This window comes from Odontesthes bonariensis, chromosome 16 (genome assembly GCF_027942865.1).
Source record: "Odontesthes bonariensis isolate fOdoBon6 chromosome 16, fOdoBon6.hap1, whole genome shotgun sequence".
NCBI lineage: Eukaryota > Metazoa > Chordata > Actinopteri > Atheriniformes > Atherinopsidae > Odontesthes > Odontesthes bonariensis.
In genome coordinates, this window is record NC_134521.1 from 14161234 (window position 1) to 14277460 (window position 116227).

At 39.0% G+C, this 116227-nt stretch overlaps 5 protein-coding genes across 5 annotated transcripts; 1 reads left to right on the forward strand and 4 right to left on the reverse strand.

Moving 5' to 3' along the window:
- Positions 1–605: 605 nt before the first annotated feature.
- vamp2 (vesicle-associated membrane protein 2) lies at positions 606–11205 on the reverse strand. Its single transcript, XM_075486318.1, has 5 exons — positions 10795–11205; positions 6537–6642; positions 6029–6187; positions 5620–5671; positions 606–5447 (listed from the first exon to the last, which is right to left on the reverse strand). Coding segments are annotated over exons 1-5 (336 nt in total). The 5' UTR covers positions 10797–11205; the 3' UTR covers positions 606–5430.
- Positions 11206–13429: 2224 nt separating this feature from the next.
- Positions 13430–23403, reverse strand: mpp1 (MAGUK p55 scaffold protein 1). The gene is made up of 12 exons (XM_075486319.1): positions 23031–23403; positions 20079–20207; positions 19909–19987; positions 19720–19805; positions 19561–19629; positions 16856–17052; positions 16639–16742; positions 16467–16547; positions 16154–16234; positions 15865–16067; positions 14796–14870; positions 13430–14711 (listed from the first exon to the last, which is right to left on the reverse strand). The coding sequence occupies exons 1-12, from the start codon at positions 23151–23153 to the stop codon at positions 14535–14537; spliced, it is 1404 nt and encodes a 467-aa protein (XP_075342434.1). The 5' UTR covers positions 23154–23403; the 3' UTR covers positions 13430–14534.
- A 2816-nt stretch (positions 23404–26219) lies between these two features.
- On the forward strand, positions 26220–36554 carry tmlhe (trimethyllysine hydroxylase, epsilon). Its single transcript, XM_075487189.1, has 7 exons — positions 26220–26638; positions 26729–26905; positions 33041–33320; positions 33432–33551; positions 33685–33921; positions 34187–34325; positions 34515–36554. Exons 1-7 carry the CDS (start codon positions 26482–26484, stop codon positions 34644–34646), a joined length of 1242 nt encoding a protein of 413 aa, XP_075343304.1. The 5' UTR covers positions 26220–26481; the 3' UTR covers positions 34647–36554.
- Positions 35735–42893, reverse strand: LOC142401935 (V-set and immunoglobulin domain-containing protein 1-like). The gene is given in 7 exon segments (XM_075487386.1): positions 35735–35888; positions 35977–36121; positions 36203–36262; positions 41924–41974; positions 41977–42125; positions 42794–42836; positions 42839–42893. Coding segments are annotated over 7 exon segments (657 nt in total).
- A 14508-nt stretch (positions 42894–57401) lies between these two features.
- Positions 57402–114737, reverse strand: gabrb4 (gamma-aminobutyric acid type A receptor subunit beta4). The gene is made up of 10 exons (XM_075486320.1): positions 113711–114737; positions 111745–111839; positions 83475–83542; positions 81785–82005; positions 73823–73905; positions 70775–70912; positions 68458–68610; positions 64738–64994; positions 64018–64107; positions 57402–63706 (listed from the first exon to the last, which is right to left on the reverse strand). Exons 1-10 carry the CDS (start codon positions 113788–113790, stop codon positions 63353–63355), a joined length of 1539 nt encoding a protein of 512 aa, XP_075342435.1. The 5' UTR covers positions 113791–114737; the 3' UTR covers positions 57402–63352.
- Positions 114738–116227: the final 1490 nt, after the last annotated feature.

Consider the following 116227-nt stretch of genomic DNA (forward strand, 5'->3'; position numbering starts at 1 on the left):
TAATGTTAATGACACTTAAAGTATCACTCGATACAAGCGCCACCTATCGTACCGGGGTATGAAATGCTTTGTGCCTATGATTCGATTCATTCATCATCATATATCCAAGGACAATTACCCTTGCTCAAATAAGGAGCATAACCCAACTATATCTATATTCGAATTACTCTCATCATGTAGACCCACTGACTGTAACTGTGACTTGTAGCACAGTAGGCCTATGGTTCCACATAGCCTTCTCTTTTCTAAAGGATAATAGTTCTCATGGTTCCACATGGTTGCTTTTGAGAGTTTTTTGTAGCCTGAAGTGTTGTGTGAGAGTGGCAATGTGACTTTGATGTGCGAGGATGTGACACACTAAAGAAGACTCTGGACGAGTGCAGAACATGCAATTTATGGCTCCAGGTCTCCATGTATTTTTGGCACACTTACATGTAATAAGGATCAGATGAAGAAAAAGTTTATCTCTGTATTGGTAATAAACTGATGCTTATTCACACAGGTCAGGTAAGGTCCCAGAAATGCAGTCAAAATTACATCTTCTCTTTGTTGCACATCCACAAAGCACATGAAGCACACACAAAAGTACAAGTTGTCACAGATACTGTTTTTCCAATATACATATATTTCATGATGTTCATCATTATAATAAGACATTGATAGATTTACACTACAATTATTTCATGTACTTTTTCATTCAGTCTCCTCTCCTTTACGTTGAATCAACCTTGTTTAGTTTCTAATCCCATACCAAAGAACAGCACAATAAATCTATCAATAAATAAAAGCAAAGAGAAAAGAAAAGTGAAAAGAACATAAAACCAAGCACGTTGCCCATGATCCTCCAGTCCTGTCCCTCCTGTAAGGCCAGATAAACAGGGGCAATGTGGGCCTTCATCCCAGAAACCCCGCTCCCAAAAAAAGAAGAAATCTTTCCTTAGAAATAAACGGACTTAAACAAAAAATATATCTCGTAGATAGAAACAGTAATCTGATGTAAACTGTAGATTCATCCTAAGCATTTTGGACAATTGACAGTAAAAATACTTATTTTCCCATTAGCTTCCCATTTTCTTTACCTTTACCCATCAGTGCTGACACAAACAATTCTGTGACATCTGGAGTTGTTTTACTAAACAGATGCGAAATAAAAACACAATATTTGGTTAAAAAATGAAACATGTGAACACATGTTAAGTCGAATATTGTATATCTGAAACCATCCAGAGAACACCCAGAGACTCAAAAGGTTCCCTCCTGTTGCTGCGTTCATCTCTTTTGAGGGTAATTGTAAAAGAAGGAGAACAGTCTGTACATTTCATGACAATTTGTTAAAAAATTTCAGATCCTCCTTCATCTCTTTCTTTCAGCTAGTTTCCTTACCAGTTTGAATTTTCAGTTGATTAGCATTAACTCAAACCTGGAAGAGGGTCTGAACACCAAGTCTTGTTGTTGACTTGCCTCTCAGATCGCCCCCAAAATGATCTGAACGCAGCATTGAGATCACTGAGCAGCTCTTTTAGGCTGACAAAAGATAATATTCTCCAGTCAATCATCCCACCAAAATGAAGGAATCACAACAGAAAAAGTGCCACGGTGTTAAAACATATGCACACTTCTTTTCATACAGACAACAAAGCAACAGAAAAAAAGGAGAGCACTCACTTCATTTTCACTATTGTAACCAAACTGGTTGAGCACTCACAGGACAACAGCTGGATTTATGGATTACACAGAAGTCCTACCCCAATCAGTAGTGTTTATTCACTTCAGTCCTCTGTGTGTTTAAGTCCTGTAAAATGACTAAAAGGACTACATTTGTAACCTTATGGTAATCTTCTATTGCCAAAAGAATCCAATTTTACAGCTTGCTAATAAAGTTTTCATCCTCTTATATATATATATTGGTGAATTGTAAATACCTTAAACCTGAGGATATAGGACCCCCTACCCCCAAAAACACCCCCATATTACAACACCAAACAATGCAGATTTCTTTTTTTATGTAATGTTTTTCTTGGTTTTGTCTGATAGCTATAGTTAGTTCACATCTTTTCAGCACAATGAAGAAACAAAGAAAAGACTTGTGCTATAATTAGTTACAGGATCATGTGTCTACAAACTTGGTACGGATTAAAGAAGCTCCTCAGACCTGGATACACACCATGGGGGAGACTGTTTGAGATTTGAAGCATGCGGCCCTCATGTTTTGGTTTAACTTGCATATTTTAGGATGGCACACTCACAAGCCAAACTGACACACCATATATACATGTTGTGTGATAGCTAATAGGTCCTAAAGATAGAGTAAGGGTATAAGCTATTCAAAACGGGCTTGGATAGGGCAGATAGCCTGTTTCTCTCTTGTTTTTGATGGCAATTGGCAGCGTAAGCACGAATATCTGATCTTTGGTAATCGTTTGCAGTTTGCTTTTACTCTAGAGAAAAACAGATGGGGGAGAAAGGAAGAGTGGACTTGTTAAGGTTGGGGGCTTTTATAATGGGACTGGCTGACAGATCTGCAACCTCTCTGCTTGTGTACTTCAGTGGTCAAGGAAACAACATGCCCTCACTCTGAGATTTAAGCGGCCTAATCTGTCAGGATAAACTGGGGATATTCCCAAGACAGAGCTCTTCTAACACACACACACACACACACTCGCACATGTACATCGAAGCAACTTCTTGCACACACACTCACACACAGAGAAGGAATTTGAATTAGAAAGCTGAGTAATAGAGGAAAGGTTGATCTTCTCAGCTGGTGGGGAAGATAAAAGAGGCAGGGTAACAAAGGGTTTACATACATTATGAATTATTCTAGCTCCTGCTGCAAGATTATAAAACTCAATTCATGCACTTTAGAATTGTTATCAATGGCAGTAAAGCATGAGCTGAGCAGCATCCTGTTCTTAATTCAAGCCTGCACTCTTAAAAATACCCAATTTAACAGATTTAACTGAACAGTCAACTCCAACTATTTCAACACTTTGATTTACCACAACCAAACCTCTAAAAACAAAGTCCCTCTGTGGTTGCACACAAAATGTTTTTAACTCCCAGAAATGCCTTTGGCAGCTTTAAGGAATTTTAGATGTATGCCTTCTCAAGCTTATACGTTCAAGGTTTGACAGCGTGTTTGAAAATTCAAAATGTAGTTGCTTTGTATTGCCCTGCTCTTCTATTTATAAAGTCGCCAAAATGGTAGTTTACACGCAAGTAGATGCCAAAAGAAGTTTGAGAATAGATCAAGACCTAACCAGTGAGGGCACCAGTAAAATAAATAAGAAAAAAAGCTTCTCCCTTGATGCTTGGCAGTGTATAACGCACAGAGCTGAATTACAAAAAACACACCAAAGAGAGGTGAAGAGGAGCTCACTGATGTTGGCAGCAAGTGGTCGTGATTGCACACCTCCTCTTTACCTGTCAGATTCACACAAAAATATACTATAATAAAAATAGAATCTATTATATTTAAAAAAGAAAAAGGCCTTAACTATGGGGAGAAACACTGAGACAGAACCACTGCGCTAGCAAAACACTCTTCCTAGGAATGCTACGATTTCTTTTTTTCCGTCGCTAACATAGACCGTAAATTTCTCAATCTGCCCCAAAGCAAATGAACTGCTGAGAAATATTCTCCTCATTAGCCTCCGTCCCTGTTCCTGGATCTCCAAGGCAGAATTGTCTTTTGTTTGATTTTAAAAAAAAAATCTTTTATGTGCTCTTCATGTGGAGAAGTTTTGCTGCACCAGCATATTCTTTTTGCCAGGCTATGGAGCCAGACAGCGCCATCAAAAACAAGGTTGTTTGTGCATTTTAAACTTATCCCCTTTCTGCAGTCAGTCACACCTCCAACACAAACCTAAAGTGTGAGGGTGAGTTTGACTGGAAACTAACATAAGCGAGTGAGGACTAAGGCTTTGCAGTGTCCACTCAGGGAATGGACCAGTATATCCTTTGCTTTATGGAAATGAATACATCATCAACTTTTAGAATGGAACCATCCAATCCCTTGGCATTACAGCTGACTTCCAAGCCCATAACACCACTTTATATGAATCTCCACAGTATACTGTGTGCAAGTGTGACACACACATTTACAAAGGAAAATAAATTGGATTGAAGGTCTAATCCTGTCTATCCCAAAATGTACCCTTACAGCTATTTACTAGAACTATTTTCTCCTATGGTTTGCGTTACTTTTGCGTCACAAGTTTCATTGCATGTATTTTACATGGTACTTACACTTACATGTGCTACAGTAAGAGCATTTGCACTAAACTGCAATGAAGGAATGTTTTCGAAATAAGACACTACGTAATATTAAAATAAAAAAGAAACATCTACAGACATTGGTCCAACTTTACTATGGCAGTTTAAATTATCAGAGGAAACGTGTCCAAGCTTGCCGAGCGACAGAGGACAAATTGGGCATTAAAGACACTTGAGATGGTAGTTATTAAAGAGAGAATCAAAAGAGAATTCACACTTAGATAAAGGGAAGATAAGATGGACAGGGATGGATGTGATGATCACTAGAGATTAGTTTCACAAGTCATGCATTATTTGTATGTTTGCTCCATGTCAGTGAGCAGTAACTCTCTCAAAAAGCCACACAAGAAGCTAAAACTTTTGATGGCGTCAACATATAGTAATCCGGAGCTAAACTAGGAGAAACCTGGTGAATTTGTGTGTGTTTTCCCCTTTGTGGAATAGCTCCAATTTCCATAACCCCGAAGCGTACCTTTTCATACATGTTTTACTTCTCTAGGCTTGTCTTGAACTGTCCTGGTGGACATGAGTAACGCAGAGACATTGAAAAGAATCTGTATGCCAATAGTTACATGGAGACGAACTCCACTGTGCAAAACCACACCAAAAAGATGCAGAACAAGCAGGGGACTGACAGATGATGTGAACATGCAAGATACACAATTTGATTAATAGGCAGTAGTTAACGCTGACGCATACGTAAAATTAATACAAAAAAATAAAAAATACAAAATGCACACACACACGCACACACACCTACAAAACAGTATATATATATATCAGAATAAAACTCTACAAAGAACTATATATAAGTTATGTAACAATTATCGCCAATTGTTGTTTCCTTTTCTGTTGTTGCATCGTCACAAGTGTTTGGTTCTCAGTATGGCAGGTTAGAAAAGCCAAGAGTACCCAGAAAGGAAAAAGGGCCACACACTCACAGGACAAATATTGACAGGGGTCCAGAGGCGAGGTGGTGGAAGTGGGGGAGCCATGGGGCCCTGAAGGGTTTAGGGGTGTTATATCGAGGCTAAATGGGGAGATATACGTACATATAATAAATTAATTATCTGTGGTTAATTTAGTCATCAATTAGAGGGTTTCTTTTTCTGTAGCAAGGAAGCTGGGATCAGACTGGGGTAGGAGCGACTCTTCTTAGGTACTGAAGTACACTGCAGAGAAAAAAGAAAAGAAAAAAACAGATGATGGAGCGGTATTCATGATACTGAACATTGCTGCATGTATCAGAAGAAACACAGCGTCAAAAGCACTGGAAAGTTACTGAAAAAACATACATGGGAAGACTATTTTCAATGTGCACAAAAAAGTTGAAAGGTTTCTTACCAATAACGACAATGAGGACAATCACACATATCACACCCAGGATAATCATCATCTGTAGTCAGCAGAAAATAAGTAAATTTGGTTATGATAAACTTTTTAAAATTTTAATAAATTCTTGATAGGGCAGTGAATATCAAAAGCAATATAAGACAGTCACTCAGGTGGCTCTTATTATTCATGCTCATAATGGAAGAATATAAATAATTATCTGAGCTGCTCCGTCGCATAGCTGCATGGCTTGAAGTGGCATTATGATGATTCCTAAGACAATGTGCCACTATATAATATACATAACATATATAGTATTTCTATCCTCCAAAATATCAACTGAAACATTGATACTGCAGTCTAAGACAGCCTTCGACCGCATATATTTGCAAACTGAATAAACAAGTTCACATGTTCTCACCTTGGCATTCTTCCACCAGTATTTATTCTTCAGTTTTGCAGCACTGGTCTCAAACTGAGAGGCTCCAGCCTGCAAGGCGTCAGCCCTATCGTCCAGTTCTGACAGCTTCTGATCACGCTCCAGAACCTTATCCACATTTACACGCATGATATCCACCACCTGGGGAAAGAAACCCAAAGCAGTTTTGCATAATCAGCTTTCCAGACAGGATGAGTAAATATGAAGTGTTTGATATGGTGGAGGAAGTCTGCAAGATGTGAAATATGACCAAAACTTGTGAATTATTATCTCAATGCCATAAGATAGAATTAATTTTGACCGAACCAATTTGAGCTAAATATATATATATATATATATATATATATATATATATATTTGACCAAACCAACTTCAGCTATATATATATATATATATATATATATATCTATAACATATTTCTTTTCTCCCCCTTCAGTCAACCTTTATACATTTTCAGGAGTGTTGTGCTGGTAAAATCAGATGCACTCACCTCATCCACTTGTGCCTGTGTCTGCTGCAGACGGCGGTTGCTGGTGAGGTTGGGAGGGCCCTGACTCCCTCCCTCTGCTGCGGGGGCTCCAGCGGCTGGGGCAGACCTGACAAGGAAACCACAAATACACATATAAAATATACACCAATATGATAAGCTCATGTTATATCTCATCAGTTTAGGTTATATTCATGTCACCACATTGCATGTGATTGAGGAAAAGGTTAAGGAAATCTTCAAATAAAACTAAGGGTAGTCCAAAAACACAGTATTTGGACCATTTTTTGTTTTCAGAGTGTGGGATTTTGCTGTGAAACAAACAGTACAGGGAGCTTTACTGTAACTGAAATATTAATGCCAAACAGGTGTATCGAAAGGATGGAAAAATTCACAAATTTTTAACCAGACATTGCGATATAAGACTAATTCACATCAAATTTGGATTGGATTAGAAGGGTTTGAAAGGTTAGAAGGAGACATAGTTGCCCTCCTTTTCCTAATTGCCCCTCGGGGATAAATACAGTATTTTCTGATTCTGATTCTCCATCATAAAAAGTATCACCTTGGCTTTGCAAAAGTCAAGAGGATTTATCATGTCTTGTTGTATCGTGACATAGAGTGACTGTTTCTTTTGGATGCACTGTGCACAGACGATGACCACAGTAAGTGAGACAGAGATTATGTGAGAGTGTCATTGTATCACTACAAAGAAAAAGCTTCATTAAAAATGCTGCCATGTTAACTTGTACTGTACTGGCAGCGAGAGAAACAAAAACACCAGAAATATCAAGGATAAATTTTATCATCAGAATTTTTGATTTCCTCTCGATGTTAAATGATATACCTTTCCACCAATCATCTTTTAAACTGCAATGCATAAATCATTCATGAATGATGAAGAATAGAAGATCGAAACAATGATCCAAACATAAAGCACGTCATCATATAACAGTTTACAGGCCAAATAACATTATACAACTAATTCCTATCTCTTTTGTTTAGTCTTTGAAGTGCAGAAACCAGGTTTAAAATACACATAAAAAAGTTGTGAAGAGGTTTTGAAGCTCATCACAGGAGGGTATCAATGAAATTCTCTTTCATGGGATTTTTACACCAGCTGGGACATACAACAAATAATATCTCACTTTCAGATGTTATTGGAGGACAATAACATGGGTATGCTTTGTTGCCAAACATACCCATCACTAATCTGTATTCAGACTTGAAATTGCCTTTTCTGCACTGGCATAGTTTTTGGTTGTTTTTCAGGTCAATCAGTGGACACAAAGTAATTTGAGGAAATAGGCTCATCTAAGTAAAAAATTTGAGCCAAAGATACAGAATAAATAGCATGTATGAGCACAACCACACAGAGCTGGCCCAATATTTGACTACCTCAGCCAACACATAGACGTTTTGCTTCAAACACTATATATGGCTATATCAAATAAAACTGAAATATCACAACTTTATGTCGCAGAAGTAAAAAGTGAAAATCATTAAAAGGCTCAAAATTCTTAGATTATTCATGTGGTGCTGAGTTGCTCAGCATGCTCAACCTAACATGCTATAATGTACACTGATCCAAATTAAATCAAACTTGGAGTTTTGGATCATTTCAGGACTGTGGCATACAATGACAAACATACATTGGTTGTAGCTAGACAACTCTTTCAGTAGGAAACGAGCTCTGTATAAAGGTCATCCTTACATGCTCACAGATACCTAATCCTCTAACAACAACAAATCCTTTACAGTAGCTGACCTGTTGCTGCTGGTCACTATCAGATGCCAATCAGCCAGAGCAGAAAGGAGCAATATCATAGCACCCGAAGGCTACCTGAGGAATTCATATTACTATCTGTATTAAAATCTGTATATGTTTAGTAAATATATACAATAATATTTCCTCTCCTTAGATTACACTTATAATAGATCTGGGGTGTGTTTAGACATTAGAAATTAGTTGCAACAGAAATTGTTTATTCATTGCATGACAGTAAACTGCATTTCATCAGTGTCATTGCTGTGGGATTCTTTTTACTTGCAATTGATGAGTACGACGACAAATGTGCAACTTGTGCAGAGTTTCACGCCGTCATCACCTCTCAACTAACACCAGGAAGAATTGCTAATGCCGTGGCAAGGTTTCTCATCAACTTCCTCTAAAAACCGTCCAGAGAGGTGAATCAAATAATTCTGATCTTTGCTACTTCCATGACATAACATTTGCTCTTTTCAAAAATGATAAATTACACTATAAATTATTATATTATATAGAGTTTTTGCAGGTTTTCCTTGTTGTGTCACAAGGGGTAGTAATCTTGCCTTCTGATGTAGTCAACATCAACAAAAGAAGGGCACAGTCGGTCAAAATATCTCTGTCTGTTCACAAATTTGTACTAATTTGTACTATCTGACACAGGCAGTGAAAATAAACTACTGGGAATGTGAGGTCTGACATCAATCTCTCAACAGTCCACTGCTAATATGAGATTTGCTATTAAAGCTAAATATATTCAACCTTCTTACAAGAAAGTCCTTATTAAAATAGTGTTTCCCTGTGGTTTCCAAAGGGGGCTGCTGCAACATTGACAGCTCTATTTAAGATTTTCAAGGGGCCTCAAATTAAATGAGGAAGATTCTCAACGCTTACCTTGAGTTTCCTCAAAGAAGGCAGATAGATAGATAGATAGATAGATAGATAGATAGATAGATAGATAGATAGATAGATAGATAGATAGATAGATAGATAGATAGATAGAGAAAACCATTGGCTCTTAAGTATTACTTTGGTCTATATTATGAATTAGATTTTCAGCACTGGAGAGCGACATTTCAGCACTGGACAGCGCTTACGCAGCCCAGACCAAATCCAAGCCTCTCTGTCCCATTCGGTTTGATTTTTCACGCATTTGACTATCCACTAAGGCTCACTAGGTCAAATTGATGTCCTTTTCAAACCTTCCGGCGAACAACGAGCACAAAAGGCCTGTAAATACACCTAGAGCCTACCAAACTGAGGGCGTGGAGATTCCTTTTTGAGGGGTTTGGATTCTGGGCACTTGAATGGACTCAACACCAAATTTGGTAACAAATGTACCTTACAGCCTACAGAGGAAACGTTAACAGGCGTGATGCCACGCTTGAGTGACATGTATGTCGGCACCAGACTATTTAAACGTCATAGCTGCTTGCTACATGGGAGGACTGACAGACGGGACTGTCACGGCTACCTTCTCGTAGCCAGCCCTTTATATATTTGCATCACGTGCAGTCGAAATAATGGAGAAGAAAAGAAAATACATGATAATATATATTTCATAGGAATCCTTTGACCAAGAGGACACATCCAGCCTGAAATGTGGAGAGATATACAGTTTTCCGCCCTCGCATGACAATCGACGACATATCCTACTGTAGGAGGCTAGGCTATCCCCACCCCCCACTGTAGGTTGCAAATATCACGTAAACGAGGCCTAAGCCTAATTTATGGCTAATAAAATGATCGTAAATAGGTCTGTTGAACATTTGTCAACTACTGTTGTAGCTCCACTTGTTCGGCAGCTTATTTAAACGAACCGACGCTGGTGAAACAGCTTGTGTGATTTGTTTAACATTATGTCCTTGCTGTCTCTAGAATTAGCCTAATCGTCACCCACGGTTCAGTGACACTAAAATTAACCCCAGAACATGTTGAGAGGCTGAAAAAAAGGCTTTATCTAGGACGATGTTTTCTTATTGTAGTTTTAATTAGCCTGTGGGTAATCACACAGACGGTGTTCTTTTCAGTTCAAACCAGTTTAAACTGGAAACTTAAAAAAAAAAAAAAAAAAAAATGCGTGCGTGCGGGCGTGCTGCCTCAAAGTGAGACCCACCTGATGACAAAATGAAAGGGCTGGGCGATAAATACCAAGCTCGTTTACAAAAAAACCCAGAAATAAGGCTAATGATGTTTTTAATGACAGGTAAAGCCGATGCCTCCGTCTGCTCCAAGGTTAGGCCGACGCGTTAGCCTTTGTACATTCACGTTTGGGTCACGTTATCAGACAAAGCTGTGAAATTGCATTCAACAGCGTCATTTAATGATTATTAACATCACACCTGAAAAAAAAAAAAAAATCCCGCAGTACTTCATAGCTGAGACAATTCCGAAGCTGTAAATCCCAAACAGCCTGCCAAAATCAGTCTTGATGTCTAAATTGTCATAAATCGGGATTTAAAAAAAAAAAGAGCATTAAAACGACGTTGTACTTACATTTTCCTGGTGGTATTAGCTAGACAGCTGCGCTGAAATCCGGACTGGAAATGTTAGCGCGCACTAAGTGGCTGGCAGATGGATGTGGATTGCCTTCTGCGCTCCTCTCTACTCTCTGGCAGCCTTTGGGTGGTTATTGTGGCGTTTCCTTGCCTATATATCCTAGGAGGAGCGCTGGTTTGTGTCTGCCACTGAGCTGTGTCCCCTCGCTACAAAAGCTTTTTTTTCTTCTTTTTTCTTTACTCTCCTCTTTTTGTCTGAAGATGCAGCACCCGCAGGCTTTTACTAGAGCCTGGCACTGTCCGAGTCAGTGTGGTAATGAAGGTGTAATAAACAGCCGTCTGGATTAGGTGGACAAAGATGGCTCGGTGACGTCAACAGCGACGAGTTTCATGTTGAAATGGGTGGTCAGAGACTTCAAACTCAGCTTTTCACAGCTCGGGACACCACTGTTTTTATCCGTGGATGCCAACAACTGGGGGTTTACGCACGTGTCCTTCACTTGCATTATATGTTATAGAAACGATTGGGTTTACAGCTCCTCTAAAAGGAGCTTATGTTGATTGCAAGACTGTATGTCAACAAAATGGCGTTCCTCGAAAGGGGGTGTGGCGAGCCTCGCAGTAGGTGTCTGTTGTCATTCATAGTAATTATGGGTGTTTATTTGGTGGAGAGTAAACCCATATTACTCTCAAAAGAGCGATTCACAAACCATTGACCATTGTTGATGGTCAAGGTGTTGTTTTTACTTCAGGCTGGTTTTAATCTGCATGGCACTGCTTTATTAAGTTGTAATGAATGAGAAGAGTCTCTTTTGAGTTTAGCCCTTGAAGCCCAGGGGACGTTTTTTGCTTCCTCAAGGCGGCTTTCATGAATTCCCCCAGCAAAATAACACAAATCATGCTTATGTCAATCACAGAAACAATAAAAAAAAAAAAAAAAACGTATTAGTTCACATTTATTGCCTAACTTATTACACAATTTGTTTGAAAAGGGGGAGTTAAAGAATAAAGATATAAAGATATCATGTTTGATGACTTTTTAAATGTAGGCTATTCTCAATGAGAATTGGACAAAATGGCATATAAGGCTTTTATCAAGAAGAATAAGAAAGACTTAATTGTCCCAGACAAAATACAAACTACATAGTCCAACCTCTACCAAAAAAAAAAAAAAAAAAAGCCAACAAATAAATACAACTGAATTATGCATGTTTGAGTGTTTTTCCTTGCATGAGCTTTTGGTAGCTGCTCCAAATGTATTATTTTCAGGAAAAACAAGTCAAAGTACATGATAATTAGTTTTTTGACAACATCTACAGCTGATGATTGTGTTGTTCATACTCAGCTTATTTAATGCTCAAATATGTTGACATGGTACATCTTACTTATATTGTATCTATTGTCGCTTCACTTGCAGTTACACAGGTGTGCATACATTTGAACAGACTAGCTGTCGTCTTACAGTTGAGAGACAACCATTACAGGATAATAGTAAGGTGTGGTGTTTTCAGAAGAGCTTCAGTGTACCTTGGCATCCTGGGAGATATCACTCCCACCATAACAGAAATCTTCCATGGTAGGATAAAGGTGATCACATGGAACGACTTTGTGATGATTTGTAGTCACCCAAACCATACAGGCAAAATGTCTCCCACAGCATAAGAAAACTACTGGATCTCTGTGTTGGTTTAGTCTCAACCACATGGTGGCACTAAAGGACAGCTATGTTAACTTTCCAGGTCCCTAGAATAAAAGGCATGCCACAAGTGTCTCCTACAACTGTGCCATGATGTTTGGATCAATTTGTCGTTCTTACTTTTGGTTTAGCCAGAATACTGAAACCCGAAGAGCAGATGTAACAGGCTACGTTAGTGGTGATGACAAGAGAAATGACATCATCTTTCTAACTTTGTGACTTGGGTTGCACTTGTTGCTTACTGAGCTGGTTTTGCTCCATCTCAAAAAGTAATTGTAAAGAATGTGTACATTAATGCAAAGTGAGCTTTGTTTTTATAGTTTTATAGCACCAATAAGCCAAGCCTCCGAGTCTTCCTCAGCATCTCGCTTTTCTCAGTCTCGGGAATATCAGGGAATATCACCTGAACTGTATGGTTGCTCTAAAATCTCTGTTTCCAGTGCAACATGTGCCAGTTCTGTTGTTGATTTTTCTCTCATTTTGATGTCTTCTTTTCAAATATACATTCTCTGTATCAAATCAATTTAAGTTCAACAATATTATTTGTTTGTATGACATTTTACACATTTTTACATGGAGACAATGTAATTGGGAAACTGCAAAGCTGTCTTGGATGCTAGCAATTTACAAACTTATTGTCATGAATAACCTGTAACTGTTTCTCCTGCACTGATGAGGGAAGAATTACAAGGTAGTAGATCAAGGTAAATGACTTTTATCATGCAAGCCAAATGAAATTAATTGATCAAATAAATTTGTAATAAATTTGAAACATTCAGATGGTGGGCACCGTTAACAGAGGACACACTCACTGCACACACACTGGCCTCTTGATAAGATTTCTACCCAATCTTAATATTTCAGAGAAGCAAAATGGATTTTTCATTTGTTTTCCTGCTGTAACAGTTTCGAGAGAAAACACCGTCAAAGACATAGGTGCAACAGAACTATACATTTATTTTATTTTTTGTGTTTAAAAGTGCTTGTACAGTACCCTCATGAGGTATACAATTTTGATTAAATCCAGTGTCGAGTCCTGTGAGGTTGTCATTGGTCAACTGAAATGTTCTGTGTGGAGGACTTTGTATGGAGTTTTACACAGCATGAGCAAAGAGCCTCAGAATCTTCATTTCATAGGGCAGTGTGATGGGAACAGATAAATGATGAAGTCAGAATCAATGCTTCACGTGATGAATTTCTGTTGCTTTAAAGTGATGATTTCATTCACAGTTGTGGTCCATGTTTTGCATTTGCTAACGTTCCAACAATCTTTACTAAAGCTTAACTGCAATCCCTGCAAAAAAAAAGCCCAATCTCACCAGAAAAAGGTGCAATGGGTATGTTTGTCCACATCAACAAAACAAAGTACTGTCACAATTCGGAGTTTTAAATTGTCCACATGACATGACTGGTATAGCAACCCATGAATAGAAAGCGGAAAATCCAAACCATGCAATATGTAACATCAAAACCTAAGCATGTGTTTCTCACCAGTTAACTAATGAAAGGGAAGTAGAAAAGTGAAAGGACTGTAAAAGTTTGTGTAGTACGAGTCCCAAACTTTTGCCGTCCGTCCCTCCGTTCTCTTCATGAGACTTTGTGGCCAAATGAACACTGCAAATGTGTTTCAATAGGAAGCATAAACATAGTGTTGCACGACCATTTTTTTTTTACGCTGAACACTGACGCAAAGACAATATAAAACTAGTTTTTTTTTTATTGTGAAACTGCAACGTTTTGCACTGTGGACCAATGTAGCTATTACATGTTCTGTTGTGAGATTGGGTTGACAAAAGCCTGAAGCAGATTAGCTTGAACAACTAAGTAAAACATCCCTGGTGAGGTTCTCAACCTTCTGAGATAAACCTTTCCACATATTGCTTTTTTCTTTTTTTTTACTGCATTTGTGCAAAAAAACCTCTGTGACATTTAACAAGAAGTAAACACCTGGGACATCACAAACTATGAGGTTTGGAGGAAGGAGTGATATTGCACTGCTTTTTGACAAACACAAAGCGATCAAAACTGGTGTCAGGCTTTTTTCAGTACACCCACGAAATGGGAACCCACTGTGGGGTGGATGTGGCACGCTCCATGGCCTCTTCAACCCCTTTAACACTTTCATCCACGTCGTTGTTGATGAGGACCACATCAAAGAAGTGTCCAAATGTGGTCAAAATTACGTCCGACTCTTTTTGGATCATCTGCAAATTTTCCGTCTATGAGAGAAGACACAGAGGATTAGCAGTTTGTAGCTCATGGAGTTTGGTGTTTTAAAAAAAAGTATCACTTCGATGTAGCACCTGTGGAGCTGTGTTGGTAGGAGCGATGAACACCACCAAAGGAGCAAAATCAGCAGTCCGCACAAGTTTCAAGATCTGCAAGAAGAATCAAGTGTTCAATTAACTGCTCTTAGATCTGAGAGATCAAACAAGATACAACCCCAACAAGATAATTGATTTTCAGATTGGTTCAAGAAAGGGTTTTGGAATAGGGATAATAGGGATTCTTATCAGCAGTCACCTACTGTGGAAGGAACCAGCACAAAGGCAGTTTTGAATATTTATGCAAGTATTTATGTGGCTGTCAGTCTGTCAATAGACTAAGTCAACATAACAGCAACATAAACACCCCAGGTACAGTCAGGATACTTTACAGGTGTGTAGCTGAGGTCAAAATTAGGTCGAAGTTGGATTTGGTCCAATTCATAAACAAGTGTAATCATGTTATCGTGTAAAAAACGAGCATTTGTGAGTTAGAACGGGTGTAATCTAGATGCAAAATGGACACATTTTGGAAATAAAGACATTGCAGTGCATCCAATATGAGCACATGACCAGTCATATTTGATTATTTGAAACTTGGAAGCTGTCTCGTCTTAAACGCTGCTGTGATATTGGCTTAAAATAACACATCTGAAGCATGGCTTCAAATATACTTACTTACGCTCTACTTATCAAGCACTTGTTTATCCAAGAGCCATGGTTTAGTTTGTATATGGGAACAATAGTGGCTAAATGTAGGGAAATAGTAAATGGAGTGAACTTATGTAGGGTTTTTCTGACATTGCTGGCCACCCAAACCCTTCTACGATACAAACAACAGTCACCAAAACAGCAATTTTCCTAAACACTGAGCACATTAGTGCACCAGTTAATGCAGGTGACATTTTTGAGATTCAGTATCTTGGCCAATAACACTGACAAACTGAGAAGGTTGGTTATTTAATAATAACCAACTTTCTGAAAAGTGGATGACCACTTTGTGACTCTGCATTTGAATAGCAATACTGGTCAAATAACAGCCATGATTTTCTATTATTATGTCTATGACTTTTCTGTTACAGGTCCATAAAAAAGTGTCAGTACTGACCTGTGGTTCTACATCCAGCACAGCGATTTTGCCCTCATCGTGAATCTTGTGGATGGTCTCAAATTTGGTACCGAACATGCATCCCTGGAAGCTGCCATACTCAAGTAGCTCATTTCCAGAGATGCACTTGGTCATGACTTCATTTGAGATGAAAAAATATTCATGTCCATTCTCTTCGTCCTTTCTTTGGGGTCTGGTTGTGTCTGTGCAAAATGATAATTAAAGAATTACCCCACAAACAGTCTTAAATGCTCTATAAGGAAAAAAAAAAAAAGCTGTGTTTACTTACGTGGTGCGGGGTAGGAAAATTTCTCAGGGTATTTTGTAAGCAGTGCACTTTTGATGTGGCTCCTTCCTACACCAGGTGCACCTAAAAAGAGCAACATTTCATAAATAAAGTACTGTTGATGACATTTTCATCAAAGATTAACTTTAATGAACTAGAAGATAAGTCCTCAAACTAAACAAGGTGCCCTGCAAAAAGTCTATTCTAGAGTATGTCATGCATATATTGAGGTTGTATGGACTTGTCCAAAAATGTGAATCACCTTTGATGATTGTAAATGTCTTCTAATGTACCTAATGTAAGTGAGGAAGCTTACCAATAAGCACCAGAGTTTTCCTTTTGAACGCAGGCAGCTGCACAACTTCCTCATAAGAAATTACATCCAGCTGATCAAAAACTGCAAAAGAAAATATTTTGGTTCAGATAACATTATCCTTGAGTTCAACTGAGTGAAAGTGCAGGAATAACTAATCTAGTAATATACTCACTAGAGCTGTGTTTGGCTAGGTATTTGTCTTTGCACTTCTTTTTCTTTCCAAATGGGCTGCAGGACTGAGTGCCCTCCCTGGCCTTGCTTTTACTGGCCACTCTCCTGCAAAGAAAAACATATTTGTGTAAACTGACTTCTGTGATGTGTGATGGTATGTGCAGGCGCATTCTGCAGGATCAATGATCAGTTAAGACGCATGTGAATGAATTGTTTACCATTCTTGGAGCTCTGGGGAGGGAATCAGTCCAGCAAAGTCTACAGCACTGCTCTCCACTCTGCCCTGCCACCAGTTTGGATCCTGCTTATTGATGATCTGGATGATGTCACCAGTCTGAAACTTTAGGCCGGCCTCTTTGCAAGGGATGAGGTCATCCTTGGTGGGATCATAGTCAAACTGGGCCCTCATGTACATCTGCAGATTGAGATCAATCAAAGTCAATCCCACCAGTGCAGAAAATAAAAAAAACTGTAACTGGACATTATCGACAACCTGTGTTATCAGAATTGTGTTCAGTAATCAGCAGAAAGTACAGTTTCCAATATCTACATAACTTTTCTTGAGCATGAACTTGACTTAACTTCTGACTTTAAAAGATTCCCTTTTAAACCTTGAGCTAAAACAGCCAGCATTTTAATTTTCTCTAATACAGAAGAGGGAAAAAAGGGAGTCAAATATAAAATCTTCTGTTTGCTTGCATAACACATTGCTGTAATGAGAACAGAATGCTGGTGCTAATGCTAATGTCCTATGTATCAGCAAAGACTGGAACTGAAGACCTACAGGTCCTGATCCTGTGGCATCTTTGTGGGGGAAAAAAACCCATGACTTCTAACACAAATTGTATATTTGTATTCTACTAATGTTAAATGATATTTACCCTTGAGCAGAATTCAGAGTTGTGATATTGATCTTGACAGCTTGTAAAAAAAGAGTATAATTTCTACTCCAGCCACGGGAACCACTAATCAGCATGTCACACGTTTACATTTAACCGTTTAAGTTCAAACATGTGTAAATTCTGATCAGGGTAAGTTATAACAACTTAATTTCAAAAACACTGGGACAAATCACCCCCACAAAAAAATCAGTCGTAAATCATTTAAACCACATATTCAACTGAAAGTGAGTACAAACACAGCATATTGAATTTTAAAACTGAGAACCCTGACTGCCTTTTGAAAAACTATAAACTTAATTTGAAATTGGTGACAGCAATGCAGGCAGGACAGTTCAGTTTGGAACCTGGACCATTAGTATGGTGCCATGCTGTCGTAATATATGCACAGCACGGTTTAATATCATGTTCCTGAAATATTCAAGCGCTTCTGTGAACAAAATGTAGATGTATATGTTATTCATTATTAGTAGTACCTGCACAGATGTGTAGGTTACCTAAGCAACATGAACCAATACTATGCCAATACTATCATGGCTGCTGGCCTTTGAACTGTGCCCCGATAGATAGCCCAGAAAATACTGTGTGATGATTTCCAAAAATAATTTTTTAACTTTTATTTGTCAGACCATGACCCATTTCCCTATTTCACCTCAGTCCGGCTTAAATGAATTCTGCCTCAGCAAATGTGGCAGTAACTCTGGGTGGTAGTTTTAACTTGCATGTGTGGATGCGGCAACACACTGTGTTCTCTCACAGTGGCTTTCAGAAGTCTTCCTGAGCCCATTCAGGAATTTCTGCTGCAGAATTTTGCAGCGCTTCCTCAGGATCCAAACAGAACTGCCATTCAGTGTAGGTCTTCAATCTTGAGCCTTTCATACAGGTATGTCCTGGCATAAGATGCACTGCAGATGATACACTGATTCTTTCTCATGTTATGTTAATTAATGTTTCCCAGTGTGGGGATCGTCCCCATTTTCAGGCAACTGTGGTCATGACTTATTAACTTGAATAGTTGTGGGAAATCCCAGGTTTCCTTTTTAGCGTCACACAACTTTTCCACTGCCCCTGTCCCAGTTTTGAAAAAATAAAATAAAAAAATGTATTGCTGGCAACTATTTAAAAAAAAAAGGGGAATACATTTCTAAAAACAACAGCAACATTGCTCTGTTTCAACATTTAATATGCTGTCTTTGTAGTATTTTGTGGTATCTTCAATTAAACATAGGGTTTAAATAACTGCAAATAGTTGCATTGTGTTTTTCTTCTCATTTCATACAGTGTCCCAACTTATTTGAAAATGGACTTGGGCTGTTAAGTAACATTCATGAACATTTGTAGCTTTCCCAAGACACTCCAGTAGTAGTTACTGCAGTACAGAGACAGGACTGGATACCCCAAATGTGTACAAAATGTGTGATAGTGATGGAGTAGCCTGGGTCACCACAGTGATGTTCTTTGAGCATTTAAGTATTTAAAGCATTTTACATTAAAACCTACATACAGTATGAATGGACTACAAGCTATAAAGTACGTTGCCATCACTGACCACAGCAAAGACAGAAGTTAATGCAGAGGGGTAACGTCTCTGAATAAATATACTTTTCTTTTTGGTCATCGAAAAGCTCTTTTTAGTTCATTGCTCCATTGCTATTAAGAGCAGCCCTTTTCATGCCACATGAAGCATGAGAACGGCTGGATATGCATTTTGTGGCCAGTGGATGGCAGCATGAAACACACGAGCAATGTGTTTCAAGCCAAACGATCAAAACTAATGTGAGTGATGGTTTTTAAATTTGAACTAATTTCATATTCACCTGCGTTGTTCACTGACTAACAGATGATTCACCTAAACAAAATCATTTCAAACAGGTAAGTTGGAGAAAAAAAAGGAGGCTGGTAGAAAAGTAATCAACCTCATCTCTGAATTAACCCTGAATCAAAATGGAAAGATTACTCAGAGCAGAAGTTATAAGCAGGCCAAGGCCAAAGCTGTGTAAAAAATGTTCTGGTCACATCGTTACCTCACAGACTCGGGATCGATTCTGCATCTTGGGAATGATCTTCATCGTGACTACTCCATTGGTTTCTCTCTGCATGTGAAGATGACACCGTTTTTTAATATTTATTAAGCCATATTAAGTGATTAATTAACTATAATAGGTTATAAGGTTACAGTTTACCAGAATTTTTTGTAGCTGATCTACAGTGTGGTTCACCACACTTTGTCCATTGATTTCTGCTATTTCATCTCCTTCATTCAAGGACCCTGCAAAGATATGACACACTCTTCAGAGTTCTCAGTATCTGTTATTAATCATATTACCCTTTGGTAAGTCATCACTAACACTCATAATAATGTGATCAGTTACCTTGCCTGTGGATCATTCCCCCGTGCAATATTCTGGCCACCGTGCACCGTTGTTTGTTGTTCAGCTTCAGAGTGACGCCCTGCAGACAAACACCACAGATAATGAGAAGGAATCCGCAACTCATATGTGAAACTATACAAACTGTGCACCTGCAGAGGTGGATAGCATACCATTGGCTCTGAGGGATTTTTCTCAAATTCTACTTCTTTCATCCTGGTCAGCTCTGCACCATTCATGTGTCCTGCACAACCGTTGGTGTAAAACTCAGCTCCTTTATTCTCATAGGTTTGCATAGCCACCTGTTAGAATACAGATAAGAAAATAAACAAATTACATGTATATTATTTTCTCTCACATAAAAGGAAACATCAGGTTTAAGCCTTCCGTTATGCGAGCGATGTCATAATTTGGTCAAACTGGACAGATCAGATCATTATGTCACTTGTATTTCTAATAAACTATAATGACTTTTTGCTCATGTGTCGCAACAGCTGGGTTTCATTTCCAGCATCAATGTATGTTCAAGGTTGAAAATTAACCCAGCTATTTAACACCTCATTAACCATGTCCAGTCACCTGGTCCACTGGGCTCATGTGGTCATGGATACCACAATCAGGCGGACAAAAGCACTGATGTACAAAAACTTATTAAAAGTTGTGCATGAAAATTTCAACTGTGCTCTTACATTTAAAGGAACCTAAGAGAGTCTTAGAGGAGGAAAACCTCAACAAACACAGTCCACATCACTGTCTGAGAACAGAGCGCCTTCTTTTAAAAGCCCTAAAAGGAAGACTGAGAAATTACATCAGATGTCTTCGCTACAAGATAAGATACATGTTCATGACTCATACTGAGTAAAGGTCAGTTCCGTGGAGAACACTGCACGGTATCTAAAAAGTTTATAAAATAATCACTGAACCATCATCTGAGACACCTGCATCAGCACAAAGTTTCTGTATGAAAATGACACATCAGCACTGCCTCAGCAAAAGTATTATCTGTCTTCTATCTTCAGCACAACAATAAACCAATAAATATCATTATTGCCGCCCTCCTGCTCGGCTATAACCTCAGCTGTACAGTATTCATGAAATGCAAAGTGGAATTTCTACTTTTCTTTTTCTTTTCTTTTTTTTTTACCAGCCTTGTGCAGCCGTAAGTCAGGAAGGTGCAGGACCACGGGAGGCATGAGCTAAGGTCCAATATTGACCTTGTAGACCCAGTGAACATCCTGAAGCATCACACAACGTTTTATTAACTTTTCACTTTCTTTTCAAAGCGAATCACTTCAATCTGCAGCCACTCCAAACTCGGAATGCATCTAATGAATCGACAACCGCAAACAATCTAGAAAAAAAAGTTGCATTAAAGAGGCAGAAATGGGACCTTTAGTGTGCTGACTGTTACATTTGATTTTTTCTAATTTACAAAGACAAAAGGAAAGACGGTGACCTCTATCAGCACCTTCACTATCAGTGAGTGAGGAGGACATAGACTTGATTAAAAGGATTTCTTTAGTTTTTCAAAAACACACACACACACACACACACACACAAAAACTGTGTTTGGGTTACTGATAACAAATGTTACAGTAAGTGGCGTCAGGAAATCCTTTTTAGGAACTTGAATGGTGGGTTTGGGTGTGGAGAAGAAACAGATAAACAAAACAATTGAGTTAAAAGAGTCTCAGGAAAGCAGCACATCTCTTCTTGAGGTAGTCTGAATTTTAGAGCACCATCTCTGGATTAAATCAAACCCTTCAAAAGTGTCGCACTTACTTTTCTATTAGCTTTTCGACATACTTTCCTGATCTAATCAATAAGAAAATGTCTCATATAGTTACAGTTTCTTAGAACGCAGGCCAGAGGAATTTGAGCACCTATCAATGAAATAGCCTGAAGGGCTGTTTAGTCAAGTAACGAGTTGTATTCTGATTAGTTCAAATGTGTGTCTGTTTTTGCACAGCAAAGCACAGCTCAGGCCTGAAGTATTTGCAGTGGCATTCAGAGCAGCACTCAGCTCAAGGCTGTACACAAAACTCTCCTGGAACATGCACAGAGCAGAACAAGCTGCCTTACTTTGCCCATCTCCAGTATCAAAACCCAAGATAAAGGGTTTGCCACTTATTAACAGGCTCTAATCAAACCTAGTTTACACAGTGAGACAGTGGGACCTCACTTCGAGACAATTGAACGAATCAGCTCAGAGCAAAAAAGCACACTGATGTGACTATTACTCAAGGCTACTGAACTACAAACTGCTGATATCAGGAAAGAAGTTTCCTCCCTTCCTCATTTCCCTCACTATCTCAGTGCTGACTTTTCAAATTCAGGAAAGATACTCAGCACAAAGAGCCAAAATCTGGCTTTGCTCTACCCGTTTCTTTCCAATTCCTCCTTTTTAAAAAGACCCTCTGGTCCTTTATGTAATGTGTGTCGTACCACATGTTCCAGTCTTGTTTTAAAACTCAGGTTGGTCCTGAGTGATGCAGTAAACAACCGGCCTGTCTTCACATGACTGTTAAAGCCTATTCATGAGCCAAAGGGCTGTGTGTCAAAGTTACACAACACCGTTTATAACTGAACATAACACTGTTATAATGTTGCTTTTCTATCCTTCATCTATGAAAAAGAAAAACTCTCAAAGAAAATAAGCACGCCTACTTTTTATGATTTAAACCCATTCATTATTTCTGTAACATTGACTGAGAGGATGCTTGTCTTGTGATTAAAACTATAAACGTACATATTCCTGCATGTGAAGGAGCTTTGTTTCCCCAAGTTGTCAAATGACTTCCAGATGCAGTTTTGGAACAAATGCAGAAGTAAAAGTGTCAACGCAATGTCTGACTGGTTCATACTGAGCAATGCAGGGGTTGCTCACACAGACCTGGTGATTTGACACAGCAGATTTAACTGCTATCTTTCTTTTTTTTTTTTTTTAGGAGATCAACACACAGCTGCTGCAAGCCGTGCACTGGAAACTTATCCGGGTTTATTTTTAGAGATCTTGTCGAGTTACAAACAAGGATGAGTCCCCCGAAACAGCTTCCCGGAAGCAAACATGCCCACTGAAATATAAAGGAACCAAACAAAAATATTGTTAAAATGACACCCCTTACCTTGTCAGACTTTGGTTTGTTTTGAAGGAGCTGCTCCAGGTAGAGATCGGAAAGGGCTGTTCGGACGCTGCTGACCGGCTCTAGTATGACCGCGGGTTCGTTTTTATTGGATTTTAACGTCATCTTCCCCTGATGGTTTGAAAAAAAAAAAAAAAAAAACGTGAACCCGATTTGCCCCCGGCCAAGGTCCGCAAGACGCTTGATGAAACTGCTGATAAGGAGTCGTGACGACGAGATAAGTCACTCCGTGAGACAAAAGTCCAAGGTTTTGCTCAGCGGTGGGTGCGGAGCATGAGATAACTGCTGTGGGGACACCGCTGACAGAGCAAGTAAACACGCAGCTGAGCTGAATGCTGCTGTTCTGACGGGCTGCCTCACGCTGCGTTCCAGTGCTCTCTGTAAGCTCCCAAATACAAGCACTCAACCCCTTTACAACAATTTAAATAAAAGATACGTAGAGATTTGTTTCTGTGTTTTAACTGCTGTTTCTGTACAGTCGTGTTCATTGTGCATATGATTAAAACTACTATTATTTCGGGAAGGGAATCAGTTTCTACTAACTACCCTGTGGTTTCGATTAAAATACAACATCTAACAAGGAATGAGAGTGTAATACCATGAGACTGCTCAAACGGTCCAAAACTGATTCAATATCACTGACATTAATTAAAGAGAGCGACCAGTTTGAACGACAATGTGACTTCACATCGAAGCCTTTCATGGATGATTCACACAAGCTTCTAAATACCCAACAGTACGTAAACGCAGCATTACCGCAGCGTTTTCTTAAGAGCTGCCCTGTCAGTGCAGAAGGAGGCAAAACAACACTGTCCCAGAACACAGTGATCCCAGCTGCTCACGAGCTGAGACGTGCGTTATAACGCACCCAGATGCGAGGTGATCATGTGTATGCTCCCCAAAAACACGATTACAAGAAGCAGAGGGCGAGCAGTCTGACTACAAATGCGCGATGCGACAGGCAGAACAGGGTCGTGTCGTAACAGCGTTGCAAAATGCACGGTTTAGTTGGTTTTACATTGTTAATGAAGCGCAACACAGAGAGTTCACAGAGAGTTTGTCCAGGGGACAACGCCCCTTCAAAACAGATACAAGGTCTTACTCCTTTTGAAATGAGCCATGGAGCCCATAGTTTACTCCCACTATGGGCACGCATTTTAACTGAAACATCTGGGTGTGGCTTTAAAATAGCATTCAGTATTGTTATGTAATCTACTACAGCACACTTTTATCTGCAGATCTGGTTGTTTCCTCATATTGTTTCAGTACCCCTACTGAAATATGCATAACCCAAAAGCACAACACCCAGGACACAGAATACCTTTCATACATTTAATTTCAATTTTCACACACATGAATGCTTTGATTGATTCATTCGAGCATTCAAATTGATGTGTCCAACAAAACAGAATGGTAATCAGGAAGGTGAGGAAATGGTGCTCAGCCAGCTGGCGAGTGCAAGTTCCTTTAAGCTGTTGGTTTCTACAGGGAACTCAAGATGGAGACATTGAGCAAGCATGGCTCAGTAATCCACCATTTATGTGACAGCTGCACCTCATGAGGAGGATCTGCAAGCTAATATTTGGACTTAATCTCTTCCTTACACGCAGATGACTGTGAAATGTTCACCAGTACACCCCCCCCCCCCCCCCCCATTCAGTTTTCACCATTGGAACCATTGATATTTTCTATCTGCAAGGAAAATAAATATATAATCTAAACAACATGCACAAATATATTGGACTATATTCAGCTTTTTGACTCCAATCGGCCCATTGTCAAAAAGGATAATACCAAACAATGCCAGTGGCTGATATAATCTGGCATCAAAAAGAAAAAATACATTATTATTCTTAACATCCATGTCATAAGAGCCCAGAGTTTTACCATGTGTACATCTGTAATAAACATCTAACAATGCATACAGCTGCCTTTGTTTCAAGATCCTGGCATCATTCATGCTGACCCACTATCACTCATTCCTGACTTATTTGAAAACTTAACACCAGTTTTTCTTCTCCGACTACGTAAAGAAAAATCTGATGTTGAGACGGTTACCAGTGTTGTGCACATTCATGCTCCTCGTGAACTCGTTCAAAGTTCAGTTCCCACAGGTTAGAAATGAATAAGCTCATGTTCATAGTTCCTCCTTTCAATTTTGAACAAGTTCATTAACATTTTTTTTTTTAGGTTAGGAGAATGAAAGACTGAACTCGAGAAAGAGAAGAAAGTAGTGTGTGTTAATGACATCAATTATACTAGACCTTAAATTCTCTCACACAAAATGGATATGCACAGCGACCAGATGTGAGGACAAAGGACAGAAATTGTTTGTATTTTTTTGTTTTATTTGTCTGAATCATTTCTTCTGAAATCATTGGTGTCCTTTATAAATTAATTCATAATCATTAAGTCTACCTGTTGCTGGGAAATCACACCCCTGAAGACTGCAGGCAGTGTGATCTGGATCGTTTGGGGTTGTTGACAGGGGGTCTTGCCCTTGTCCTAATGACCTTTTTGACTGTCAAGGACTTGAAGATATTTTCTCACACTGGACGGATGTTTCACCTCCACATGTCTTTTCAAATTAGAAGTTGACGAGGCTGACACTGACTCGTTTTTAAGCGCAGACGGACACAATTTGACACTGCATCTTCAGCTTACCTCCTTTCACCTTCACTTGCCACTTACGAAGCGCTGCTGGCTTATTATGCTAGCGTGCGCAATGCATCGTGGGTAATGTAGTGTGAAGAAGGTCTTTACAGCGTGTCTGAAAATGTAACAATGTTATCGAAAGTTAACTGGAAAAATGCATGCAGAAATTCAATCTCATGGTGTTTACCGCGCTTTAGGTTGATGCAGCAAGAGGCAATGGCATGATGATATCATGTTAGTGACAATTAATCAATCTGTTTATTTTTCATTCATTCAAAAGGCTTACGGAACTGACAAGCTCCAAAAAGATCACAAAAGAAAAAATAATGGCAAAAATATCCAATCTGCAGAACCTGGTTTGTACCAATCGAAGAACCCATCTTTATAAAAGTATTTAGTTGAGCATATTATTTAACTGATAAAGTTCACCATGTGAGTTCATAACGGTTATCCACAAAAATCATTCCTCACATCCGGGTACTGGCCTCGGGGGAAGCGCGCATGCGTGAACTCATCGATGGCGCTTTACAATAGTAAATACCAGAGCCATAAAGTAAATACATCTTCCAGGTGTAATTATGGGGTGTTTAATGATTAATCTCAGACTTTCTCGTCAAACTAAGACATTTTATGAGATTAAAGACTCACTTATAAGCGCCAGAGAGAAGTCGCACACCTCTGTGACATAACTGTGACTCGTCTGAAAACTGACACGAAGGTGTTCCGTGCTGGATTTACTGTTTTATCGGTCTAAATTTGAGTTGTGTTTGCACCAGGGATGTTGGGTTTGTTAAACACTACACTGCGGCCCGTGCTGAGATGGACTCAGCTGCGGTCTGCTCTCTCAGACACGCAGAAATCATGGGCACGCACGGTGCCGGTCCGCGCGTGTTCCGCAACTTCTGCAACTTTTCGCTTATTACACGACTGCCTTGGTGAGTGGAATGGTACCCTGTGCTTTAATACATACCCGTTTTACCTATGTACTAAACTCACCGTTAACCCCCTGCATGTGAAATCATCAGAGCTCAACTGCGGTGGGACCCTGTTGCATTTGAACTACGTGTGGCTGCGGGATCATTGCCGCTCTGCCTCTTCATACAACTCCTCCACAAACCAGAGGAACCATGACACGGGCAGTATAGATCTGGACATTCGTCCTGACCGCACGACAGTGGAAAATGGCGAACTCGTTCTCACTTGTGAGTCTGTAAATGCAGCACAAATTACCTGAATGTGTGGGAACACGCTGATAGAGTGTGTTTGTTGGGGTAGACTGTGAGGATATGAAGGACTGAAACTGGCGAAATTAAAAATAAATACAGAAAAAGCACAAATGTATCATTATGCCAATAAATGCTGCTAAAATAAATGGGGAAAGTCTATCTATGTAATTTATTTATTTTCACTCATACAACATTCATGTGTCTTCTCATTTTGATTAAATAACAAATGATTAAATCAGTAAATATAATTGGAAAAATTAATGACAAAGACAATACATAAGGGTATTAACAAAACGTTTAATATTTACAGCTGAAAATTAAAACTGAAATGTAATTTCTTTTCACATTTCTTGTGTCAATCATTAAATGCATTTTGATACATCTATCTATCTATTATATTTTATTGTAGCCTATTGCATGGTGGTAAGAAGGTCTCTGGTTTGAAACTCGGCTGGTGCCTTTCCTTGTGGAGTTTGCATGTCCTTCCTGTGTATGCATGGGTTCTCTACTCTGGTTAAAAGCTTTGTGGTTTTTTAGGTTTATTGCTGATTCTAAATTGATTCTGAGTGTGAGCATGCATGGTTATTTGTCTTGTTTGTGTGCACTGACAACCTGTTCAGGGTTTACCCTGCGTCTCACCCAATGCTCCCCCTGCGACCTTGCAGTGGATAAAGTGGGTATAGAAAATGGATGGATGAATAATTTTCTTTATTGAGCCCTTTATGTATTTTTGTGCTTGTTTTATTTCGTCCGTTTCAGTCCTTCATTTAAGGAGACCACCAAGTCATATTTACTTTATCTCAATGGTGATCATTCCTTATATACATGAGTCAGGAATGTTATTTCAAAGCTCTACTAGTAAAAGATTAACTCCAGTTGTTCAGGATCGAGCACAATGTCAGCCAACTTGGATTATACAATAATCCATTGTCTTAAATCAATGTCAAAATCTTACTGATATAATTCAAATAAAACAAATTACACATCCCTCTGGTTTGCACACAAATCCGATGAGAGTCATTCTAGTCAGTATGTAAACCTGATAACAGAATCTGTCAGAGCAATCTCTTGTGTATCTGTATCAACTGTAGTAGTGTTTTTTTTTTTTTTTTTTTAAGAATGACCATAAACTGGAGTTGGTTTTGTCAGGGATGGTGAGGATGGAGGACACGGATGCAGACTTTTCAAAAATAAAGGCTGATTTATTAACAAAAAACAAAGTTTCAACACAAAGCGCGGCTGAGCCTGATTCAAAAAACCAAACTGTGACAAAATAAAGAACTCAACATGGCATGGATAAATAAATACTTAACTTTGGCAAATACGACGTGGAACATGGGTAACAGTCAGGTAAGTCAGGCATGAATGGCAAAGATCCGGCAAACTGAGAGGGGAGACTGGAAACTAAATAGGGACAGTGATTAGTGACTGGGTGCAGCTGGAGGGGAATGCCACAGGTGAAGTGAGTGAACTAATTAACAGAGTGCAGGGAAGACATGACTAAACTAAACATGGACTAAGAACCAAAACGTGACCTAAAACATGATAACTAAAACATAAAACTTAAACAGAGTCCCATGGCGTGACAGGTTTATATTTCACAATATTACAAAACACTCAGGTTGTAACCATTTTTCAAAATTTCCAGAGCTTTCTGTGGCTTTTCATTGCCCAATAGAACTTAAGTCACCTCTTCCTCACAATCTTGAAAATCCTCTTCAATACTGAAGACAAGGCAAAACAAAAGGCACAAATGGCTCCAGCACATCCAACGTACGTTTTCAAGTTGTCATTTAGTGTCCTCTTTGTTTCAACTCGTTTTTAGATGTTGCTCTGAACTTTAAAAGGGTGTTTTTCAATGCTTGTTCGGTGCCGGAGGCCATCTTATAAACCTTTCTGTTTTGATCGCCAAAGCTCTGAAAAACTAGTGCTATGATGGCATCAACTCTTTGCTGGACCAGAGCAAAGAACCACTTATCTCGTGGTCTGGGGACCGGGTTATGGTGACCAACCAGACCATCCAAAATGTAGTGGTCGCCATGTTTCAAAATCCAGTGTCAGTATAGCATTTAAAACAATAAAGAACTGAGCTAAACCACAGACGTAAAGTTTAGTCAGCAATGTCCCTGTCATTGTTTGGCTGTTTAATGTTTTAGATCGCCAGTTGTTTTAGATCGCCCTTCCAGCTTGATTTTCAAGCATTGTTTGCAACTACATTTATTAATATTGTGAGTGTTTAAATAAAGTCAGCTGGCATATATAGATCTCACTAGAAGAAGAGTGTATAAATCCTGTTTGTACATGGGTGACATGGGTTAGAGGAAACTTTTAAAGTGATGTCATGACATGTCTCAGTGCTGGCTCTCTGGCTGTGGAAAACCAAACCGGTTCTTAGCTAGAACCAGCTTGGAACTGGTTTTAGCACCAGCCCTGAACGGGCACTGGAGCTGCTTTGGTGGAACGGGGGTAAAAAAAAAAAAAAATAAGATAAAATACATATTCGATTTGAAAATGAAAGTATAAACAAGCTTCTATGTGAGGCTAGGCACAAAAAAGGCAGAATACTTAATTCGTTTCTTGCATATATTTGATTAGCATACAATGAAATAGTCATTGATCTAGTATACTCAGATATTGTGATCAACCACAGATGTCCTACCAATGCTGAGATATATAGAACTTGCCTACTTTACAGTTTTAGGCTTAAGCTAGTTTAGCTTAACAGTTAATAGAGGAAACCTGCCTGAACTCTTACAGTTAAGCTACAGTATAATTTTGTCTAATCTGAACATTGTCTGAAATTGATATCAGCTAAATATATTATGTTATAACAAGGTGTATTTCCCCCTTGACTTTCCATCCACCTGTCATTCAGCTGCATGTAAAGCCATTAACAGAGAAAGGGTTCATGTGGATATTTTTTCTTTTAGATTAGATTAGATTCAACTTTATTGTCATTGCACAGAGTACAGGTAACGAAATGCAGTTTAGCATCTAACCAGAAGTGCAAAAAAAAGCAGTTCAAGTGCAGAGTATGTGCATGTAAAGTGAGGTGGTGAATAAATACAAATGTAGATGAAAAGGTAGATTGGAATAATTACAATGAGTTACACAGTGAGGTATTATGGAGTAAATGGATTAAATAAAATAAATGGAAAAAGATAAATACAATACGAGTGAATACACTATAGTGGGAAAATGCAGTACTAACAGTTCAGTTCAGTACAAGGTTCAGTGGCTGAGGGGGTTTGTGTTGCAATCCACAGTCTCTGGGTGTGTGTGTGTGTGTGTGTGTGTGTGTGGGGAGGGGGGGGGGGCACCGAGGTTGAGAGTTCAGCAGGGTGACCGCTGCAGGGAGGAAGCTTTTCCTGAACCTGCTGGTCCTGGAGCGGAGAACCCTGTAGCGCTTCCCGGAGGGGAGGAGGGTAAACAGTCTGTGGCTGGGGTGAGAGCTGTCCCGCACGATGCTGCGCGCCTTCCGCAGACACCTCTTGTACTGGACAGCTTCGATGGATGGGAGTGGAGAACCTGTGATGTGTTGGGCGGTTTTCACCACCCTCTGAAGTGATCTCCGGTCCGCGACAGAGCAGCTACCATACCACACCGAGATGCAGTTGGTGAGGATGCTCTCGATGGTGCAGCGGTAAAAGTTCACCAGGATCTGAGGAGACAGATGGGCCTTCTTGAGTCTCCTCAGGAAGAAGAGACGCTGGTGTGCCTTCTTAACCAGAGTTGAGGTGTTGAGAGACCAAGAGAGGTCCTCAGAGATGTGGACACCCAGGAACTTGAAGCTGGTGACACGCTCAACCTCCGTCCCGTTGATGAGGATGGGGGTGTGTGTGCCACTCTTCTTCCTGAAGTCCACAATGAGCTCTTTGGTCTTCTTGGTGTTGAGGGCCAGGTTGTTGTCAGCGCACCACTCTGCCAGATGCTGAACTTCTTCTCTGTACGCCACCTCATCATTGTTGCTGATGAGGCCCACCACCGTTGTGCAGTCGTAGGTGAAGAGGGAGTAGAGGAGAGGACTCAGCACGCAGCCCTGTGGGACGCCGGTGTTCAGGGTGAGGGTAGAGGAGGTGTGCTTTTCTAGCCTAACAGACTGGGGTCTGTTGGTTAGGAAGTCCAGAACCCAGTTGCAGAGGGAAGCGTTGATACCTAGGTCACTGAGTTTGGTTATCAGTTTGGAGGGGATGATGGTGTTAAATGCTGAACTGAAATCTATGAACAGCATTCTCACGTAGGTGTTGCTATTGTCCAGGTGAGAAAGGGCGGAGTGTAGTGCCGTGGTGATGGCATCTTCCATGCTCCTATTCTGGCGGTAGGCGAATTGGAGGGGGTCCAGTGTGGGATATGAATGTGTTTGTATGTGAAGGGTATGTGTAAAGGGTACTGAGCGTCCTCTGGGAAATAAAGTCTTCTTTCTTTCCAAATTACAACGTTGTCCTGAGCCTCAGAGAGTCCCAGACTAATATAACCCCTGATTATTGTCATATAATTAATTTTGCTATATGTTGTGGGCTTTGTTTGCAATCCAAATTTGTCATTAGTAGTTACATAATATCAATCATTGCACATATGCAGTTCTTTCCACGGGAAAGGGTAGTGGGGTCTTTGCTGTCTGTCATGATGATGCTTAAATGTGTAAAGATTGACTTTGCTGTTAGGTTATTCTTTGGGAGAAGCCTGGTGTAGAATTAGAAATAAAAAGATAATCACATTTAGAATAGAAGGTTGTGGAACCTAGTGAAAGTCATCAACCCATATCAGCAAGTCTTCTATATTTGCTGCCCATTTAATGTGTTCTGTTGTAATCTAAAAGCCAGCAGTGGACCAGCACATTGAACAAGAAAAACTTGAAAAAGAAGTTAATTATTGGGCATCAGTAGTAATTCAAAATAGTGCATGCGAAGCATGAAAATATTATAAATTGGCAAGAATATGGCATTTTGCATCTTTAATCAAAACTTATAGGAGCTACTGTAATGTATGTTTATAGACAACTGGTTATGAGACTCTTGGGTTTCTTTAACTGTTCAACAGAGAAAAAAACAAAAAGTTTTAAATCACATGAGAGCAAAAGCTGAACACAAGAAGGATCATAGATTTCTCTCTAACAGCCCACCACTGAAGAAACAATTTCCAGACTCCTTCTCCAACTCATCAATCTGGGTGATTAAATGGAGGAGCCTGTCATAGCTCACTGGGCAGTTTCCCTGAGGTGCCCCAGAATCGGAGGTGAATCAACTTAGTTCTGCTCCTGCATAGAAAAGAAATCCATATGGTATTTGAATGCCAACTTTTTGCTCAAGAGGAATAAATAGTTCCACAGTAACCAGGTGTGGGAACAGATGCTACCAACACATGCATCCTCACACACTGTTAGCCTACAATTTTAATCGGTGTGACCCTTGGGTAAGTTTCATTTTCAGGTCATTACATTTTAAAAACATAAAGCAACATATGTATAGGGAGAAGCACCATAGCTGGAATCATTTAATACCCCAGCAGCGCAGTCAAAGACCTCATCTGTCTGGATTACATGCTACATTTCTGTTTTAAAGACTAACTGATGCCTCCCTGTGGCCTGCTGGGCTCCAGCATCCTCTGTGCAAAAGATGGTCTGTCACAGTGTTATGCACACATAAGAGTGGCACTCTATCTCACATAAAGTGACAAATGGGGATCTGCTAGCCCTAAGACAGATGATGATGCACATGCTCCTGAAGGCATACACACAAGTGCCACCTCCTGTCAGTCGAGCACATTCAAGGTCAGCTGAGTCCTACAGCATTTTATCTGCAAGCAGATCTGAGCCCCATTTAAGACGTGATAACAGATTGGCATGGTTTTAAAGGCTGTCTTTTAATACTTTATAACTTTATGGACTGCAGTTGCAAGGTTACTTTCTCATTTATGTTACCGTTCATTTTATGAGTGTGTTTAACTCACGCTGACCAACACAGTGTGAATTAGCTTTTGCTAGTGTAAGTTGACTCATTGTCAGAAATGCTTTAACCTCTCATAAAGAATTTCCACTGAAAATTTGTTCTAACATAGCATTATATGTGCTACTTGTACTCTATAACAATATATTTCATGTCTGCTTTATAGGGCCTGGTGGTCATGTGTCAAAGTACAGCCTCAGCTGGGTGGCTGAGAACTGCTATGAAAGAAACAAGCGAGGCATCATACAGCCACGTGTCCTGTGGAACTCAAATATCTATGAAAATGCAAACATACCATCAGCCAAATGGAGCAAGTTTATGAGCTGTGATGATGAGCTAAAAAAGTTTCTTCAGAACTACCTTCTGTATGGGATTGCTTTTGTGGACGATGTCCCGACTACAGTGGAAGCCACTGAGGCAGTTACCCAGAGAGTCAGTCTTATCAGGTATTGCTTTTTCTCTTGCCCTATTTTTTCAGTCCAGTATCTGCCATTAATGAAATTCTTGTGTTGATTTTCTAAATTGCTCCTGTATTCTTTTTTTGTGTTGCTTACCAGGGAAACTACATATGGGAGAATGTGGTGCTTCACGTCAGATTTTTCCAGAGGAGACTCTGCCTACAGTCAGTTGGCCCTGGACCGCCATACTGACACCTCATACTTTCAGGAACCATGTGGGTAGGTGCAGGAAAGATGAGCACTGACTTATCTTATCGTAAAATGGGTTTTTAATAGTTTTAGCAAATTATTTATCTCTGTAAAGACCTGATTTATATGATACTATCTGCTCGGTACAACTTTGCTGTTGCAGAATCCAGGTTTTCCATTGTCTCAAGCATGAGGGGACAGGAGGGAGAACACTGCTTGTGGATGGGTTCTATGCTGCAGAGAAACTGCGCCAACAGTCACCTGAAAACTTTGAACTGCTCACCCGTGTGCCCATCAACCACGAATACATTGAAAACATGGACAGCCACCGAAACCACATGACAGGCATCGGTCCTGTGCTCACTGTCTATCCTTGGAACAATGAACTGTACCTGATGCGGTATGTTGATGCTGTCATTCAAAGTTTCAGTGATGAAATCTTATTAGCTCCATGATTGTTTCTTTTGTTGTTTTTTTTTAAGATTTTGCAATACTTTTTCTTTTGTTTTTCGCCCTGACATTTGCATTCCTTTTCTAAATTTGCAGCTTGTGCATCATCAAGCTACACATTATGAGTTTTTGAGATTTACTTATTTATCATTTACCGATGGAAAACTTAAACAATTCTTAATCAACAGCAACATTGTTGCTTTTGTCCCCTGCAGATATAACAACTATGACCGTACAGTGATAAACACAATCTCTCATGACACCGTCCAACGATGGTATGTTGCACATCGAGAGCTGACAACGGAACTAAGACGGCCAGAGAACGAGCTGTGGGTGAAACTGAATCCAGGAAAAGTAAGACAGTCAAATTTAAACGAAGTGCCATGAAATAAGAGAACTCAATTGCATCAAGGACAGAAATTTAAAGAAAAAATCCTCTGAAACCTCTGTAAATGGCAGCTTTACTAATTAAAAACTAAGACATTTAAATGTTAATATAATTCCGTGAATATAAGGAGTTTACCCCCTCTATTCCTCCTCTAGGTTATTTTTATCGACAACTGGAGGGTATTGCATGGGAGAGAGTCTTTCACCGGCTTGAGGCAGCTCTGTGGATGTTATCTGACCAGAGATGATGTCCTCAGCACTGCGCGTTGCTTCGGTCTGCAGGCCTAAACATATGGGTCCTTTCCCTTTTACACCTTATCAGTCTGCCTATCATATAGGTTTAATTAGAGAGTTCTCTGACTGCTCAAGCACGTTTTATTTAGCCCTTCTCTGTATTTTGTAATAGATATTTTGTTGTTTTTTTAAATTGTGTGAATGTGTCCTGAATTACACTTGAAATAATTAAATTGACAAAAAGTAGGAATATTACCCTTTGAACATTATTGTGACACTAAATCACAGGTTTCTAGACAATCCTTGTTGACAGACTGGTTGCCAGCACAGGCAAGACAGTAACACAATTGTGGGACACAATATACAATAAGAAAAATCTATTGAAGAAATAGTCTATTGTCACTCTAGTAGATATGAATAAGCTTCATTATGCTTATAGGCATAGTTTTTCTTTGAGCTAAAGCTTATATTTGCATGATGAAAACACTAACATGTTGAATTACAGCTCATCACTTTAAATCTAGTTTATGCGCTTGTAATCATGTTGATTAGAACAGAAAGTACGGCTGGTGATGCTGGGAAGATTAATAATAATTAATATCCTCACTTAAAGAAACATATTGCAGGTCTCTTTACTGCCTTTGCTCTTGCTAATTCATTGTAGAATTTGCATGATTTTTTTCATGGTCTTGAAAATCATGACAATCAAAAAATGAAAAAACATTGACTTGAAATAAAATTAAAAAAAAGGTCATGTTACAGGAAGGTGTACCTCTTTCCTTTGGCAAAAGTTTGAATAACATTTAAAAAAATATATGAATATGAGCTATCATACTGACTAAACTTAAAGGTGGGTCTGTGATGTTTTCTGGACCATTTTTTATCATATTGTCTGAAAACCTCCTCACAACCCACAAAATTTTAGTCCATTGTAGAGGGTGTAGCAAGAGGAAATGTCTGACCAATAGAAGTAATGATGAGAGTTACTTCTATTGGATTCTGGCATGCCAATCAACCGTCAGCCCCCCTCACCCCTCCCCCCTCCGTGTTCACAGACTCGTGACTCGTTCATGTGTTTTGAAGGGAGAGGCAAGGTTGTGTATTTTCAAAAATATAGCTTGCAGGAACCGTTTCCCAAGATCTCATACCCCACCTTTAAGAGGGATCCTGGACATCCTGTTACTCAGATTCGTGATGTTCCAGTTGTTTTCAACCAGCTTTTTTTTAGGTTTGTGACTTGTTGTAGTTGCCATGGGAACACTATCTGGAGCTTCCGGAACCTTACGAGCGCTCCCTCTAGTGGACAAAGAGAGAGCTTACATTACATACTTCAAATAAATTGCCCAGTAAAATGCAGCTTACAATTTAAAACCTAAAATCTCACCTCCTGTCATTGACCTCCGCTGGTTCCACAGCTTTGTGTTAGTATTTCTTCACTGTGTGGATGATGAACCACACAACCAGGATGATCAGCACACACACGAACAATGCTTCAATCACTGCACCAGCAATACCTGCATCTCCCACTGCTATACAAATGCAAGTTTTATATCCAGGAATGAGGTGTTTTTTATTATTATTAGTAGTATTGTTGTGTTTTATTATTGTTAGAGGGACCAGGTGACCTGCCTCTACATCCCCGTAGACAGAACAGTAAAGACAGAGGTCTTCTCTGACAAACAATTAAGAGCTTTATGTGTGCATGTATGTGTGTAAATAAATGTGTGTACTATGAGTGTAAGTCGCTTTGGATAGAAACGTCTGCCAAATACATAAACATAAATGACTGTGATTTTTTTATGCAGCCTGGCCTATTGTGTATGTGAGTTAACAAGCTGTTGCACATTTTTCATTTGAATTTCTTTTTAAAGTTTTCAGAAAATTTTACAACGCTAAAGCTTAATTATCATTTCAATAAAACCTTTTTTGCAGTTAAAAAGAGAATTCCCTCTTTGATGGCCCTAACACATGGCAACCACTGGATAATTCTTCAGTGATACATTGGATCTTTATTTTTCTTAACTCGAAAAGTAACAACTGGCTATATTTTTTAGATAAATGTATAACAATAAATTAATTTCTATCTGAACATATACACAGTTTGAAATAGAAGAAAATGGAAATAATTAGGTATTGATATCTCTAAAAAGTCTTTGGCCCTACAACAAATGTTGTACAGTAACGTTGAGCTATTTTCCAGTCAGAGCTGGTGTGGATTTGTGTGTGTCCATTTATTTTTCTTATTGCTTACTTTTTCTCCCTCCAGGTGCCATCAATAACAGTCTCCCACCACTAAGTGTCTGCCCAACACCTCACTGGCTGATTCTAATCTGAGTGAACAAATCACCAACCACAAACATGTACAGAAGAGCAGGTCTATAAGGCTCCTCTCCCCTCTCTGTGCAGTCTATATGATCTGCTGTCGCTGTGCTGGTTCTTCAGAGACATGTTAGAGAATACACAAAGTAAAGAGGGAGAGGTTACCTGGGGTAACCTGTACATTTATACCCACATAGGAAACTTATGTGAGACTCTCCAGATCTTTTTGTTTCCCTATTGTAAAGTCTTTGTGGGGTGACCTGTGCACAGGAGGTATTTCAGTTCTGTTTCTGTGTAAACTATGTATGAAAAAGAAAAAAAATCAAAGAAGAAATAAATAACATGGTATGCATATATCTTCAAGGCTTGTACGATAAAGGCACTTAACAGATATCAATTTGTTGTAATCGCAAAACCTTCAAATACATTGTCCATTAGTCATTGTGAGATAGGACATTTTGGAAATGGCCTCACAACTCTGCCTCTGAGTTGAGAGCAAATTTCTGTATTTCGTTTCACTGCAATTATGAACAACTATATTTCCTCATTAAAACAATATTGATCATTCCGTAGGGAGTTTATACACACATTTTCTAAAATATTATCATAATTGTATGTAGAATAAGTTGATTAAATCATCCTTGATCCCATGTTAATCAACATAAGATCAGCCATATTCTCAGTCACAGCATGAATCATATTCAGTGAGTCTCCCAAACATTTTCATAAAGGACGACGTTCGCACGCTGCAGACACTGATATATATTCTGTATGCAGTACAAGGATGCAGTCACAGTCCTCTTCTAATTTCCAACACTGACAATGAAGAGACTGCTGCAGTAACCATGGAAACTACTGAGGATACTGAGGCCTGCCTAGCAGGTTGTCCTGGTAACTGAGTGAATGAGATGATTCCAACTGAATGTAATTCCCTTTTCACATTATTCAGGGCCACTATCTTAATAGGTTTGTTAATATTACAACACTGATGTTGAATCGCAGGTGTGGAAACATCTCGGAAGCGTTTCACTGAAATCTCAAGTTTTAATCAAGGCAAGGCAAGGCAAGGCAATTTTATTTATAGAGCACAATTCATACACAGGGGAATTCAAAGTGCTTTACAGCTACATAAAATCACAAGAAGGCAATAAAACCATTAAAAAGGAATAAAAAAAATAAAAGAAAGAAATTAAAAAAGAAAGAAATTTAAAACCCATTAAAATAATCATTAATTAATTAAAAAGTGAAGAGTGCAGATAAAATACTTTCAGGTGTCATATGCACAGCTAAATAGAACTGTTTTCAGCCTGGATTTCAACATTGTCAGAGTTGAGGCCTGTCTCACATCTTCTGGAAGACTGTTCCAGATTTTAGGAGCATAAAACTGAAACGCAGCCTCACCTTGTTTAGTCCTGACTCTGGGCACCAGCAGGAGACCCCTCCCTGAGGTTCTCAGAGCCCGAGTTGGTTCATATGGCTCTAACATGTCAGAGATGTACTTTGGCGCTTGACCATGAAGAGACTTGTACACAAGCAGAGCTGTTTTAAAGTCTATTCTCTGAGCGACAGGAAGCCAGTGCAGAGACCTGAGCACTGGAGTAATATGGTCGTATTTCCTGGTTCTAGTCAGGACTCGAGCAGCAGCGTTCTGGATGTACTGCAGCTGTCTTACAGCCCGTTTAGAGCCCAGTGAGCAGGCCGTTACAGTAGTCTAACCTGCTGGAGACAAACGCATGGATCAGTCTCTCTAAGTCTGGTTTAGACACTATTCCTTTGATTCTGGCAATGTTTTTTAGATGGTAAAAAGCTGCTGATGTGACAGATTTAATGTGGCTGTTAAAGTTCAGGTCTGAGTCCAATATTACCCCGAGATTTCTAACTTGATCATTAGGTTTAAGAGAGAGAGTCTTTGTTTCTGTGGGCCACAGACAATGATTTCAGTTTTGTCTGAGTTTAGCTGGAGGAAATTGTTTTGCATCCACACACTGATCTGTTCGATGCACCGACACAGTGTATTTACAGGCCCGTGTTCTCCTGCCGTCAGTGACACGTAGATCTGAGTGTCATCTGCATAGTTGTGGTAGGACACATTATAGCTGCGTATTAGCTGGCCTAGTGGAAGCATGTACAGATTGAACAATACGGGTCCCAGGATTGACCCCTGGGGAACCCCACAGGTCATAGCCATTTGGTCTGAGACACAGTTACCAATTTCAACAAAATATTTCCTGTCCTCCAGATAGGACTTGAACCAGTTTAAAGCACGACCAGAGATTCCCACCCAGTCTTCTAACCTCTGTAATAAGATCGCATGTGTCAAAGGCAGCACTCAGGTCCAGCAGAACTAAGACTGTGACTTTACTTGCATCTGTGTTCAGGCGGATGTCATTTGTCACCTTGATCAGAGCAGTCTCAGTGCTGTGGTGGGGGCTAAAGCCTGATTGGAAAGTATCAAAAGCATTGTTAGACAGGTGAAAGTCACTAAGCTGTTGGTATACAACTTTTTCTAGGACTTTGCCTAAGAATGGCAGGTTTGATATGGGCCGGTAGTTGTTCAGTACTGTGGCATCAAGATTGCTCTTCTTTAGAAGAGGCTTAATGACAGCGTTTTTTAAGGCCTTTGGAAATGTTCCAGTCTGGAGTGATATGTTGACTAGATGAGCAAGTTGTGGTAACAAACTGCTCAGCACAGACTTTAGTGGGTAACTCATCAAGGCAGCACGTTGATGAACTCAGACTGCAGATGGTCTCTTCGACTGTTTTGTCAGTCACAGGTGTGAAATGTGTCAGCTCTAGGTATCTAGCTGGCTGCAGAGTAGTTATTTGTGTTGTGGAAATTATTGCATTTTTAATGCCTTGAACTTTGTCATCAAAGAATGTTGCAAACTCATTACACTTAGATGAACCAATGAGTTCTAAGGGCAGTGAAACTGGAGGGTTTGTTAATCTGTTTACTGTAGCAAACAGGACACGAGAGTTGTTACTGCAGTTTTTGATGATTTCAGAAAAATAACTCTCCCTTGTTCTACGCAAAGTCTGGTTGAACACACATAGCTTTTCTTTGTAAGTCTCATAATGAACCTGGAGCTTTGACTTGCGCCATTTCCGTTCGGCTCTCCGGCACTCCCTTTTCTATGCCCTGACCGACTCTTCTTTCCTCCATGGTGCCCTTTGCCTACTTTTAACCATTCTAACCTTGACAGGAGCAATGGTATCCAAAACATTTAAGAGACTTGATGTGTAAGAGTTCAACAGATAATCAACATTAGAACACGGGGTGTTCTCAAACCTAATCATTTCCATAAACTGTGTCCCTGTTCTGTCATTTATGAGTCTTCCCCGAACAACTGCAGACCCAGCTGGTGTTTTGGGTAAAGTAGATAGGTCGAAGAAAACACAGAAATGATCAGATAAAGCAACATCAACGAGATTCACGTTTGAAATAACAACACTCCTTGAAATGAGCACATCTAGAGTGTGCCCTCTGTTGTGGGTGGGCTCAGTCACATGCTGAGTTAGACCAAAAATTTCAAGGACATCAGTGAGCTCTTTAGCTTCCTTGTTATGCGCTACGTCCACATGCACATTCAAGTCCCCTGTTATGACTAAACAGTCAAAAGCAGTGCACACAATTGAAAGTAGTTCAGTAAAATCATCAATAAAACAATTCTGTGGTGATATAAAGTATGGAAGATTGTTTTATCTCCATTTTGAATGACACATACTCAAATGATGAAAAAAACCAAATGACAACTTGTGGGTGGGTATATTGTCCCTGAACATGGCACAAACACCCCCACCCCTCTGGTTTTCTCGTGTTTCAGACACAAAATTGAAGTGAGGTGGACTAGACTCAATCAGGACTGCATTTGCTGTGTTTTTGTCGAGCCACGTCTCAGTTAAAAACATAACATCAAGATTGTGAGAGGAAATAAAACTATTAATTAAGAATGATTTGTTACTTAAAGATCTGACATTGAGTACTGCGTGTTGAGATTAGTTATAGTTGAACTGGATGCTGTGTTCTTGCAAGGGATATGGATAAGGTTTCTCTGATTGGACAGTCTGATTGTCCCTCTCTTCACTCCATCCTTGGACCTCTGGTTGAGATGGTGTTTACCAACACAGAGGCCCTTAGTGTCCTAGACAACAGCATTGACGCTGTTGTAAATGACAGCTGTGGGCACCGGTGGTGGCGGCCAAGCTGGGGGGGCTTTGGTCGATGGAGTAGGCTGGGGAGGGAGAGGGGCTCGATGCTTCTTTGAGGATAGAATTCCTGATCTTGCCATGTTTGGCGTGAGAGGAACCATTTTAATCCCCGATTTCACCAAGCTTTCAAGGTGATCAGGAAATCTCCTGGGTGACGGTGGAGAAGAGAACGATGGTGAAACATCTCTGGAAGGTGTAGATGCAGCAGGTGGGTCCCAGGCCTGTGGTGAGGCCCGTGGTGAAGGCGAGGATCAAGGAAGCTATTTGTGTGGCCAAACAGCAGAAACTCAAGAGACTGTTTGAGTTTGTCGCATATCTCCTCACTAGTAAAATAATATTGTTAAGAAATGAAAATAAGGTTAAGATTATTTTACCTTTTTTGTTGCTACAATAGCTGTAAAAGAAGCAGCTCAAACTAAAGACTACACTCAGGCTGAACTGGGAATGCAGCCATACTATCAGGTTGCCACATAAACCTTAATCTACTGCTTACATTCAGAATACAAAAATTCAATTAATAATGCTAATGGGTGTGGTCCAGTACCATAAAATCCCCTACATGTTACATTTTTCCAGGTCTATGCGAATGTGTAGGGTAATAATTTCTTTTTTTTCAGTACTTTTGGTTTATTTTCAAAACTGACCTGATTAACAGTGCACAAACAATATGTAAAGCTCCCGAAATTCAATTTTTCTAATGAACTTTATAAGGAAGATTAAGAAAGCCGTAAGATCACCAAGAGTAATGACACCTTGATGAAAAAGTACTTAGAGCATAGCTTCCCTTCCTGGATTCAACTGACCGAGAGCATTAGCAATTACACTGGCCTGAGTCCGTTCCTCCACATCGGGAAGTTGTGAACTTCGCATATGTATACTCCACTGTCTGATGGTTGTATGTTGCTTATTATTAGTGAAGCGTTCATGGTGGTTTCAGGTGCAGAGGCTGGCTAAATCCGGCCCTCATACAAGCTTGTAGTGGCAACCTTTCCTGACTGATAGTAACAGATCTGAAAGTAAATGACACAATAATATTGGTGGCTGTATCCTGTGGCCACTGTGATCCAAACAAACACTTCAGTGAATATGATTCATAGTGGTTCAATAATGGTACAAGGTATGTACACTGTAGTTGCACTTCAGCTCACACTGTAGTTAAGTTTTATTCAGACTTTGGTTTTATCTTTAAAAGTATTTTTTAAAGTTGTATGAAACTGGACATTTGTTGGTCAGTGGTGTGAAACTATGAATGGCAGAGAGGAGATTTGTTGATTCTAAATCTCGGTCACAAGATTTGTTTTCCAAGTGAGGTGTGTCTCCCTGCAGTCAGTCAAGATAATTGGGCATATTGAGCAAAGGAGCAAATTTGTTTGAAGGTGAGCACAGCAAGCATGTATTTGTGGTGCATAAGATGAGCAATTTAAAAATATAAGAATGTTCAGAATCAAAACTGTGTAGACAACCGGTGAAATTCTGGACAGCTTTGTACAGTTTGAAAATTACATTTGCATTCAAAATATGTGTTTTGAAATATCTTATAATAATAACTATATATCTTTTTTTTTTATCACTGAAGGACATTTACTAAACCTGGAGAAAATTGTTTTTTACCAGCTCAGTACAGTGCTGGAACATTGTGACGGATGAAATTTGCTTTGTTTGGTGTGTGTATGTGTATCTGCTGTGGAGTCATAGATGTTGATGAGACAACATCCGCTGGATGGTGAGGCTGGTAGTTGTGGACTCAGTTGTAACACACTCACACTGGAGCATGACACTTCCACCCTTTTTAACATTAACATGTTTCTGTGGGGTTGTGACTGTGATCAGTTCAACATATCGTAAAAAAATCAAAAGTTCATCAGGTTTTAAATCATTTCCATGCTATTCAAAGATGAAAATACTAAAATATGTGATAAGACGAGCGAGAAGTTGATAATTACCTGTTATGGTTATAAAGCGTATATTTTCATAAAAGGTCTTTTTGCGTGACTGTCTCACTGCTGATTTACTGCTAATTCTCACAAGCAACACAGGAGCAAGAATAAGTGCATTACAGTATTTTGGACAATGTTCATGCATTCTCTGTTGGTTTTGGTCATGTTTGCACATCCATGTTTGCCAGAATGGGAGTGGAAAGTGGGTGTGTAAACTGTTATTTTTTTCAGCTGTAATTTTTTTTATGGCAGCAGATAAAATTATTCCATCCATCCATCCATCCATCCATCCATCCATCCATCCATCATCTTCCGCTTCTCCAAGGATCGGGTCGCGGGGGCAGCAGCTTGAGCAGAGAAACCCAGACGTCCCTGTCCCCGGCCACTTCCTCCAGCTCTTCTGGGGGGACCCCGAGGCGTTCCCAGGCCAGCCGAGAGACGTAGTCTCTCCAACGTGTCCTGGGTCTTCCCCGGGGCCTCCTCCCAGTGGGACGGGCCCGGAACACCTCACCGGGGAGGCGTCCAGGAGGCATCCAAACCAGATGCCCGAGCCACCTCATCTGACTCCTCTCGATGCGGAGGAGCAGATAAAATGATTATTTCTTTAAAAAGAATTGTCCTCTGTGAACACAGATTAAATTTTTACTGTCAGCAATTGGAGTTATAGTCAGTGCAAGCTTTTGTGCATGCGTTTTTGCTTTGTAGTTTGTCAACTTTGCAATGTGTTGTGACAGTTAATTTATTTTCCTGTACTTTGGCATTAGTTTGGCACAACAGCACATCCTTCTTGTCTTGTAAGTCATTCGGGGTCAGAGCTTCTGGCAAAGAAATTAATTCTATTTAATCTCCACCTGGCCTTTATCCCTCGCCTGAAGAAAGTGTAAGTCAAAGCACTGCAACATGCAGCTTATCACAGGGGAGTTCACTCCCTGGTGCTGCCTTTTACCCAGTAAAGGCTGTTTCACCTTTGTTGCTTTCGCTTACACAGCATCAAGCACAACTCTGATAGAGAGACGGACAGGGAGAGAGACAGTGAATCACATATGATTCACTGTCTGGGATTACCAGAAGCTGACAAAAGTGATTAACACTGTGAAAAATGTTGATCAGAGTTGACTGTAAAGCTGGGGAGGTACGAAGGGAGGAGTGGGATTGTGTGGGAAGTGGAGGGAGACGTGTAGGGCTCATTATCCAGAAGATACTTGTAGGTTGGGAAATGAGACGACCCCAGTGTCTCCAGACTTTGTCTGATCAAAAAACACATGTTGGCAGTTGTGTGTTTGAAACTGTACACTGACACAACAGGAAGGCCAGTCTTTGAATAAATGCAACAGTGTGATTAAATTACCAGATGATAACGATTCCCTGAAGTTTGATAGGAAAACCACAAAAAAATTAACAGTGCAAAAATGTATGCTTCCAGTTACATTTAGCTAGACTATTCTGAAAGAAACTGAGATCAATGATAGCCTCGACAAAAGAAATACTAAAACATTATCATATTTCAAAAAAACAGTCCAAGAAAAAACATTTTAAGAACTGAAAAAGACTGACATTTTGAAACCATCATATTCTTTATGAAATATATATTCTTATGCACTAAGAGACTGCATTAAAAATAACCTGCTTCATTTATTCCTCATCCTGTGCATTGTTTGATATCTAATTTTTGTGCAACCTGTTCCAATGCTGATACATTGTATATAATTGTATATTACAGTGAAACAAAAGAGAGATGCTTTGCAGGGCTTTATTTATGTTTTACGATCTGAAGTGTGCTGAACGCTGTGAGGGTGCACAGAATTGCTTTATGCAACATGCTAACACCAGCAATTTAGCATTTATCTGCTGAACACCATTTCTTCCTCTTTTAAAGATAATCCAGCCATCAGCTATTGACTAATTTCCCAATAAACCCAAAGGGTTAACCGCCAATGGTTGCCTCATTTGGGATTCATAAATGTCTGTCCCAACTAAGTAGTATAGGGATACTGTCGCATAAATTTGCGATTTGTACATCTGTTTGTTCTCAACCTCTGACTGAGTCACCTCTTAGTATACTATATTGCACTCTTAGTCATATTTCAATCATGTTAATGACTCTTCAGATTCTTTGAATGTGAGCAGAGGGCCTAAGATGAATCCACAGCATTCATTAAAAATGAATGTAAAATTGAGGTTTTTGAAGCCCAGGAACTCTAACAGGTGTCATTTCTGGTCCATCTCTCGTCCAGAGTCCAGACTAAAAATGGAGAAGCAGCATTTAGCTGCTATGACATTTCTGTTCTCATGTGTCTATGCATTAAATATCTTTTAACTTATCTAGACTGCTGCTTGTTTTTAAATGCATTTAAATGATTTTATTTGTTTCGCTTTATATTCTTTTATGTATTTTTAATGCTTCTTACACTCCCTGCTGCAATGCTTTTATTTTATGTAAAGCACTTTGAATTGTTTGTACATGAAATGTGCTATATAAATAAATTTGATTTGATTTGACTTTGATTTCTCCACACAGAGTTATTTATCCACCCACCATGACTAGTGTTCCCCTACTGGCAGGCTGAGAGAGCAAATAAAGCAGAGCTCAGGAAGAGTGAGTATACATTTGAAGTCTGGTGTTTTGATTTTTGACTTATCTGTCTGAACATAGCTGTTACATTACACCAAATGTCTGTGTTGTAATGTCTTTACTAGAGTATTTGGTGACTGTATGGCTGGATGATATTTTCTATTTGTTTCTCCTGTTAGGCAGAGATGCAGCTCAGACATTAGTCAGCAGATGGCAGGCCAGTCTGTTAAATACTGAGGGTTTCTTTGCGTGTTAGGGGGTACAGGGAGTTGGATGCAGCCGATAGCAACAGAGCCATGAGCGCCACACTCCCCCTCCTCCTCACCCTCCTCTTCGTCTTGGAAAAAATAATATATAGGCCAGGCATTTAGCATGACTTCACACAATGTCCCTACAGCTACTAAGCAAACATGGCACTTATAAAAATAGTGATGGTACAGAAACCAAATCACATACGAGAACAAGAGCACACAACTGCAAAAACACTATTGTATGAAACATCATCTGACTACTACTGAAGAAAAAGGTCTCCTTTGCATTGCATTTGTTTTTCGTTGCACTAAAAGCCAAACGCAGTGACACTGACCAATCACCTTACATTGGCATCAAAGTGCAAGCATGAACCACTGCTTTCACAAAGATAGACACAACTGTGCAAACCAACCTAAGGGAAAGGGGACACAAACAGTCAGAGGCGAGATCTTTTAAAAAAAAGAAAAAGATCTTGTTTTAATTAAGGTATCTAATATAGTCTTATTTGAATTTCAGAATGTGTCATGGCAGAATACGACCTATCAGGAATCGTCTCAAGAAGAGAAAAAAGGGGCCCAGGACGAGAGTGCATCTACTTTAGTTTACAGTTTCATCGATGGCCTGTCAGTGTTGCACTTAGGCTATAACTTTCACAAAGTGCTGGCAGTAAAAAAAAGGAGCAATCACACAGATGACCCTGGCTGGCACAGAGAAACACTGTGTTTTCCTCTGTCACATTATGCACCCATGTCCATTTTGTCTCAGCGTACCTTCTCCCATATAAAATCTGCCTTTTAACTACAGGAGAGATTCCAAAATAAACTGAAAAGCAGGCTGTGGAGATTTATTAGAAAAGTATAATTTTGTATGTTTGACTTTCTAATATTTCACTGAAATATCGCTCGGCAAGATGATGAGGGCTTCTCATAGTGTGTTTTGAATGTCTAATATAAAAGAACTGGACAGTGAGATCAAAACGTATCAAGAGGAGATCTTGTTGAGAGTTGGCAGTTATTACTGGATTAAAGCTATGGTAGGTAATCCTAGAGAGCTAGCAAGAGAGCTAGCAAGATTCGAAAGTGTCCACTCCTCTAAGCTCCACCCCCCCCTCCCCATTCCGTCAGTGCTTCATCCAAAGCCGGTGGAACCGCATGCGCACATGGAGCAGGGAGCCGGCAGAGGGGGGCGTAGGCAGAAAGCAGAGGCATCTGATTGGTTTTTTGTAGGCGACCAATCCGAGATCAGCGGGACGCTGATCTCGGATTGGTCAGCTTTTTCTCAGTCCTGCAGCTGCCACAGAGGTCTGATTATTTTCGTCCCTTTTTCTAAATACATCTTGTGTAGATTTCTCTCAGGATAGACGGACCATTTCACCCAGTATTACAAAATGTGTTTCTGAACAGGATTACCTACCATGCCTTTAATGCTAATGTTAGAGGGCAATCACAAGCTCAAACTCAGCTGACATTATTCAAACAGTTTTAATCAACTGAAAATTGACTTTGGCACAGATGTCATGTTTGCATCCTTTGTGACGTATACTCACCACAGAATATGCAAGGTTTGAATTGTACCTATGATCTCACCTTCAGTCACCCCACCTTTACACAAATTTGTTTTTTCTTTTTTCCTATAAGACATGATTGTAAATGGGTTGGATTTAGTGATTCAGTCATGGCCGGACTGCATAAAAGAGATATGTATTAATATTTTATCAGACACATTATGGTTCCACTCCTCTTCATCTCTCGACTCTCTTTTAAAAGCCCTGAAACAAGAACTCCAATGCAACTCTATTAAACATGCTGTAGAAGTTAAAAGAGGGAGTTGATATAAGACACGATGCTTACAGCATTTGTGACTCTCATTTCATGTAAACTGCTTAATGATTTATAGTAGCTGTTTATTGACTGAAAGCTGATGATTTTCGGGGACATTATAGATCCTGCAAATCCCAGAAAATAAAAATCTGTGACAGTAAATCCCTCATCTTTTTGCTTAATCAGTAGCACTGCAGAGTAAGCAAGTCTACATTGATTATTTTGTTTAAGTCCCCATGAATTCAAATTTCATGTTTAAATGTTCCTATGTGGATATGTGTTGTACTGTATGTAACCGACACACCAGTATCTTGGTCAACTATGAAAAAAAGAGGTTTCTTTGTTTGTATTTTAACGGTGTTGTAGAGTTTGTCCTTTCCTGGAAAATGATTAAAAATGTTGGTCACTCACGCTGCACTCAGAGGTGTATACTAACTTTGAGCCTAATTAAATGGTCTTTTTGAATTTCAGATTTAATCTATGCAGAACGGTGGGTGGGAGCTGAGCAGCTTGAGCAGAGTGGGCTTTTGGGAAAGCTTCTGTTTCCACACAACACACATAAATATGTGGAAAATAAATAGCGCTATACTTGCAGTTTCATAGGAACTTGAACATGGGCTTCCCCTTTAAAACAGTGTTTTAAGTACAGCGTGTACATACTAAATAATAACACCAAAAGCTCACTATTAATTACTTTGCTCATTAATGTATGACAAATATTGTTTTGACAAGTACAAGCTAGCATTCCACACCATGAAGCATTCACTGCTTTTTTGACCACTTTCTTAACCCCCCGCCCCCACACTTACACACTGGAGCAGCCATCATTGCCTGACCCATGTTAATGCACCCTTTCAATATTTCATGTTTTTATATGGAGTGCTGACAACATAACGAGAAAATTGAAGGCATATTTTGCTAAGCTGCTTTACCTGATCTGATACTGTCCTCTCAGCAAAGCTATGCTCTTCAATGCAGGTGGAGCCTATGCATTGAAAGAACAGTTAAAATAAAGACAAATTCTGATACATCTCACCTAAAAGAGACTCATAATTCATCCAAACCAAACAACAATCACTTTTTTGTTGTTTTTCCAAGGACTACAGTACACTCTAATGAGCTGGAACAGGTTATATATTAATCTAGATTTAATAAAGGTGATCTCTGTACATCATTGCATGTTGGACATAATATTTATATACAATTGCTCCTCTCAAGGTGAACTCACTTAGCATAATCAGCAGCTGAAGTGGCTGCAGAGATGACTGAGAGTAAATTAAAATAAATCAATTAGGAAAGACAAACCTGTGCATTAAATCTGTTTTGTATTGAGGGAGGACAAGTCAACGGAGAATCATTACACAGGTTACGGCAAGGAGAGGAGGGAAAGCACTATGAAATACAACACACACACATCAACAACTCTGACCAACCAGCTGAGAGAAATTAACTGTCACTGAAATAGTCCGATCCATTGTGAGAATGTGATAGTTGGAGGTCACTTCTTTTCATGCTTTGCTAACATGGTAAATCATATGTGCTCATATTTAACTGACTCAAAGACAGGAAGAAAAGCAGCAAAAGGCTTTAAATGATAAAGCAGATCTCTTAGGTCTCAGAGTGCATCACAGAAACAGCACTGCTGAAAGTTACCAATGATCTCCTCTTAGCCTCTGATAGCGGACTTGTGTCTGTGCTTGTCCTGTTGAATCTCAGTGCTGCATTTGATACGGTCGATCACAGTATCTTATTACACAGACTTGAACATGTTATTGGGATTAAAGGAACTGCATTAGGCTGGTTTAAGTCATATTTATCTGATAGATTTCAGTTTGTTCTTGTAAATGAAGAATCTTCCTCACACACCAGAGTAAGTCATGGAGTTCCCCAGGGTTCTGTGCTTGGACCGATTCTTTTCACTTTATACATGCTTCCATTAGGTAACATTATTAGACAGCATGGCGTAAATTTCCATTGCTATGCTGATGATACTCAGCTGTACTTATCTATAAAACCAGATGAACCCAATAGGTTGGTCAGACTACAAGCATGTCTTAAAGACATAAAGACCTGGATGACTCTATGGCGCTACAGGGAGAAATTGTCTAGCTATATAGTTACTCTAGATGGTATTTCCTTGGCTTCTAGTTCTACAGTGAGGAACCTTGGAGTTATTTTTGACCAGAACTTATCATTTGACTCGCATATAAAACAGGTTTCTAGGACTGCCTTCTTTCACCTTCGTAATATTGTTAAAATCAGGAACATCTTGTCTCAGAGTGATGCAGAAAAACTGCTCCATGCATTTGTTACTTCAAGATTGGACTACTGTAATTCTTTATTATTGGGCTGTCCCACATATTCTCTGAAAAGCCTTCAGTTGATCCAAAATGCTGCAGCCAGAGTTTTGACGAGAACTAACAGGAGAGATCATATTTCTCCAGTTTTAGCTTCTCTTCATTGGCTCCCTGTTAAATTCAGAATAGAATTTAAGATTCTTCTCCTTACATATAAAGCTCTTAATGACCGAGCTCCATCATATCTTAAAGATCTCATTATAAGATATTTTCCTAACAGAGCACTTCGTTCCCAAACTGCAGGTTTACTTGAGGTTCCCAGAGTTTCTAAAAGTAGAATGGGAGGCAGAGCCTTCAGTTATCAGGCCCCTCTATTGTGGAATAAGCTGCCAGTAAATGTCCGGGAAGCAGACACCCTTTCCACTTTTAAGACCAGGCTTAAAACTTTCCTTTTTGACAAAGCTTATAGTTAGGGATGGCTCAGGTGATCCTGAAACATCCCATAGTTAAGCTGCTATAGGCCTAGACTGCTGGGGGGCCTCATCTGTCACACCTTTCCTCACTTTACTCTCTTTATGTATATGTGATATTATTGTGGTCATTAACTCGTGTTTCCCTGTTCCAACAGATATCCTTTGAATGGTGTTACAGTGCCGCCGCCGCTGCGGCCCTCCCCCCCTTTCTGTCTTCTCAAACCCCAGCTGGTCGAGGCGGATGGCCACCCTTCCTGAGTCTGGTTCTGCCAGAGGTTTCTTCCTGTTAAAAGGAAGTCGTTTCTCTCCACAGTCGCCTCAGGCACGCTCAGGCCGGGAGATTGGACCGAAAAACAAAAAGTTTTCAGTGCAATCTGTTGGTTTTCTTAGCTAGGAAATTGTTTTTGAATTGGCTCTATATGAACGAATTGGATTATTTTATGAATTATGATTATTATTAATTAATTGAATTCCAATTGGCTTGAATTGGACTTACTATCTAAGTGCCTTGAGATGACATTTGTTGTATTTGGCGCTATATAAATAAAAATGAATTGAAATTGAATTGAATTAGGTAGATCTCTTCGATGTGCCAAGATTAAAAAATAAGTAATGATTACTGCACATTACAACAATATGTAGCTCTTTAGCAGACTCCACGTAAGTTGAAACAACTTCTGGTCAGACTTCTAACTGATTAAACCACTTCTGTCATCTCCATTTTGGAGGCTTCTGCTTTATGACTTTTTGTCAACTGATCTTGTGTTTGTGGCACTTACTGACTCAGAGTATCTGTCTTCTTTATTCCACGGTGACTGTAAGGAAGGTTTCCTGGGCAGTCGTTCTGATGTCATCAGGACCAAGAGTCAAAATAGATGAGGTTGGAATCAATGAGACTGGTAGCAAGAGTCTTCAGTGGGGAATATTCTTTAATACGGTGTAAATCGGGTCATACAGCTCGCATGCATTAGAGGTAAGACCACGAACAAAGAAAGCAGGTCCTATTTATACCCTATGCAAAACAACACGTCCGTCTTTAGGTGTTTCATTCCTCATATGATTTCTATAAGGAAAGTCCAGACATCTTGGTGCCATCTGTACATGTCATAAGTTTTCTCTAAACCTCCTAGAACAGGGGTGGCCAACCCGCGGCTCCCGAGCTGCATGCGGCTCTTTGTCTGGTTTCATGTGGCTCTTACGTTCATATCAAAATTATTATTTTTTTTTCCGCTTCGTTTGAGTTCAATTGACCCATCCCACGTGACGTCACAACAAAAGCGTCAGCCATTTTGGACGTGAAAACGAGTAGTCTACCACAGCCAACAACGGAGGAGCGAGGAACATTCAAAGGAAAATATCGATTCGATCAGTAAGGTTTACATCATGCCGGCATATTGTTGCGCGCCTGGGTGTACCAACAGTCAGCAGACGAGGAAAGATTTGTCTTTTTACCGGATCCCCACTGATCTTGAGCGACGGAGAAGATTAGTCGCGGCGATCAATAGGAAAGACTGGCAACCTTCAGTATACCAGCGGTTGTGTAGTGACCACATTGTTGGAGGTAAGTGTCGAATAAAGATATATAACATATACATATACATGCAAAATAAAGATAAAGCCTGAGAGGGATTTTCCACGGCACACCAGATGATCTCTCACGGCACACTAGTGTTCCCCCGTGCCATTTCAGGGTTGTCTTTCTACTAGATAAAACATAACACAGCGCCTTTAGTAAAGCACTACGACTTGGTCATTGCAATTCTCGTAATAGCAAGATTATAACACCGTGTCAACGGGTTTACATGTCGTTTATCCTGGTGAACAACGTTAAATGAAAAATGTAAACAAACCTTAGCTGTAAAAAGATGGCGCCCACCGGCTCCAGGGACGATCCACTGGTAAAAGGCAGGTCACATAGCCCGACACAAAATATTTGTAGGCATCCAAACTCTTGTATGCCTTTAGATCCTTTCCCGTGTATGGCGATGGGTTTTTTACAACATAAATATAAAGGTCGTGGGGGCCGAAGTCGGGTAAAGACGAGGCGGTGGCATGCTGTCGGACGTCTGTAAACAGCCCTAGTGGAAGCAAGTACACGTCGTTTTCTAAACCTCCAATTTTCAGCTTCTCCAAATACCTCTCCCTCTGCTGGCCCACTAAATGCCCGACCTCGCTGGATAGTGGAGTTTTTTTCTGCATCTTGTTCTTTCTTCTTTTATTCAATTTTCAGTCTGTCTGTATCGTTACTGTTACTATCGTTACTCGCAAATCGTTGTCTTCTATACATCCAAAATGGCGGTTGCTTTACGAAAGTCACGTGACTGGGAAGGGTCAATACGGCAGCGGTCTCCAACCTTTTTTGCTCCATGGACCGGTTTAATATCAGACAATGTTTTCACAGACCGGCCTTTCAGGTGTGGCGGATAAATACAACAAAATAAAATAATACAACTAACACAGACTCTGTGGTATTTAGTAAATATAATAATAAACTTGAATCCACTGTGTACTTGTATGTAACTTTATTAGTAACGTCCTCCTGACGTAACATCCTCTCTGCCTCCTAACGCTCTCTGGTCGCTATGGTAACGGTTAAACATGCCTTCAAAAGGCAGCTTTCTTTTTCTTAGTGGTCACAGCCTCTTCTGTCTCCTCACTGGGAAGAAGCTTTCCAAAAACACCTGTTTTTGACTCATTTTGCTCGGTTCGTGGGTTTAATATCAGCGTAGATGCGTCACGTGACCGAGACGAGAGCGAGTCAAGAACAGACGGATGTAACGGAAAGAATTCGGTCATTTTTCAAAAATAATGTGGCTCTTTGTGCTAACACAGTAAAAAGTAAAAAGTCTCTGACCGGTTGGCCACCCCTGTCCTAGAACCATATATCTCAAGACTAACCCTTCCAAGGTCATGCAGCATCAATCAGGTCTGGTTTCTCCCAAAACATACCATCAGGGACAGAATTTCACTACTGACATCAAATCAGGCTTTTTGATTTGTGTAGATTTTAGTTTAAATTGGGGTAGCTCCAAGGCTCAAGGAGCTCTCCTATAAAAACAAACATTTCAGAGTAGAAATTTTAAAGGGACATTATGTAATTTCTTCCCCCATCTAGTGGTGCAATTTTATTTTGCAAAGTTGAATGAATTTGCTCTCTAGCGCCTCACGTTTTCAAATGTGCGTTGCAACTTCTTGAACTACGGCAAGCGGAATGTATCAAGATTCAAGAAGCTATAGCTTCAGACTCAAGGTCCATACAAACAAAAAGACATCAAGACACACAGTACAAAGGATTACATAACACACATACAACAACACTATAAATACAGATGACAGATAACATGTCAGATAACATAAGTTGACATAGCCTTTGGTGTGAAAACAATGCAATTAGTCATATTCCGGGAGTTACCGGAAGTGACGTCGACGCAGCGTTAGCATTAGCAGCGTTAGCATTAAGCAGCACTAGCAGCGGTAAATAAACTCCCGGTAAACTTACAAACTTTCTAATGCCTCGTTTTGTGAGTTAAGAGCCTATGTGTCCTACGGCAGAAGTTTGGAAACAATCAATGCATTATTAGTGGGATCATTTACGAGATAAAATCTATTTAGCATTAGCGGCTGTAATAAGCCATTCACAATGACGTCATTTCCGCTTGCAGGCCTAGCGGGGAAATCGCGATTCGAAGTGCTTTATGTCACTCTCGGCACTTCGTCGTTTTTCATAGACCGGAAGGACATGGCGGCCTCCATAGAGCTTACCCGCTCTATGTAGATACAGATAAGTTATTCTTCACTCAGGAGGATAAGTGATATTTTTGACAGAGATCATTTTACACCAATGAGGACTAACTTATGAATGAATATGTTGATTTGAGCTAATAAATGACTTAATTTATTACATAGTGTCCCTTTAACATTTAAAGGGGTGAGTTCTCATGGTTGGTGGAGATTTTGATCGCCAACCACTGTGCAATGTGGGTATAACCTTTAACACTTTTCAGAACACAGTGGTATATATATATATATATATATATACTGTATATATATGCTACTGCTTTCTTAACATGTCGTTTAGATATTTAACATATCTATTGTCTATTCTCTGTAAAAAAAAAAAAGTACAAGTACAGAAGAAAAAAAGGGGAAAAGGGAAAACAAGCATAAGATAGACTTCAACTATTATTTTAATGGCTTGTAGGAACCTGTTTTGAATCTTTCAAGTTAGGCTTAAAGCTGCTGTTTTGACTTGTTAGTGTGGCGTTACTGATGTTACCGGGTTTGTTTCAGCAATAGATACTGCGAAATTTGTTGTATGGTACGTCAACGTTTTTATTTATAACAAATAATCCATTCATGTGGAGTCTTGACAGGCCTTCTTCCAGGGTTGGTGCTTCCAACTCCATGTGCAAGGGTCTCCTTCTTCCTCCCCCCCAGGTCCAGCACGCTACTGTGTTTTAAAAGGGGAGAGTGATTAGACAATTGGATGCTGGTGTACTATTCACTCACCTGGTGCTGTTCCCCTGAGCTCTCTCCACACCTCCCTCCTACAGCTGATGCACCACGCCCCCTCCACAGTTAGCTTAAGCTTTATAAGTGGATGCTAGTGAACAGCACTGAAAGCTTGTTAAAATACCAAACTACAAAACTTAGATACTGTTGATAGATGGTTCATTTAAAGGAGAACTGCGGTATTTTCAACATTAAGCCTCTTTTATGAGTCGTCTGCAATGTTTTAGAACCCCCCTCACCGCTTTTTTGAATTTTACTGCTGTCTCTGGTATTTGCCTAATTTTGATTCATCTCAACCTGCTTCAGAACGGCAAGTCATGTGCATGTACAAAAAGGTCCGTAAAAGCACCATAAACGTCCGTTTTCAAAATCATCAACTCACCGGATTGGTTACTGGTGTGCACTGGTAATCCATGTCAAATTTCGTTGCGAAAAGTTGCTTCTGTCGTGTTTTATTTGGCAGCTCGTTCATGCTCGAACTATTTTCTTAGCGGTGGCGGAGTAATATCAACAAACATCTTGTACAAAATGTCAAATATGCTTTTACTAAAGAAAAATAAGTTTCAGACCCAATTACTTTGGACTGCATTGTGAAAATTGACTGACTGAGTAAACTGATGCCAAAACCTACTGGATCTTTTCACATCAGTTATTTTCATATCATGACACTATAATGTCTTCTGTGTACGAAGGCCTGTTGGCAGACAGTACAGTTCATTTTTCCTAATTCCTTGACAGATACAAGAAGGTGAGATCCAATACTGAACAAGATTATCAATATTTAGTGGCATCAAAGTCAGAAGTGAATCAGTCTTTTCAAATGCTCTGATTTTAACTCACAAAAACAGATGAAACGATACCAGCTCAAGTGTTCATGTCGCCTGTGAAAATCTTACTTACTTGTTGGATAGGTCACAATACCTATAAATCTGTTTCGTGGTAAAACCCTTTCTTTCAAGCTCAGCTCGGTATTGTGTTTAATGCTTAGTAGCTGGTGGTAGGAGGATAACACTCTAAATTAAAATTGTGATTATGGGAAAAATTATACTTGCAAAACATCTGCATGTTAACATTGTCACTGTGAAAATGTTAACTTTTAGCCTGAAGCACTGCCCTTTGTAAGAACTGTCTCTATCAGCTTGTGGGAACAACTGTAGACTTTAGTCTCATTGCATTACTACAACATTTTATGGCATTAATCCACACCAAGCTGTGTGCACGTAATTTGTATGCATGTGCACCACTTACACAGAGGGGCTCATGTTCTGTTTCTGACTACACTTAATTGCAAGTGCCTGGGGATGGGCGCGGAAGTGAAAACTGTTCAGAGCCATCAGTGTTGATTCTGGAAAAAGACTTCAAGGGTAGATCCATCTGTTTTCTGATCATATCAATTACAAGTCCACACATAACCAAAGAGTTGCAAAGAACAACTGTTCACTTTGTGAGTGGTTTAGCCTGTACAGAGTCAAGGGGTGCCGGAATTCATCCCAACATGCACTAGCGACCATTCAAACACGGAAAACCTTCTAACTCCATACAGACAAAGCTAAGTTACAATACTTTATGTAGAAGATGGGCTTCCTACCTTAAACAATTTGTCTGTGTATAAAAAGCCATGTTAGTTCATTTGGAGATTAGATTATTTAGTCCACACCGCATGTTTACGAGGGGCTTGCCTTAAAAGTGTGGATGAAGTAGCACCCATAGACTCTTCAAAGCTTTCAAGCTTGTTAATCAATGAAATCTGTAAGCGGATCATAATCAACATAGATTACATCATTCAATTTCTCTCTGATCCTGGTGCAGTTCAATTTAGAGGAGATTCTCTCCACCTTCACCTTCTAAATATTTGCTATAGTTCATGCACAGAGAGCCCCAGACAGATAAAAAAGTCCAAATGTGCATATATAGCATCATGTCCTCTGCCAGCGGACAAAAACTCCTAGCAATGGGTTTCAGCTGCCTGACCTAACCAATTAATTATCAAGTGCTTTGAAGATGTAGAAGTTAAACTGCCCCAAACAGGCCTTCTTGCACCACAGCATATAAAACAGGTTCCTGAATTTTAAAAGGGGCAATTATAACACTCTCAGCAGGAGTCACTTTGCGTCTTTATTCAGGAAATAGGGTATGAAAGGAGGTATATTTTCAGAAACTAAAAATCTAATTAAAAGAAGACAGTCTTGACTCTTCTTTAATTTTGTTTCGGACTGTTTTCATGTCCAACAGTCCATATCAAAAGCAAGACACCAACTAAGGGGTGAGAGCTCTGACAACCTGGAATAGCAATGGTAAATGAATACCTGATTTAATTTTATTTTGCAACATTTTATGCTATTTACCTTTTGGGGACTAATAAATTAAACTAAATTAATAAAAAGAGAAAATAAAAAAGGCTGTATATTAGTCCACAAAGGGCAAATGAAAAGACATTAGCTTTCTTTACTGTATAAGCCTTTATTTGTAAAAAGTCGGTTGTTTGAATGATAACCCTTTTTATACCACATACTTGAACACTTTGTATTTGTAAAAAACACATTTTGTTCAAACACCTAAAAAAGCTGATTGACACTATAACATTAATTTGCACTGACAAAAAAAATACAACTTCATACTACACAAATGTTGATTCCATGAGTACTGACACTCCAAATGAAACCAAACACCTTATTAAACAACTGAATCAAAGAAGCGCCCAATGTGAACAAAACAATTACAGTACAAAAACAAAATGCATTTTTCTTCCAGTGCCAGCAATTCAGATGATTTACATATCCTTCTTATGATAAAACAACAACAAGAGTAAGAATAACAATCAATAACAAATGCAACATATACAATAACTCAGAAATGAACACAGAAATGAATCAAATCATTTACTAATTCTTACTGAAAAAAATGAGTGAGCTGTTGACCTTGTGGGCTTCTTTCTTTTCATTGCCAAATAATTCAAAGTGTTGAAAAATATTTTTTTTTTCTTTTTTTTCCTACTGGTTAAACATGAGATAGTCTCTCTGGTAGGGTCTTACAAATAGGGAGGTACAGTATACTGATGTGTAACTGGGAATCAGCACAGCGTCTTGCAAGTTACCCTCGCACAGTAATTGACAACAGGCCATAACCAGAGGCAACTTATCAAAGAGAGTGTACAGGGAACACCCACTCAGTGTGCAATCACATGGCTTATACGTTCAGATGCTACTGACGAGCATCCTTTACATCCTTTGTAGTTGAAGGGCGTTTGATGTTAATGCTTATGCTGAACCTGATAAAACTACAGCATGCACTTGGTACATCTATCCCAAATTGCGTGATTTACAGTAAATACATTTTGTAGAAGTACATAGTTGTGATTCCCATTAATCACATGATGTACATTGTTACATGTGTCCTCCAGCTTTACGAACAGTTTATTTCACAAGATTTATAGAGCTGGCTGGAAAACAAGTGCAATTTGAGCATGTAAACACTGGATCTTTCTTTTCCTGGCTGTGGAGATGAACCGGATAGTGTGGAGTAAAAATATATGAAAATAAAACCTTTTCAAACTCAGGTCATGCAAAACAAAACCTACAAGGTACATACAAAATAATGAAGACACCAACAAATGTTCTTCCAGCAGTGAGGAGTCTGTACAGCCTTGTTAGGGTGTTTTGGTGGATGAGATCTTCTTGTATGATTGTGGTTCAATCGTTTTTGTCGATCATATGAAATGCGAAGACTAGTGTCAACATAAATTGGCATGATATATACAATATTCTAAATTGGATAGCAGCGGGTATATAAATATGACGAAATGTGAAATGGCATTTAACATCGTGCTTTCTAAGCATTAAAAAGAGCATCATGACCCACTTTAGTTAACAGAAAGAGTTAAATCCCACACCACTATGGAGTTTCTTTAACAGAATCAAGTGACTTTTGCGGAACATTTCTTTCTTTACCTATGCAGGATGCAGTTTGCTAACCATACCCTCGCATAGCCAAAAATGTTTGCTACAATCCAGCACAGACTTAGGACTTCTGCAACAGAGCATCTGTGCTTGGGCAATTGGCTAAGTGCCTTGCTCAAGGGCACTTGTGACTGTCTTATTGAGGAACAGGAAAAAACATCCCACTCGCCCTCTTAAGGCAACCCTGCTCCTCTAGCCTCTATAAGCCAGCTAGCCTGTCATGCCCTTTATGTTCTGAGTGGACTGGTGGATGACTGATTTGTCGATGGCTGAGGTAAATGCAGCGCTGTGCTGAAATCTCCAGCAAAGCCTAGGGTCAGATCACACAGATAAAAGGGGAAAGCTCAACCACAGAAATTCACATTCTCATTTGCCGACAGCGCACCAAGGCATACTGCAATTTCTAGGCATTTTTGTCAGCATTAGCATTAGGCTTGATCTGGCGTGAACAGGTGAACCAATAAAAGCTCAGAGGCACCAGAAGCTCCATCACTGTGAGAGGACTTTGCTTGGTTTTCTCCATTATTTTCTCCACACCGTGTATTTCTTGTGTTTCATTTTTTAGGTTTCGTTTGCAGAAGTATGCCAATGCTAGAGAAGCTGTCCATGCCATTAGCAGTGAGGCTAGCTGGTATTACGAACTGCCATGTTTTTGTTCATGCATTAAGAACTATTAAGTGAAAGATATCATATTTACAGTACAATTCACATGTAATTACACATATACACTAGAGGCAAGAAAATTCACATTGAAATCAGTTCAAAACACTTTGTCCCCTCCTCTTCTACTCTTTGAACATGTGTGTCAAAAGAAGTGTATTTTCTCTCTTTAATAAGCAAATATCCTAAAGGAAAAACTTCAAACAGAAGATACTCACAGCTTTTGGGGTGAATGTGCTGATTTCATGTCCAGAAAGCAGGCAATACATGTTGTGTCTGAAATGAGTGGTGGAAATAGTTACTGCGAGCATGCAAGGGTGGCTAATGTTTTTCCTCTATGTGTGTTTGGAGTTCATTAAAGATATGCATCTCTAAAGAATGATATCTTAATAGGCATGTTTGTATTAATTTGTGGAAATAAGTAAACCTGAGGGAGAATTTAATACTTGAGTTAGTTTAGATTACAAAGCATTTACTGCAAGTGCATCTCAATGAGACCATACAGTAGGTGGATTAGGCTTCTTTTTAGTCTAACACAATAGAATGTGCTTGCTTTGCAGTGGAAAAATAAATATCCTCCGGCCCTATAGTCTGAGTCTGACTAAACTCTTCATAAAGATCCATCATATTACATTTGAACAGTTTGAGAAGCTGTTAGTTTGCCGGGCATACTAAAATAATGCAAAACAATAGAAAAAGTAAATTGCATTATTTGTATGAATTTTCATTCATTGCTGTCTAACTTCATGTCACTTGGAATAAAATACTGTAACATAAATGTAAGTGTGCACATCTGAACTAACCCTCACTCAGAGACTACTATCCACATCTAACATCATAAATATTTCACCAATCATGAAATGATCAATAGTCTGATAACGCAATTAAATTCTACTTTTCATCTGATCGCAACAACCAACTGTCAAAAAGAGAATCACATCTACCAATGATGTCATTAGAGCATCTCACATGAGAAAACTTCTGTAGTTAGAAGTTAGAATTGCAGCATATGTATCACAGGGATGTCAATAATGCATTAAAGGGGAACGGCAACATCGAAGTCAGTTCACTGGGTTCAGGGAGCTCTACTGCATATGTGAAAGAAGAGGTATAAAGCTTTTGTGCCTCAACTGATGGCAGGGTGGAGAAGGCGCTAGATTCCGATAAGTATCCGGTGATGTTAATGGACTGTTAAATCAGCATAGTGCTCAGATAACTCGCACTGGACTTTTTTTTGTTTATTCATTTTTTTGTGTGTCAAAGATGGTTGTGTGTTTTCAAGTTCACTTCATTTAATTCTTAACTCAGTTGAAAACTGAATACTTTTCATAGAAAAGTGCTGAAAATGCATCCCACCAACTAAATCAGAATCTGCCTGAAAGCTTGGTTTTGCAAACATGTTTGGACTCTCAGATGACTGAGACTTCAGACTACTCAGCTGCAGGTACAAACATAAAGAAAATCCCTTTGCGCTCACTGTCTTAACGATATCTAATATATCTTATATCTTCTTATTTCTTCTTAGGCAAATTGACACTATGACTCCACTGCATGAATTTGAAACAATAAAATTCATGAAAATTCACTGAACTCAACATACAGGCCAGACTACAATATCATACACACTTAATTATGACTTAAGGAGACACATTGGTTTCTGATCAGTATTCCTTTTTAAAGACATGCTTTGGTGGAGAGTAGATTTTCTTATGATAAATGAATACTTTTTCTACTCTGCTGTCCCTCCACCCTCTTCTCTTCCCCTCGTGTTTCTGTACAAGATCATTTTCCTGTCTTTTGTCCCTTTCAATGCCAGGGACCACGCAATTCAGAATGGCCATTTGGTTGGAAGAGTTTTTGTTCTTTGACTGTTTGTAGCTACAGTAGAGATGACACGGAGTATACTGAAATTCTCCTTAGTTCAAGTAAAAGAAACAGAAGGATTCTTTGTTCTTTTCTATTTTTCCCACAATGTCAATTATCCATCTGTCTCAGTCATCTGAAGCCCTGAAATATATGAGGACAATGCACATTTTATTTGATACATAAACATGATCATTAAAAAATGTTGAAAGAAATATAATATCAATGTACTAAAATTATTTGTTTTCATTTGTAAACAAACCTGAACACTGTAATTGTAATTTGTGTGTTTATATATATCTACGTGTGTGTATCTGAGAGCAAACAATAACACATATGGATCATATTCCTATTGGTCATCATTTCATTCAATTCATGGCTATTTCTCAGACATTTTTCTCCCCAAGGATTACTGTTTCACTCCTGTCTTTTCTGATCCTCAGGAAGCAGTTTTGTGTTCCTTCAGCTACATTTGAGTGAGAAATATTGAACCTTTGCTTCCAACACTTTCTGCCCAGGCTGCCCAGTTCTATCAAAATCAAATAATCTTGCCTTCAGAAACTGCTACTCCAACACAGAAGAAATGCTTAACAAACAAAGAAATACTGTATACTGAGTGACAACTGTTCAAACTGTGGGCGGGTCTTTTTGAATATACATGTTCTTACATCTTTACTGTGGAATAATTTCAAACAGATAACATAAGCAATCCCTCATTTCTGTTTAGCAAACACAAAGCAGGACATGACGTCAATGAACTTTGCACCTAAAGAGAATGTGAAGCAACCATTAGGAGGAAAGAAACAGCACAAGTATACTTTCATGAGAATACTGAATGATAAGAGTACAGAATATGTCTTCTTTTTTTTCAATCAAAATGAACAATGCATACCTTTGCCTCTTTTATCTTATAATGCCCTAGCTCTAGAACATGTTCTGACACTCTGAAATCACAGTATTTTTCAAGACAAAATCATATCTACAATAATCAGTATTTGTTTTTCACCATAATGAAAAAGATCCCCCACCCACTCCCACCCCGGTTCCTCCCCAAGGATGTGTTTCTAAAAATAACATGAGAAGAGAAAGGAATGTAAGTTTGCGTTGACTCTGGTCAGGAATGCAGCGGTTAAACATCTCATCCATACGGCCCTCCAATCGTGACCATTAGGCCAGAGCTGATGTCTGATAAAGAGAACAATATCACTTCAAAAAACCCAAGGAACAACACATAATCCAAACAAGGTTGCTGTACATAGAAGAACCGGAGGTTTCCGTGCATGTTATCCATGAGTAATGGCAGGGGGTGGGTTGTGGGGATGGGGTGGGGTGGGTGTGTTAATAGGTGAGGTCAGCAGGGCTGGGGGTTCTGGGGAGGGGGGTTCCCAATGATCTCACTCAGCTGATGCCTGAACAGACAAGCCACCACTAATTCATGAGCTGCAGAAGAGGATTTTTTTTTTTAGAACAATAAGTATCAATAAAAAGTCAATGGAACTCAGACATCTTTTCTCTCTCAGGAGCTTTCACTTTCTCTTTTGTTCTTGTTCTTTTTTTTTTCTTTTTTTTTAGCAAAAATATCATGCAGTCTTTAGTTCCAAAAACCCCTGGTGGGATCTCATGTTTGCTTGTTTGTTTGTTTCAGGAGAAAAAAGAAAATCAAAGCCTTGAAATTCTTCTCGCACAAGTATTCTTAAACATTCAAGTCATCCTGGTAATACTTTGTACAGCAGAAAGGTCCTTCAGATGTCACATGTGTATATATAAATATATAGAAATATGCATATACATATGTTCAACTTGTATATGTGTATACATATTTTGGAACTGTATCAAAGCCAATTTAATGTGCTCTCAAAATATGGCCCATGATTCCTAGTGGGATGCACATCAATTCACATAGTACAACCAGTAGATTAGGTTGAAAAATCCAAAGGTGATAGGAAAAATGACCCGGGACCACTTGTCAATGGTGCTAACATCTGATAGGTTTGGGATTTTCAACTTGAGCTTAGAGGAGCGCCGTCTTAGCCGACAGTTGGCCCGACTCCGCATGGCACTCCTGTCCAGCGAGTGGTGACTGTAGCCATCTCGGGGCGCCATGGGCTTCCTGAATTGGACCCCGGAGCTGTCAAAGGACATGACGGAATTCCGAGAGTCACTGACGCTGCTCCCCACGTCAGAGGGCATCACCTCATTGTTCATGTCCAGAGTGGTGAGGAGGATATTTCCATAAGCATCCACCTACGAGGAAAAGAGAAAGACAAGGAGAGTCATGAAGGGCTGAAATGCCAAACAGCAGCCCCAAATCCCCTTAAAATTGATATTCTAACCCCCCTCCCATCCCTTGAGCTGTCAAGCTTAAGCTAAATGCAGGGATGATATGGAATGTAATTTCTTGCTTGCAAAAGTAGTTAACAAGAGCGTCTTTATATATACATCTATTATTTTAATTTGCAAAAAAGTGACGGTGAAGGTAATTTTGAATAGCATTAATCATCTGACTTTACAGTGAGGGCTAGCCTACAGCTAATATAATTGCTAAATACATGTACCCCAACTTTTCTTTGTTCCTCCAGATACAGATTTCTTCGCTGTGTAAATGACCTGAAGGTGTTGGTTTGAAACGGCACGGAAATGGAGTCCTTGAAATGTGAAAGAAAAATGAAAAGAACATTAAAACGACTGTAAAACACAGGCAGATAAACACATTTTTATCAAAATTACACAGTGCACGAGACAAAGAGTCAGAAATAACTTTTGATTCTGTATAGCATTTAGTACTTCACACAGAAAACAGAGAAGGCTTCAGTCAGTCTGACCTGTCTTTGCAAAAATATTGAATTGACAGTTATTCATTATCTTGCACTTAGATGTTTTGGTTGATTTATTGTTAAAACATGTCTTAAAATACAAGGTAGCAGACTGAGAGCGAATAAAGCCTACAGCATCAACATATACAACAATCTAAATAAGAAATGAGAATGTTTACACCACTGTTGAATTAGATGAATAGGTATCTCAATGAAAAAGGCTATGCTCGATAAAACGCAGTCAGTGCTTGAGGGAGAAGCAATGGATGGTGGTGGGTGAATTGGGCTGTTCTGGCTTCAGTCTGCTTATCCAAGATTACTTCGGGGACTAGTGTTTATGTGTTTTTGAATAAAATGACTATGGACAGGAAGCTTATGTGCAGAACATAGTTGTTTTCTACTTGAACTCTGACTGACACAGAGACGTTACGTTAAAGAGAGACAGAAGAAGGAGATGCAAACCTGTTCCCTCAGGCGTTTTTCTTCGTATCTTGTGCGCTCGTTGTTGACTTTGTTCAGCCTCTCATTGATTTTCTTCTGTTGCGCAGGGCCCCGGCCAAAGAACACATAATTTACAAAGGCATATTCAAGCAGGGCCAGGAACACAAACACAAAACAGCCCATGAGGTAGACGTCGATGGCTTTCACATACGGAATCTTTGGGAGAGTCTCCCTAAGGTGGGTGTTAATTGTGGTCATGGTAAGCACCGTTGTCACACCTGAGTACAGTAGCACAAAGAGAAAGGAAGAATTTTCCATCAGAGATTGAAGTCAATTTACTTTTCACATTTACCATGAATTATCTAAAAAAAAAATAATAATAATTTATTAGTGCTGTTCAGCGATTAGGAAAAAGCTTACTTTGAATGGCTGGAAATGTAATACATTGATATTGGACATGAATGCCATGGGATTCTTGCACTTTTAAAAATATCTTTAAATTATTCTTTTTCTTGGGCAGAATGATTGTACTGCTCACCTTAAGAAGAATTTAGTGCACAGGTTTTATGGCCAACAAAGAGTCAACAAGTCCATTATCAGGACAAAAACATCTGCAGTTACTATGGCCTTTAGATATCCTAATAGTGATTATGATTGACAGCAGCTGGTAGCTCGTATGTGTGAAACAAACAAAAGGTTTGCTTGACAGTACTCATTCGTCAACAAACAGTACAAGAAGCTCCAACAGGTCCAAGGCATTGAGATGTGAACCGTGTGTGCCAATGTCAGGGAAAATACCCTAAATTATCACTATAAGCTTAGAGGACTTTGGTTCAGATCGTCAGGGAGAACCCAAGACCCACCATGACACAGAGCTGCTATGAACCCAAAGCTTTTTGAACACCAGTGTCACTGTCTTAACCCGAACTGAGAGTATGCACTCCAAAAAAAAACTGTTCCCTCGAAACAACTGTTTGCATCTCACCACAAAGGCAAGTTATGTGTGTCAGATGAGCAAAGGTGAGGTATTCAGCACCAAGAACAATGCACCAAATGTTAGTCATTGTGGTGGTAGTATCATGCTCTGGGGCAATTTTACTACCATTGGAACTTGGGGACTGAACGAAATAAGCCGCTTTCGGACAGAGCCGTTCTAAGAACGCCGTTCTAAGAACAGTCCTCCTCAAATTTCGTTCTGATAACTGTCCTTCCCCAGCGGAACTGTTTCAGTCTTCATTCGCACATGAGTCGGGACCAGGTCGGGACTGATGCGGCGCAGCCGTCTGCGTCAGTGACGTGTTACTTTAGCGCCACATTCAACAACAAAACAAAACAAAACAAAACAAAACCTGCAAAAAGTAAGGAGAGAAGAAAATGAATATGGAGAGCGGGGAGGCCACCGTGTTCATGGTCTACATGATGGTGATATTAATCATGGACGATCACATCGGGCGTCTAACAATCGAGGCTGGAAGAGCGCCGCAGACAAAGGAGACAACGTGTAAGTTTAACTTATTAAACACGCGCTGGTTGTGTCTGTGTGGTATGAGTAAACATTTCAGTCGTGATAGCGTGACATGGGGCGTAGCTACCGACCATCAAACACCTCCGTCAGATGTGTTCCTATAGAACCCTGAAAAGACCCAGCCTCGGAGAAGGAGCTAAAATGGTTATAGGAACTGAGGGCGATGGTCCCGAGTTCCTGTATGTCCGAATGCGGGAGAAAACGGCCCCGTGGATTAAAAGGTTATTAGAACTGCCAAAGGTTCCTACAGCCCGAATGCGGCTAAAGACATAAATCTGGAATTCTTTAGCAAAACTATAAAGCATCTGTTATAGACTGACAAAACGTAATTGAGTGTTCCAATATGACCCCGAAAACACATCATGGTGGTTGGTGGAAGGACAAATCAGGCTAATATTAAGCTTTTGGACAGGCCTTCCCAAAGTCCTGATGTCAGCACTGACATCTGCAATGTCTGTCAAAAGTATTTGGTCAACTTTTTTTCTTCTGTTTTTTTTTCTTCTACACAGTGTGCTTCTTCAGTTTCCCATGTAAAGTACTGCTACATATAATAGCAGTTTTAGGCAATTGTGAACTATTAGGTAAAAAAATGTGATTATGTTTAATTTAATGTTACTGAGAAGCATCATAGTGTTAAAGGTCATTAAACACTATTTTAATGTGGTTCCTCTAGGAGAGAGATACCAGTGCATCTAAATTATTGTTACATAAATGTTATTGTCCGGACACAATAATTCAGAAAATAATTGAATAGCGAATAAGATGATCACACCAATAGTGCCAGTGTCACTGAATTTTTTTTTTTTTTGGGACATTGTGCTTTTTACTTTACTCTTTATAATACAAATCCAATTACAAAAAAGTTGGGACACTGTATGAAATATAACTAATTACAGAATGCAATCTTGAAATTGACTGATGCAGCTCATCTAAAAAATTTTTAAAGGCAACAAAGGCAACAAAACTTATGGAAAAGCAATTGATACCCAAAAGAAATAGTTGGAGGAACATGTTGCTGCTAATTATGTTAATTGGGAACAGGTTAGTAACAATACTGGGCATAAAAAAAGAACACTTTAGAGAAGCAGAGTCTCTCAGAAGTACAGATGTTCAGAAACTGAAACCCTTTCAGAATAATTCCTCACTGTAAAACTGTAAAAACTTTAGATATTCTTTTGTCTATAGTACATTATATCCCCAAAAGATACAGAGAACCTGGAGACATCTCTATACACAGGGGACATAGCAGAAAATCAACATTGGATGCCCGTGATCCTCGAGCCCTCAGACAGCACTGCATTGAAAACAAGCATGATTCTGTCATGGAAATCCCTGCATGGGTTCAGGAACACTTAAAAAAACTACTGTCACAGTTTATAAGCACTCAGCTCAAACTTCTGCACCTCTGATGGTATGGGGCGGCATTAGTGCCTGTGGAACTGGCAGCTTGCACATCTGGAAAAGCCCCATTAATACTGAAATATTTATACAGGGGTTAAAGCAACATATGCGCCCATACAGATATCGCCTTTTGAAAGGAGGACTTGCATATTTTAGCAAGACAGTGCTAAACCACATACTGCATCTATTATAAAAGCATGGCTTCATAGTAGAAGAGACCGAGTGCTGAACTGCCGAGTTATGATTCTGAGCTACTGCCAGTTAAGTAAATTACATTAGTTACAACATGTCCTTAAAGCTGTTTTAGTACAATATACTTTTTCAGCCTTTTGTTGACCCCTTACCAATGTTTTAAAGATGTGTTACTGCCATCAAATTCAGGATGAGCTAATATATTTTGTGAAATGTGTCACTTTCACCATCAGATATGTCTTCCTTGTTCTATTGTGGATAAAATATTGGAAATCATTGCAGTTTTTTTCTTTTATTTTACATTTAACAGTGTTGCAATGTTTTTGTAATTTGGGTCGCATGATTTGTAATTACATTCTTACACCGCTGCTCCTACTTTCTTCTCAAGACACTAGCTAATTTGTGGGAACAACGAATGGAAGCAAAATAAATTCAGAAGGAGAAATACGCCTGAATGAAAACAACCAATGTTGTGCAGTTGTTTATTTTCTGCATGTAAATACAGAAAATTTGCAGAGGCAATTTAAATGTGTCACAGCTACATGTTTGTCATTCCTGTGATAATGGGCAGACTATTATGGGGCAGTTAGAAGTTTAATAATGCAGCAATGGCTGTGTCTTACCCAGGGCCACCCGAGCTGCAGAGGCATCGTAATTGATCCAGAAGGAGACCCAGGAGAGGATGGTGATCAAAATGGAGGGCATATATGTCTGCAAGATGAAATAGCCAATGTTCCTCTTAATCCTGAAACTCAGCGAAAGCCTTGGATATGAACCTGTATAGAGAGAAGATGGAGTGATAGTTTGGAAAAATGAAGTGCACAGGTAAAAACACATCAGTGTAAAAAGGAAAGAAGGGGCACAACTTCAGACTTCCAAAGTCTGCACTTTGACAACACGCAGGGTAGTCATTTCTCCATTTGTTCTGATGGAGCAGTTAATTTCCCCAAAGCGATGGATTCCTTTCCAGGGACAAGTTCGATTCCAATTAAACATGGCAGAAAGTCGCAAACACGGCACATTTTCTGCAACCTCCTATCTCAGCAGGCAGCTCCAGCATCCCTCTGAGAATTGTCCCTGTGAGTTGCATTGCTTTTCTTTTGCACTTTCTCTGTCCTCTAAACATTCCAAAAGGGCATTTTAAAAGGGGATAATTGCTACTCATGCCTTTACGCTAAAAAGAAAGGAGAGATGTTTAAAAAGTAAGTCATAAGAAAACTCTGCTGGAAAAATCTCTGTTGTTTGTGCCAGGACATTAATTGGTCTTTTGATTACACTCTAATCTAAACCACCATGAGAGTACACTGGTGATGCAAAATGCAGTACAAATGTCAAGGCTAAATCTTTCTGCCACACATAGGATGATGTTTATAAGGCTGGAAACAATGTAGATTGCTCGAAAGACTCTTGAGTTTTGTTCCGTGCAGCCTGTCTAAATTATTTTCAGTGTTCATATAAACCTAAATTATTTCATCTAAACATCCCCTGACTTTGAGAAATAGGAACATTATGACAAATGAACTCATCATTTCAAGGTCCTTGTAAAACTTTTCAATCAATAGCTTAGCATACATACTTCACAGAGTCTGAGATAAACGCCTGTGATCACCAAGGTGAATGCCAGACTAATGATGCCAACAAAAGTTCTTGAATTTCTTTTTACCTATACATGAGAATTATACATATATTTAATATTTTCCTTAATTTAGAATTGTTCATTTGCTCAGGGGCATATGGGGTCAAATTGAATTAAATTAGTGATACAATCACACTACAGTTTTAAATTGATAGCACATCTGTCATACTTGGACTTCAACAAACATCTTCGCCAATGTATCAGATCTGTAGTCACTTTCACATCGTTGAAAGTTAGATGAGAAAATGTGTATGCCTGTATGTTAAATAAAAAGGTGTTTCAGTGTCTTACATGAAGACTTGAAACACAGGGTTATGATGTATTTTTAAAATAGTAAAATGTTGCTTGAAAGGTCACTAACTAGCATGTCATATCTCATGTCTGGAGTTAGCTGATTACCCAGAAAAACTGATTTCATCAAAAAAAAAAGAATTGGACAAAATCTATCTTGTTGAATGGTTGAGATGTGCTGTTTACCTTTGAACCTTTAAAACAAATAAATATCTGATATTTCATGTTTTACTCTTAGAAGGAGTAGGCATTAGCTACTATATTTTTTTTCCAAAACTCTTTCTGAGTTTATACATCCGGATACCTCTGCCAGAACTCTACTAAACTAACGGGTAAATGACTGTTGTATCACATTTAACATAAACACGGTAAATAGTGCTCGGCCTAAAAATCTTTTCCTTCAGTCCCAAAAATAAACCACATCTGCATTTATTTAGAAATCATCATCTGCTTTGGAGACTCTTTTTGGGAGTTAGTGTATCAAAAGCATGACATCTCTCATCTGACAATACCTCCATCTACAAAAGTAAAGATTCTTTGGAATATTAATTGCTTTAATCAGGTATTGCATGACAGTATCTAAGTGTATCATATGTTTAGAAACCTTGGTTCATTGCCTACAACTGTAAGTAATAACAGCATGCCGCTATGAGAACGTGAAATATAAAGTACCAAAAAAATACATTTTCTGTACATTTCTATGCTTTATTTTCAATAATATAGTAGTATTGAATTCTAATAGAAACAATAATAATAAAACATATCAATCTATGAACTGTGTAGTAACTATAATAAGCCTTGCAAATATCAGCTGCTCTTTGTTTTTTTTGCAGGTCTGCTACCATTTTAGTAATGTGTGAAAATGGTGACATATAACTGACTGGAGTGAAAAGGGAATCCTCCACAGTTGCAATGACAACTTTACTTATGGATTCAGAAGGGTTTCTGGATCGTGGTAAAATAATTTTTGCATTTGCAGACTTAAAGTCAAATTAGATCCAAAGCTATCTTACCTGTAGTAAACCTGACCTCCCTGGACACCAAGCGGATGTCCACGATGGAGAACTGAGGTAACTCTAACTTGTCAACGCCTGTCACAGCATTGTCACCTCCTTGCCAGAAGAATACAATGTCATCTGTGGTGTATCCATCTGTGTTGAGATCAGAGCAAAGGAGAGAAGAGGGAAGAAATACAAGTGATAAAGTAACAACCAGCATTCCATCATGGAGTAACAGGTCAGTGGAAGCTCAGCGTCACAGTAATAGTGAGTGGAGGACCATCGCCAACACCTACTTCATGTTTCACCTGGTTGATTTACAAACTTTTACCAGAGACAACTTGGATAAATGGATAAATGAATACACCACTGTAACCACTGTTTTGAGTCCCTTCTCCGCTGGCACACTAATTTTTCAACAGTATTTTAGCTGAATCCTTGGTAAGCCATACCAGTCATGGGAATAGAAGTTGCACAATTTAACAATGTTGGTAACTTAGTCAAAAGCAGAGAGGTGACTAAAATATCAAATATCTACCGTGTGCATTTGTGATTTCACATATCAGCTCATGGTTGAAGTTTGTTTTGGCTCAAAGAAACTCTGCCCTCTTTGACCGGTTTATTTGGTTCATTTGAGCTGATCTCAGATCTGTCAGTCAGTGTCCTGTGTACAGTCGCAGGGATCTCAGAGCAGAGAACACTGCTTATAATCTCATGATCGGTAAATCTAATTTCATTTACTTGGCTATTGTAATCATTTATGCTTGGCTGGGTGGTTAATAACGAGCTTTTCTGTGATGCAACTTATTCTGGTGCTGAAAAATCCTTTTCTAGAAATTCTGTAAAATTGTAACTTAACTTGTTTTTTTTTTGTTTGTTTGTTTTATCATTATTAATATTTTTGTCTTTAGTAAAAGCCCACTGAGTGCTTGCATTAGATTTCTCAAGACGAATTAGGTAACTTTTCCAGAGGTAATTGCAGCGTCTGATACATTTCCACTACAAGCTTGAAAAAATTAATTCCTTTATTCTAACTTTAATACAATCACCACAATTTTTTTAGCAAATTAAGTATTGATTCACATTATATATATATTTTCAAGTAAAAATGTCATTGCTGCCCGAAAGTAGGACCATCAGGACCATGCGACATCAGAGTGAGAAAAAAATAAAAGTGTTAATTTCCAAAACCATTTCTGGTTAAGACTTAAATCTGTCAACCCACAATCATGCTCCACTCTCCAGACTCCCATGATGCTATATCACTGCATGCATTACTATCATCATGAATATTCATTAACATGTGTCACATGCTATGACATGACCACACATTCTCAACCGGCAGTGCAATTGAAAGTGACCACAGGAGCAGATTTATGTTTATAGACTTGCATGCATTCACTGCAGAGCTATTTCTCAGTCCAGGAAGTGTTACCACATTTCACATTCTACTATCCCATGTCCAGACCTGGATGGCTTTAATCTTACTAAGGGACCTGGATTCATTACCATTAAATCTCTCTCTGAGGTTATAGGGTAAGGAAATGTGACATTGTCCATGAAATTGAAACAACTGCCTGCCTAATCCATCAAACTGATGGTTAATGTGCACAAGTCTCTAGTGCATAGCATTCCATGACCATAAACAGCAGATTTTCTTGCAGCTTTTTAATTCATGGCCTTTCCACATTTCATTGTTTACTTCAGTGCCTGGGGGTAAACACTGCTGTTTTTTCTTGAACAACAAGAACCACAAAATATCTAATATATCGAGCAAGTCAGTTTGATTAATGGCATAGTCAATGAAAATGATCAAGCAAATACAGTTTCTAATTAAACAACAAGCATATTTTTCTCCTAGTAATGATAACTAAAATAGTATGAAAGTATCTGCTGCTTTGATTTCTTGAAAGGGGTATAAAAGTTAAGATAAAAGTGTGATTCCTGCTTAAAAAGATATTTTTCACTTAGCAAAGTTGAAGCCAATGTTTAACAAAGAGTCATACGTAAATGTTTCACACTATAGCATGAATTTAGAATATCTAGTTACTGTAATTGTGCTCGTTTGAATAGGAATTTATTTCATGCGTTTCCAGCAGTGGCCCTGTACAAACGCATCCAGAGAGCTTGCTTCGGTGGAAGCAGTGTACAAACATACAAGAACTTCCCTATTCGACAGCAAATGTTGTATTTCAGTGTACAGGTTGCAGCTCGGATGTTAACTTCTGGCTCTTAAGCACAGTGTAAAATTGTTTCATCAGTAATCAGCCCATGTCATATAACTCTACAGAAGAGGTGGGTTTTGATCGGCACCAGCTGAGCTCCACATCAATGAGAACACAACACTCTGGTGTACGTGTTAACATTCAGAGGCTCCTATGGTCTGAGATGCAAAAATGGACACAGCTCACATTTCTTGGCAGAAACACACATCTACTGAGCGTAATGTCTCAAATGGAGGCTCTGAAATTGACAGCAGCTAGTCACGGACAAAAAGAGATGAGATTGATCAATTTTTTAAATTTTCTTCTCATTATTTTGTTGACTTGTCATCAAGACATCTGAAAGTTTATTCCCTGTCCCACAGTGAGGGGCTGATATTCATGGTGCAGTCATAAATAGTAAACTAGCACGATTATCTCAGAGTCGTAATTATCAGAGACTGCAGTTTAACACAGCCTGTAGAATACAGTGTAATTTCTGTTAATACACACTGCAAAACAGTATTAGACTTTCAGAATTTAGACAGGTCTAGCACTGCAGCCAAATCATTGTGAAAATGGCCCAAGATCTTTTTAACTAACTCAGCAAGATGGATACTAATGCTATTATTTGGCTTCCACAGCTGAGAGATCCAAGGGTGGCATCTGTCACCCTGAGGGAATAATAATCAAAGCTCTTCTCCAAGCAGTGCTATTTTTTTGCCCATTACTCAAGGCAATGTCTACTCCTGATGTAAAAGATGAATAACCAGTGAGAACAGTTGTATGGTGATCATGCTCTATGCTTTGAAGGGTTGATGTAAGTAGGGTTGTCTTTGTTGTAATGATGAAATAATCTTACAGCTTTCAATTTCCAGGGTGCAGTTCTGCTCATCAAGGGGGTACCTCCTCAAGTCCATCATGCAAGCAGCAGTAGTTGTTATTCTGAGGACAGAGGTGAGATAAAAAGACCTGTATTATTAAAAACATAGACAATTATGTCATTTTTGGAACAAACACTAAGATTAAGTTAGAGGCCACAATTCAGCATGTTGCACAATGAACTCCCAGTAACATCAGCACGTACAGCACTCAGGAGTAAATATTTTGTTGTTAGTCGAACATGAATGAGCTGCAGGAGTTCAACAGTTTGTGGTAGGCTTTTATACTTACAGCATAGATTCAGAGCTTCAAGAATTTTAATGGGATAAAAACCTTTTCTACCTTTTCAGGGTCATGAAATGTGAAGGAGAATGAAGTCCAGGGCATGAAGACTCCAGGGCATGAAGAGTCCAGGAAAGCTCATTCTCTTTATTTGGAACATTAATTGCACGGTCTTAGATTTAGTTGATGTGTCTTATTCATTTCAACTGCCGGGATATGACTTTCTGCCAGGTAACTTTAGAAAAGAATTACGTATAGCAGTTTATTAATGTCAATAAATCCAGTAGCTTAGGAAAAGAGTTTTGGCAAGAAATTACACATGCAATAGCAAACATCTTTTGCATTTAACTGAAATATTTACTGGTGTAGCACTTTTTACAAATTAAACTTCTGCTGTTGATACCAGCTGGTATGTGTGCAACGTACCAGTATTCTTATGCTTTTACTGTCCTTCTGTGTAAATTGAATGGAAAAATAAATTTTTAGCTTATTGTATTTGTGACCAAAGCCACCAGCACATTCACAGGCCAAGTGTACATCTTTTTTGATTGTTAGAATATAATGAAATGCAAATGAAGTTTAACCCTTTAAAGGATGCAACATATTTTGGATGCATTATCAGTAATTGTAGTCACAAATGGCACCACAGTGTTTGTTTTTTTAATTGATGCAGTAAGCAAATACGCACCCATCTACAAGACATATATTTTAGTAATACAGTAGGTAATAAGCTGTTTGTGCTGGAAATATATTGCTTGAAAGCAGAGTCTTTAAATTGGTCACAGTGGTGTGAACAGAGTTATGTTGGAGTGTAATTGTGAAATAAAATGTGCTCTGCTGAAGCTGATTTTGTCAGATTAACACAAAGGCATAAAGGGTTTCTGTGTCCATGTTGGCAGAGGGCTCCATGAGGAATAAAGACAATTATACATGAGCAGAAAAAGTGGCTGGTATGATTTTACTGAGCTGCATTGTGCTGCACAAGCTTCATTATGTTCTGCTCTACTGTACTGCACCTCCCTGTTGTCTTGAAGAACAGCTCTGCCAAGAGGCAATAGCAGGGCTACTACTGTTACATGTTGTGAAGAGATAACATCTTACCTAATTTAAATGGAACAAATTTCCCCACAATTATATGGCTTTCTGTTAACATCAGCTAATTTTGTTGTGTACACTTAATGGATTGGGTCAGTTTTCACTGAAACAAAATTAAATCTTGTTGTATGAACAAGTCTTGTTGAATTAATGAAAACATACTAAACTGAAACAAAAGCCTGATATGTAAACCCATTAAAACCTATATAAGTTTAACTCATCCAAATTTGAGTCTTAGCCCTCAATATAAGTTTTTAATTAGTAAGATTAATACGTTTAATCAACTCTAATAGATTAACTTGACCCAACCCAAACATGGTATTTTGACATAACATAAGTGTTTAAAGCTGAAAGAAAACCTAGTGATGACTAAGAGTAGTTGTATACAAAATAAATATCTGGTCAAACCTTTTCAGGCCTCAAAATGACTTCAGAAAGTCAAAGTTAAAGCCAAGTCATGGAAGAACAGTGAGCAGGAACTTTACCCTCTGGTAAAAACAAAAGCAGCTGTTCTGTGCTACAACATCATGACATCATTTAGATGTGGTAATGGAAAAAAGCTGCAAAGGTTTATCAGTTAGGCTCAATTTACCATTAGCTACATTTGAAATAGATAAATACATCAATCAACAAAGGGATTTGTTTCATTGACTAAATAGACACATGCTTGCATTACATAAATTCAATGAGTTTAGGTTTTTTAAGTAATCAATTCTTGTTGGTTGTTAGTAAATTAATCACTTAAAATAATAACATGTTGAATAAACATTGAGAAAAAAAGACGGAACTAATATCCCCACAATTATACGGTTTTCTCTCATGCTTTCTGCATCAAGCAGTTGTATCACATTAATTTGTTTGGGTTGGGTCAACATAATCTATTAGGGGTGATTAAGTGAATTTACTAATGCTGGGTCATGGTGAGTTGAACAAATGTTACATTAGTTGTTTAATGAACAAGTATGAGTTTTATGGGGTTTATTCACATTGATCTTGTTCAATTTAATCTGTTTTCATCCATTCAACAAGACAGACAAAAGTAACATAGAGAACATTCTTATTCACAGAGCAAGACTAGACCTAACCTATATATATTAAGTGGATACAACAGAATTACCCAAAAAAACTACCTTAAGAAAGCCATGTAATAGTATGGAAATGTGCTCCATGTATTTCTATGTTCATTCAACAAGCATTTTTCTTTTGCAAGGGTTCTTCTTTTAAAGAAATGTCAAATTCAATAGTCATCAGATTCAAAGGGCATCTGAAAACTCACCAAATTCACTAAGCATTGCTCTACATTTGTCGTTCACCATGTTATGTCAGTGTGTGAAAATAAACTACTTATCTTATAGGGCCCAGAGGGGAATTCAAAACACAAAACAAAAGATAGTGTCACACACTACCACACATTTTCTCTCCACAAATGCATCACCAAAGAAAGAAAAGATGTGGAAAAGTTCAGGGAGTGAAAAATGGAACCAAACTAAAATATGGAAGAACCTATCAAGTGCTGTCTCAAACCTCTCGCTAGAGCAAAGTTATGTGTCCTCTATGATCATAAACTGGTCGACAGATCCAGACAAGAAACCGTTCAGAGTTTTTTAAAAACAATATCTCAGGTACACTCGCGCTCTGTGGCAGTGAAAGCCGGGCAGCAGTAGCAGCAGCAGCTTTGAGTAATGGACAGAAATGAATTCTTGACCCCCTTTGGCAAAAAAGCACACTTGAAATAAAATTGACTTTATATTTGGCAGTTAACAAGTCATGAGAGAGTCATCACTTGAGTAGGCACGAGCAGCGACGGCTCACAGCGAGGAATTTGAAAATGTCAGCAGATGTAGGTCAGCAACTTCAACAGTCCCACCAGAGATGATCAGCAGCCTCGGACCTGAGCAGGCACAGCCGTCCAACAATCAGCAGTCTGGATTCTTTGTGGATCTATTGATGTTTGGGGTGTGTGTGAAATCCAAGTCTTTGCAATAGGAAGAAAATACGTAAACAAAACATGAACTGATTGGCAGCCCTCACACTCGAGGTTGTAAAAGAACAATTAGTTACAGTCAATGTATTTAATTTAATTAAGTTCAATTCAGTTTCATCGATCTAGTGCCAATTAAAAAGAACATCACAGGGCTCTTTGAACAGAAATAACAATTCGCATTTCTGACCAAGCATCATGCCAACAAAGACAACAACTAAAGCAATATGGAGGTGGATCCCAGAGGCTCCCCACTACAGACACGGGGGCTTTTAGATTCGTGAGCAATACTTTTGACGCCTACACAGTCTACTCCTGCATCCCTCTCTGTGTTAGCTGGCTCACTAAAGAAGATCACTGTACTATCACAGTACTTGGCTTAATAAACAGAGGAACAAGAGAAAGCGCAGTCACAGCAATTGGAAGAGAGAGAACACAATCTGGCGAGAGCTTAGCTCAACAAAGCCCTCAATGCTCACAGGACCCAGTACACTATCAAACCAGCTTGTCAGACTGCTCGTGATGATTCAGCTTCTCATTTTACTGGCAAGTTAGAAAAACCTGCTCCACATTTTTTCACTGAGTCTGACTTCTTTAACTGATGTGTAAGATCGATGTTAAGAAATTACTTTGCAACATCCAAATGCTCTTCTGGACCCCATGCACCGCTCCCCAGATTCAGCTTCCTCTCACCTTTCTACAAAGTTTAAGCAATATTTTATAATGATGAATAGGAGCAGATGTTGTCTGAATTTTGGACCACCATATACATTATAATGTCTCTATGTATGACTTTGATGGAAACTTTAACGGAGAGACCATGCCTTCAAAATCCAAAGTAGGAGTTCAAAGGTGATATTAGTTATATACTGCAAAATTAAAATGATTATATTCTTAGTTTATATGTACTTTACATGAGACTGATTTGAATGGGGCTCAGTGGTTTGCACTACTATCTCATAGCAAGAAGGTTCTGACTCAAACATGCTGCTTTCAGGGGCATTTTCCCCTTTTTTTCATTTCTTTTTTGTCACTTTGTCAGTTTTGATAAAAAATGATACGTTTACAAAAAGAGAGATCACTTTTTATTGTCATTTGCTACAAAGACATCTACGTATAAGGTGGCATTACAGAAAAATACAAAAAGTAAAAGTCCAATTGTTGGTCATTTGACTGAGACCAATGTGAGGCACTGGAATCTACAGTCACCTTGGAAGAACTGCACCATAATCTGAACCACAGAGCCTTTTCCTCTAATTGCATAGTGCTGATCATTGTACCACCTGTCACCTTCATTTACAATCAATTAATCAAAATATGAAGATTTTAGAAAATATGGGCAGTCATAAACTTGATCTGTTACTTTAGATAATTAGATTAGATTTTGGTTATCAGCATGTTAGTAAAAGCAGTACGTTTGGTTTCTTGTCAAAGATTCTGGTCGTATTTTTTAGTTTCAATTTGTATAACAGTCAGTGAAATCTGATACCGTTAGTACAATCTGAATATTAATCTCGCAGAATAAACACATCAGTGCAAGCACCATTCAACACTCAGTGCCAGATCAATGGTTGAAAAATGAGGGTGATGTTGTGAAGCAGAGAGACTGTCGGCTTCTACTTAAAAAAAAAAGTAAAAATAAAACTGGGTGATTGGTAAAATCACAGTAAGCAGTAAGATAAATCAAGGCTAAAAATAAAGACAAACACCAGAACATTTCACAGTGCGTGGACAGAGTGCATCACAAGGTGCATTATTCTGTGTAAAGTGATTGAGCTCTGTTTATGTTCAGCTGTGCGTGCGAGAAGCACAGGGGACAGATTCAAACAGCCAGTCTTAAAATGCATCTAATACAACAAAAACCTCCAGCAGTCAGACTTCAATGCCACAACACTGAAATGAACTGAACTGAAAATATAAACAGCTATTGTTAGTCCCGCCTTTTGTTCTGGGGTAAAACAATAAAAATAAAAATGTCCACACAACCCTCAGGCAAAGTCAAACATTTCAACAAAGCAATTTAATTATATGCTTGAAGGAGGCTTGTAAAGGTCCTGGAATCACCACTGGATGTAGATTATGTGCTTCCTCTAATTACAGTATACTGCTGAAAAAATGGTCTCTAGGACAGATTCAAGGGCTTGATGCCATCTGCCATATACTATTACTGCAGTGGGTAATGATCACCAGAAAATAGTTCTATTTATATGACTTAGTTCTATTTATATAACTATGTATTCACTAAAATACGTGACTATTATTCTTTTGTTTGTTCATTTGAGTTTCTTGGGAGTAAAATCAAATGAATATAACTGTAATCTCACCAAATCAGATCTTGAAAACAATGAACTCTTCTATGTTTGAAGCCGGGGTGTAGAAATGGTCGATGCTGCCGTTCCTCGCAGACCTCTGTTTCATGCATACACCAAGCCAGTGGAGATGCAAATAGAGGTATAGTGTAATACTATTTTACTTTGCTTGTACTTCTCCAGCTCCAGAGGAACCTGCATCTGCTGATGTGCGCCAAGTGGAGCAGCTGGGAATGTGTATTCAGATCAGATGGTGCACTGTATTTTAGCACCACTTTGGCATTAAAGTCTCGACCTGCTTGGGAGTAGCAAAGCTTTTCATTTTGAACACATTTAGAACTCACCTTTAAACACGACACACATTTAAAAGCAACATTTTTCATTAAATCAAAGCAGAATTGTCACTTTTCTTTCCACAACAGCTTGAAGCATGTATCAAGTTTTCAACCACACAAATGCTGGAGGGAGGCATCCAATTCTGCCATTCTATGATATATTCCTCATATTAATATTTTTTGGGTACAAGTATAGATTGAACTTCTCTGGTAACCAGCTAAAATGGGTTTGTCACACCAATAAGCAATTGTCACTAAAGATAAAGACAAAGCCATGTCAGATGGTTATTTTCCAATTCTAAACCATCTCGGCTGCATTTCTGCTGGAGTGATGTCCTGCAAAAAGTTTCCAGATCAGCTTTTCTGTCAGCACCAATTCAGCGATTCAGAGTTTCTGAATGCTGATTGCCGCATTAAGTATTTGTTACCTCATGTGATCTAAACTTTGTCAGTACTATTTTGGTTTATTCATGGAACAAAACATGCCACAAGCGTCTTTGTCTCCAATCATACCACTTTTTAAATCGATGTGTTTAAAAACGGAATAATCCATGCTGAGTTTGAACGAATACGTTCTTTCTTTTAGCAGGACCCAGGGGATTTTAGACGTGTCCCTCTGTGCACTTTTACTCTTGACTGAATTGTCTGGCTTGTCACAGCGATCTGGGACTTGAGAAGTGGAGAATATTTCAAAATCTTTTTTTAGCCTCTTAGGGTCCTTGAACCTTAACTTGAATGTACCTCTCAGTTATTCCAAAATATTGACTGCAAGTCTTCAGTCACGTTTGAAGACCTTTTACTTTGATAATTAAACTTTAGTCTTTTTTTTTATTGTTTTGTTGCCAAAAATAAAACTGTCATCCTTTATCGTGTCCCAGGACAAAACCCAATATACTAAGAGAAATAATCTTGCTTTTATAGAGCCACAGGTGATCTTTGGTGAGCTTTATATTCTCTTAGATTAGATTAGATTAGATTAGATTAGATTAGATTAGACTCTTGCTGTTGTAATGCTGCTTGATTGGGGCAAATGATGGACAGCACCTAATGTACAGTCTGTACTGTAAATTAAATTATCATTGAATACTGTATGCTTGGTTCGTTGACATCTATAAGCAAAACCTTCTTCAATGGTAATGGCAAATTTTTGCTCTTTTGCAATATTTAACATGATCACACACTTAGCAGAATGTTACATGTTGGTCATACATTAGGCTGTTACAATTACATGCTGACACCACTGAAACAAGTTATTAAAAACAGGACTTTTCCCAAGTAGACTGGTATTTGTTTTATGTGTTGAACAAAGAAATTAAAATATCACGCCTTGTTATTAACTTTTAATCAATTTCTTCACTTTTGTTTTCAGTCACTGTTTGTCTAGGTTCAGGTATCAACAAGGTATCAAGGTATCCACGTAGTGAGGATTAGGTATTAAAACTACTTGCTTAGGTAAGACAAACAGAAGTTCACAAAGGTTTCACCCAGATTGACCAATAAACCTGAAACGGCAGTTTTCATTGGCTGCCATTACTTACTGGTCATACCAGAACATGTCAGGCTGTAATAGCAAAAAATCCCACAAGTACCGAAGTGAGCAATATTTTTGATTGCTTATGAATTCAATTTCACCTAAACCTCTGAGAGAAACAATGTGTGAGTTCATCTTTAAAGAATTATACCCTACATCACCTCAGTATTGTACTACAAAACTGCTGCCATGCACTTAAATTTAACACTGATCATCTGCTTCAGTTTATGTGCATTAAGAATGTATTGGCTGTGTAGAATATAAACAGCTATATTATTTCCTTTCGAAACAAATGGTAAAACTTGTACAAGTAGATCAGTTGCCACAAGCGGATACATATTGAAATGGAGAAAATTAAATACTGATGTAAAACCATCAGCCAAAGAGATAAGTATGAAACTGCTCTTACCTTAGCCCATACAAGACGGTGCCATCGGGATGCAGTCGGATCATACGGTTTTTAACTGTCACGCCATGAAGAAAGGACTTTTTGTCATTAAGGAAGTAGGTGTCAGGGAGCCAAAGCTGGTCTGCTACACGGTTGTCCAGAGTCAGGTTTAGGTTCAGCTCACCATAGGCCAAACGCTTATCTCGCCAGCTCTGCTGAAAATACATTGTGATGGTGTAGTCCTGGGAAGAATGAAAGAGAAAGCATGAAATCACTTACCAAAAAAACATCTGCACCTGTAATGTTGTCAGCTATGCTATCAATTTGATAATTGTATCTTTCTGTTAAGATGGTGTCTGTTTCCCATTTAATTTAGTGTTTCCTGCAACTTCCTGAAAAAAATATCCATATATATCTATACATATATCTATATATATACATATATAGATATATGTATATATATAGGGAGAGAAGCGATGGTCTTTTCAGTCAAGTCACCTCTTCAGATTTCAGTTGGCATGAGTGAACAAATGAAAAGATCTGATTCCACTCACATATTTTCTGACTTAAGAATGATTTAGTAATTATTGTCAGAACACAACTTTAAAAAAAACACCACAAGTTATGAAACAAGAAGAAAGTGGTCCACTGTGAATAATGAATCCTTTATTCAGGGTTTTATCTCATAAAATAAAATAGTGTGTGAAATAGTGTGTGAAATAAAATAAAAACAAAAAACTAGAGACAGGTTTAAAGGCCACTTTTATCGGGCTATATCATCCATTAATAAATCCTAAATGATCTATGGATCAGTAAGACTGTTTAGTGTTTGTGACAGCATAGCATTGTACAGGAACACTGGATAAGATGAAGACACTGCAGTTGTGCTACTACCTACGGATGACACTGTATATATCTACAAATGCACTCAAATGGAGATACAGTGGTATGCTGTTTTTTTAGCTAATGGATAATTCTCTCTGTAGTGCCGCACCTTTAACAATGTCATGGAAAAGGAAAAAAGAATCCCAAACATTAACATTCCAGATTATTACAAATACATTTCAGCAACACTTCACATTTAAGCACAATGGATGTCAAGACAAATGTCGTGTGCATTCTGATTTATTCCTAATGATGATGGTAATGAACAAACAATCACTGAACACTTCAGAAGCAAAAGTTAAATGGAAAGAAAGAAAAAAGAAAGCAAGCATAAAATGAGAAAAAGCTGCTGCATGCAGTACTGAACTGCAATGTGAGCGACTGTCATGCTGAGTGAAATAAAGAAAGAACTAAGACTGACGTCATTGCTCACACATCAGCCATACTGCATTTTTCTCAGCTCAGCCTGTATTTCTCAAGTCACAGGGATTGTACTGCAATTTAATCATCACTTTTTAAAGATAATGGGAAAAAAAACTCTAGAAAAGAAGAAATCCGCCATGTTATATTTACGAATGACTATCAGCTGTGACAGTTTTATTCAGGAAACCATCGAGTGACCGTGTCTTTGCTGATGCACTAATAACTCCCTGTAGTTAGTCGGCATCAGCACTTTGTGGTGCCTGCGTGGATAAATGTTACCCTGTGTGTTACTATACCACTGATACTGTGCAGCAGAGGTCCCCTGTGAACAATCCATCCCCACATCATAGATAAACGTAACAGCGGCATGACAACGACATAAAACCAAAAATATTCAACTCACCATGTTTACTTCTGAGATGGAGTCAATACTGGCTATGTTTATGCTCATTCCTACGATGACTGGAGGACCTGAGGGAGCAAAGGAAAGCTTGATATCACCAAAAATATCACAAATATCACAAGTTCTAACCTGAAAATACTTTATAAATCCATTACCATGTACCCATTAATTCAGGATTCTGTATACGAGAGCAACTGTTTTCCCTTTAAAATGCACTGTATTGCAACTCAGAGTCAATTCATTCAACATCCCACCAATAGTAATCTTTAAAAATGAGCATTAGATAGAAGATTTAGCTTCAACTGCATGTGTATAAAATTACATTTTAAGCCACGAAGATACGAAAGTATATAGAATGCCAGAGAGAGTGTATGAAAAACAGCACAAAGATCAGTTACTCTCAGAAGCTTACCCTCAACACAGAGAGAATGCACTCATCCATACTAATTTCTAGGGTAGTCACCCATGTAAAGGAACAGGAAGAGCTAACTATGACTCATTTACATGATTATAGTACATGTTGTCAACATGTAGGGAGCTATGCACAATTTCTTCCTTACATGTAAAACAACACTCAGCCTTCTTCAATATTCAGACCATAGGTTTTCGAGGATAATACATTCACAGTACCCATGTAACCAACAGCCAGGGACTACAGCCACTGTGTGAATGTGTTGTGTATGATGTTTAACACAAACCCACAAATATGCCTGTATACAACACCATCACAAGTGTAAGAATTTAAGAAATATGCACAGGATAAAATGCTTTCTTATCTCTCTAAATAATTGTGGCGATAAACTGCCACATACTATATCCAAGGTGCTCGGACCTTGCTTACATACAGTCTGTTTATTTTGTTCATGTCAGCTCTTTCAAGACTGAGTTTAAATACACAAATTTTGGAATTACAGCACAACCACAACTTTGGCTGAGACCCACTAATAAAGATATGTGCAGAACTTTCCTTGCCGTCTGAAACCCACTTCTACTGAAATTAGAACAACTGGCTTTTGGGAGTGAACATACAGTATATGTTTGCCACTGACTCTCAGTGTTTTAGCATTACAAATGATTTCTGTTTCTTCCCATGCATACAGTATGCCTGGACACCTTTCCCCATTCCTTTCTTCTTCACTTCCACTGTCACCTTTACTTTGCTTGATCAGTCTGCAAAATACGAATTGCTGACTTCGAAAACAGAAAGCGCACAAGTGACTGATTCATGAGGCAAGGCTGAATCAGTATATCCTGATAATGTTCTTTGGTTTTATAGTGGAAACTAAATTTTTATATTAACCATAAACAACACAGATACAGCTGTACTGCAGTATAGGTTATCACATATATCAGCATACTTAAAAAAGAATCCAACCCATAAACCTCAACTTAAATGAAAAAGTGCACTGGGTATGTGATCGCATTGCTGCGCATGTTTATTGCTATTTTTCCAGAACCCTTTCCCTCTGTTGCTTTATATCTAGATCCTTCCCAGTGTCACATAATGGAAATCAACAAGCAGAGAGATCAGAACAATATTTATAATATAATTTACTGAAAGAGAACAAAAACCTTTGTGATATTTTTGAAGTTCAAGTAGCACAATAGTATCAGGTGGTGTCTTTAGTGAGCACCTCTTTTTTCTTTCTTTTCTATAGCAATATCATGATCTAAGTTGAATATTTCAGAATAAGGTAAACACATTTGTGGGACAATGCAACTCACAGACTACCAGGTGATTCATTTGCAAGTCCTGCTGATGGATGTGATGCTAAAATTCACAAATAGACTTTTTCTCTCTTTGACCAGAACCGACAGACAGATTTGCTTTTGACTTCTCTTAAAATACGACACTTTGAAATGCAAACTGAATGGAAATATTGCCATGACAGCTGCTGTATGATGTCATGATGATGTTTATTGACAGCAGACTTGAGAACTCCCAAGGATTTCTAACAGTGTATAAAAATCAATATGTGACCTTAATCTGTCCAAATACCATCACCATTATAAAAGAAAGACTCTGAGTATATAAAAAGTCAATTTAACTATATATCTAATTACTGCATATGTCCCAAACTACAGTTCACCTTGACAAACTACAATACTCCACTGCTGTAAAAATAGCATAGATCCACATATTGTATTTCTGGCTCAAATCACAATGAGCATGGAGATCATTGTACGGCCGCCTGTATGAAACATGAAAATGCTAATAAAATACTGCTTGCAGTGCTAGATGTATGATAAACCTGTTTTATTTGCTTAAATCACGTTGCAATGCACTGATGGAATAAATTATCAGTGTTTTTTTTTCATTGGTCAAATATTTAATTGTTTACTGTACTTGGACATCTCAGTCTATCCCCGCACTCAAGAAAATAATAAAAAGTAGAACGGAAAGAAAGTATTGGCTCCAAGCACCCAAGGCAATTCAGAACCGAGTGCTCACTGACCCAGGGCGATCGGAAAGCCAAGACCATTGTTGAATATGGCTCACAGAAATGGCTTAACATGCAGTTGTTTGCATGCTTGAACAGGCCCAGACAACCTCCCGCAGGGCAGAGAGCCAGGATCCGACTCAGCTCAGACCACGAGGATTGTTAACTTTGGATTAGAATGATACTTTATTGATCCCTGAAGGGAAGTCATATTATTGCTGTTTAATAAATAAATTAATAATTAATTATTTTAATAGAACAAACAAATAAATAAATAAGCAGATGAACAAGTACTCAGAATATAGAATCATAATGTAAGACTATAGTTGTGGACAAGAATGAAGTCCTGTCCCACTCCCTACTACACCAGAGTTGAAGAAGCCTCCGAATGAAGACACCGACTCTTGTTTGATTAAGATATTGTGTAGAAGTTGTGAAGTGTTGTCCACTGTGTTTAGTAAATTCTGCATCTTTATACTTTATGCTTTCAGCTCCAGGGGCTCTAGAGACGTGCCCAGCATAGAGCCAGCCTTCTTTATCAGTTTGTTCAACTTGTTGAGTTACTGGCTCTGATGCTGCTGCATCAACAGATGGTTGCAAAGGGAACTGCACACCACTATGCATGATCTTGTTATAGACATTGATGGACCCATTCTTGCTAAATCTTTTCGCTCCTTCATCATTAGTTGTTTTTAATTCCTGCACACAAAGGAAACTACAATCATTTTACTCATTTTATACATGCATTCTGGCATGGCACACAGGCACTGCAGTGTACTTAAAAATATCAGCCTTCTTCGTGGATTTATTACATATTTGGTAAAATAAACCTTAACTGGTTTGGAGGTTTTGCTAAAATCTCCACAAATGCAGAGGAGGCTAAATATTTACGAGTTCTACTCCTAACAAAACTTTGAACTTTTCAGTGTTATCCTCTGATATAATCACATTCTAAAGACTTTAGGATCAGGAAATGTTCCTGGCAATATAGATTGATGAAAACTGTTGTAAAACTGTTTGAATTGACCGCCATCAGACATTCAAAAGAAAAACAACACTGTCTCAAAATCAGATACTGTTCTATGCATCCCAATCCATCTACTCAGCGGCGAGGCTAGGGTATTTTTAGTGGTGCCAAGGCACCACCGTGAGACAGCTCGGCAGCCCCTGGCTCAGCACATTTTTTAAATATTATATCATGCAAAAACACTTTTTTTTTTGCTCAAGGATGCATTATTTTAGTGACCATTTTATTTATTTTCTAGCATTTGTTTTTGTTTTAACTCTTTACTCCCAAAATAAATGTTGAGTTATCTTCAATATTTGTCTCAGGCTCTCTGTTATCCCTGTCAAGCCACAGTCTTTTGAAATGAAGAGGTCAAAATTGAATGTTGTAGGGGAAAACACTACTCAAAGCAAAACTAATACGGCTCCAAAATTTATAAATGTACCAGTTCGCCTCAATTAGTGAGAAATAATGTGCCTCTGTGAGCACTGGGGGCTGGGCACCCCTAAAGACCAGATCCTAAAATCGCCCCTGCATCTACTGTAACCTGACCCATCAACTGTAAATGGCTCAAAGATCCCTTCGTTTAACGGGTCCCTTCCTGCACATAATGGTTCTTTTCCAAGGCTGGCTCTAAAATATTAACCTGCAAACCACTTGACTGAAGAGACCCATCTCCTGGCTCCTATACTCTGCGATAATTTTTTCTTCTCTGACCTGTCCCACTGTGGTAAATACACTAAAGCTTTGTCATATTCCCTGACCCCTCTCAGAAAAAAAAAAAAAAAAGTGAGATGGAAGAGTTGGGGGTCTGGCAGCACCATTTTTCATCGCACTTTGTGAGAGCAACCACTAACAGTTTTCCCCAGAGATGTCAAAGTAAATAGATTCACAAGATGAAAACAGAAAGCACCAACCTAAGTGTCTCTGCATATTTTGACCTTGCTTCAGTCACAAAGAGGCAATCACTTTGCCACTGCTTTCTCAAATTAAAATCATTACTTGCACTTGTACTTCGCAAGTTGGAAGAAGAACAATACCTCCTCTAAAAAAGACCTTTAGACCTTTTAAGCTCATTCTGGTTCATTTCCCCCAACATTTGCAGAGAAAAAAAATATTTTCCTCATCACTATATAGTTGGAAATTCTCTTGAAATAATACCAATAACTCATGAACATAGCATGAATTGAAGCCATGTTTTCGTATGTCTTTATGCTGATTTTTCAGAAGTTACATTTTAAACAAAATAAAGAAGCAACTGATAGAAAGACATCATAATGTCCCGAGGTAAAGCATGTTGTCTGTGAACAATTACCAAGCTAACGTGTAAACCATTTCTGCACAACATATCTAAGAAGACACTGAATGTGTCAACCTGCCCTGGTTTTCTGAAGGATGTTGGCCAACATCACAGCAGAAACAGCTTTCAGCAGATGTCAGATGAAGGGTTGGATATAGATGTGTTGCATTAAAACACTACAGAGGAAAAAAAAACAAATGGGCTCATCTTTAATTGACTTCCAGCTTTGTCATGTGTGGCTTCCTACAAAACTGCGAACAGGAGCAGCACTCAGAGGAATTTTAATCTGACCAAATTAAAGGTGTCGAATGAGTTTTTTGATGACTACAAAGATGACAATGTGTTGGTCACTTGTTATACCAGCATGAACATTCCCATGTGATTACAAAGGGTGCAAAAAGGTTAATGGTAGGAAAGCACCAAAGCACTAATAATAGTCAAGATAACTAAAGATAAATAGAGTCAATTTTGTTGGAGTTGGAGCATTTCCAGTTTAAGGTTCACCTAGCCTATATATCTCGTTGTTGGAGGTAATGAGGTCCTTCAAAAAATGCACTTGTTAAAATGTTATTCGGGCAACCAAGGTGATTTCTGTTCAGAAAATATTGCACTTTTTTTTATCTAACTACATGGACATTATTCATATTCGTTCGTAGTAAGCCTAGATTACTTCCAACAGCAACAATTGGGTCATTTGTATATTGTGGCATTGTCTGAGTTAAATTTCCTTGACTAAGCATTACTAAAATACAAATACGTGTGCATCATAATAAAAGGGTTTCCGTATCTATGGTTCATTCAACAGAAACACAGTTCTCTGAAGTATATAGGAAGCTTATTTGCTTTGTCGAAAGTTGATGGGATTATTAACATGGGTGAGAATTCAATCAATTCAACCATGATGTCCTGAAGATTCCAAAATGAATTAAAAAACAAACAAACCAGCCATGCATACTGTTTCACTTAACATGTTTTCACTCCTTGCTAACAGTTTTTCTTTTTCTTTTTCTAGCCTGCTCTGTTCTCTTCTATTATCTATGTATGCTGCCCTCCTAACTACAACAATGTGTTGCCACATTTAGCTTCCAGTCTAACAGTCTCATATTGCCCCAGGGCGGACAAGCTCAACTGATGTAGTGGGCAGTGAGGCTGCCCTATTTAATGTCTTCCCATTGTAATGGCAGTTCATATCAAAACAGTACAAGTTAACTGCAGGGAAGTGGTTGTAAGAATGAAAAGCAGCCTACCGTGACTTTCACTGACAGCAGTGCGGAAGTGTGTGCTGAAAAATCTCTAACCTGGAAATCTAGTTTCCTTATGTGATGTGAACCTAGCTACTCATCGGATTCAAATCCAAGAATTTCTTTAAAGGCTGTTAAAGAATTACCAGTTTGTATTAAAAAAATGGCACTGTAATTCAGACTATAACTGTTTGTAATAATATATATATAATATATGTACAATTTGACTAAATTAAATGCTGAAACATGGTTATGTGTAATATAAATCTTTTACATTAAATTTCAAGATTATATCTATACTTTGAAAGTTAACCACAGCTGAAAGAACATCAGGCCTTAATTTATTCTAGAAGCTGTTAGGGTTGAATTTTGCCCTTTCCCTTCCTCATCTCCACTGCTTACGAAATATTAGGATAAACAAAGCAGCATAAATAGCTAGAACATAGGTAAATGTTATACTTATTTTAAATAACTCTTCTCGCATATGAGGGTGGACTTTGTAATTTTGTCAGAAATAAAGATTTTTACACAAATAAACTTTTCAAAAAGGGTTAATGTGAAAAGATAGTCATCTCATCACACTCCATGACAATCCATCAAAATTCTCCTTCAGGAGAACAGGCACGGAGATAGTTCTTAATGGCCTATATAGAAAAGAAAATAATTGATTTTCTCTAAGACCAATATTCACCGGAGAAACTCCTAATGATGTGTTCATTTCACATGAACATTGAGTATTTGAATATTCAGTTTAGAGTAAACATTTCAAACTGAATACATTTCATTTCAAATGAAGACGGTGTTATTCTGTTATTCCACATACCCTGTCAGTTGTAAAGCCTTCTGAAAACAAATTTGCTGGACAGCAAAGAAAACACCGCCTCTTATATAAAAAACTCTGATAATCAACCCATTGCTTAGCAACAGAGGGTTCCATAGCAACTGTGCAGCATTTTTCTCTACAGTGTTGCAAGAGAAGCGTGATGATTTATCCAGTCAAATCTGTGTTTGCTTTTGTTTTCAATGTCTACTGCTCTCATGTAACCAACAGCCAGTAACGACGGCCACTGTGTGAATGTGTTGTGTATGGTGTTTATAGACTGTTATCGGAAAACAAAGTCTCTTCAGTCAAAGGCTTCTTCAGTTTGGATGCAAAACGGACCGCTACAGGAAATCTTTCCTGCCCACAGCCATCAGCATCTATAATAACTTCTTGATTTAATTGAGTTACATCAACATTTAATTTCCCTCTGGGATAAATAAAGTATTTTTGAATTGAATTTGAATTAACACAAACCCACAAATATGCCTGTATACAACACCATCACAAGTTTAAGAATTTAAGAAATATGCACAGGATAAAATGCTTTCTTATCTCTCTAAATAATTGTGGTGATAAACTGCCACATACTATATCCAAGGTGCTTGCACCTTGCTTACATACAGTCTGTTTATTTTGTTCATGTCAGCTCTTTCAAGACTGAGTTTAAATAAACAAATTTTGGTATTACAGCACAACCACAACTTTGGCTGAGACCCACTAATAAAGATATGTGCAGAACTTTCCTTGCTGTCTGAAACCCAATTCTACTGAAGTTAGAACAACTGGCTTTTGGGAGTGAACATACAGTATTTGTTTGCCACTGATTCTCAGTGTTTTAGCATTACAAATTATTTCTGTTTCTTCCCATGCATACAGTATGCCTGGACACCTTTCCCCATTCCTTTCTTCTTCACTTCCACTGTCACCTTTACTTTGCTTGATCAGTCTGCAAAATACGAATTGCTGACTTCGAAAACAGAAAGCGCACAAGTGACTGATTCATGAGGCAAGGCTGAATCAGTATATCCTGATAATGTTCTTTGGTTTTATAGTGGAAACTAAATTTTTATATTAACCATAAACAACACAGATACAGCTGTACTGCAGTATAGGTTATCACATATATCAGCATACTTAAAAAAGAATCCAACCCATAAGCCTCAACTTAAATGAAAAAGTGCACTGGGTATGTGATCGCATTGCTGCGCATGTTTATTGCTATTTTTCCAGAACCCTTTCCCTCTGTTGCTTTATATCTAGATCCTTCCCAGTGTCACATAATGGAAATCAACAAGCAGAGAGATCAGAACAATATTTATAATATAATTTACTGAAAGAGAACAAAAACCTTTGTGATATTTTTGAAGTTCAAGTAGCACAATAGTGTCAGGTGGTGTCTTTAGTGAGCACCTCTTTTTTCTTCTTCTTTTCTTTAGCAATATCATGATCTAAGTTGAATATTTCAGAATAAGGTAAACACATTTGTGGGACAATGCAACTCACAGACTACCAGGTGATTCATTTGCAAGTCCTGCTGATGGATGTGATGCTAAAATTCACAAATAGACTTTTTCTCTCTTTGACCAGAACCGGCAGACAGATTTGCTTTTGACAGGGCGGTCGGTGGTGTAGTGGGTTAAGCAACCGCCCCATGTACAGAGGCTACAGTCCTCGTTGCAGCTGGCCCCGGTTTGAGTCCCGCACCGGACGGCCCTTTGCTGCATGTCTTCCCCCTCTCTCTGCTTCCTGTCTATCAAGGCATAACCCCCCCCCCAAAAAAAAAAGATTTGCTTTTGACTTTTCTTCAAATAAGACACTTTGAAATGCAAACTGAATGGAAATATTGCCATGACAGCTGCTGTACGATGTCATGATGATGTTTTTTGACAGCAGACTTGAGAACTCCAAAGGATTTCTAACAGTGTATAAAAATCAATATGTGACCTTAATCTGTCCAAATACCATCACCATTATAAAAGAAAGACTCTGAGTGTATAAAAAGTCAATTTAACTACATATCTAATAACTTCATATGGCTTGATTTGTTTAATGATATTCTGTACTGTAGAGGGAAAATATGCTAATCCCTCAAAATCTTTCATTGAGGAACCTTTATTTTTTTGAAAAAGTAGAATACTTTCCTTACACATTCCTTGATAGATTGGAAATTCTCTGCCGACTGTTGCTCCCTTAAGAATCAGCCTCCGATGAATGCTACTTTCACACCAAATCATAATTACAATCACCTTTTTGAAATAACGTTATCATCCATCCGTTGTCTATGAATTGCTTAATCCGACTCGGGGGGGGGGGGGTGTAGCCCATCTCAGCTGTCATTGGGCTAGAGGCAGGGTACACCTTGGACAGGTCGCCAGTCCATCACAGGGCCACACAGAGACAAACGAGACAAACAACCATCCACGCCTACACTCACTCCTAGGGTCAGTTAAGAGACACCAATTAACCTAACATGGAAGTTTTTGGGCAGTGGGAGGAAGCCATAGCACCCGGAGAGAACCCACGCATACACGGGGGAGAAGTCTTCACAAAAAAGCTCCAGCTGGGATTCAATTATTATTCACTTTAAAATGCTTCAACCTCAATTTTTTAAAGAATGTATTGTAGGCCTTAAACCCAGAAATGGTTGTATTAAAATCAATTTGACCAGACAAAAGATTAAATGTCTTGGATTCATTCAAGAATCACTGTTATTTTGGCATTTTCCATGCATTGTAATTCAAACTAGGCTATATCGTGAAAATAATCCCAATGGTGTCAAAAGAGTATTCTGTCTTAATACTTGGGCCATTTTCTAAAAATAAGTTATTTCATATCAAAGCAGCATTCATCATTGTCGTGTAAGATAATTTCTTGAATTGCTCTGACACTGATGGAAAGTGTAGACGACACAGTTTACTTTTAAGACAACTGAAGAAAAAGAAAGAGCACTGTAAGTTTGCTGTTGAATCAAGGGAAATCATTAAAAAGCTTTGATATGAGGACTGAGGAAAGAATGACAGAGGTGGGGATGAAGAAAATGATGAGGAAGTGCAGGAGAGTGGAGGCAGTACATCACAGGTAGTCAGCAAGATAGATAATAAGTAAAGGTGGCATTCTCTTATCTCCCTATCCTGTCACAGACCTTACACCTGATATATGAAACCCACTTAGATTGAACACTAAAAATTAGAAAGGACAATGCTTCCTACTGGCATACACAGATTTAATCAATGAATTGTGATCCACTGGATGTCTTACGCATTCAGTAAATTACACATAAATTACAGTCGCATAAGGATATTTGTTCACGTGCTCTAGAGGGATCAAGACTGAATTAGAAAATTTAATTTAATTTTGTTTAGTAGACTTTAGCTTAACCAGTTTGACTGTAAAGTTAAAAACTGTTTAGGTACTTGAAGTTATTGTTATGGTGTTGGGAGAGTTGATTAATTTTCTGTACATATTTTGAAAATATCTAATCATGGAAGTAAATCATTTAATAACTGTTTAGGTGTGGTTTAACCAGAAGCTGAGACATTCAACACAGCATTTCCAACACCTCCAAACAATACTTTCAAACAAATGACAGCTACAGACAAGGATGTAAGACCTGACTCCATTTGAAATGTTTTTAAAAAGAAGGGTAAACGTATATATACATGTGGGTTAATTCAATTCTCTATCATGAAAATATACATGGACTTGAGGACAAAGTATGTGCACTGCGGGATTTTTCTTCCCTGAGGCTATCAGCCTACTATTGGCTCGAGAAGTGTATCATTCATTTAAAAGTTCACTGTGGTCCAACTTATTATTTATTTACTCATAGGCCTGATTTATTAAGCAAGTCACAATCAGTGCCATTATTCCTATGTTCTTTTCTGTAATCTTGAAGTGAACAAAATGGAGGGGTATGGTACAGTATGTAGGTTATGTATGCTATTTCACATTTTTTTCTTCAAAGGACATCTGTCTTTGTCTGTTTCAACTGATGTAGCGCCCCACAGCTAATTTCATGACTAACCCTACATGTGCACTAAATCCCATTGTTTCAGTCGCATGCCATGTAGCAGTAAGGTCTGCTGAAGCTGTTTGCGTAATTACATTAACCTGCTGTAATTATGTGTAGATCCTCCCCACCGATCATGGCTAATACGTCTCAAGAGAGTTGGAATCATGACTTTGTTCTTTATTAATATCATATTAATTTGCAACCCTATCCTCACACTAATGCCAGTGTGCATATGTGAATCAATAGATAAATGAATAATTCCTCAAATAGGTTTTAAAGGGACTTTTTCTTGTTGTTTTAGTGAAGCTGCTAAGAAAACCATTACAGCAAACAGAGCATTTTTAAGGAGTAAAGACAATCAGAGACCTTGAGATGTAAAATACAGAGACACCCTGGGCCAACATGCCAACATCGTACAAACAAAAAAATTATTTTAAGTTTCTGCAAATGATATATGATTTATGAAAAAGCTGTGTATGAACCAGAGAAACATGTGTTTTCTCTTATCGGACGTGTTTTTCAGCCATGTGAATCCGACCACTGCTCTTTGCTTTTCCAGCAGTGCCATCTAGAGTTTAAAGTTCATTGATTTGTACATGAAATGATGCACTACCAAAGAGCAGTGAAGGTGAGATTTAAACAAAGAGGACACTCAGCGAAACATCAAAAACAAAACTGAGACACAAACAACGTGACAAACAAAAGCTTGCAGTGACGGCTAACTTGCTCTGAATGACACCTGAAAAACAAGGGGAAAAAAGCAGCAAATCAAAAACACACTGCATAAATGTAATAAAATAAACTGAAAAGGGAGAGTGACAGTTGTGTGATTCAACTGAAAAAGAAGGGAGATGACGACAAATGGAAAAGGCATATGGTAAAGGAAAACTTGAGTCTGTTTAGCTTATTAGTCAGCTGATACATAAGTCTATACTTTACCTCGAGGGACAGGAAATCATAGGAGAGCAATTTATTAAAAAAAAAACAGTTTGTGACAAGTCTGACAAAGATAAACACGTATGTCCACGTATTTTCAAAACGTTTCCAATGGAAATATTTGATTGATGAATTTATAAGAGCAACTAAAACTGTAGATATTGTGTGAAAGCCACAATGGACACAGAAAAAATCTAGCATATTTCAATATGAATTGACTAAATCAGTGCCGGCAAACACAAGGTGTTTACATCAAGAAAATTTGAGGTTTTCTTAAAGCTAATTTTCTAACACCGCTGTTATTGCAGGGCTGTTATAAGATATAATATTCCAGAGGAAGGTTTCCAGATCCCTTGTAGCTTTACCCAATATTGTTTTGTTCCAAAAGCACACAACAACAAAGCAAACTAGTCATATCGATTGTTCTGGTAACTTATGAACAATAAAAGATGGAAATGTCACATTTTCATAAGTACTCAGACCCAGAGCTTTCATGAATCATAATTCTATCTGTGGTCTTTGGGATGCTCCTACATCTTGACTGGAATCCACCTGTGTACTGCTGAATTACTTGGACATAATTTAGAAGTTACACACCTGTCTACATAAATTACTGGATGAACTGGATGATTGAAAACCAAACCACAATGCAGAAAAAATTGACAATTGTGCAGGTATACCCTTTACCAGTCCGTCACAGGACCGGATCAAACATATTTAAGAAAAAAAATCAACAAGACTGCCCCGAAGGTGTCTCAATAATATATTTTAATTATTTGTTAAGGAGTAAACAGTCACTCTGCAACTTAATCAAAAGGTCAGTGAAACTTTAAATATGCAGTGTAACTAAAACTGCTGGGACATGAACAGCATTCTAATTTCTGTACAGAAACTGAAAATCACAGCTATATTTACTGCTTAGTAGTTAAAATCAAACAAAAATTTTAAACACTCACTTCTCCTCATCATGTTGCACCATAAACATAATGTTAGAAAAGATGCAAAATGTGGCTGAGTAGCCACTGGGATTGACAACAGACAGTCTGTGGGCACCACTTTTTTGTTCCATTAAAAGAAACCATCTTGAGGACAATATACAGAATATACTCAAACAGAATACCAGATTGTAAATGCAGTGTACAAAAACGTTCAATTTTGAGCACAGTTCCGAGCTACCACTTGTTTGAGGCACAGCAGATGACTTAAAAAGACAGGAATCATCCATATTTTGGAAAAAGCAATATTCAAAGTAGGTTCCACCTTTTGTTTCAACATGACACTGCATCTGAATTGAAATCAGAAGTACTAGAACAAACACTACATCTACCTTTTTTTATTTTGCAAAATGTTCTTATTTATGCTGACCCATCATAAACACAATTTATTTCCGCCCCAGTGTAAATTCCGTGAATAAAATATGCATATTACTACAGTATAAGTGACAAGGCCAAATATAATGAAAATTGTAACAATTATTACATCATTAGCCTTCCATGTAATACTTTTTTCACATTTTTCAAATGCTATCCTCCCTTATCTTTGTTTTTCTCCAGCCATGTATGATGCACATTTTTTTTAAGCGTAAACCCGTTTTATAAGACTGGCTGTTGGGATTCAATAATGAGATGGGATTTTAAGTGTGGTTCCTGGTAGTGAGGATGACAGCATCTATCTCCAGATGCTGTAAATGACATTTCCCCCTCCCCTTGTTTATCTTTGTGAAACAATTGGATAGCTGCATCTTGCCCTTGGCCAGCTCATCCTGGCCTTGTCAAGGGTACACCGCCCATCAGTCACTACAGGTTCAAAAAGTAAATCACTGGGGACCTTAAGTGGAGAATCAAAAAAGGGGATAAAAATGCCCTGCATGCAGGATGCTTCACCAATGCCTGACCTAGGGTTTTTGTACTTCTTCTGTGATGCATTCTGGTGCAATTCTATCAGCATTTTTCTCCTTCATTTCAAAGTTGCTGAAAACAACCCTTTGAATGTGAAGATGAAGTATATCCTTTCTCCTGTATGCTATCTCTCACCACCTTTACTCCCCCCTCTGCCTGCCTACATACACACCTCATTTAATTCAAATAGAAAATCTAAGCGAAGGGAAAAGGAAAAGCATCCAGCTTGAGCATTTTTTCCCGTGTTTTCCTCTGCAATAAATCACTGGGCATTCTCTCCTCATCAGGATAGATATCACTTGTACATGCCCCCACATCCATCCTGCGATTGTGACAACACTCTCCTGTTTTGCGCTGAATAGGCATTACTTTGAGACTGAATTCTGATGGCCTCTCCTATCAGCCTGTATGCAAAGCAGACCTCCATTTAACATGAGGCAACAGACAGACTAAGAGATTGTCCTCAGTATTGCAAACGCGTCCGGTGGCCTTGATAAAACTGTTTCCATATATCATTTAATGGCCGCAGCTACCAAAATGCAGGTTGCTACTGATGTCCTGTATACATCAATCAGCAGTCATGTTCTCACAGGGCAAAATAATGGTGTGGGAAGTGATCTCAGTAAATACCTGGACACATATGTGTACACTACTTACGAAGTTATCTCATAAGACGCAATGGACAGCTTCAGATCAATTACCCTTGCCTTTCAGTAAAGTACATTACAAAGTGACTATAAAGTGCTGCAGCCCCTTCTGTTCCTTGCAAGTACTGGCTCTTTTTCATATTCAGTCAATTAAGTGTCTGTTCTTTTCACCAGTCTGGCTACAACTGATCTGCAGTTTCATGGCTACATTTACTGCTCCTCTATTACAAACAAGATAAAGCTGCAGCTGGGTCTCATTTAGGTCAATGGGAAATTAGATCAGTAAACACCCAGGCTGCATATGGCAGACAGGGACAGGCAACCATGCTTTGATAACATGGCCACAGGCTGAACTGGCACCTAGCTGTGTTGGACTGGTTAAATTAAAGCAGCATATAGACAGAGATCAGGTGTTTACAGTTCTGAACACAAGCTGCTGCACAAAGTCTGGTTCTCACAACCAATCAGATCCTGGGCATCTATTATAACTTTTTTAAGGATTGTGATCATTAAATTCATAAATGTAATCTGTTTTACTATATTTTGGAACTGAAGGCTCATGTCAATTCCCTTTACAATACCTTTAATGAATACCAATATCAAGAATTACAGTAAAAAGCTTTGAAAGACAGCTTTGTTGTTATGGTGAATCTTGACATAAAATGATGTGCAGCTATGGATGTAAGATGACATTGAATAAACAGTATAAAACTGAGGTATCCAGTATGTACGAAAACAGGTAAAAAATTTAGTTTATGTATGTGAATTGTTTGCACTAATGATATTAGAAATTTCTCTTACCTCTTAAAAGCATCATATTTTGTTATGTCGACATATAAAACAGACTTAAGAAGGGCTCTAAGTGTTTATCACTTATAACTTGTCACGCCCAGGGACTCGTTTTTAGTTTCATGTTTTAGGTTATGTTTTTGTGTTCAGTTCATGTCTTGGTTTTGAGTTCTAAGTTTTTAGTTTTGCCATGGTTTTTCCCCTCACTTCCCTCACTCAGGTAATAAGTTCATTCCCCTCACCTGTCCATTGTCTCCAGCTGCACTCACTCTCCAATCACTCCCAGCCCTCTATTTAGTCTCTTGTCTCCCCTGTCTGTTTGTTGGTTCCTTGTTTGTCACCTGCCCTCCGTGCCATGCCACAACCCGTAGCTTCCCAAGTTAAGTATTTATTCCATGCCATGCTTAGTTCTTTGTTTATTCACAGCTTGTTTTTTTAATCCGGCTAAGCCGCACCTTTCATTTTAACTTTGTTTGTTTTGTTAATAAATCACCCTTTACCTTTTGAAAAATCTGCATCCGTGTCCTCCATCCTCACCACACCTGACAGAAGGAACCAACCAGAAATGGACGCGGCGGACGAGGAAGCATTCTGGGAGCTGGTCGGGGACCTCTGGTGCTGCTTGGCACGGGACAGCACCTCCTGGCAACAACTCAACGTGGCTAATGATCTGGTGGACTTCTTTTTGCAGAAGCAGGTCCTCCAGCGCTTGTCGGGTGTGTCAGACATCTGGGCGGAGGTCAGGAGCATGCAGCGTGCAGCGCGCAGCTACGCTGGACATTTTCGGCTTGGAGCCACATCAGGTAGCTGCACTATACTCCTCCCCCCTCACCTCTTCAACACCTCAGCCGTCCCAGAGCTGGCCCCAGCCGTCCCAGAGCTGGCCCCAGCCGTCCAAGAGCTGGCCCCAGCCGTCCAAGAGCTGGCCCCAGCCGTCCAAGAGCTGGCCCCAGCCGTCCAAGAGCTGGCCCCAGCCGTCCAAGAGCCTGACCAAGAGGCCGCAGGGCCTGACCACGAGCCTGACCAAGAGGCCATAGTGCCTGACCAAGAGGCCATAGGGCCTAACCACGAGCCTGACCAAGAAGCCACAGGGCCTGACCACGAGTCTGACCCAGAACCTGACCACGAGGCCACCGCGTCCGCCAGACCACCGTCTCCTGCCGCCGCGCCAATGGAAGTCTGGGTGCCAACCAGACCGCCTGCTACCACGTCGTCGGGGGTCCGGGCGTCCGCCGGGCCACCGTCTCCTGCCGCCGCGCCGACGGAGGTCTGGGCGTCCACCGGACTGCCGCCGCGCCAACGGAAGTCTGGGTGCCAACCAGACCACCGCCTGCTGCCACGTGATCGGGGGTCCGGGCGTCCGCCGGACCACCGTGCCAACGGAAGTCTGGGTGCCAACCAGACCACCGCCTGCTGCCACGTCATAGGGGGTCCAGGCGTCCACCGGACCGCTGTCTCCTGCCGCCGCGCCGACGGAGGTCTGGGCGTCCGCCAGACCACCGCCTGTTCCTGCCACGCCATCTGCGGTCTGGGCGTCCGCCAGACCTCCGCCTGTTCCTGCCTCGCCGTCTGGGCGTCCGCCAGACCTCCGCCTGTTCCTGCCACGCCGTCTGCGGTCTGGGCGTCCGCCAGACCTCCGCCTGTTCCTGCCACGCCGTCTGCGGTCTGGGCGTCCGCCAGACCACTGCCTCCTCCTGCCCGAAGCCGGTACCACATGCCCGTTTCTGGTCCCCCGCCTGACCGGCTTCGAGCCCCTCCCTCCAACCCTCAGACTGTTAAGGGTTGTCTGGGATCCACCCCTTGAGGGGGGGCTCTCTCACACCCAGGGACTCGTTTTTGGTTTCATGTTTTAGGTTATGTTTTTGTGTTCAGTTCATGTCTTGGTTTTGAGTTCTGAGTTTTTAGTTTTGCCATGGTTTTTCCCCTCACTTCCCTCACTCAGATAATAAGTTCATTCCCCTCACCTGTTCATTGTCTCCAGCTGCAATCACTCCCAGCCCTCTATTTAGTCTCTTGTCTCCCCTGTCTGTTTGTTGGTTCCTTGTTTGTCACCTGCCCTCCGTGCCATGCCACAACCCGTATCTTCCCAAGTTAAGTATTTATTCCATGCCATGCTTAGTTCTTTGTTTATTCACAGCTTGTTTTTTGAATCCGGCTAAGCCGCGCCTTTTTTTTAACTTTGTTTCTGTTAAATCACCCTTTACCTTTTGAAAAATCTGCATCAGTGTCCTCCATCCTCACCACACCTGACATAACTCAAAGTGAGAAAGTTCTGCATTCAACCCACTCTTATTGTTAATTAGGAAACTTGCTAAAAAATTAGAATAATTTGGCCCTTAGAGATGGACACAAATGGACCCAGCAGCTTCCAAAGGAATGTACTTTATATACGTTTTTTTATGCCTACATTACATTTGTGTCTTTTGCATATGAGGTGGGAGTCATGACCAAATAAGCTAGAGAAATAAGACCTACAATAATATGGATTAGATGGTATATTTTAAGGCAACATATTTTTCTGTTCATACTGAGCCTGCGTGGGTTTTCTCTGGATATTCCGTCTTCCTCCCACAGTACGAGAACATGCATATTAGCTTTAATGGTGATTCTAAATTGGCTGCAGGTGTTAGAGTGAGCATGTGCAGTTGTTTTTTGCTTGAAAAAACGTGATATAAATAAACATTGTTTGTCTCCATGTCGACTATGTGATGGACTACTGAATGATCCAGGGTGTACCACACCTCTCGCCTGATGGAAACTGGCATAGGCTTCAGTTCCCCCTGTAACCCTGAACAGGATAAAGCAGGTATAGAAAATGAATTAATAAATTAATGTTTTATTGATATATTCCTAAGGTGTGTATCTTGCTGCTTCTCTCCAAGTCAGCAAACATAGCCTCAAACACCCTTGAGACTGTGATAACAACTCGTTTACAACCCAAAATCCTAGACTTTTCTGTGCCACCAGAAAACCCCAGCTGTAAAGCAGGAAAAGGAAAATATCCAAAATCCCACGGATAGCTGGAAACTTTGAAAAATAACTGTTCAACTAAAAGAATGGCACTGTGTGTTTTGGGGCCATGCTCTCCATGATAGTCAAATCTTTGAGGGTAAAAAATTTAATTTTCTCATTGTTGATGAGCAAACTCCTGTCTTTAAAGATAAGTCAATATCTATTGTTTTTATATAAAATAAAGAGGTATTAAACTGACAATTTAACCACAAGACATTAAGGGGGAGGGAATCCATTGTTTTTTTTCAACCCAAATATTTTTCAGTTAGCAGTGATAACAAATGTGAAACATAAAATGCTCCACAATCCCAGAGAATCTCCCAGGGACTCACAGTCACCCTTTTAATGCTTTCTGATTTATTCCCAGGAAGGCTATATGTTGCTGTGACACTAGAGTCCTAGGACAAGGTGTGTTCTTTCTCTCCTTTCTCCCTGAAAGGAACATAAGTCAGCTTTGGTTAATACATCAGAAACACTAATAACATGTTCCTTATGAGCTACTGGATTACATTACTTAGAGTACATTTTAAATAATTTTAGTAGGGATCATTACCTGCAATTTTCATCCATCAAATAGATTTCCAAAATCTGCAGGGTTATTTACAATGGGCCAACACTTAATAAATAACCCCAGCACAGCACCTGCTGACAGATTCTCTAGGTTCTTTGTCAGCCTGTTTATGCACATCTAAAGTATGCTCAGTGAGATTAATTTTCTCTCTTCTGCACAACTGACAAAAAAACCCAAAAACATAAGCCTGTATCACTGTTTATTACACCAGACAAGGACAAATAAACAAGCTAGGAAAGCATTGCAGGATTGTGTTTGTGCTGATAATCTAAATTATTTTCCATGTACAGTATAGAAAGGACAGAAAGAAAATGTAAAATGCTGACATCATCAACCGCCACTGCAAAGAAGCTGAATAGTATGAAACAGACTCACTACACTGCATCCCACATTGTATACTACAAATATGTATCCCAGAACAGTATCAACTCTACTGCTCAATATATAGAATTTCTGGTGCTCATTACTGCTATTCTGGTTACCTATAAATGTGATACTGTGCCCTACCATTAATTGTCTTTATTCTTAATGAAGGAATATTAATAAAAATATATCTTATTTGACATTGTTTCATTACTTACTGTGATACAGTGATATATAAACACTGCACAGAGGTGATTCACTCAAATAAAAGAGACTTATAGTCATTTTCGTGATTAAGATTAATTCAACAAAAAAACATCCATCACACAGAAAAAATCAAAGCACCCACACATGTAGCACACCTTTAAATTCCTAAACTTAGAATCAGTGGATTTGTGTTGGGTGCCAGTGATTAGAACATTATAGGCTGTCTGGTGGATTGTTATTTTTGACTTTACTTATTTAAAATTTTGTCCTCTAAGGTTCTGAGCATTGTGATTTTCAGTTTTGAATCATGGTGATGGAAGTATTATTTACTTCAATGTCTCAAAGACTGGTCAACTTGCAGTGGCTGATTCAACTATTAAATCTGCATCATATGAAAATGTATTTGAAAATAACGTGATGTAATATGTCTGATAGCTGAAAATGAATTGGAAGTAGACCTCTTGACAAGATAGGGATCTACAGAAACAAATCCGAGAAGGAATAGCTTAGGAGTAAGAAATGGAGGTTTATAGAATAGCCAAAGTCAACATTTGACATTTTGGGGATTTGAAGCAGGCAGTGCATGTGTGTTTATAAATGCTAATTTTCCTTTAGCTGTTTTTCAAGAACAACTTTTACACACTTTTGTTTCTTTTGTCCCGCAGCTCATTAAGACTATGGCTACGTTCACACTGCAGGGAATAGTGTCCCGAATCCAACTATTTTGCCCATTTGTGACCCATGTCTGATTCTCTTATGACAGTCCGAACAGCACAAGTAATTTTTTTTTTCAAAATCAGACCCCGGCCATTTTCATATGTGGTCCTAGATTGGATACATAGCTGATGTTTTTCAAAGTGACCTCAGTGTGAATGGTCATCTTGCATTTCATCCAACTTCTACGTCATTGAACTGAGACAGACATCGCAATTCTGCACCAGAGGAGGCAGAACGTGACAAGATCAAATGTAAACAATGGACGAAACAAGCATGGCAGACACCCTTGATGGAGTTTGTCAGTAGAAAGAAAATTAAGTTTTGGACAGTTAAAATCCTCATAATTTTTGTCAGCTCCAATTACACAACAACTTCAGAATTGATACACACACGCTGACATGTGTAGCATCCATATTTACTTCCATAAACACAGTGCTAGTGTGACGGCATGTCTTCTTCTGCGCATGTGGGTCAATTCAGGCCCGTGGACTGTTCACATTGGAGGCTGATGGTGGTCGCATTTAAATCTTAATGTGAACAACCACGCACTAAAATCAGATCTCAGCAAAAAAAAAAAACGGAATTGACCATTAAGACCTGTTTTGTGAACGTAGCCTATGTGCCAACTCATGGTCACTTAAAACATTTCCAGAATGTCACTCTATGATAAAATCTAGATTCATCGAGCTTCATCTGATATCATTAAATCACCATCAAGTAATTTAAAGACAACATCTGTGCAGTGAATTTTGCTACACTTAAATGTATGATGATCTCCAGCAGAGAATTTTAAAAACGGCAGAACTTTTTTTCGCACAGTGTACAGTGTTGCGGTTTCAGACACACTTCAGTCAATAACTCGATTCCCCTCCTGTCCATGTTTGATGAAGCAAGGTCCAGTTCAATGGTCAAGTCGAGCTGTATCCGTAATTGTGCTGACTGATAAGACACCAAACAGTTACACTTTGATTTTCATTGTAAAGAGAGCACAGCAAAATTGTACTTCAATCAATTGGGGAGCTTCAACCCGTTGCTGAGTGATTTGCTCTTTAAAGTTGTATGTCATGCAAGTTGCAAATTTCATACATGAAGCCATACCAAATGCTTTGGTTTTTACTTTAAACTGATTATGTACAAACTAATTTAACTCTCAGCTATTTAAATCTTTAAATGAAGAGAAATATAATTAATTATAAAATTGTTTTTGTTTCATATTGTATATATTTTGGGTGGACAAACCGTTTTCTCTTATACGCTAATGTAAGTCTACATCTCGAGTCACAAGTGGCTGAACTTTAAATGCTCTTATGTGTATTTCCACACATGCTTCATCGTGCTTCATATGCACCGGCCATATGCAGCCTGCTTGAAATAAATAAGAAATGTCAATTATTTGATCACAATGTATTTAACCCTGCATTCATTGGATATGCAATGTTGGGTCAAGATAATCACAGTTTTAACAAATTCGGCCCTTTGTAGTCCAGAAATGTTCTGCACTTGGCAAAACCTCAGCTGGAAGAATAGTATGTTCTAAGCATTTGTGATATGCCACTCTTCATGCTTTGTTAATGGTGGAAGCTGAGATCATAAAACTCCTTGTCACGACAGCTTGATTTAAAATGTGTCCTCCAGAAGGACAAATGTGTGAATGAGGTAAGAGCTGAGCTTTGGGCTCTTACAGCATCTCATCCAACAGACCCATCATAAACTTGATTTTTAATTATTTGTGTTGAATCAAAATGAATCTTGAGCAAAGATTGCACACTGTTGGCACAGTTTGTGACATGATTCCCCTTCCCATGTATACATCAGTAATGGCCACAGACTGCTCTTCTTCCGACTGACTCTACAAACCTATAATTACACAGTCCATGACACCTGCTAGTAGTGATACACACAGTCTTACAACATCACATTCAGAAACTGATAAACACATCACTGTATGCTAATTAAAAAATTTTTTTACTTTAAGGCATTCGTAACAATCACTGCTGTTGATGCAAATAAACTGTTTAGAACCATATGCAACATTGTTTTAATTCTGGCAAAAGGCCAAGTTCATAATGTTGAGTAAGTTTATTTTTCTTCCAAACAACTGAAGAAGAAATGGCTGAGGACAGCAAGTAGGGTAAATGCAATTTATCATGAAGAACTTGAAATTTTAAGCTTGTTATTGGTTACACTAAACATGCTCTATATCTGATTGTTAGACATTTAGTATGCCTGTCTTTATCACTATCTAAAAGAAATAAGACCTAAAGCTGTTTTTCTTCATATAGCTGCAATTTACAATAAATACTTGAATAATATAGCTGCTTCAAGGTAACAGCATATTTGTAAATTTATTGAGAGACTAGTTAATAATTAAACAGAGCTCTTCTGAAACTGATTTAGCTAGGTCATTACTTTCATTACTCTACTTTATAAATGTATTCAGATACGTTTTGTGGATCATCGCTTTTATGAAAACTATTTAATCATAAAGCATGTTGAGGCCATGTGTCACAGAAACTGTACCATTTGTTTCAAAGGATTTGTAGACTCCATGGTAGCCTGTGTTATTCTGGATGCACCTTATTTACAATCAAGTTTGTTGAAGGGAAAGTGAGCTTGGCAGAGTAAGTAATCATTTGATACAGATGTGTGCATCGTCTCAAGCACTCAAGTATGTCTTCATGAACTGTCTAAATGAGAGGAGCAATTTAAAAAAAAAAACAAGATGCAAGACAACACAATGATAACATGAACAAACCAACAATTCCTGACTAATGTGATACCCAACTGTAGTATAAGCATTAAACTTCTGGTAATTGTTATAATAATAATTCTAAAAGCCAGGCATCACCATTTGAGCTGCATGTTCAACTAAACCTTTAGAGACTTGCTACAAGACATATGCCACTCTTTTCCATTTACTTACGTTGGTCACATTTGATATTTCCTTGGGAATGTTGCTGTAATATCATACAAGAAATGGACTGGAAAACTTCCTGTGATGGGAATTCCCTTTGAGAGAGAATCCAGGGTCCGGAAATGTCTTCCTTATCAATTTTAAATGCAAGTCTGTCTTATTGTGTAAAGATGTTGAACAGTCAGATTTTGATTGTCCAAACTCTGTAGTTCATAGTTCACAACTGAGAGATATGGATTTATGATGATAGGTATCCAGATTATTATCATGTATGTCGGCCATGATTCACAGGTGAGGTACAGTCATTCTGGTCTCCTATAGGTGGTTACCATCTTTTACACATTATCCAAGGTTTTCACCTACATCATTGTATCTAGACAAACCCCCAGAGTGGTAAAAGTTTCAATATGTCACCAGTCGTGGGAATGGGAGTGCATCATGGGAATATTATCTAAACTGAAAGCTGTTTGTCTCGACTGGAATCCTTTGGACTTGGGGAACTTGGCAACAACAGACATTAACAACTGGCAGTTTAGGATGAGTACTTAAGTTCTCATGACTAACGCCTCACCCTCATCGACAATGATGACCAAAAAGAGCGTGATCCAAAATGCTGAAGCTACATGGACTATAAATGGGAAATACTAAAGAGCTTATTTAGGTTAGTCAATAATGTTTTTTACTCAAAAATCTGACATACTGAACTAAAAGATTTCACTGCAAATCCACTTTTCCAAGCGTTCAGTGCAGCTATCTCAGTGTATTGGAGCAATCCATGTGGCTCTCTTCTCTTCCCGTTTTGTAAGTTTGTTAAAAGAAAACTCCAACTTCTTTCTGAATCTGTTGGTGCCGTCGAATTCACAACAAATGTTCTTCATTTTAGTCGTGTATTCTGAATTTTCAAGCTATTCAAACATTACACCCAATGAGCCAGCTGTATTCTCATTTTGCCACTCACAGGGTGTAACCGAGTAGTCACATGAATTGAACTGATGCCACTGGAGGCTGCATCACTTAGTAAGTAAGAAGTCTGCATCATGCAGCAACAACCAAGCTACTTTTGGGCTGAATAGATGACCATCACTTCTTTACGTGTTTCCAGAGAAGAGCCTCACTTATACTTCACATCATTGTGAACCAGTTACTCTCCAAGTCCCCTGTGACAAAGATACATATATAATAAAAATTTAGCTGTTCTTTACTATGAGCAAAAATAACCCGAGTTCAATAGGGTATTGATATATATTGGCTTTTTGATGGCTGTCATTCTCAACAGTGATCCTGCACTGGGCTCAAGCCTAATTTGATGATTGTGAATTCACACAGTCAAACTACTTGTTTCCTTGTTTTTTCAGGCAAAGAGCAGTATCTAAAAGACTTTTCAGCCACTGGTGCAGGTTTGCAAATGTGCTTCGCCATCAAAATCACCAATCATAATACTGTAAAGGTGCACAGTAGGCAGACAGCAGGAAGTCCACTGCCGCAAACACTTTGCTGAGTGTGGCCAACTGTACGCCATACACAGAAGGCTAGAAGGTGATTTTACCAATAACTTCTTTCACTGTACAAAACGCAGAGTGCTGATCAGTGGGAAGATTTCTTCATCTGCTGGAGAACTTCAAGATGATTGACTGGCTCTGCACCAAGTAGATGCTTCTGAGCAAATTCCTAACCTTTTAATATTGGGCTTCCGGATCACAGATATGATGGGTGCTGGACGACCAAAGCAGATTCAGACAATGGCGCTCTCCATAGGCCCATTAAGAAGAACACTGTGGCCCAGTTACTTCTCATCTGATGTCAAAGATTTAGTTCTGTCCATAAATTTAGTGATTCCCCACAACTGGGCACATTGCCACAATGTCTGTTTTTCCATCCATTAAAGTAATTCTCACACATCCTCTCGAATCGATTATTTTTCCCTTCCATTTTAAGTCATGTCAGATTTTCACAATGTTAATAATGTCTTGATGGTAGCATATGTTGACAATTTCTTTAAAATACATTCTCACATTTTCTGCCTTGTTTAGGTCGATAAGAATTTCATTAGAAATAGATCAGCAGAAGTGGCTTTTTGTGCAAGAGGCACTGGTGAGTGAAAACACAAAACTGGGAGAAACTGGGACTAAAATGGGTTTCATTCTTATTTCATGATGGTTCAATAGTAAAAGGGAGAAGATAAATTCGGTCAACATGGTTGCAGCAAGCATGTACTGCTGACAGATGCTGCTTGACTGATGACAAGATCAACCATGCATTTTAAATCTTGAGTCAGTCTTGTCTATAAATTGGTTTTCGCCACCATAAATTCCCAAAGTGCATCCTGAGTAATCCAGAAAGATAGTAAAGATGCCATTTAGGTCACTCGAGCAGTTCAGAGCTCTTCCCTTGTATTCCATTTTGGCTCACAGATCATTGGGGAGAAGAGAGCAGTGTCTGAACAAAGACAGAGAGGGCTTTTCATCTTGGATATACTGGCTGTATGGCCACCACAAATCAAACCATATGGCATCACTTCTAGGAACCATCCTGTTGGACCACTTAAACCACAAGATTTTATTCCAAATATGGGTGTTGGCCAGGCTATTGGGAGATAAAGTCAGTGTCCAGCATTGTGCCAAAATTAAAACCCACTGTGTTGAATCTGGATTGCTGCAGGTGGTCAGCAGTTGTGTCACGGCAGAAGTAGCTGACTGATGTTGAAAATATCAAGACATGATGGACTACAGCTCCCCAGCCTGAGGCTACTACAACCACAGCAACTCTCTGTCTGGGATTCTCACTCTTTAAAACTTCCTCTGCTCACTGCTGCATATTAACAGCCTGCTGAACAATAACCGAAAAATATTCAAGCAACCAAGACCAACATAGATAATAATCTAATCTAATCTAAAGAAAAAACACAAACAAAACTCTTTCCTCAATCATATCTGGTCATTCACATACATATAACCAAAGCTGCCAATGATTTGTTTAAACTGAGAAGTTAGAAAAAGATTCCATTCATTTGTTCACTAAAGAAAAAGTGCAAGTAAACAAATTTGTCACTTTGTTTTCAGAAAAAATAACAATAGGAATATACAACTTTCCCTTATTTCACGCTCATGAAAAATGTATTGTCTCGTATTCACTGAAGATAAGTTGGCTGTTCTGGAACACTGTGTTTTCAGTTATTATGAATTTTATTATGGTGACGTGAAAACGTTTCTACTGGCTGTTTGTTAATAAGTTTAATCTTTCATTTTAAAGTACAATATCAATAAAATCACCAAACATTCAGCAAATCTTGGTGATGTTTAGTTGTTTCGTCGCTACTGACTTGTAAGGATAGTGAGTTATTTAAGTGTTGCTGGTAAGGAGCAAGATGAAAATGGCTTCACACCAGAAAACTTATTTCATGTATTTAAATGAGTATAAAAGTTATGCCCCACAACTGAAACACCAAAGAAAGAGCAAAAATAAATTGAAATAGATTATTAGAGCGCCAACAACAAAGCTATGAAGCTACATAAATGGGGCGAAGGAATATGTGAATCTGTTAGAAAGACACTGATTTTAAAACAAAATTAACAGCGATTAAAACTGGTGCAAAAAGGATAACTGAATGTGAAATGTCTAAAACTTATGTTGAGCATTAAAAGCTTGCTTCAACACTTGGTGAAAAACACAGTCACAAAAGACACTTCATTCTTCCTGTTTGTGTTAATTTCCTTTCACTGAATAAATGAAACAACTCTGGATTGGCAGCGCTCCAAAACACTCAACTAAGACGTAAGCTCAACTATAACATATTTTCACAATGGCTAACATCAGGCTAACGCGTCTTGGCACATAAGCCTTGATCAGAGCATCTGCTTTTGGCAGAGCATACAACCAGAGGAAGGTTATATGAGGAGATGCACCTGCTATATGTTTTTCACTGTTTCATCTCATCATCATCAAGTGTGCTGTAGTAGCAGGACTGACAAGCATGCTGCCCCCGGCAAATTTAAAAAATACTGCAAATTATGTGTAATTAATTAACACTGTCTGTAAATATGACAATTATTAGACAAATAAATCCCATATAATGTAGATACGCCTTTTTTTAAATACCTGATTTTATGAAGAGATCCTTTCAGGATGGTCATGTAATAATTTATTTCTTTTGTGCGCAAAGTATTTAAAAAAAACTCTTTTAGAACTCAAAAGTTTTTCAATCTGTGTGTTTTTTTACATTTTTCAGTAAGACATTAATATGCGTCAGGGAGACGGATCTTGACATCTTTTCTAGATCAATTATCACAAAAAAAAACATTTACCTTGTATGACTGATACATGACTGATCATGTCACTGATCAAATATTCAGTCTTATGGACCAGAAACATGGCCAGACTTATATGAAAGAATCAAATTTTTTAAAAACTCTAACATAAAAATGTTTTGAGTTTTGTTCTTCAAAAACCAATGGTTAAAGCCCACTAAGTAATTTATGTATTCATCATTGCCAAGCACAACCTAAAGCATACGGTCAACACCACACAGTATAGTTTATTGTCACCAAAAAAAATGAATGGAGACTTGCCTTCTTCCCATTTTCTTTTTAGCAACTCTTCAAAGGCTTTTGTCTCTGCTACCAATCATCAACAATTTATAAAATGTTAATTTTTTTCAGTAACCCAAACATCCCAAAAAATCTTGATGACTTTTCTAAATTGTACACATAATCAGTAAATGTAATCGGGAGTCTGAAATGAGGACAGGGAAGAAGCATCTGACAAACTCGTACAGGACAGCAAAACAGACTTGAATTAACTGTGGATGGCCCTGCATGATTATGAATTTTGAAAATATGGTCAATTTCTCAACCTGTTATTTTACATTGAAGTTGCCTATTAATTAGTTATATTCTATGCAAAAAGCACCAGATGCACTTTGTACTGCTCATCATCAACTGTGGTTAAATGGCTTAACTAATGAAGTTACACGTGGATGCACAGGTAACTTGTTCCCCATTCTGTCTGTTTTCAGCAGATGTCAAATCAGACATTTCACTGAGCAAATGTACCATGTTTTAAATAAAACTTATGGGGGAATTTCATACAAAGTAGCCCTGAAACATTTCTACTTAGAATATATTTGAAAAAAACAGTGAATTAATCATACTAGATTAATTTCTCTTCTCCATAAATGTCCTTCTTCTCAAAGAGCAGCTATTTCAATAAGTTAATAGATACTTAGTAATAACACGGTTGCAGGCACTCCAAAGCTTTTCCCTATATTTTTGCCACAGGCCAGGTCATTGAAGTTTCAGATTGATGACACGTAAATATCAGCATGTCCAAACCTTGACCCTTTAATACCCTCAATAGGGAGCCTGAGACCAAAAACAAGATGAAGTCACAACACATACCTCCAAAATCCGGCCTTAAACGGATGTCATATCCCTTCAGCAACTTGTCCACGGTAGTCTTGGCCACAGACATTCCGGTGCTTCCGGTGGATGAGCTAAGGGCAGAAAGCACAAGCACAGGGGCCATTTTCAAACAAAAGAAACAAAATGAGACTCATGATATTTTTGTCACAGACGTTTTTTGTGCCTGCGCACCTACTGTACGTTTAAGCTTGAAAACTATTTCTGCGTGTGCCCTGTGCTCTCAACATTAATGACACAAGAGCAGCCTTTCAGGAGAGAAACCATTATGTCTACATGATGAGGCTTTAACAGAGGGAGATGGGACTTGGAATGTTTTAAACAATAGCTCATGAACAAACTAATTCATCCATGCAAGAATCTCGCCCAGCATTAGTCAGTTTTAGCCTTATTCTTTCCCACAACGGCATGAATAAAGTTTCCAGAAAAACTGTGTAATCACACTCCAAATAACTCGCAAAAAGCATTCTGAATCACGTTGTGTCATGAGAAATGTTCAAAATTTCCTTGTATATAGTTTTTGTATTTTGCCCCACTTCTACTGCATATCAATCTAATCAGTAGAAGAGGTATGGTGATGACAGTACAGCTGTCAAGTATTTAACTGAGGCCAGTCATTTAAAAGAAGGACATTAAAAGTAACAATGCCATAGTTACTTTAGCTTAATATTAGCTACAAGTCCCAAATGATTTAAAGGCATATGTATAAAAAGGAACAGGGTTATAGTAAAGCATCCCATCATGCAACCAAAAACACAAGCCTCATCAGTCTGAGCCTGAAGACAGACTATTCCCATAGGGAACATATAGTCCGCTCATGTCTGATTGATACCTAGAACATTGGCACCATGACCTGCATCAGCTGAGCTGGACCAGCTCTCCTGAGGTTCCTCGCTACAGTAAGGATGCAGACTGAGTGCAGGAGAAATAAAAAGGAGGAAAAGGAGATAAAAACCCTCTCTTTATAAGAGCGCCAGTCCTCTGCTCTGTCAGGGAAGCACTCTTTAGTTAGTTCATAGATAGTGCAGCTGTTCATCAAGCTGGCCAGTTACAGGACTTGTGGATCTGACACCTGAGACCATCAGTGAGAGGGCATATGAATAACACAACCTCAAACACACACTAGATCATGTCCCTTTCATTTGCTGGTCAGGCATATTGGACTCAAAATGTCTAAAAGTGCTGCCTGGGTCACTGAGCACTTAAATCTCTTAACTGACACTGGAGGTTGCTGCAGACAAGGAGTAGGCCACAAGGGATGTACATCAGCGTCTTCAACATCAAAACAATAACGGAACTGAACAGGAGATTGTGGCTGCAATGATGTTAGTGAGGGCTTGAGCAGAAATGCATGCTGTAAACAGTAAAAGGCCTTGACACAAGCTTATTTATTAAAATCTAGTCTGCCTTCCATCTGGGGAGCAACAGACAAAGATCTGCAAGGATGATTTTTCCGATTTTGATTGATTTGGTTCCGGTCAATAAACTGGGCAATTAAGATGATTATCGGAATAAATATATTACTTGTAGGCCGAGTAGACTCATAAATCTAACTGCATATCATAACGTAATCAATTGATGATCGGCTGATTGATCTTATCATCTAATATTTGGTTAGTCTGCTGTTCTATACTGAGGGTAGTTATTTGATATGGGGGCATGATATAAGTCTCCATGTCCAAGACACATATGTAGGCTATATCTCTGATTTTTGTGAAAAGGTTATATGTTAAAATAGGCTTGTTTTTGTGGGCGCGCATGTTTCACGCGGCGCACTCCACAGCACCCTCTAATAGAGCATATATCGGCAGCAATGCCCCTAATAAGTAGGGCCATGGGTACCCCGTTTATGCGATTTGTCTCATCTCCGCCTTTTACTGATTGGTAATCACGTCTATTGGTGTGAAAGTTTTTTTTTTTTTTTTCTCAAGGGCCATTTTCTTACCTTTGAACAAAGCATGCGAAGGACAAAGCCGCCAGAGCAGAGAAAATTCCACATAATTTATCTTCTTGACGACCCAACATCTCCACAAATCCTTATATATAGTTTCTATAATCCAACCAGTCCAGTGGTCCTCCGGAAAAATACACAAAGTAAAAACTGGCAATCAAAAAATAATTGCCTTGTAAAAATGTCGAATAAACTAGCCTACATCTACGCATGCGATGTCTTCATTTTAATGGGCTTCTCGATTTAAAAAATCTGGTATTTGGCCCCCGCTGTTTTCCCCAGCTATGGAAATCCGTGCAGGTCACAGAGCCCCTCGACCAACACCAGAAGATCAGACATCTTGCTCAAAAAATAGCGCACACAATACTTTTAAAAGTGATGACAAGTGTTCTTGCCCTTAAAAAAACAAACACTGGCATGAATGACTGAGCAGCAGCCTCCCGACGATCAAATTGGTGGATGAAATTTCCCAGTCCAAATCTGCAGAAGAGGCATGGTTCCAGCGATGCCCTGGCGCCAGTCTATTCCACAACGTGATGTTGTTAAAAGATATTTGTTTGAGCTGGAAACGCTGGTCGGCTGAAGGGGAGAGGTGGGTTTTAAAAAAAAAAGAAAAATGAAGTCTTCATTCCCTATTTTTCCCCGTTGCTTCTGCTGATGATGATGTAGATCAGCGCAAAGTCACTGAGGGGAAAATGCACATTGAAAAAGCACTGGGTAATATCTGATGCAGACGTCAGAGCAGGCTATATCACTCCTCTGAAAAAATTAAATGCCGAGAAATATGGATGGCCCCTGATATGCCAAAGCATGTAGCAAAACGTCGGATTACATGTCAAAGAGGCAAAGCTTGGCTATTTGAAAAGTACTCCTGCCTCCGCTGCCCAACGTTAAATGGCGTTTGGACACGTTATTGTGCTCCGGTCTTTCTCTCCATACATCACTGGACGAGTGTCCAAAGAAATATGATAAGGGGACCTCGTGTTCCCACCCCCCCTTCGATCTGTCTTAGTTTAAATTAAAATAATGCCCCACAGAGGGGGGAGAAGGGGGGACACCTAAGGTGAATTCCTTAGCGACAGGCTGTTCATGCGCTGAATTGTCTATCTCTTTGTAACCATTAGGATGCTGTGAGTGTGTACCGGTGCGCTTTCATGCATTTCTTTCACTTTGCCACATTTTTAAAAACAAACAAACACACACACACACATGGAGGCATGCACCTACGCACCCACTTATACATTCAGACACGAGGGCGCTCACACAGGGCAATGACAATCTTTTAATTTCATTTATTTAATTCCTTACTGAACAGGACTCGCTCTTTTGTAGGCTATTGGAAACATAAACATTCCTTCTGGAGATTCCCAACAAGCGCTCATCACAATCCAAGAATCGCACAAGCTTGTTTTATACAGAGGAGGAGGTTTTCTTCAGGGATCTCTGTGCTGTCCAGTTGCTAAGCAACCCAGCCAGCATTGATGCAGTTGTGGTGATTCGAAGGCTATGCGCAAAGGCTCGTTTAAAGGAGTAGGCCTAGACCCGGCGCTGTCACCACTGTGGTGTCAGTGGGACAAAAGCAGAAAGCAACTGATGTACCATAGAGCCATTGCTGTTTAGGTGTGTGTGTGTGTGTGTGTGTGGAGGGGCGGGGGGGGGGGGGGGGGGGGGGGGGGGGGCATTTAAAATAATGCATGGAAGAGAAATGTGGCGCATTTGGGAATAACCCTAATTTTGCCTCATCACCATGGGCCACAAGAAATGTGTTACAATTCAGTAAGGCTGAAACGGAATTTTTCTTTATTTTGAACTTATCAATGATATTTTCTGAATTGGATCATATGTCACCCTTTTTTTAAATGTCACAAACAAGCCTAGCTTTAGCTGTGGAGGACAGAGGGTATCCTAACTTACAATCACAAGACATGATGTGGACATTTAAAAAAAAGGGGCATTGCGATTACATACTGCATGTCAAAGGGTAACAAGACTGACCGTGACCTGACAGCCAAGAACCGAACATGGTCTGCAGCACAGCTAGACTGGCTTTAACTGTTGTTACTTGTTGCTTCCACAAGAGAAAGTACTCTTAGGGAAACATTTTTTATGTCAGCAAATATGTAAAGTAACCTATTCGATTTGGCAAAGTGGGTGATAAAGTTTGTGATAGTACAAACTGTATTTTAAAAAAAAGAAAAATTCAAAAAAGCAAATCCATTTTGTGAAAGATCAGAGTTTGCAAGTCCACAAAAGAGACTCAACAAATCAGCAGTTCAGATGGGCTTTAGAAGCCAAACGTAACCCTGCAGGAGCTGCAGCGCTCCACAGCAGAAATTGTAGTGTTTGTTCGTAGGACAATTTTAAGCCATAGACTCCACAAAGCTGGATTTATTGATTAAGTAAATGTCATTACTTAAATGGAAAAAAAAAACCATGATTAGAGTTTGCTAGTTATCAGGAAGACACCTGAAACGTGTAAAAAGACACTTCTGAGCAACCTCAGAACACCAT

Coding starts and splice junctions, on each gene's coding strand:
- gabrb4 (XM_075486320.1), bottom strand. CDS start 113,790: ATGTTGGGTCGTCAAGAAGATAAATTATGTGGAATTTTCTCTGCTCTG. Junction 64,108..64,737: donor AAAAACGCCTGAGGGAACAG/GTTTGCATCTCC, acceptor TCACATTTCAAG/GACTCCATTTCCGTGCCGTT. Junction 63,707..64,017: donor AGGAACAAAGAAAAGTTGGG/GTACATGTATTT, acceptor TTTTCCTCGTAG/GTGGATGCTTATGGAAATAT.
- tmlhe (XM_075487189.1), top strand. CDS start 26,482: ATGTTGGGTTTGTTAAACACTACACTGCGGCCCGTGCTGAGATGGACT. Junction 26,639..26,728: donor CTTATTACACGACTGCCTTG/GTGAGTGGAATG, acceptor TGAAATCATCAG/AGCTCAACTGCGGTGGGACC. Junction 33,552..33,684: donor TACTTTCAGGAACCATGTGG/GTAGGTGCAGGA, acceptor TTGCTGTTGCAG/AATCCAGGTTTTCCATTGTC.
- mpp1 (XM_075486319.1), bottom strand. CDS start 23,153: ATGACGTTAAAATCCAATAAAAACGAACCCGCGGTCATACTAGAGCCG. Junction 19,988..20,078: donor AAAATCCCTCAGAGCCAATG/GTATGCTATCCA, acceptor GTTTGTCTGCAG/GGCGTCACTCTGAAGCTGAA. Junction 16,235..16,466: donor GAAAACTCTGGTGCTTATTG/GTAAGCTTCCTC, acceptor TGCTCTTTTTAG/GTGCACCTGGTGTAGGAAGG.
- vamp2 (XM_075486318.1), bottom strand. Junction 6,188..6,536: donor CACAGGCACAAGTGGATGAG/GTGAGTGCATCT, acceptor TTCTTTCCCCAG/GTGGTGGATATCATGCGTGT. Junction 5,672..6,028: donor ACTGGTGGAAGAATGCCAAG/GTGAGAACATGT, acceptor TGCTGACTACAG/ATGATGATTATCCTGGGTGT.